This window comes from Vigna umbellata, chromosome 9 (genome assembly GCF_029865625.1).
Source record: "Vigna umbellata cultivar VRB3 chromosome 9, Vumbellata_1.0, whole genome shotgun sequence".
In the NCBI taxonomy this organism is placed as follows: Eukaryota; Viridiplantae; Streptophyta; class Magnoliopsida; order Fabales; family Fabaceae; genus Vigna; species Vigna umbellata.
In genome coordinates this window covers 23,404,260-23,544,712 of record NC_142173.1, presented here as the reverse complement: position 1 = coordinate 23,544,712, position 140,453 = coordinate 23,404,260, and the positions used below count along the sequence as shown (strand labels likewise).

Sequence of the window (140,453 nt, the reverse complement as noted above, 5' to 3'; positions counted from 1 at the left end):
AGGAAAGACACATGTCGAATTCGTTGTCAATAAAGTCGTCGAGGGCGTGGTACTTTCAAAAGCCAAAAACAAACAAAGTTTTGAAAAATACTTGTGCAGAGTCTTTTCTTGATTGGTTATGTTGAGGATAACTTATGTTCTTTTTTACGAAAGCATCTGCATTCATATTGCTTGAACCCCTAACCCTTTCATTTCCCTCAAAGAAAAAAGGATTGTCATGTCGGGGCAGTTTTCATCATAGTGCCTCTGTCTGATGATACATTGATCGGGGAGCGTAAAAAAAAAAAAGAATGTATGTTAGATTGAAAACCTGAAAGGGCAGTCTAAGCTAAACAAGACAAAAAAAGAAAAAAAACGGAAGGAAATGAAGTCTGTGTGTCAACCGCTACGGAGTTTTGTTTCAGCGTTAAAGTCGTGGGAAATAAGGCGAGTAAGCTTCAGAATGACGTGTGGCCATTTTTCTCCACCCAAATGATAAAAGAAATTTATCCAGTTGCACCCCCTTTGAGCCGTAAGTTATAACTGTTTTTCTTCATCACCCTATACAAGAGTCATTGGCATATCGATGTCAGTCCGAAAGGTACATCAAGAGCATCCAAAGTCAATTAGAAAATTTTTTGAAAAAAAAAGGGAAGCCTAAAAAAAAAAGGACCACAATAGGGGGCAACGACACGAATTACCAAATGGGAAAAGAAAGTAAGGATAAAAAAAAAACAAAAACAAAAACAAAAGCAAAAATAATGATAAAAGGATACCCGGAGTTTCAAACTCCCGGAGGCTCGTCGACTTGACACCTTGTGGATGATTCTTGTTAAAATAATTGAACCTTTAACGTTTATCTAGGCCTTCATTATCCATTTCTTTCATAACCCTTTGCCTTTTAGCCACGGTACAAGCCAATAAAAGTCCACACTGACTGAAGACTATTTGTCCTGATCTTTCTCCTGAACTTAACTCTGGAAGGAAATGATGTGGTGAGTGACACAATCGCTAAAAAAAAAAAGGAGGAAGATGAAAAAATCAAAGATGAAGAATGAAAAAACATGCTGTAAAGTCTCCCCATCAATCATTTTGTCAAGAAAGGTATCGTCGGATTGGGGCAATCCTCCCTACCCAAACCTTTCCACTTTTCCAAATCGTACCTACTATGTGCAACAAAAGTTGGGGCAATCTTGTGAGCCTCACACACTTTTCCAAATCGTACCTACCTTGTCATATCCCTGTCCCACACTGTCTCGGGTTCAAGCTAGTTTCAGGTTACAAAAAGCAGTAAAGATAATTTGAACTCATGGTTTCACTATTTCCCTCTTCATTAAAAGACTCATTGCCTCTGGACCTTATTTTCAAAGAATGCGTTTTGAATGTACATCAAGCTCGGCGACGATGTTGATAACAGATTCCAAACATGGAATTTTCAAAAAATGGAAAGAGGGAAAGAAAAGAAAAAGCGAGAACAAATGAAAAGAACGGAACAAATGTCTATGTGTTTGTGCATTCATGCATCCTCATGACATTACATCATGCATCTCAAAGGAAGCAGGGAATTGTTTGAAAACCCTTATGTTTTGCTCGGTTTCTACTAACTCTTCGAGGGTGCTGAATCCAGGTTTGAACGGCCCTCTGCTTGGCAATGGTCAAATTTAAATCTTCTTCTGCGATATTGGCCCTCTACAAGGCAATGGTCAAATCCAGGTTGTTGTTCTGCGATATTGGCCCTCTGCAAGGCAATGGTCAAGTCCAGATTTTAGTTTTCCTAACGGCCCTCTGCTTGGCAATGGTCGAATTTTAGTTTTCTTCTGCGATAATTGCCCTCTGCAAGGCAATGGTCAAATCCAGGTTGTTGTTTTGCGATATTGACCCTCTGCAAGGCAATGGTCAAGTCCAGATTTTAGTTTTCCTAACGGCCCTCTGCTTGGCAATGGTCGAATTTAAGTTTTCTTCTGCGATATTGGCCCTCTGCAAGGCAATGGTCAAATCCAGGTTGTTGTTCTGCGATATTGGCCCTCTGCAAGGCAATGGTCAAGTCCAGATTTTAGTTTTTCTAACGGCCCTCTGCTTGGCAATGGTCGAATTTTAGTTTTTCTAATGGCCCTCTGCTTGGCAATGGTCGAATTTTAGTTTTTCTAACTGCCCTCTGCAAGGCAATGGCCAAATTCAGGTTGTTGTTCTGCGATATTGGCCCTCTGCAAGGCAATGGTCAAGTCCATATTTTAGTTTTTTCTAACGGCCCTCTGCTTGGCAATGGTCGAATCCAAGTTTTTGTTTGGTGAATCACCTCTCTTTGGGCATTGGCCAAACTTTTTGCTGCGTTGTAATCTCCTCCCTGAATTTGGTCATTATATGCTTGGATTGGACGTTATTCTCCCTTTTTTCTCTTTGAAACCCATACGAAATTAGTATTTCTATCTTTACTTATCTTTTACTCTAATAATATTAAAAACTTCGTTTTGTCATATTATCCAGTAAAATTTAAGTAAAGAGGGGCAGCTGTTAATACTCAATTTCATCCGGGTAGTTAAAAAATATATATAGAGTTGAGAAGGGGTAATAAGATAAAATAAACGGGCAAAGATAAATTTAATACAAAGTCTCAAAAAATGATTTTTGTTCCGTTTTCCTCTTATTATTGTTATCCTTTGTTTTTACTTTATTTCGTTTTTATTTATTTTCTCTCCTGTTTATATTTTATTTTATTTTATTTTTACTTTTACTTCATTTTATTTGGTTTTATTTTTATTTTGTTTATTTTATCTTATTTCTTTGATTTACCTTTATTTTATTTTATTCCAATTCCTGGAGGAGAGAGCAAGGGATACTAAAACTGAAAGAAAACGTTTTCTTGGAAGTGGCAAAGGTAAGTCTTCATCTGCCTAAACTCTTTGGTCTTGCTCTTGTATGTGCCTCCTTTATGCTTGTCTGATGCTTGATCAATATTCATAGTCGTGTTGGTTTTTCTTTGTGGCATTGTCTTTTTATCAAACTGCGTTCTAAATGTGGTTTCGATACCTGTGAGACTCATCAAGTATTAATAGAAAATATTTAGCACCCAGAAAACATGTAATAAAAAGAAAAACAAAAGCAGCATAGATGTTTTCATACAAATCCTCATAAGAAAAAAAATCAATCAAGGAGAAAACGATCCTGGGAGCAACATTCCCCGGGTCCGGTACACACGCTTCACATATTATTCATGTGAGAACCATCAGGAATCACTAGGGGACGGACTAAACGGATTCTGAAGTTTCTCTTCATATCTCCGTCTTCCCAAAGAACCTGAAAGATAAAACCGCTAGCCATTCGTTGAACGAATTAATCTTGCGTTCCAATAACCATCGCCAAGGCCCCTCATCTATCACTTTTCTCGGCGACCACTGCTTCTTCTCCAAATACGCTCACGCTATCAGACCAGCTCCGAGTCCTCAGTTTACAGAACAACTTGCTCACAAAAAACCATCCCTGCATCAACGGTGGTAGACCTCGTCGGTGTCAGACAGAACGCGTCCCGGGAGCAGCGGCGTTAGCTCGGCGGACGATTCTCGCCACGCAGAGAGAGAAGGAACTTTGCATCGTGGCCGCCTCGATCCTGGTGATGATCGGCGGCGTGTGCGACGTCCTGGGCCGTGATCCATGGCGGTCGGTTCGAAGAAGAAGGTGTGAGTGCACCAGCAGCGTTTGGTCTCGTCGGAATCAGGTCCTAGGTCTGTTTTTTCCCGCTCACGAGAAGAGAAAGAGGGGGGGGGGGTGACGGTGTTGGTTGCCGGCGATGACGAAACTGGTGGAAGGCGGTGGCGTGGAGGCCGTTTCTGGCTGGGAGTGGCGGCGAACCTCCGGGAGGGGGAAGAGACCTTGGGTCTCTGGAGAGGAGAACGAGTATAGTGTTAGGGATGAAGGGGAAAATGCTGAAACCCCTAGGATTTCTGAACAAAACAATTGGGCCAAACCCTAAAACAAAAAATGATATGTTCTTCCTTGCACCCCTGGTTTCCTTTTCACACTCCTCTCTCTGCTTGGGTTTAAGCTCAGTCCATTATTGGAAATAAAATTGGTTTAGACACCACTTGCAACTCCACTCACACCCCTATTTCGTTCGGGCTTAAGCCCACTCTATTTTTGCAAACGAGAAAAACAAAGAAAAAATTGAGCCTGGGACCACATTCCGCGCACCCTCCACTTCTCACCTTCACACCCCTGCGTCCATTCCTTGCCTTGGGCTAAGACCCGTTCTGTTCCTAACAAACAAAAAAACAAATTTCCTCCTGCGCCCCCTTATTCTCATTTTCGCACCCCTCCCCGCCTGGGCTTTGGCCCAGTTTTGCTTCTTTTGTTTAAACACCCCTTTTTCTTATTTGGCACCTCCACACCTTTTTTTTTATTTTATTTTATTTCATTTACCTAGTATTTTACTTTTATTTTATCCTTTTACTTTATACTTTATTTTCATTATTTATTTATTTATCCTTTTATTTTATTTTATTTTATTTTATTTTTTTTCTCTCTCTTTTGTTCCCATTTTAAATATTTATCTATTTTTTTAAATGCACTTTTATAAATAATAATAAGAATATTTTAAAGGTTTAAACACATGTGTGATCGCACGCATCGTCCTTGTGTTAGAACCTTTTCTTCTTCTCTTCTCAAAAAATTTAATAATAAATGTTTTAAAGGTTTAAACACATGTGTGATCGCACGCATCGTCCTTGTGTTAGAACCTTTTCTACTTCTCTTCTAAAAAATAATAATAAAAATGTTTTAAAGGTTTAAACACATGTGTGATCGCACGCATCGTCCTTGTGTTAGAACCTTTTCTACTTCTCTTCTAAAAAATAATAATAAAAATACTTTAAAGGTTTAAACATATGTGTGATCGCACGTATCGTCCTTGTGTTAGAACCTTTTCTTCTTCTCTTCTAAAAAATAATAATAAAAATATTTTAAAGGTTTAGACACATGTGTGATCGCACGCATCGTCCTTGTGTTAGAACCTTTTCTTCTTCTCTTCTAAAAAATAGTAAAAATGTTTTAAAGGTTTAGGCATATGTGTGATCGCACGCATCGTCCTTGTGCCAAAAACCTCTCCTCGTTCACTTCCCCAAAAATCCAAATTTATCCATAATCATTTTCTCAAACAAATTTCTCAAACAATTCCTCAAACAAACTTTTCAAGCAGTTTCTAAAAGAACTACGTAACCCTGATTTCTCATTTTGAATGAGAATACGTAGGAGCAAGGTCAATCCTTGTCGGGCCCAAAAAACTAAAAAACATATTTTGTTTATTTAGAATTTTATTTTAGGGGATAGTTAAACATTTTGAAAACCACATCATATCCGCGCATTTAGTTAAAGGTACTGCCTTAGGGCAGGCATTGTAGGGTGCTAACACCTCCCCTACATGTAATCGACTCCCGAACCCAGAATCTGGTTCTTGTAGACCATGCCTTATTATTTTATGGTTTTTCCGTAGTTTTCCAGAATAAACTATGGTGGCGACTCCAAAATCTCTTTTCAAAACCCGTTTCTTTTTTGGATCGTCGTCCCGTCGCGATTCCGGTTGTGACACCTATCATCTTTCCTACGCTCTTCTCATCTCTAGGATTATTGAATACAAACGAGTTCATATAGAAGGAGAGCTCACCCAAGCCATCCAAGCAATTGGCACTGAAATTGGGGAGACAACGTTTCGTCAAATGGGCTTTGTCTCCCGTGGGCGTGTGATCATTCACAAGGATGATGACCCTCAGAATGCTGAAGATGAAGATATGGATGCCCATATGGCAGAACCAGTAGGAGCTGCTACTTCATCTGAAGTTGGACCTTCTACCATGCCTTCATCCTCCTCTCTCTCACTAGAAGAATACTTTGCAAATTTGTCTAAGCAATTGGAGGACATGAGTTTAGCTCATCAAGCACGTTTTGATGAACTCATTGAAATGCAGCAAACTCATGAGGAATATGTGATTGAGAAATTTGATGATTTTGACACTCATTTTGGCAACATTGAAAATCGCTTCAATCTTCATCCTCCGAAAAGACCACCCACTCCAGATTTCTAGATTAGGCTTCTTGCTTGTTTTCAATTAGTGTACTACTTTGGTTATATTTTCTTCTACTGTAATAACATTTTCCCAAAATAAATAAAATCCTTTCATGTTCTCATTTAGTGCATACATTATTTTATTAAGGGGGAGAACATTTTGAGGGGGAGCATACTTACTTTTTGCTTATGATAAAAAAGGGTGAGAAACTCTTCTAGTGCAGTTACTACTAACTTGTTTGTAAGTTTAAAGTTTGTGGAGATATTCAACAATGCTTTTAAACTTAGAAATTTTTTATCATCATCAAAAAGGGGGATATTGTTACAAATGAGGAGCATTGGTGTCTTAAAAGATAATGCTTTTGATGATGCAAAAGTGAAGAATAAAAAGACCCTTGTAGTATTAAGTTTAAAAGCATTTTTGGACAACTAAAGTCAGTCAAGACCGAGCGATAAGGACCGAACGGTAAAAGGCATGACCAAGGCCAAGCAATCAGGACACGGGCAGTAATGACTAAGTAGTAACCATTGAACAGTAGAAGTCATAACCGATCGGTAAGCACCGAGCGGTAGACTTCATGACCAAGACCAAGCTGTCAGGACACGAGCGGTCATGACCGAGAACATAGGACCGAGCGGTAAAGTTATGACCAAGAATGAGCAGTGGAGGGCATGATCGAGAGCACATAAGACATGCCGAGACCAAACAGTTCAGACCGAGCAATGAAAGGCAGTGAAGAACCAAGCCGAACGGCAAAAGGTGATAATGACTTGAGCCGGACGCATTTGAAGGCCTAACACAAGTTGAAACATAGACCAAACGGTAGAAGGCCATGAGGGCTCAAACCGAACGGTGGAAAGAAGAAGAAAGAAGCTGAATGAGAGAACGTCGTGAGGGCTCAAACCGAATGGTGGAAGAAAGTGAAGAACTTGAGCCGAGAGATTGAAGAGTTAAAAGTCTCAAACTATTCCAAGTCTAGGAGATAATCGATTATCACTTACAGTAATTGATTATCACTAGCAGTTGTAATGTGTCTTTTCAATTTCTGACCAGTAGGCTATATAGAACTTTGTGTAACTGAGAATACAGTGCTATATGAGGAAGTTCTCAAGTGCCAGTTCATTGTTATTGTCAAGTCTGGTGAAAAGGAGAAGCTCGCGCTTTGTGTGTCAAAGGTCGGAGCGATTCTCTTCAAGTTGGCAGAGCTATTTCCTTCCAGTTCGTTTGTCGAAGCAAGCTTTTTTTTACTGTTATTTTCAATCACTATATTGTAACTGTAAAACTGTTTTTAGTGAAAAGGTTAATCACTCTTCATAGTGATTAACGACTAAACATAGAATCTTTTGATTCGAACCAGGATAAAAATCATTTGTGTGATTTTTCTACTCCCTGCACTCTTTATATTTTCTCTCATCAACTGATTGATAAAACGTTTGAGAGAAAATTAAAGGAACCATTTTTAATTTGACCGAACACGCTTTCCGTAATTTTTTATTTCGTTGCGTGACTCAAAGATACCGGTTGTTCTAACCAATATAGATTTCAACCTAATCACTCTCATGCATATATGAATTCATCTTCTTCATTAATTGTTAACATCACTTTCTAAATTACTTAAAACCCGAACCCTCGGTGAAGAAAGCCTATCCTTAATTATTAGACCACAATCCCTTGCATTCCTAATAATTAATTCTGCATTACGATTATAACCTTAAGATGACCAAAACTCATACCCCCATCCCTGAGCAATACTGCTTTTGGGAGAAATTCTCCAGATCTAGGTTTCGTCATATGTGTCCATATCACAAAAACCAATAATCATGTCATGAATGAGTTAAACATAACAAGCCTAAAGCAAAGAAGAATAACCCTAACAATTAATGAAAGAACCATAAATAAATTGGAATCAATTCAAATACATGAGAGTTTAAAGGTTACATCTTCCCCAATAATAAATAAGATTAGTTCTTCATCGTCATGAAGAAACTAGGTGTACAATGGAATGAAGGAGATAGAAAAACCCTAGAAACTGAAGAGGAGAGCTCCCGCATCCCCAAATATGCCTCCAAGGAGCGAAAAATGTGTTTATGTGCTCAAGCCATCAAGAGATACAATCCCTAGGACGTCCAAGTCCTTAAATAGATAAAAAAATAACAGAAAACGGGTCCAAGCCCAACACGCTGGCACTCAGCGCCCTCATTTAGGGCGCCCGGGCGAAACTGCGAGAAAACTGGCGCTCAACGCCCCTGGAAGGGTGCCCAGCCGTGGTGCGGGACTGGATTCTATGCTCAGGCCCCCTCAAGGGCGCTCAGGTCTGGAGGTAGCATTCCAAAATTCACTTTTTTTGCTGTTTTGCTTGCTTTTATGGTTGATTCAACTCTATACATTGTTGGATATTCTTCCAGGCACATTATTAGCTACAAAATAAAGGGAATTTGGTGATAAAATCATCAAGTATACCTTCTACTCACTTATTCACAAAACTAAACTAAAAACACGAGTTCAAGCAACCTTCTAAGTCAAAAAAGGGTTGATTTAATATCAAAATTGAATCACAAATAACAGTATTTTCAACTGTTATCATAAGCTAAAGTGCAAAATGAGTTTTCACAAAAATATTTATATTACATCAATTATAAACTAAGCATGTATAAAAATGTAATAAATTATATATATATATATATATATATATATATATATATATATATATATATATATATATATATATATATATATATTCATACAAAACAGTTGACACTATACTCAATTATCTGAATACATGCCTTTGACATATGACTTCAATGTAAATGTGCACTTGTAGTGGTATTTATGCTTTATAGAGTCATAAACAAATGGTTTATCATCCTACCAGATACAAGATTAGTCTTTTTTGTGCCTAGGACCAATAACAAAGTGGCCAGGACAACATGCGACTCTCACCACATAACTCATTATACTACATTTTAGTGTGAATAGTTATTAAAGTTCATGATGATAACTCGTTTCTGACCCCTCATATGTCAATGCATACACTAAGATCATCACCATAGATAATTTCTCCTTGAAATTCTCTTAACACCATCATCATACATGTCCATAACCATAATTATTATCTTAATTAAAAATAAACATCATTATACATACACATCAGTTCCATCATTTTGACATTGACAAAATCACACATTAAACATACTAGAAGAAAACATGAAAATAGAATTAGGCTCTATTAATCTCGGTCAGTGAGTAATTTCTAAATGCACACTTACCCCACGACCAGATAGCTTGCCCAACAAGATTATCACTAGAAAGGGTAGAATTTAGTTTAGACATTTGTGAGTAGTTAAATTGGTTTAATGCACCTAGTTTCTGGTCTAATGAGCAAAGCAATACTTCTTTTCATCTATAAAAATGTTTTAACATCAGTTCTAGTGTTTAAGGACCTATTTTGGTCTATTGGATGAGTCATAGGTACACCCATACCAAAAAACATAGTTGTTGTAATCTGGTATGACACTAAGAGATCCCGTGTGACGCCTAGGGTTGCCAAAACCGAAAGTTCCTGGGTAACAAGACGCTGAGCGCCATTTTTGGGTATTGAGCGCCATAAAGTCAGGAGTAGTGAGTTTGGACGTTGAATGCTACAAAATTAGTGAGCTCTCTGACTTCTAGCGTTGAGCGATATCTTTTTGCACTAAGCGTCACTTGCCCCTACAAGTTTGACATTGGGCGTCATGTTCTTTTAATGAGTTTTTGATTCTTCTCTTTTATGTCTTTGTGAATAATGATTATAGTGATACTTTAAGATATGTTTAATATATTTTATGAAATGCTATGAAGGTTTATGACTAATGTTAAGATATGTATCATAGTATGATTGAATAAGAGTTTCTAAGGAGAAATTTTAAGTGGTTGTTTCAAGTATTGTGTATGAATGTAGGAAGCCCAGTCTTCGGAGTCGTATTGATACTCTAATGATCATTAATTCTCAATTAGAGAGGACTGATGCATGTAGTGAGAGGAGCAAGAGGTCCTAGTCTAGATGCTTCATTATGGAGTAAGACACCGAACAATTGTATCACATAACACATTCACGTAATTATTTAAACAAGATAAACTAGTTCAGACATCCTAACATGTTATGACCTAGATTTTATCGTCCAAAGTTAGAATGATTGTCGAGCTATGGCGGGTTATGCACTCATGGTGGCCTCTACTGCTTTGTAAAACCATTGACAATCGGTTTCACCCTACCACACTCACGAGGTTAGTCCGTTATTACTCACCTTGGGCCATATTGGAAGCACCCAAGACTATGACCTCCTGCTACTACTCACGACATGGTTCAATCCTCTCTACTTGAGAATGATTGACCATTGTAGTTTCAGGATAACCCTAAAGACTGAGCTTTCATGCAAATCATTCTAAACATACTTGAATCTCAACAAGAGAATTGACTATGGATCACAACATAAGGCACCACCATGTAACCTCCCTATGAGGTTCATGGAATTACGTCCATAACATAGGGCACCACCATGTAACCTCCCTTTGAGATATATGGAATTACGTCCATCAACCATACTGTCACTTTGAAACTTAACTCAAGACATGAACAACCAAATACCATAATACTATTGCATTGAATCCAAACATATAACCTCACTGATCATACACTATCATAGATACTTCTACACCATTCTAATAATCAAAACATAGTTCAAGGTTATCAGAAAATAGGAATAAAAAGAATAAAAACAGGTTCTGGGCAAGTCGCTCAACGCACCAAACTCGTTGTGCGAATAACAAAAACAGTGGATTTTACTCACTCACATTCGCTTAGCGCACTAAGCCTGTGCGCTCAGCTAAAGTCCATTCGCACAACGCACCAAGTTTGTGCACTATGCTAAACTGAAAATTCTGCTACACATTATCAGACCCTAAACTGTCGCATAACGCCCCAAATTCGCTATTCGAATTAAACTAGCATTTTCCCAGGCAACCACTAGTCGCATAATGCCCAGATTCGCTATGCGAATTACCAAACAGAGAGAAACCCTCTCTAGCCATTCGCATAGCGCACCAACTCGATGTGCGAATGCCCTGATAGAGAGCATCTCGCTAAGGTGACTCGCTTTGCGAAACAATTCGCTCAGCGAGTCTGCATAATCTATAGAACGCAAATTCTGCAGAATTATGCAATTCACACACTCTTTGCCATTTTTAGTCATTTTCCCCAACTTCTAACACCCCTAATTCGTGTTTTATACTTAATTAAACTTGTCTAGATGTTCCTAAACCTTCCTACTACAATTATAAAGTGATTCCAACCCAAAGTTTACACATCAACAACAATTTCCACAACTTGAGGAACCCCAACCCAATTTTGATACTTTGCACCTATTTGGACCACTTTGGTGACTCAAACAAGTCACAATACACTGGTTAAGTATGCCCTCAACAACCCAAAAACACTCTAGACCTCAAATGCCCAAAATCACTACCTCACTTCCTCTCAAAATGACATAAAACCCTATTAGAACACTAAGTTTCTACCTAATCAATGTTACAACAGATTTCTCACCCCAAGCACTTCAACATGATTAATTATAACAATTAGATATATTCAAAACAATTTACAACCATCACACTCCAATTCCACAGTCATATAGTACAACACATGCAACTAAATCAACCCAAACCAAAACACAATACCAACAACATAACAATACAAAAACTCAGTATATACACATACATACAACTAATTATAAAGAAGTATTCTAACTCCCCTTACCTTGGAGTTGAACAGCCTAGCTCACAACACCGCTTCCACAGTACCCTACTCGATGAAGAACCTAAACAGTGCCTTAACCACCGAAATGGTGATGGAAACAACTCTTAGAGCTCAAAATTTAGCAGAGAACAAAAAAGGGAAAACACAAGACGCATGCAACCAGCAAAGGTTGCATGTTCCAGTTCAAGAACAAAGAAGAACTGGATAGAGCCGCTTACCCGACTAAGACCCGCAGTTGGTTTTGAAGGTTTCTACGTTGTGGATGCTTGGACACCATCTGATCGGAAATCGAATGATTCAAAGAAGAGATTTGGTAGAGAGAAGGCAGAGAATAGGAACTAGGGCTCTGAAGAGTGATAAAGCTTTTCTCAGATAATGAAAATGGTCTTGAGTCCAAGCTTTATATTACCATTATTTTATTACTAATGACTTAATCCCATTATCTGCTGCCACTTGTCTACTCCAGAATCTGACTTTTCGCAGTCTTTACAAGTTAACTATTCTAGTTTTTATTTTGAAAGTCCCTTTTGTAAATATTCTTTTCATTTTTCTCTTTTGGTGTTGCATATATAAAAGTTAGACTTATAATTATTTTTGGATAAGTGTATGGATATCATTTATATATTTCTTTGAATTGAACTGTTTTATTGTATTGATCTTGTGATAGTTTCTTAATAGTACTTATGGTATTTAAATGAGATGTTACCTAAATTAATCATAACTTATTTATAGAAAATAACTCTTATATTTTCAAATAACAAACAAGTATATATATTTAAGTTGTTATAAGTTTGAAAACCATTTATATTAAGTATTAAATTTTCATATTAAATATCCAACATGAAAAGAACTCATATTATGTTGAAAAGCATTAGTTGTATTGTTGACTTTGTCAAGTTACATACCTATAAGAATTTCTTAATCACATTTTTTTATTTGAGAGTTAACCTTCCTTCAACTCAATTAAATTTGTTTCGTGTATATTTAGGTTTGCATGAAAAAAAAATAGTTGTGTTCACAAACTCAAAAAGATAATGAGATGGGAAATGAAAGGATAGTTGCATATTTATTTGTAATCAAAGTTTTTTTTTATTAAAACCACAAAGTATTTTTTTTATATATTTTTTTGGGTAACTTATTCATCTTAAAACATTTCATACAATTTTTTAAAATTCTTTTAAGATAGTGTATTCAAACTAGTTATTTTGTCATAAAATATTTTAATTTTTAATGAAAAATCATGCTTTTTAAATTCATCATCCAAACACTCTCAATATTTCACGAACTTTTAAAAAATCATAAATATTGTTTATATTTATTTTTTATAGTTAAGTATATCATTACTTATTATTCTACTTTATATATTTACATGATTGAAAGTATATGGAGATTAATGTTGACAATACAACAAACCATTTAATACTAGACTATTGGGTCATTGAAAATAGTAAGCAAACTCTTTTATTTTTAATACATTGTTCTTACTATATAAAATATTAAGCCTCTAACGAAAGAAATTAAAATATCAATGAATAAGCTACATATTTGGTAATTCACTCTCTTTAGAAAAGATACACAAAACAACTATGGCACCGGGTGAAAAAGATAGCAAATAAATGATAAGATTTGGATAAAAAAAAGAAGGAAAAACCAATTCATATTTATATTAACTAATTGTTCTGGAATATAGGATTTCCCCATATTTAAAGCTACAGTATTTCTTCCTTCATCATATTTTTTTATTCCTAATCTTAGATTTGTGACATAGGTTCAAAATTACGATCTTTGTTAATTGAAAACTTGAACATGATGATTGTTTTAATAGAAAATTAAACAATATTTAAAAAAAGAGTAAAAAAGTGTTACATGTCATCAAATGTTTTTTTTTACATCTAAAATAAAACTGTTGAATACTTCACATATACTAAAAGTAATGTAAAATATAAAATAAATTTTATTATATAAATTAATTGTTAAGTCAAACTTAAAATATTATTTATTGAGATAATATTAGACGTATCATTCTGTAACAAAAGAAATATTTGTATGCAATTTTTTTAAATAGTATCAAAATAGGTAGATTTAAAAAATAATTACGGATATAAATAGGGTGTATCATTTTGACAAGACTTTAATGAAAAAATATCGTATTAAAGTATATTTTTAAATTAAAATCATGTGACAACTTTAATTTAATGTTTTTTAAACCAAAGTTCAGGATAATACCATTTTAACTGAGATGATATTGATAATAGATTTTTTTAAATATCGATGATGAGTTAATAATAATAATAATAATAATAATAATAATAATAATAATAATAATAATGTAAAAGTTACCAATAAAAAGTATGTACAAGACAACAAGACAATAACATGAAAATATTTTTTTTCCTTTATCTATTATTTCTCAGAAGATAACCATCTTATATATTTTGAGTTAATGATGTCATCAACCATATATTATTATATTACGATTGTTATATTACAACACTAAATACATATGCTTCCACTTTGTAAAGTTTAATTTATATATTATCAACTTAAATTATTTCTACATAAATATATCATAAGAATTTCTTAAAATCTGAATATTCTTACAGTCCGGGTTTTCTGTCTTTATTTAGTAATTAAAAAATATGAAAAAATATTTGGTAGATTTATTAACAATTGTAACTTACTATTGCATAATAGTTTAATAAAAAATAAAGCTGATGTTTGTAATCCTAGTACTTAACTTTTAACAAATAAAAAAATATTTAATGTATTTATTAATATATTTTGCTTCAAACATAAATATAGAGATGGATGAAAAAGTAATTCTCTACTAATTAATTTGCATATTGTTTTTATAAAATAAAATGTTTAAAAACTTTACAAGTTAAAGAACAACATCATATATAACTAAAAATTAATTATATTATTCTAAAGCTTCTAACACATTAATTTAATTAAAATCAACTTTATGGAAACACATGCTAATTATTTTAAATAGTGTATTATAAATATAAATTATTTTAACTTAAAAGTAGTAGTTTCTTATATTATTAATTATCGTTTAAGTAATTATCAAGCATTTTCTATACAAATTGTTGATAAAACTTGAAAGTTATTATTACAGGTTTAAAATTATGGAATTTATTTAATTTTAAATATGGAAAAGAATTATATTTTAAAAATAAAATATATTTATAATTAATATAATATCTATTTATTTTTATATTTATTGAAAAATAGTTATTTGAACTAATAGTATTTTATAAAAAAAAATTTAAACATATATTAAAATAATATTTAACTATGAAACATCTAAAAACGCATCCAAAGTGTAACTTAGTCCTTTAAAATTGCCTACCAAACTGCTATATAAACCATACTTTTACCCTGTTCTGTGTTCTGCCTCTTATTCCTAACCGCTGTATATGAAATTAGGGTTTCGCATTCCTTTGCCTCTTTTCAACTTTTACAACCCCAAATCATCATAGGCTTCTTTATCTGGTCGGTGAGATTACTTCCGTTCTCATTTGACTCGTTCCCTTGAAGCAATAGTTATTTGTGTTGTTCTTTAATATCTTTTCCACAATCCATTGGTTTTGGGAGCACACTGAGCAGCTAAATTCAATTTTATACCGAAGTATTAGTTTTTTATTCTGGGTCTGCATTTTTTCGTTGATTGGATAACACGAGTTGTTATTTTCAACTGTGATGAGCCTACAGACCTGTAATGATTTGCGGCTATGATCGCAAACATAACTGAACATCTAAGGGACTGAGTTGTCTAATTTTTCTCTAAGATTTCTGTTTGATGTTTTTACATTTGTTTAGAGTTTACGCAACCTAAACTCAATGTGATAGGTTTCTTATGTTTATTGATCATTATTTTGGTGTTTCGATTGGGCATTAATAGTTGAAATGCATGCATTTTCTTTAAGACTTTGGTTTGCACTTGTTTCAAAGCTTTTTTGTTGTTTAATTAAAGCTTATGTGTGTTAACATTCGCTATGCAATCTTTAAATTTCGGTGTTGCATTCATTTGGGTGTCGCAGAACTAATTTTTTGTATTTTCGGCTGGCAACTTGTTTTTATATTTTTCAACTCTAAAGTACAAGGTGGCGTTGATGTTGTTGTTTTGAATTGAAATTCGAAAAGTTTGTAAATTCATTTTGTTATTTCATTTCTGTATTGCTTTTAAGCTCGGTGTTTAGATGTAAAGCATGAAACTTTTGGTAGATTAGATTTAAGCATATTATTTAATCCAAGAGTTGTTATGAGGGAATTGAGATTTATTGTATGCCAATATCTATGATTATGGTTGTACATGGATCCGCCTTTGAGAAAATATGCTCACTTTTTCATGGAAAATTATAGGGAGCAACATTGTCTTGAAAAATTGTGTCTGGTTGGTTTGCTGGAAATTTTAGCCACTGTTCTCTTTCTTTTAGTTCTTTGTTATTTTGCAACTGGTCTTACGACTACAGTTTTGTTACCTTGCCTCTTAGTTTTTGGGCTACACTTTGGGTTCCTTTCATCGTAGTCTTATGCCTACACTTTTGTTTACCCTGGACAATAATCTCAGGTCTACGTTTTTGTTTATATGGCATATTGGCCTATACTTTTGTTTCAGATATATTTGATCCTTGTGTGCTCATATGTTGACGCTATGGGAATTTGCTTATTGTTAGTGTCCTTGTAGATAGCTTTATTTGTGTTTTGTTACATCATGTGATGAATTTGGAAAAATCTTAGGACACCTTCCTACACAGCAAATTACTGCTGTGGATGAGAATGCATTTTCCATGCTGATGATGTACTTCGTTCTTATTTGAATAAAAGATCTATTTGAACCATTGAGATCAGTGAAATTTTCTTCTAAATTTATAGTATTTCTGTTATTGATTTCTGTTTTCTGGCCACTCGTGTGTCTATGATGCTATTGTTAACTCTGATGAGCCTACAGACCTGTAATGATTTGCGGGTATGATCGCAAATATTAATTGAACATCTAAGGGACTGAGTTAACTAGTGTTTCTCCTAGATTTCGATTCGATAATTTTGTTTTGTACATTAGTTGTTTTTCTTTTCAATTAGGGTATATTATTTGAAAGTCTTCAGCTTTCTTAGAGACCTTTGCTTCCACGTTATCCAATGTGTTTGGCAATCTTTAACTGAAGACAAGATGTGTGTTCCCCTCGCTATCCAATGTAGCAATTTTGATGCTGCAATTGGACGTCGGGGAACAAAATCCCCTTCTTTGCCCTCAGAAAGTGAGGGATAGAGATTTCAAGTGTTTACGATGAAATGAAACGATTTTCGTATTTGCTAGAGCTTTTGATTTGAGGTGTATCTAATTGTGTTTTCTCATACTTAGGAGATTATATATCTCACAAGGAATTTGAATTTAGAATATCGTATATAATAACACATTCATTTACCCCATCATTTTCTATAACAATTTTAAGTTAAAATAACATCACTCTTTTAGCAATGGGTTCTCAGACACTTGCCAGACTTGAGAAAAAAATGAATATTTGGGTTAAGTAAACTCTACCATATATGCCAATGAATGAGTCAGCTTGGTACTTTTGACCACTTTTGTCATTACTCTGTAGGTAGGTTATGTCTTTGTTTGCTTACTCCTAAAACTGGGTGAAAAGTATTATTTTACACATCTATAATTGAATGTAGAAAATTTTAACATGAAATTTTGAATTTTAAATTCAAAATTGTATACTATTATTCTTACGTTACTCTCGGTTCCATGGGTTGCTCTACCTCCTTTATAGCCATTTTTTTGTGAGAATAACTCTCCTAATTAGTTTTAAAGGGAAGAAAGTAGGCAATTCAACGACACATTTGGCCAACCATACGCCGATCGATCAGGGTGATCTTCCATGTTCGAGATGCTTGATTGGCTAGACAAGCTTGATAGTTCAACGAGATTAATTATATTAAATAAAATTTTTGTTATAAGTAGCATAAATATAATGGTGTTTTGGACTATTGGAAACCCTTTGCTTTCGAGAGGTTGATTAGTGAAGTAATATATAGGAGGAAGCACACAGGAAGTTTAGGAATATTATATTCATGAAGCTTTAAATAGAAGAGAAAAAGAGGTGAGAAGAGTAAAATAGTTGATTGTAATTTTGAAGAAAATTAAAATATTTACCACTATGAAGCAAATACTTCTCAAATGGTGTGAATACTCATAGGAACTTTTGACTAAGGTTGTTGAGTACTAGAGCTAATACTTAAAAATTAAGAGTAGTTAATCGTGTGAAAGAGACTTGATATCTTAGTTGGAGCGAATAAATATAAAAGCAATTATTTCTTATCTAAACATTCTCTTACAAAAACTTGAAGTTGTGCTTTATGTCTAAATACAAGAATCTTCTTAGCTAAACATTTATTTTTCACAAGAGAAGTTCTTCCAAAACAAACACACGAATCTTCTTAGTTAATCATTTATTTTTCACAAGAGAAGTTCTTACAAAACACTACATGACATATTATGAATAATATGTTAAAAATTGTTATCGTTTATTTATATTTTAAGCTTTTAAAAGAAAATTTCAGAGTTCGATAACGTGCTAAATCAGAAAGGTTGCGAAAAGTTTTCCATTAGTACTATTCAACTCCTATTTAGTGTTTTCAAGTACTTTAGGGTCCACTTTGGGAGATGAATGAATTTGTCATCATTTTTGATAGATGTATCTTGAAAAGAGGAGGTGTGGTTAGTGTATAGTTGACTTATCATGCGTTTTAGTTGACCTTGTATTTTTGTGATATGTAGTTTTTAATATCTTGATAATGTTATTATGCAGGAAGTGCTTTGTATGTAGTTACAAAATGTGTGGCAATTGTTTTCGTGATTGTTGTTTAGCTTAACGAGAGTGTCACGATACTGAACCCACTATGAGATAGAATGGTGTTTATGTCTTTGGGTATGACTTCTTTTTATACTTTCTTAATATGTGTTGATAATTTTCCTTTGTGAGTGGGTAGAAAGATGAATCTCTTCATCTTTAAGAGGCGGTGAAAAAGGAGAATCTCTTCGTCTTTAAGAGGTTGTCGAAGAGATGAGTTTTTTCATCCATGATGGAGTAGTATAAGAGATTGAGATTCGAGTGCTACCCTTTTTTCTTTTGAGGGGGTAGAAAGGGATAAATGTTTCATCCATAGCTTTCCAAGTCATATTGAGTTTAGTGCTGATGGGAGCATATTGAAGTTTTACTCATAAGCCTTAAGGAGCAGAGGAGATAGGTCTGAAGCTATGGTGGAAGACCACTCGAATTGATCTGTTTTGATAAACAGGAATGGTACGATGAAGCATTGAAGTTGGCATATGTTTATAGAGATTGTTAGTAATAACACTGGTTGCCTTTAAATGACAGGTGGTGTAAATTTAATGAGTTGATCATGATTCGCTTTCAAGGGAGAATATGATTTGACATTGTATTGCATGTTATAGTCTTAGTATGTGTTGATATTGTTTGTTGTGATGAGATTGTAGTAAGGACTTAATGACTGAGATATGAATGTTGTATTGATATTTTGATGTTTATTCTGTTAGTTCACCCTTGGTTGCTTGTGTTTGTGTGATGATTATATAACTCATGTTGTTATATGAGAATAAATGATATAGATAATCAAGAAGAGACTTCAAGCGACAAAGTTATCAAGAAAATGATTTTTTTTGAGTTATTTTGAAAGTTGTTGATTTTTCCTATATTTTGAATGGTTTCATAGAAGAACAGCAACGAAAGCCTCTGTGCATCGTGGAAGTGTATGGAATCAGATCTGCATATCAGCAAATGCATTATGGAAAGAGAAGAGAAGCAACCTAGAAAAGAGTGTGGGAAGGAAAAGAGAAAGAGAACAATAAAAGCCCTTTTTGTATTATTTGAATGAATAATATTGTACAATACAAAGAAGGATTATATAGGGAGAGAGAAGAAACAGAGAAGGAAAATAGAAAGGAAGGAAAGAAAAATAGAACAAAAACAGAAGCGGTGTGGTGCACGTGGAAAAGAAGCAGTGTTAAACGGTGCTTTTAGAAGTGTTCTGACAGCCTTCCTCAAGATTGGCATAGATGTTCAGAGTGTCAAGCTTGGAATTGATGGCATGGAAGATGGAAGGAGGAAGGACCTTCGTTAAGATATCAGCAAGCAAGTGGTATGGATGGGGAGAAGCTTGATAGAGCCTTGTTGGACTTTTTCGCGAATGAGGTGACAATCTATCTCGATATGTTTGGTTCTTTCGTGAAAAACCTGATTAGTAGCAATTTTGAATCACCCAGGTAAACAATGTATCCCGTGGTGGATTTGCGATAATTTTGTGATCTTGAAATTTATGGTTTTGTGATCATTTTGTAACTTTCAACCAAAAGTACAATTCCTGGATAACTAAATTTTTGTGATTGTAGAATTGGATTAATGTAAAAGTAGGTGACACTTTTATCAGGAGTGCTTTGGAAAAGGTTGCAGTGAGTAGTTATTTTCTTGTTGTTGTATTTATTTTATATAATTATATTCCCTTAATAATTACTTTTTAGGTTGTGTTGGTATGTCCAAAGAAGAGTTGTGTTATCCTAATGTCAAAGTAGCATTTGAGAAATATGGTGTTGGATTTAAGAAACAAAATAAAAGACACAAGGAACATCGCATTCGTGTTGTACAAGAATAAGAAAGGGTTAATGAAAGTACTAAAGATAAAGTCATGATTAATGAGGAGAAAGATGTTAGTGGAAGTGTTAATGAGCATGAATTTCCTATAACAGACAACTTGTGTTGTGGTGATGCCATGTCAATTGAACATCAGCACGACAACACATTGGTTGAAGAGGAGGTTTATATAGAGCAAAACAATATGTATATGCAAATGAAGATTGAACTATGAATACGGTTCAAGAGTTGTGATATTAGAACCCTATTTCCCAATTATGGGAGTAAAAGGAAATGAAATATATACAAAAAGTTGATATCTTTGTACACTTTAGTAGAAGAACATGAATTTGTTAAATTTTTTTTACACACTGTTTTAAAGTTTAGTGATAACATTTGTAACTATAAGTGATTTTGTAAAATTTGGCAATACATTAATTGTAATTTGTTGTGCGAATTTCTTTTGTTATCAATTGTATGAGTTTTAAATGAAAATTGGTTTGAAGATGTGCAAATCTTGTTCATCTATTCAAATTCTGTCATGTTAATGTAAGTGTGAAAAACATCCAACATAGATAGTCAATTTTTCGTACACTGCTCCCTACTTATCTTTGTTGTATGATTTCACAATTTATGTGTCAATAAAATGAGGCTGTTAAGGCACTTTCTATTCAAATAAGCCAAATGGTATGTGTAGGAATCATTTGTTGGTCATTGATTATTTTTCATGAACAACATCCAAATGTTTTATTGAATTCTTTTGAAACGGTACATAATTATGTAGGTTGCTACCCACTTATTTTGCTTATGGTGTCCACTTATGTTGTAGTGTTGTTTTTAGTTTTATTTTTCCTTTAGCCACGAAATTTGACCTCTTTGTGTTGGGGTGAGTTAGACCATGTATGTGGTAGATTAGAAACACATAACCTTGGTTGTATTCAATTGTTCAAGTGTGTATAAAATTTTGTCGATATCCCAAAGGAATAGGCAATCTCGATATATGCTACAAGGGAAGCAAAAACTTCAAACTGAAAGATTGCTACGATGCTGATTATACTGAAGATAAAGTTAGACGTAAGAGTACAAGCAGAGACACACACACCTACACCCACACCCACACCTATACGTATACACTCACCTACACACTTCCACACACAACCACACGATCACACGCACATACCCATACACACATCCATGATCACAAACATTAAATGTGGCAAATAACATCTCACTTGGACACCTAATATTAAAGTTGTACCATAGCTCAGGAAGTGTTAATGTAGATGTTTCTTAAAATAATTAGATTTAGGTGCTTCAAGTTTTGTTTTTATCATTTTTCTGGAAATTTTACTTTTGCATATCAGGGGTCTATTGTTTTAATTAAAGCTATGTAATTATCCTTCACTTTTTAGCATTCTATTAATTGAAAATGTGTTTAAAAATATTGAAAGTCATTTTACACCAAACATCAACAAGTTAGATTATTTTAAAGTAAAATCTCGGAATACTAATAGCTAATGTGGAAAAAGAAAGAACAAAGGTCAATGAAAGTGAAACATGTGGTATGATTATGCATATCTGAAGTAGCTAATAAAAGATATGAAAAGAACCTTTTACGAAGAGGGGGAAAACAAGAAGCAGATTAAAAGGACTGGGACACCATAGAAGAGGGAAGGGATCCGATCTTGCAGCTTAACCACTTGTCGGCAAAATCAAGACAAATTGCCAATGAAATAGTGTAACAATTATTTTTTTCATCAATAACTCCAATAATACATCTTATCAATCTAAAAAAAAATTAACTATAGCTTTTTTAGTTCTTATAATAAAAGGATAAATTTAGTTATCACTTTTACAATTTTTATTTTAATTTTTTCATGTATTTTTCTTCAAAAGTAAAGTAATATTATTTAAAACATAGTTAGATGTCAAAATAGGAAATTAAATCGAGTGATCCGTATTCAGATGAAATTTTAGGGAGTAATTTAAAAATTGATTTGAATACACGCGGAGGTGTCTGCATATCTTGGGTGATTTGCTATTTTGTGGACTTTTCCTTATAAATTGGATCCAGTTGCTTCCTTGCTGTTTGATTCAAAGATGACTTCTACTTGAAGTAAATGAGCCAGATATTCTAGGCCAGATCTCTCACATTGACCTCATCCTGAATCTAGTGTCCATTTATTCAAGGAAGATTCCTTTTCAATTCCTCAGCTAATCTCAATGATCCTGAGTTAACTCTGATTGCACAGAAAGAAGCATACTACAAATGTTGGTTCAGACTGAGCTCATGCCCTTCAAGGAAGGAACATATCCAAAAACAAATATTAGTCACAGATTCTCTGAATGAATATATTCGTATAAACTTCTCTTTTTCTTTCCATCTTCTACTTTTATGATTTGATTAGGAAAAACTGAAGAAAAAAGAAAAGACATGATGACTTTTCTATCTGAAAAAATTTGATGTTAAATCTGAGTACATTTATTGAGATTCAAAGAGTGCCTTGATTCTGGCACGGTCTAATTTAAGTTTGTAGTCGGTAGAACAAGGGCTACAGTTGACTATTTCAACAGGGCAACAAGCTAGAAAAGATGAAAACAGGAACTTGTGTAAACAATATATCAATTGATTTCTTTACACGCTCATACAGGGGTTAAAAAAGAAGAAACCAAGAAAAGAATAACTGAATCAAGGAGGCTGTCTTTCTTACTTCACCTCGTATGATCAGTTTGCAAACTGCAGTGTGGAAAATTATGTCAAATAATGAGAGAACAAACTTGAAGTTCAATGCAGAACTACACCATTTAAAGTTGCTGCAACTTACGAAGATGCTCCAGTAATGAAGTAGCCTTCCGTTTGGCCCTCTCTGTACCAGTTCGAGCAAGTTCAGAGAGAGGTATGACGGCACCAAGTCTACTTATACAAGCAAGATTGTCGGCATCCCTCTTGCACAAGGCGAGAAGAATAGCAGCTGCATTCTCTTTATTGCGAGGCAATCCGGTCCTCAAAAGATCTATCAAAACTGGTATAGTGCTGGCTTTTACTATAGCAATTTTTGCCTCTTGGTGGCTGGCAAGAACTGACATTATTGTTAGGGCTTCATCAACCATTGATTTGCTTGAATCTGTAAGCATTTTCAACAATGCTGTGATGATCCCTGCCCGAATGGCCCTGCCCTTGTTTCCTTGGTAAATGCATAAATTGAATAATGCTGTTGCAGCATCCTTCTTTCCTCTAGGACTCCCGTTTTGGAGCAATTCTACCAAAGCGGGTATGGCTCCCGAAGCGCCAATTATAATTTTGTTCTCATCTGCAAGTGACAAGCTGAAGAGGGTTGCTGCTGCATTTTCTCTTGCTTCCATGGTTCCAGCACGGAGGACTTGGACAATGGATGGAATGGCACCAGCAAGCATTATAAGTCCTTTGTTATTTTCATAAATGGAAAGGTTTAAAATTGAAGTAACAGCATTGTCTTGCGTCAATACATCTTCTGATGTTAGAAGGTTGACTAGAACTGGAATGGCTCCAGCTTCAGCAATTAGTATCCTATTGTCAGTACTTCGTTTGGATAGCGATCGAATTTCAGTAACAGCCGCTCTACGCTCCTCAACAGACCGGCTGGAGAGCTTCCGCATCAGAGCTTCAATTGCTGCTATGTCACCCGTAACGTCTCTGAATGACCCGTCACTCTTCTTTATTTTCCCATTAGTTAGTCCTGTTGGCTGCTCGATGTTGTGCTCTATACACCACTGAGAAATAAGGCTCCTTAAAACATAATTTGGTGTGAGTGTCAAATGTTGGAGCTTCTGCTGAGTTTTCGGACACGTTGTATTACCACAATCTATCCATCTCTGTATATAAGATCTCTCATACGTCTGCAGAATAAAGGAAGCAGGAAATTTAGAAGACCAGAAAAATTTGCAGGAATATTTCTTTTGTTGATGCAACATCTGATCTCATGAGATGAATTTACCTGACCCGTCGCCACAATAACAGGATCCCTCATTAGTTCCAAGGATATAGGGCAAAGAAAATCTTCAGGAATCACAATTGCTTCAGGCCTTTTAACCTCAGGTAGACTTTTTGTCTCAGAAACTTCTTGACTTTCAGGATCAGATTCATTCAAAAAGAGAACTTCAGAAGATGCAGGGATGCTCCTTGCTCTTTCCAAGAGAGATCCAAGCCGATTTGTGCTGCAATTATTCTCTCCATTGCTTTTAGAAATGCTGTCTAGTTCTGATAAATTTTCAGGACAGCTATGTTGTTTGTATAATCCACCCACGGATTTGGAAAGAACCTGACTAATTTCTTCAGTCAGCGGCTTGGATAATTCATGAGATGGCATCTTTGAAATCATAAACCCATATTTTTCTGAGGCTCGTTTCAATTGCGTTCTTACCAAATCCACCTAGAAAAGCAGATAATATCAGCGATTTAACTCAAACAAACAGTATATCAAATTAAAACCCAACCCATTCATCCAAAGTCTACCTGTTCTTTGACTTCCTCTGAGATGTCCAAATTGTCATACGGCAAATCACTCAACAGTTTCTCCAATTTCCACGTCACACACTGAAATTGGAAGACAATGGTCTTTGCAGCTCCATCCTTAAATCAAGATACATCAAATTTCAGAGAAGTACACAGACATCATTATATACATAGACATGCCCACATAAATCCAACCCCCATAAGATTCCGACTTAAACAATTGAACAAGTGCAAAATTATCTCTCTGTGTAAAGAACACATCGTAAGGACACACGAATTTACCAAAGACAAGAAGAACAACACCCAGAATGCCAAAAAGAGGAACACTACCATTTAATGAAAACAACACAGTGGACAATTGTTTTTTTCTACAAATATCCTGTTTTAGACACAGTTTATCCCCAAATGCGAGTCTCTCTCGTAAAAGATTCAAACCTTGATTCCCCAAGCTGTGGGAGAATGGTCTCTTCTACAAAACCGACCCTCTTCGTAAATAACACAAAGAACATAAAGCCCTGAGTAACATACAGGGGAGGTATTTTACTTTCTCCACTGAAACATAACAATAGCTAACAGTTTGATTGCACGCATTACACCCACTCAACAAAAAAAAGTTGAAGTAACAATTTTCTGAAATATCTACTCTCACAAGTAATAATTGAACTTTATAACCAACACAAAATTAAAGAGAAATCTCCCAAGAAAAAACTTTGTCCGGTGCCCGTTACGGTCACTGAAAGGAATGCAAAAAAGAACAAAAAGTTTGGGAATTTTAGCCAGAGAGCTACAGATCTAAATTACTGAAAAACCGAAGAATACGAAGTAGGAGCTTAAGTTTCGAAATCCCCAACGAGTTAGCGTTGAAATAGATCAAGAAACTCACAGAGGAGCAATTGGAACGGAAGTTTCTGGCCACGGAAAGCAAACTTCTTGCAGACTGAAGAGCGAAGACAAGATCAGAGGACCAAGATGCGGCGGAAGAGGAGGAAGAAGACGAGGAAGCGGAAGCGACAACATTGTTGTTGTTGAGTTCTCTAATCTCCTCGAACAAGTGGGTGAGGAGGGAGATCCGGCGAACTAGATCGGTACAGTCCTTGCGGAACATGGCGTCGGTGGCAATGGGTGCGGCGGAGGAGGAGCCGACGCACATTCCGGCGATGTCGTGGACCAGACAGAGGAGTTCTGGCGTGTGGTCACCGGCGAGTTCGCCGGCCATTGTCGCTGCAAAGGTTAAGGTTAAGGTTGTCTTGTGTTTTGAGGAAAGTGAGTCAGAGATAGTCTAATAAGGTGTGTGAGGAAACTTATCAAGTATGGACACGTAGAAACGCTGCAAAACGCTGTAATAATGTGTTTCATTGGGTTTTCTAAATTAATTAAATTATATGATATAATATATTTTTATTGCAGTTGCTGAGGAAAATGAAAAATGAAATAGTTAATTTAGTTTTTTGGTAGTTAATAAGAATTAAAAATTAATTGGTTGATTCATTCTGGAGAGGGTTAACGTGACGCCTTAACTGGGCAAAGCGAGAATCTCGGAGGAATTGAAATTGAGAAGAATGATAATGAAAGAGAGAGAAATGAACAAGAGGATACAGTTGGGTTTGGAATATTATGAATTGTAATGCAACTAACCACTATTTTTCCTAAAATATATATTATATTTAGATGTCTTGGGATTTCTAACCGGATTTTATATATGTGCTGTAATCTTTCACTATTTTAGATTATATTTTATTTTAATTAAATTTGGCATTGCAGGTCTAATTTTACCATAATTCAATTAAAATTAATTAGATTGGATTTAATTTACCTTTTATCTCATTGTTTCATAAAAAAATATTGTCCATGTTTCGAAAAGTAGAACAAAAATATTGCCAATACTTATAACATTAATAAGAACAATAATCATCAATAATATAAAATGTCATAATTATATCATATTTATTCATATGTGTAATATATTATATTTGTCCCGATAAAAGTATATTCAGGGTGATTACAAATTTGGTTTTTACGATATAATTATTAGATTAACAATATATTTATTATATAATTAGATTAAATTGAGTTTATATTTTAAAACCTTTTTCTAATTTATATATTACAACTTAAATTAATAATTCAGGGAAGTATAAATATTATTAAGTAAAATAAATTTACAAATTGTACCCATGAAATGTTCACGTTTGGCTTTGATTAGATTATTTTAGTTCAATTTTTTAATTTAATATAAATTTTGAATCCAACAAATACTTTCCATCATGATTTGAATTGTTTTTTCATTTAATTAAGTTTTCAGTATTGCATCATTATTTGAATTGTTTTTTCATTTAATTAAGATTTTAGCATTTGATAAGTGTGAAGTTGAATTGAGTTCCAATATCTAATTATTCAATAAAATTATATTTTTCAATTATATATTTATATTTAATTTTTTCTTGTAAATGTCATATGATTATTAATTGGAACAGAATAACCTTCAAATTATTTAATTAAAAAAAGAAATTTAAAAATAGTGTTTTAATTGAAAAATATAATTTTATTAATTACTGAATATATATAAAAATTCATTAGAGACATAATTAAAAAGTTGCAAATAATTAAAAGTTGCAAATAGACTCAAAACTTAACTAACTTTTATTCTTTTTATGATATTAGTATTATAAAATTGTCATTTAAAAAAATAGTTAATACTTTATAATGAAAAATCTATCAATTAAAATATATATTTTAGATTCTTTTTAAAAGTTTAAAATGTTCTCATTTTCCTAAATAGATTATACAATATCGTAATTAAAAATACAATATAAAATTACTATCATATTTTACTAAATGTAAATATAACAAAATCAAACTGTAAAACAACCTTCTATAACCAGCCCTTATACAGCTTATTAATTCTAAATATAACATTATATCAAGATATAACTTCCTTTTCAATCAAAAATGTAAATCAAACCATTTCATTAAAATAAAGTAAATTCAAAATAGTTGAAAAATATTTATTATAATAACTAATTTTTAATTTCCTTTTCCATTGGTTAGTATTAACCAAAAACAGTACACAATCCCATTTGTTTGTTGAAATATAATGAAGGATTTTATTTAAAGTGTCAATATAAACGATTTTATTACATTATACTCAACTATATATTATTTATGCAATAAAAAAAATGTTTATAATTATTGATTTAAAAGTTGTATATATAAGTGTTTTTGCTATATAACTTTTAAATAGGATTAAATAATTGTTGAATATAAAGATTAACCAAAGTAGCAATAGTCATAAATTATGAACGTAGGCAGCGGCGGAGCCGCGTGAGAGCAACGTGGAGCACAGGTCTGTCTGAATTTTTCTTCAAAGAAAAAACAAAGAAACTAAACATTTATTAATTATTAAAAAATAAACATTTATTATTTTTTAATATTATCTCATCTTTTGCTTTAAACGTCATAAACTAACCGTTTTTTTATTATTTGCTGAACCATCTAGCTTCTCTCTCTTCAGTTCTTTTTCCTTTGCATATAAAAAATCCACTACCGTTTATTTCTTTCCATTTTCTATAATAGCTACTCATTACTTTTTCTACCCGCACTCACTGTTATTAGGCCATAAAATATCTATATTTAACAAACGTAACAAGAGAGCCTTGTGATTTATAATTTTCTTTATTTTTTTCTTTTGCAGTTGAGCTTGTAATTATCAAATACTTAGCAAACTAATGGAGCAATATGATGGTTATTAATATTAACTGTGAAGGTATTTAAGAGTTTAAAGGAAAAATGAATTATGTTTTAATTAATTTACAAAAGAAGGGGTTTTAACTGTTAGCTAAGTTATCTGTTATGTTTTTGTTGTGATATTTTGCTGTATTAAGATGATTTTGGTTGCTAGCTGGAACAGAAGCATTAGAAATAATGCAGGAAAGAAAAAGGGTGAGGATGCAAGGTCTTTTGCCAACCTGTAAAGCCATCATATTGTCGTCTTACTAAGACAACTATCAACCATTTAGACGTTTTTATAATCGAATAATCCAAAAAAAATCGTGGGGTTAATAACAATTATACAATACCACTAATGAAAATACTTTATATATATTATTCATTCATAACTACATCTTAAAACATGCATTACATGGCTTTAAGTAACTCTTCAAATTCTATATTTAAGTTATGAATACACTTACTCATATTTCATATCAATTCTTAGTGATAAACACTTTAAAAGAAATATAATTAACTTATAGCCTTTTTTTAAAACAATCAAACGTTTGAACAACGTGTTGATAAAAAAGATTTTGCATCAATTTTTATCATTCAAGCATACTACACCATTGTTTAAAAAAAAATCTCATATTAAATCATAGATTCCAAAAATGGCCTTAAGTTTCTAACTCTTCATTTGCTAAAAGATAAGAGTTTCAAAAGAAAGATAATTTCTTTGATATATCTCTTATTCAAATATTAAGTTTTGATTTGAGAGACTATGATTATCATTTGAGCAAACTACTCTCACATCTCTTATACCCACAGAAGCATCACACTTTATTTTAAAAGATTTTTCAAAATTTGGTAAAGCTAACATGAGTACATGTAAGTTTATATTTGAGATTATCAAAACCTTCTTATTTTTTTTTCCATTTAAACCTTACATTTTTTTAACAATTTCATTTAAAAGGATTCAATAGTGCTAAAATCTTTGACAAATCTTGTATAAAAATTAGTTAAACCATGAAAATTTCTTACCTCACTTACCTTCTTACAAGCGGTAGTGATAGAAGTAGCTCTCTCATTAAATTTGTCATTCTCCTTCCATGAAGTGGGCGATTACTTGTAAAAGATTCTTCTCTTGAATTATTATTCCTTTAGACCTTATTAAACTCTTATCATCCTCTCCTGCTTGGAGAGAATTTGGCCATCAATTCTAAAAGATCCTACACATAGACACAAGCACAAATAAAAGACACAAATCTAAAATAATCCAAAATAGAAATTCTACTAAAATGAGATTTTGATCCAAGAAGAGGCAAATCTCTTATTTTCAAAGGGTTGAATGTAACACCCTAATTTTTGGAATGTCACGGTTACGAGCAAAAATTTAAAAATTTTAAGGCTTAATTACCTACTTAGTCCCCATGTTCGGAGGTAATTTGCTGTTTAGTACCCGGTTTTAAAAATGTAGGCATTTGATACCTATGTTTTGAAATTTGTATCAATTGAATCCTACCCACTTAACACCGTTATAAATCTAACGTTTTTCTGACTTTGTATGTGATTTGTGGATGAGCGTTTGTGGACGAGCAATTGATAACGCTCGCCCTGTGGACGCAAGTACGTTCAGTGGACGCTCGTCCAGCGAAGCGAACACCTAGTCAGGCAGAAGAGGACGCTCGTCCAGCGAAGCGAACGCCCAGTCAGGCAGAAGAGGACGCTCGTCCAGCGAAGCGAACGCCCAGTCAGGCAGAAGAGGACGTTCGTCCAACGAAGCGAACGCCCAGTCAGGCAGAAGACGACGCTCGTCCAGCGAAGCCAACGCCCAGGCAGAAGAGGAGGCTCGTTCAGCGAACTAAGAGGACGCTCGTCCACAACCGCTCGTCCACAAATCACATACACAGTCAGAAAAACGTTAGATTTATAACGGCGTTAAGTGGGTAGGATTCAATTGATACAAATTTCAAAACATAGGTATCAAATGCCTACATTTTTAAAACCGGGTACTAAACAGCAAATTACCTCCGAACATGGGGACTAAGTAGGTAATTAAGCCAAATTTTAAAACATATTATCATTGCGGAAATCCAAATTCAATAAGTCTTTAAAATTAACCAAAACTAAACCATAATTCCAATTGATAACAAAATAAAATTCCCAATAAAACATTTTATTTAAAATAAAACCATAAATTTCCTAATTCATTCGTTGTGTTATACCGCATCCGAATTATATGCATGATCATCTGCTCACAACCACAACCATAGAAGTGAGCTAACTAAGGATCAATCATAATAAAATATTTATATAACTAACAAATGTTAAACATTCATCACAATAACACATCAACAACACACTAACAACTTAAATACGGTCACCTATCATCATCACAACTTAGTGGTTTATTTCCCCCACACTACCACACCTCCTAATCATCATAACCAATTCATTATGAGTCACACGACACCCTCTTCCAGTATGACACGACAAAAGAGAACCTTTTTCTTGCATCACATGGCCAAAAGAGAACTTTTTCAAGCATCACACGACCAAAAGAGTCATCAGTACCTGAATCATCCTCTTCTCGCATCACACGGCCGAAGAGAACTCCTTTCCCACATCGCAGGGATGAAAAGACTTTCTTTCCCACATCGCACGGTCGAAAGAGTTATCCATACTCAAATCATATTGTCCAACAACCTTACTCACACATTAATTCTCCCATGATACACGAACCCATGCCCTCTCCACAATGAGTAACACTATACTTCAAAATCTCCACCCCTGCATTCAAGGACCAAAACAGTGAGTAACGACACGACAACATTCATGAATCATTCAAACATAATACCAAAAATAAGAGGAAGAAACGAAAATCAACACAACACCCTGGTTCATGAAATACAACCCAAGTTAACTCACATGCTAACATGTACATGACCACCAACATTCAAATGAATTAAACAATGATCATACAAAGTCAAAACAACAACCATTCATTAGAAAGAAATCCAAGTTAACTCCCCTACCTGGTCTCGTATGATTTTTGTTTTCAAGATCACCAAGAAAGCTTTAAAACGTCACCCATGGTCCTTCCCCTTTCGATGCCCCATTCTCGGCTCTATTTTCTCTTAGAAAACGTCTTTTCTCTCCCTTATCTTTCTAATTTTCATTTTTTTTATTTTAGGGAAACAAAATGCAAACCCCTTTTTACTCTTCTCCTTTTTATCTTCTTCTATTCTATCTTTATCTTTTTAGTTTTAATAAAATATCTCAGTTTATCTCTAAAACCACTAAGATTTTCTCTCTTATTCTCTTATAACTACTTTTTACAATATCATCAACCACCAAATCTTTTAAAATATCTAATCATATCTAATAATGATTTTCTCTAATAATAATATCTCTTTTAATCTTTAAACCCACCAAGATTACATCTCCTATTTTCATTTAACTAATTTTTAAAATAACAACAACTAAATCTTCTAAAAGATTTACATAATATCCTTTTATTAAATATCCATATTATTTAATTTGCATGCTTTTCCTTTGTACACCCCCTTAATTAATTTCTTCACTAATTAAATAAAGGTAAAAGACTCTTTTGCCCCTAGACAAAAATATAAAAAAAAAAATAACATAACAATTATGTTCTAACAAAAATATACAATCAAGAACACTAATTTCCAAACCAAAAATCAAAAATTTCAAAACTACTTTATTTTTAAAACCCCTATTTTCTCGGATCTTACATTTAAGGTCTCCTTCCAAGGTCAAATACCCATCTACAACAAACATCAAACAATTTTAAAGTAAGGATGTTATACTCACAAAAATTCAAAAGAATATTGTCCAGACAAACAACCAAACTACAAGTATAACTTTGACTGCCCATAAGTTTGTTGGGGATTGAAAAACAAACTAACTCTTGTGTGTATATTTATAAGCTTTCGTCCTTACCCATAAGCCATAAGTTTGTTGGGGGTGGATAATCAAAATAACTCATGTGCATATGTTTTCAAGCTTACGTTGTCCTTCTCGGTCATACTTTTTTCTTTTCATTGTTGGTGTCATTGGTCCTTGATGAGTAAGTCTTCCCTAAGTAATATCATCATTTTTTCTTCCCACTCTTTACGCCATTGCTCTTTGATAAACAAAAATTCCCTAGGCAAAAAAACAAAACAAGTTGAGTCAATATATTTCTTTCTTTTTTCTTCTTCTTCTTTCGCTTTTTTCCCTCTCTATTTCTTTTCTTCCTCTTTCGTTCTTTTTTCTTTTCCTTTCTTCTTCCACTTTTGCTCTATTTTCTTTCTTCTTTCTTATCTCTTTCTCTATTTTTTCTTCCCTTTTTTTGTAACTGATCGAGATCATACCGAAATCAAATTGATGTGCAATTAGAAATGTAGTGACTAAGGAGTGACTTCTAAGTCGTCTCTCAAGGACCAACTTTTGGTTTTGTCATAAGATCAAACACGCAGTGGGTGGGGGGAGGTTTAGCAGAATGTGTGAACTAAAATTAACTAAACAATTAACACAAATTAAAAACAGGTTGGTCACTAGTTCAATTGCAATGCTTCCAATCCTGGATTAACAACAATTACGCACTACTCTCGCCCCTAATCCAACATGAATTAACCATATAAGCGAAGATTAATTAGGTTTTCATAAAAACGAATTAAGCAAATGTAATGCATATATTTAATTAACTCTACACCGCACATATTAATCAACTAAGAGGAAATTAAACACCAATTCTTCACAAAAATTTTCAAACGATTCATTTTGAAATTCCCCTCCATGATCACTACGAATAGATTTAATTTTCAAATCCTTTTCATTTTGAACTTGTTTCTCAAACTTTTTGAAAACTTTGAAAGTTTCACTTTTTAAAGTAATAAAGAATGTCCATGTATATCTTGAATAGACATCAACAATAACTAAAGCATAATAATTTCCCTCAAAACTTTTTATCCTTGAAGGACCAAAAAAATCCATGTGCAAGAGTTCTAAGGGTTTTTCACTTGAAGCAATATTTTTCGAATTGAAAGATTATTTAATTTGTTTACCTTTTTGACATGTGTCTTTAACAAAATTGAGTTTTGATAGACCGATTACTAAGTCTTTAGATATGAGTCTATTCAATTGTTGCATATGAATATGAGCAGCTCTCTTATTCCACAACCATGGATTTTCTTCTTTTACTACTAAATATGAAATATTTTTATTTGAAACATTTTCCAAATCAATTAAATAAATATTAGCATGTGTAATACCTTTCAAAGCAATTTCAAAAGAATCTTTTTCATGGATAGTGAAATAATTGGGTTTGAATGCTACCTTGAAACCTTTATCACTAATTGACTAATACTAAGAAGATTGTGCTTCAAACCTTCTACAAGCAGTACATCCTTTATCATCAATGTATTTGCACTTCCTATGTCTTCTACTCCAAGGATCTTTCACTTGTTATTGTCACCATATATGACATAGCCTTGTTATTTCTTTCGAAAGTTTGAAAATTTCTTCTTATTCACTGTCAACAACAATTATCAAGGTACCACATGGGCTTCCTAGATTTAAAACTTATCTGCAAAAGAGAACAAGTTATTTTAGGTACCCAACCATTGGGTCCTTTGGATTAGTTAGGCAAATATTTAAATTATTTTATAACTTAAGTAAACTCTTCACAAGGAACACCATGATGTTTCATTTTACATTTATTTGATGTATGACCCTTTTTCATGCAATAAAAATATGTAGCAACATTTGGTTTCCTATAATTACTTCCTTGCTCTACCTAAATTTTACGGGTTCTTTTATATTTATTTTTATTTTTAATTTTATAGTAATAATCATAATAATATTTTTTATTATAATTAGGAACATACTTGATTTTATTTTTATAATCATAATCATGATAAATTATAATTATATTTAGGAACATTTTTAATTTTGCTTTTATCAATCTCAGATTTGAACGCCAGAGTCTTTTTCTTTCCTTTCTCTTCATCCTCGTTCAATCTCCCGAGATCCAATTCATGTTCTTTCAACTTACCAAACAATGTAGTCATTGACATGATGTTGAGATTTTGTGACTCACTAATGGTAGTCACCTTTGGTTGCTAAGTTCTTTCCAAATATTTTAGAATTTTTATATTTAATTCATCATCATCAAAGGACTTACCTAACCCAATGAGATGATTCACTATATGTGTGAAGCAATTCTAAACATCTACAATAGTTTCTCCCTGCTTCATGTGGAATATCTCATACTCTTAGATTAGAGTATTTCTTCTGACTCTCCTAACATCATCAGTTCCTTCATGGGTGACTCTCAACATCTCCCACATATCTTGAGTAATCTTACAAGTTGAGATCGTGTAAAATTCATCAACAATTAAAGTAGGTGATATTATGTTACGAGCCCTTACGTCCTGTTGGAATCTTCTTCTATCATCAACATTTCATTATTCTCGTGATTTGGATTCTTGAAAATTGTTAATAAATATAATAGGAACAAAAGGACCATTTGTGATAGTTTTCCAAATCTCACTATCAATAGATTTCATAAAAATTTGTATTCTCACTTTCCAAAAAGCATACTTTACTCCAATAATCAATGAAGGTCTATTGATAAAGTCATCCTCAGCAAAGGTTTGATGTTGCCCCATCATTTTGAATTACTATCAAAGCAACCTCTGATACCAATTATCAAAGTGGTGCAACGGAATGATTACCGTGTACAACAAACCAAGAAGGGGGTGAATTGGTTTCTTATCGCAAATAATACCTTTAATAATTTTATCATAAAATATAAATTCCTTACTAACAATTTAAACAAATAAAAGAGTAAGGAAGAGAGAAAATTGCACAGGTGATTTTTATACTATTTCGGATCACACAGATTCTACGTCCACTTGCTAATCTCAAACGAGAATTAATGTTTCACTATCACAAACCAATAAATTGTTACAATCACAAAGAAAATTACATAATTTAAGGTTAGAACACCTCTCTTGTTACCTCAAGAGATAAAACTCACTTCGCTTGAAACTCACAAGGGATGAACACCTCCTCCGAATGTTTCACGAAGGATGAGCACCTCCTTTGAATCTTCACAAAGGATGATAGGCTTTAACTCAGCAACATCAACAACACTCAATCACAACTCCCATGAAAGTTCTCGCTCTATGCCAACACCAAGTTCTCAAAGCCATAAGAACAAGGGTTACACAAACCCTAGAAAACATATCACAACACACAACAGATAATAATTTTGAATACAATGTATTTCGTATTTTAAAATGAGAGTCCTAATCCAATTTATAGAGATCTCACTCAAGGATACCCCCAAAATTCTGTTGCCAACTAATTAATGTGTGATAATCGATTATCCACTTATGGTAATCGATTATGCATTTAATGAATGCACAACGGTCAAAAACTTGCTTAAAAATTCTCATAATTGCTCGTGACAATCGATTATGGCAAGTCATAATTGATTATTGATAATCGATTATTACAAGTTTATAATTGATTATCTTGAGTATAAAATGAGGTTTTATGATTCAAAACAAACTTTAACGCAACCTAAGGCAAACAATACATAAAATCAAAGATAAACCACATCCTATATATAAATATATTAAATTACAAAAGCTTTAACACAAGACAAGTCTTCATGAAGATCTTCTTGCAACAAGAGAACTTGAGACTTTACTTTGAGACATCATTAAAACTTCTTCTCTTCAACTTTATGTTAACAAAGTAGAGTTGTGACTTGTAAGGCTTATGGAAATAGGCAGGGTAATGGTAGCTTATGAGAGAATGACAAATTGTTTGGTATTACTTGGTGGTAATATGACTTGGTGTTTTGCATGAATACGGTTTGATTCATGGATTGCATGAATATTGTGTATTATTATGTATTTTTATTAGTTCACCCTTGCTTGTTTGTGTTTGTGAGATGATTGTATAACTCGTTTTGTTATATGAGAGCAGATGTTGTTATAGATGATGTTGGAGATGTCTAGAGCAAAGAGATATGGTGGAAAGTCATTTGAGTTTTTGAATGTATTTAGAATATGTTGTTTTAAATTTTATTTTCAAGCAACATTTTAAGTTTTGGAATTGGAATAAAGTATTATTTTTGGATGGTTGTAACTTAGTTTATGATTAAGTTTGTTTAAGTTCACTATTTAGTAATGGTATCAAAGGTTGTTTTTCTTAAAGTTATGGATGTTTTGTGAAATATAAGTGGCATCCTAAAAGAGGTTTTACATGGAGTAGTATTCTTCAGTCGTGTGATTCATCTTGTAGCAAAAAGTCCATTGTTTTCCATAGCCTTGGTCTTTGATTTCTTGTTGTCTAAAATTATTAAGATAAATATTTTCATCACTTAAGTTCATAATGAGTGCCCAATATTAGTTAATTTCAATGTTAAATTATCTTGTTATAAATCTATGTAAAATCCATGTTAATCACCGGAATTTTTACTTGGTTTGCAAGTATAGAAGAAATTAAAGAGACAAAGTTGAATTCAGAAGAAAAACAAAGAAATTCAAGCAATTTTCAAAAAATCTGACCCAACACAGCTACAACATAAATTAGGGCTTGAGCCACAAAGAGAAAACCCAACATGGAAGGTTTCCTCAAGCCCTAACCTAAGGCTCTAGCCATGGAAAATCTTTCATCATGAAGTAATCTCAAGAAGGCTCCAACCTAGGAGCACATAGCTTAAGCCTTGGAGAAAACCCACCCAGGAAGGAATCCTCATAGTTTGAGCCATGAACCACTGCTTTGAGCCATGTTGCTAGTGTCTATAAAAAGTAGACTTTAAGATCAATTTTAAGGAGAACTTTTTGTGACTTTTTTATAAGACCTTTAAAGAGACTTAGAGAGAGACTCTAGAGAGTCTCCCCACTTACTTCCTCTATACTTAATAAAATATCTTTAGAGGATTAGAAGATGAAGTTTCTTCCTTATTGTAACTTTTTTCTATCATTTATGAAGAGTTAAATCTCCTATGTGTTGCAGTGAGATATAACTGCTTTGAACTCTTGTATTTGGTATTATCTTTCATTTATGAATGTTTACTTTTGATTTAAAGTTTGTTAATTGATTTATACTTAATGTTGGATGAACTAATCACTCTTCTTACTTTATTGGCTTAAGATTCAGTGGTATCTTAAGTTGTGGTCCAATTAGTTATCCTGTGGGCTTCTAGATGCTAGGAGATCTAGGGTTGCAATGGGAGGTAGAGTCTTGATCTTAATGCATGTAATCCGTTCAAGCAGTCACTGAGGGATCATACTAAAAGGTGGAGATCCTAAGTTGTAGGTGCTAGGAATGGACCTAGAGTTATACCTAAGCATACTCCTAGGACTTGATCATTTGCATTTCTATATCTAATGATAGATCTGATGCAAGAGAGGGAAAAATGGCGAAATTGAATTCCAACACAGTTCAATCATCTAAAAGTCACTCATCTAGTAATCCAAATTGTTTTTCAACAAATTTTATGATGTTTTCATACATACAAATCTGTTTTCAAGACATCACAAAAACGATTTCTGTTTTATAAAGATCAAGATAGTTAAAACATTATATTTTTTGCCAAATCCCTATGGATACAACCCTTGTTGTGCTACAACAACCCATTATACTTGCTAGTGTAATTTAGGTGTTGCATATACATAAACAACAATTTCATCCATTCATATGTTGTTCTTGCTGTAGAACCAAAGAAAACATGCGATTAATGTTGGGTAGAGGTTCCATAAGAAGGAATTGTGTTTTAACGACTAAGAAAATGTCGTCCAACCCATTCAAGAAAGACATAACATTATTAGAATTTTGATTTTGTGTGAAGATAGGTATAAGATTACAGCTACACCTGGATTTGCATGTGCAAGATGGGATAGGTCTTAATGACTCTAATTCTTCCCACATAGAATCTTCATATTGTTGTAAAAAGTTGACACTGCCCTTTCACCTTGCTTGATGGAATAGGTCTCTTATTAAAGATCCAATACCTTGAAATGATCACCTTTAGAGAAGCATTCCTTTAGATCTTCCCATAGGTCTCTACTATTGTCAATGTAAATTGTGTTTTGCGTTATTAGTGGAGAGGGAACACAAGTGATCCAAGAATTAACCATGACATTACAACACTCCAAAGCATCAAAGACATTATCATTTCTTGCAAGTTGCACAATTCCTCCACCAACTAACTTCAACTTGTTTTTGGACAGAAAGGCACACTTCATCTCTCTATACTAAGAATGATAGTTTCCTCCATAAAGAAGAGTTAGGACCAAAACCATTTTGGGTTTCTCTTCTAGTGTAGTAGAACGAGCTCGAAGGGTTTTGTGAGACATCAATAATGCCAACAACATTTGATGCCATGACAAAAAAAAGGCAAGAAAACATAATAAAACAATAAACGAGAAAAAAGATAAAAGAAAACAAAATTAAAGTGCAATTGACGTAATAGAGTGAGATTGACCTACTTTGAAACCATATTAAATTTTATGATATCCCATAAGTGGAAGAAATTTACAATAACTAGTGTGAGGACACACTTTTATTTTGTTTGCACAAGGAAAGGAAAGAAAAAGAAAGAATGTAAAATATTTGCATGAAATAGTGTTTTCTTATTACTCTTGCACGAAAAAGAGCAACGAAAGAATATATACAAACCTAAACAAAATGCCAAGCCTAAAATAGAAAAAAACAGAAAAGAGATTATATAATATTTAACACGATTCCAATATTTTAATATCTTAAACAAACCATGCAACACTTGATATTATTCCAACTTATCTAAATTAAATTTATTAAAATAAAGGTAAATCATTAACTCATCTTATCTATAGGGAACTTAATAGTTAAGAAAAACTTAGTTTAGGAACTTTTGGACCAACTTCTAAACTTTAACATTGTAAAAAAAAATCTAGAATCTAAGTTTTACACCAATTTAATATAAGTGAAGTTTCTGTTCTTGAGAGTTGATTCCACCCTTAAAGCATGAATCTAATCGCATTCAATAGAAAAAGAAAAGAAAAAAAAAACTGAGCTATGAAATTAGAAAACTTAATCTATTCAAAGTTCTAATTGTTGTAATATCTTTCTCATTTATTTCTTAAATATGAGATCTAATCATAAAAAGAATACACAATCAACGCATAAACTTAATAAACATAGAGAAAATGTATAGTTTAAAGATATAAGATTTTATAATAAATGATGAATAAAAGATTATACATCTATTTATGATTTTTTTAAAAGACGTATTATTATTCATTTAATTTAATTTTTATTATATAAACTTAAAAGAATAATCATATCCTACAAAAACTTGTAACCATTTTAACATAACGTGAATTATACATCTAACGAGATCATTTTTAATCATAAATTCATCTATCAAAAGGATATTTAAATTTTAGAGGTACAATTATTTTGAAGATTTAATATATTTGAACATTTACGAGAAGTACCATAGTATCTTCTTTATAAATAGCATAAAAATTGATTATATGATTTAGTTTTTAAAATCCTGTTATGTTTTTTTAAGTAGCTGAATGATTTCTTAGTTATTCTTTTTTTATTTCATTTATATTTTTACCTTTTTATGTTTTATATTGGTTATGATCAGACAAGCCTTAACTTTGCTATTTTCAATATTATTAAAATTAAATCATAGTTACCTGGTACAATTTAAAAGAAAAAAAAATATTTTATTAATTAAAATAAAAAGTATGGATACTCTTTAATATTCAAGATACCACATAATTTGTATTCATTTCATTTTATATTGACAAATGTAGGTGTTTGCTATGGTGCAGGCGATGGGATACACTCGAGGTGAGATACGAGGACTTTGTGTTAGTTGAAAAAGCCATCATTTATTTATTTATAATTAAATGAGTTTTGAAATGATACTGCTTTGATTTTTTAACATGTGTCACCCATGTATTTGTCCTAAATATTTGTTTTTTTCTTTGTAAATAGTCACAAGTAATAATGTTGGTCCCTCTTTGTTTAAATATAAATTCCTTCATGAGTACCTATAAAAAAAAAGTAAATAAAAAATTTTCTTTCTTGAGATAATTTTAGTTTAAGAGAAAAATATATACTATTTTATATTTTACATTTCTTTTGAATATTTATAACACTAGTAAAAATAACCTTCTAACCGTATATTACGTTTCGATTTTCATAAAACCGAAGTATAAAAAGGCACAGTGATATTTTTACAATTTTCACAAATATATAGGTTTCGATTAAAAAAAATTAAAGTCGTTTAGACTATTACTCTATGAAGAGGATATATGTTAAATACAATACAGTTTGTAGACTTGCTTATTGTTTCTCTCTATTCTCGTTTCTCTCCTCTTACAAAAGTAAGCAAATATTACAAGAAAGCTTGAGAGAACTTCTCAGTGTTTCACTCTATCACTCTCTCTTTTTTTCTTCTTACAGAAGGAAGCCTATATTCTGATGAAGCTTGAGAGTATTTCTTTTCTTGAGCTCTTCTCTTTGTGTTTACTCTTATGTAGAGGGATTTGACTCTAATAGCTCAAAAAGATTCTTTTGCTCAATTTGAATGATGTTATATCCTTATATTCTTTTTCTTCTTCATCATCACCTTCTTCTTTTTTTATTCTTTTATTTATACACATTTGGTGATATAGCCGTTTAGACAATGTTTGTCTTGATAATATGACCATTTGATGAAACTTGTCTTGATGTAGGTGTTTGTCATAAGATGAATTCTTTTTATCAGAGTAAACATGTTTTTCAAAACTTTATCAAAAGCCTATTTGACCTCTCATATGGCACAACTTTTGATGAACAAATCATTATTTTTTCTAACGTTCATTTTGAGTCTCATAAGATAGGGTAGATGAAAAAGCCTGTAGTAGTTATCTTGCACAAAGTAGAACAAATGTCTATACAACAAGTATGTCCTATTTTCTGTTTACCTTAACGTTTTTAACAAGGTTCTTATGTTTTGTACTGTTTTACCAAGAGTGTGTTTGATATTATTTACCTTGTAACAGGCTTTTTCTTAGTTAAAATTTTACTGTTTTTCAGTCACGATTCCAAAGGCGAGAACATTTCGTGAATGTCTTCTTTGTTACTAACGTCAACTTCTAATATATTTCAGATAGAGCAAGTGGATGCATGTAGTGTGTAGCATAGATGATTTATCCCTTATTACTTTTCGTTATCTTTTAACATTGAGCATTTAATGACATTTAATTCTTGTTCAGAACAACAAAGTGTTTTTTCATTTTCTACGTTTAACATTTATCATTTAAGCTTTTCCTTAGGATATCATTCGTTAAGTAAGAATTTCATCGTTGGACGAAGTAAAGATTTTAGCTCATAGTACCGTCTAGTCTATTGTAAACGCTTTTTGGAATAATGCCTTTTTAGAGCTTGAACGTTTAGCATGTTTCTTCTTTTATAAGTTTTTTTATCTTTGTTTAAGGACATTGTCTTGACACCTTTTTGTTTCTTGAGAGTTGTTAACTCATTGGCAAGCGTACCAAATTGTTCAAGATAAATTCACAAATAATTATAAGGTTGGACTTTGATATTGAAGGCACTTAGAAATGGAAAAGACTAGAAATGTTATGAAATGACATTTCTAAGGTTATATGATTCACCTATTTCACTCTTATGCCTACCCAATTTCATCTCCTCTCTATCAATTTACTAAAGTCAATCCACAAAAACACTCTAGCCCTAATCCTTTAGGTGAAAGAGCCTAGGTTTTCCCTATTAAACTCCAATCCCTTGGAAAATCTAACAAGAAAACTCACATTAAAGAGCTAGGATCTTAAGACAACATGTGAATCATCTTCCATCCCTAGAATCAATGAAACACAAGGACTCTTGTTTTAGTTCTAGGTTCCATCTTACGTTCCCATAACCCATGAAACCCCAAAATCATGTCATGAACATTCCTATTACATGCAAGCTTTAAGATTGGAAACCAGAATACTAGCAATTGATAGGAAAGGCATATATAAATACAAATCAATCATCCATTACACAAGAATTCATAGGCTACAACAATCCCTAACAAGATGAATCTGGTTTTCCACTTCCATGGAGAACCCTAAACTTTACAAAATTGGTGGATGGAAGAAGGAGGAGACCCAAAGGAAGAGGAGGAGATGTTCCCACAAGCTCCTCGCGGCCTCCATGAGCTCTAGTAGTGAAATCACGCCTCCAAAGAACCAAAGACCCAAAGCTTTTTGTGTTTTTGAGTTAAATAGTGCAAATTTGCCATGTCAGCAAAGTAGTGCTCAAGCGTCCAGAAAGGAGGGGCGCTCGAGCGTGCATACACTATAAATAAGCTTTTGTGCAGGTGGCGCTCCAACGCCCTTGAGCCAGGGTGTTTGGGCTTGACATTGTTGCACTACTTCTTTTTCTCATTTTTGTGCAGATCTACTTGCTTCTGTGGTTGATTCAGTTCTCTACATTTTGGAGATTCTTCCAAGCACTATTTTAGCTACAAAATAATGGGATTAGTGATGAAATTACATCAATGTAGCCCAAAACATACTTATTTAGAAAACAAGACAAAAGAATAAGATTAAGCAAGTTACAAGCTAGAAAGGAGTTGATTTTGCTACTAAAATGATGCTTAGATAATGGTAAAAATTAGAATTATCAAGAGTTCAACTGATTACCATTGGGTACAGTATAGCTTACGCATTTAGCATAATTTTCTTAGACGCTTTGACTTGTAAGTCGTTTAACATTGTGTTTTGAAGCTTTTAACCTAGTTGTTTTCCTAAGTATTTTCCTGAGGTTTTTTTATGTTGATGAATGATTTAGGAGTCTTTTTTCTAGCACTTATGTTTCTGCCTATCATGTTCTTCTGGTTTAGGTATTTTTGTCATATCTGAGTTGGACCTAACTGTGGTTTTCTATGGGTTATTCTATAGACGCTTCTTTCTAGTTGGTTATTAGATATGTTAGACTTGTTGTGTGGACACCTTTTAATTCAAAGCTAGTGTTCCTAATTATCTTTTAGTGTTTTGACTATTTTCACTCTATGAGCATATTCAAGACTACTTCGTTTAATGTTATTTGTTTAAACTTTAAAACCAAAAGTGCTATACATTAGTTTGTCTTGTCTTAACACTATTTCAGCATTGGGCAACAAAATTAGCACTAATTTTCCTATTCCATACCCCTTTTATCACTCACAAAATCAGACTGACTTAGATGCTACCACATGGAAATCCACCACTAATAAATCAAGCCACTCAGGTGATGTCACATGCTATGATCCTTGCACACTCACATATAGACCAACAAGATTGAGCCACGTTAGCATTTTCTTCATTTCAACCTTTCTCTCACAGAAACCCTAGCACCACTATCACCTTGTCGTCAGCCACCGTCCGCAACCATGGGCTACCATCCACCACTTATCAACGAATGAGTAAATCGAAAAAACTAGAACCCAAATTGTACATAACTACTACAAACCATGTCGTCTTGTCTTCTCCCATCACTATTTAGAATAAAAGAAGTCCTCTTTGGATATTTTAAACTTCATCTAAACCCATACCTCCATGTGTGTCACACTAAAAACCTTGTTAGCATATGATTTTGTATTCTTAAATATTATATTATTCATTTGATTCCATATACATCATATCACTGCTAGTCACACTCCCCTCCAAATCATATTACTCATAGAAGTTGAGGTTGGTTATAGTGCACTTTACAAACCCTTACCGAACTTTTACAAAACTCCAAGCTTGGGAGGCTAAGTTACTCATAAAGAACAAATATACAATTATTTTGTCTATCTCCTTGCATATCACACATGTGTATGTCTTAGTGATACTTACCTATGTGCTAGATTTTGCTTTGCAACTACTTTATTTAACTCTTCATGCAAAACATTATGTTGTTGGAAGAACCTACACACATGTACAATTTTATTTGTTGTCTTTTGGCAAGTATGCTTCATGGTTTTCTTTCCAAACCTACGTGTCATCACTCTCCTTTACCTTATCCATTTTTCTCATTTACACGGCACATGATATTTGAATATATATATATATATATATATATATATATATATATATATATATATATATATATATATATATATATATATATATATATATGGGTTTGCTAACGCGCGTACGCCTGTTTTTCAGTTGGTACATTTTAGCAATGTATACCGGGTTTTAATAGACAAAAATATCCTTATATATCATGGATTCTAAGTTTTAAGTTTTAAGGTTAAGGGTATTTTAATAATTTTCATTCTCAAAACTTAAAAAAAAAAAAAGAAACCCCCCAAACCCTTACTCACCTCTCTCATTCCTTTCAATCCTTTCTCTTTCATCTTTCTCACTCCAACCTTTTCTCTGTCATCCCTACTGTAACCCCAATTGAAAAAAATCAGAAACAGATGCCTTTAAAAAATTTTCCTTTGTAAAGAGTTGAGTCATTGACATATTCACCTTCAAGGCAAAGGTTGATTCAAGATCTCTTCAATTTCACCATCTTCACTAACCTCTCTAATTTCATCATCTGTATTTGTTGAATCATCATCTCTAAAAAAACCCTTCAGGCCAATTACCAATTCTTTAGGACGTCATTATGCTTGTGAAAATTAGATAAAATTATATACGACAAAAATTATAAAATGAAAACTCATTATAAAGTCATTTTTTGTAAGAAATTGTTTAACAACTGAGTGTTTCTAATTTTTTTCCAGGCCAATTACCAATTCCTTTGATGTCATTATGCTTGTGAAAATTAGATAAAATTAGATTAGACAAAAATTATAAAATAAAAACTCATTATAAAATCATTTTTTGTAAGAAATTGTTTAACAACGAGTATTTCTGATTTTTTCCAGGTCAATTATCAATTCCTTTATGCTTGTGAAAATTGGATAAAATTAGATAAGACAAAAATTATAAGATGAAAACTCATTATAAAATCATTTTTTTGTAAGATTGTTTAACAGCAAGTGTTTCTGATTTTTTCAATTGGGGCTACACTAGGGATGACAGAGAAAAGATTGGAGTGAGAAAGAGGGAAGAGAAAGAGTTGAGAGGAATGAGAGAGGTGAGTAAGGGTTTGGGGGATTTCTTTTTTTCCTTTTTTAGTTTTGAGAATGAAAATTATTAAAATACCCTTAACCTTAAAACTTAGAATCCATGATATATAAGGATATTTTTGTCTACTAAAACCCGGTACACATTGCTAAAATGTACCAACTGAAAAACAGGCGTACGCGCGTTAGCAAACCTATATATATATATATATATATATATATATATATATATATATATATATATATATATATATATATATATATATATATATATATATATATATATAACTGATTTTCTCATATATTAAAAACATGTATTAAACATGTTAAAAACTTCTATTAATGAACAAATATTGTAAATTTACCAATTTATTTATTGATTAAATATTTAAGTGTATATATTGTTATCCCACTTTCATCACTTGCTATGGAAACAATACCAATGCGATATTAATAATCACAAGTACCTGTTCAAAGTTTTTTTAATCTATTCACAAGATTATGATTCCTGATGTTATGATTATCATGCCCTTAACTGATTTTCACACATAATAATAATAATAATAATAATAATAATAATAATAATAATAATAATAATAATAATAATAATAATAATAATAATAATAATAATAATAATAATAATAATAATAATAATAATAATCAATCACAATTTTGTCAAACTTATTTTAAGGTTTGTTGGGATTAGTTTACCATAATCAATAAAAAAACAATTAAAAGTTATTCCTTAACATTATTACAGTATTCTCCACTCGTCATAAGTTATTTGACACTATCCATGTTCCCACTCATTGCAGTCAGGTGCTTAGTTTTAATAATAGGATTTAAGCTTTAATGTTGGGCTATCAAAACTACTCCATTTGTTAAGCAATAAATTAAAGTAAGAGATTGTTGAATAACTGTTCTTTTAAATAATTATAATTCTTCTTTTTACAAAATGCAATTATAGTGTTTTCGTTCATGTGAATGCCAACATATCAAATAAAAAGTGAGGCATATGATCTCCTTCTGTCTATTTTATTCCCAATATAGTAATTTTTATAGTAATTGATCGGTTATGAAAATTTAGTCAAGTCAAACTTCAATTATATCACAAAACTACAACTTTACACTTAAAAACAAAACCGCTTTTGGCAACTATTTTAACTGCCATTAGAATAAGGATTAATGAATGGGTGAATAAATAATTTGAAATTTTTAATTGAAAAATTAAATCAATTAGATTAAACGTTATACTTTTCAATAAACGCTTTTTATATTTTAATTTTATAATTGTTGTACAAACTAATAATTTTATAAATAGGCAACAATTCTTTTTCAATAAGCTTCATTATTATAACCCTTTAAGTGATTTGCACTCTTGATAAATGCTCTTAGTGGACAAAGAAAAAGGTTCCGAGTGGGGAGATGCCACTTCTAAGAAAAGGGCCTTACAATATTATTTTAATGAGGAGTGTGGAGGATTTTAATTCATGATTAAAGAGTATGAAGGCATAAGCAATAAAAAAACTAGAGTAAATTTATTATATGTGACTCAATAATTGGCTATGTATAGCATCAATCCAAAAATTACATTAGAATTCCTTTTCCAACCTTCTTAATCATTCTATAATAGAAATTCCAAGTAGAAATGTTGTAAAGAAAATAAATTCTACAAGAAAAATTAGAGGCAACTATGTTATAGATTTTGTCAACTCAAAAGCAAAAAATAAAATGAAATTACCCTATGAATGAAGAAATGAGTTACACAAATCTCATTTTTTATCAATAGTATTGTCAACCATGTTGGGTCCAATTAATTATGGAAAACACTTTGTTGTATGCCATAGGAAGAATTATGTTAGCCTAATAATAATTATAATTATTATTTTATTATTATTATAATAAATAATAATAATAATAATAAAATAATAATAATAATAATAATAGTAATAATAATAATAATAACAATAATACCTTTTGATACTTCAATAGATAGCAGAAAGACCCACACGCACTACAAAAATAAGGAATTTTACCAAGGATTATTTTCTGCATTATCGGCGGTTTTAATCCCTGGTAAATACATTTTTCGTGGTTGACAAAATCACTAGAAAAATCACCGTCACAAATTTTCGGCGGTTTTTTCATAACTGCCGCTATTTGCAAGGTTTTTCAAAAACTACTGCTATTTACGGGGTTTCACAGAAACCGCCAGTACTTGCGGGAGTTCAGAAAAACCGACGAGACTGCGTGGATTAGTAAAAAACTGCAGGTATTTTTTGATTTATGTAATTGAGGTTTTGAAAACCGTCGGTAATAAAAATAATTTAATTTCTTTTATTATTCAAATTATTTGATTAATGTGATTAATATAAAATATATTTAATATTAAACTAGAATAATATAAAACCAAAAGTAATTATTATTATTATATGAAATAAACTGTAAAATTTAAAATACAATTAATTTTCAACTTAAAAAATAATATATGTTTAATCCTAAAAATTAAAAATAAACATGTTCTTTTACATAACAAATAAAAAAAATGTTCTGAATAATAATTATCATTCTTGTTCTTCGTTTCGTATCTTTCTTGTTCTTCATTTTCATTCATTTGATCATCATTCTTGTTCTTCATTATTTGATATGCTTCCTTGATTATATACCTATAATATAAAATAATAATTAATTAATAATTTTGAAAAATGAACTTGCTTCCTTAATCATCATATATTTTCAACATCATTTCATCCTTGCATTTTATAGCAACTTAAACCACCACCTACCATTTTACCAAGTGACATTCATTAGCAATAAATCATACACTTGCCATTTGGGAAGTGAAACTCTTGGTAGCCCATTACCACACATTAGTACTACCAAATATGTTGTCCCTGGAATCACATTTTAACAAAGTTTCTGCTATAATATTACTAATTGTCATGCTTTTATCCATCCAATCAAAATGAAACCTATCAACTCTAAATTACCTAATCACATAATGAAAAAGGATAATTCATCATGAATAAATCAATGATTTTTTCAACCTACTACCGTTAAGGCTGGAAATAGCTAAATCACTTGAAAAGGTAGAACTATGCTAAATAACACAAATTATTGAATGTGTACCATATTTGAGAAAGCTAAGTTAGAAAATATAATTTTGTTTTCACAGAACAAAAAAATCTGCAAATGATTAATGTGAGTATTTAACATAATTTATTATATAAATATTTTATATTTTTCTTAAAATAGGCTATGTATAACTATTTTTGCACATCTTTACAATATTATAGGAAAATTTTCACGCATAAAATTCATCTTTCTTTTATGTTTTTAACGTTAACAAGGCAACAACAGAATTTAAGAGTAAACCTTGACAGAGGAGACTAAGATGCAACATGATCAAAGCACCTTCAAAACCAAAACATATATTAATATAAATAGAAGAAAAAACCAGTAATAAACATTTTTCAAACTTGGGGTTGAAGTGCTTCCTGCTCTTAGAATGATACCAAACCAGCACTAAAAAGCAACACGAGAATGAAGGAAAACAAAGTTGATGGAAACTGCAAATATAAAAATTGAAACTGAAATCAAAGAAAAAGAGCATTTCCCATGAGCTATTACCGTGAAAGCATTTTAGAATCCGAACAATCAATGCATAAACTGAGTTGAATCCAAATGAAATATCTTACAGATACGTAAGGCGTGGTATCGTGCTCAACCAGTTAATTTGGACCTTTATAAAAATTTGGGTATTCAACCAGTTAATCAACTTTCTAACTATCATGGTTTTTGTGGGATCTGCAAATGATATTCACAGTACACTTCATCAATTTTTTCAACTAGCAAGCGAAGACAACAAAGGTTGATCGACAAAATTTTGTACCAAAAAAAGGGCATGGATTAGCCTTGGGAATCCTTGCCATTTCCTTCTCCAACTCTTTGTGTAGAAGTTCCATGATCAGTATTTTCTCTTTCTCGGCACCTCTTTCCTGTAATGATTTGTAGATGTTCATAACCATTTTACGCATACAGTGAATCCACTACAAAAAAAATTAAATTACATAAGACCCAAAATCTTACATACGAAAATATCCATATATAAAATTCGTATATAATTAAAGATGTAATTACATACCAAAAAAATCCATACGTAACTTTATGATTTTATAAAAAAAAAAATAGATTATCCTAATTTTCTATTCCTTTTGCGGCCCATAAACTAACATGAACCAATAGCTTGCATATGTCAGATTCAGTCATTCCCCATCAATTTGATATAACCCAATACATAAGATAACATAGGTAACATCATACAAAAATCAAGAAGCACAGGGATTAAAACAGATGATACAACCATGAATAGCAAAACCCTATGTTACTTACTCAGTCTATGTTAAACAAAACCAATACCGCATGTTAAACAATAACATAGCCTTAGGGAAACAATAGTTGTAAGTTTTCAGAAAAATAAAAGTTTAGTTTCATACCTCTTTTGCAGTTTTCCTTTCCTTCTCTCTGTTTCCTGCACTTTTCCTTTCCTTCTCTCTGTTTCCTGCTTGCACCTTTCTCCGTGGTAGAGCAAGCTCTGGAGATATATCATACTTGCTACTCCTTGTATAATAAAAGTCCAACCAACAAATATTTACCAATACTTACTAAAGAAAGTATTCATATTTAGTTATTCAAACAAATATATATATATATATATATATATATATATATATATATATATATATATATATCCAAGTTTTAATCAATTCAAATAAGATATAAAATTTCAATAAGAACAATTAAAATGAAAGAAGCCATCTCCTTCTATCACGTGAAAATATCAAATTTCCATCCATTCAATTACAAAACATTAAAACAACACCAACTCTGGAAAGTCTCACCAAACTTAATTTGTCTAAATTTTACATAATGCTATGCAATTCATCCACCATTATTATTATTATTATTGTAATTTTTATTTTTATTATTATTTTATTTTATTTTATTTTATTAATTTTTTTTAAAAACAAGATAAAAGATGTATCAATCAAAATTGTCTTTCACGTAAAACGATATAATAAGTTTTCACTACTTTAAAATATAACTTAAACATTGTATGTAGCCCAAAAGAAATTTTAATGAACTTAATTTCAATAATTTTGGTCTGCACTTATTTTGCTACCAAGGCCACTTCTGATTTCAGTCACCAACCACCAATTTAACACCTTAGATTTTAACTATCATGTTGGTCACTGTTCAAAAGTGGGTGTGATAATTCTTTATTTCTCAAAGTTAAACTCTAACCAACTCGTCATCACAGACATCTAATCTTCAATACTTAATACAGGATATTTGGTTAACCATGCTGCACTTAATAGCCACATCAAAGACTAACCAAGGAATCATTCCTTACGTCCTGCATCTTTGACTTAAAACATAAACCACTCACTACATTTTAAATTCCAATCCAATTAAATACACTCAGTCATATTATAAACAAAGGTGCTTCTTCATTATACACAATTAACACTAAATTATATATATACTAACCTTATCTCATAAAATTTCTGCACAAACAAATTTCAGAAATAATTCATCACTACTCCAATACGTTTCAGCAGTTCCTTGACTACATTATAAGTTAGAACGTGTCTCTTCCCCAAACTCAATTCCCTAATCAATATTATCTTTCGACCATTGAAGCATAGATCCAGCCGAAAACAGAATCTGATTCCATACAAGCTACTGCCCTCACACGTCCATTAGAATTTCTTTCCTAAGTTAGTTTCCAAAACCAGAATAAGAAGCTATCAATACTACAATCAGATTTCAAATCAGATTAAGGAGTTATTATTCCAGCAGAGTTTGCTTTCTATATAGATCAAGTTTTGACACACATAAACGTGACTAGGAAGGGGGAGGACATGTTCCCCTCGGTTCGCTCCACCAACATAAACAAGGAGGAACTTATGAACTCAAAGGTTCACGTCTAAACATAACTAAGATCCAATCACGTTTCCAAGACTAATTTCAAGAGGTTTTCATCACATAATTCAGATTCCAAACTAGATTCAAAGTGTTATATAAGAGAGTAGCAATTCTACCTTATATCAACTAAACAAAGGTCTATCCATCAAAGGAAGAAATCTGAAATTTTGATCTAGAAAGGATGAAGAACCAAGGAGAATAAAGTTGTTCTGAATGGTAACCAAATTCCATCTAGCTAATGTAATAGTCAATGATTGAAAGGCCACGGTTTTATCACCGTGAGAGTTAATGAATGAGAAGAAGAGAAGAGTTGTCCTACCAGCACAAAGCAACATATAAACAATCATTTTGGGAACAAAAACAACAACCTTAACGTGATAATTGAGAAGCCATACTTAAATCTAATTCATGTACATGTCCTATTCTTAATTTCTTATCTTCAACTATCTACCATTTACCACTGTGAAAGTCTGGTCCAACTTTATTTTATAACTTTAAGGAACCATTAGTACACCAAGAGGAAACGGACAGACTTGACAGCAAGGATGCGAGAAATCGACTTTGGTCCACGCTTTCAATGAATAATGAAAAGAAAAGACAACAAAAGGGGGAATGGCTAACTCTGGCCCCATTCGGTGGAATGAAAGAGTAACCCAATTATTTTATATTTCCAGTAGCATTTTAATAATTTCCTGGTTCATGAAGATGCACTGATGGGCCGATCATGGTTCATGAGTCACACCAAAATCTGATCAAAGTTATGTAGCTGTTAGGGAAAAATTTACAACTGAAACTGCTTCCACCAATATAAGCAAGTCCAACACATTTGTTTAGAAAACTATTTTACCAAGAAGCATGGTGTAAGAAAGGGCAGAAGGGTCTAATGTTAGGAGTGAGAAAGAGTTATAAAAACAAAATAACAAACTCGGAGGATTTCTATTGGTGAAAAGCATAGTCGTATATTGGGGGTCGAAAGGGAAAAAGGGAGGTGGTTGTTGGAAATTCTGTTTTGGCCTTCTCTCTGCATAATTTCTTTTCTCGGATGTATCGCATCTCTCTCTCTGGACATTGCCTATGGCAGCTATAGGATGATTCCTAAACTTTTCCGTTTCTAGAATAAAATTTATTCCAATGTTCATTCCTTTTACTGGTGCAAAAATTATTTGAGTACTTTACTGCTATATCAGTACTGTAAATTTTGTGTACTGTTCCATTGGTGATTTTGGGTACTGTTACAATTGGTGCTTTCATTGCCTATGGCGGAGAATACTCGCCTCAAAGATCTCACGGCTGATGTCAAACGCATCCTCGACGTACTGGAGATTAGAGACCGGGAAAACGCCACAAGATTTGAAACCTTAGAGTCAGCTGTTGATGCCTTGCTGCAGCAGAAAACAGCAAACCCTGCTCCACCGTTTCAGGTGCATAACGTCAAGTTGGATTTTCCACGCTTTGATGGCTCCGATGTCTTGCAATGGATATTCAAGGCAGAGCAATTTTTTCATATTACAATACTCCTGATGATCATCGTTTAACGATTGCTACCATACATCTGGACAAGGATGTAGTCCCATGGTTTCAAATGATGAATCGTCAAGATACCTTCCACTCCTAGGTTGCTTTTACTCGTGCGCTAGAATTGGAATTTGGTCCTTCTCCCTATGAGTGTTCTCGATCCAATTTATTTAAGTTGACCCAAACAGATTTTGTGCAGGAATATTATGTCAAATTTACTGCCCTGGCTAACCGTGTCCAAGGTGTCACCACTAAAGCCTTGTTAGATTGTTTTATTGGAGGGTTAAAACCGGATATTCGAAGGGATGTAATTGCTCAATCCCCTTCAACATTGATTCGCTCAGTTTCCTTAGCTAAATTGTATGAAGAAAAATGCATGACTGATAACAGTTGAAAAACTGTTATTTTTATGATTAAAATTGACACTAAAAGCAACCTTTACACTTAGAAACTAGCTTGAAATCATGCTTTTCTTCATATTTTTAGAAATAAGAGAGTTGGACAGGTTTATGCTTGATTGCAGTGTTTTTGTGCAGGTTTTAAGGTGAATTTGGTGAAAGAAGTGAAGAAGGAGAGAGATGAAATCAGAAAAGACATCAAAAAGTGCAAAAGGAGAAGCCGAAGTCACCGCTCAGCGGCAGTTTACCGCTGAGCGGCACTCAGGCACTCACGGAAGATCCGCTGAAGGGCAAAATGGCCGCTGAGGGGAGAAAACAAGACACGCACTTACCGCTGAGCGGTATTTTACCGCTGAGCGGCACTTTAATGGGCTTGGACCTAATTTTTTGTAATTTACGAATGGTATTTAAGCTTTGGGGTTTCCTAGGGTTAGGTATCTTTGGCTGGAACGAAGCAAACACTCTCTTTTCCACCCCTTTGAAGGAGGATCTTGGATGCTAAGGCTTCCTCTTCACCTTTTTAGGGTTTTATCTTTCATTCTTTCATTGTTATTCATCTAGGTTCACCATGAATATGGTGAACTAAACTCTGTATGTTTGTTGGGGAATCAATGTAATCTTTTGAAGCTCTCATATATGGAATTTGTTTTTACATCTTTTATTTAAGATCTATGCTTTCTTTCATCATTAGTTAGGGTTTTTCCTCTTTGCTTAATGCTTGCATTGTTTAACTCATTCGATGCATGAATATTGGTTTTGTCGATACGGGCACGTACGGGGAAGTCTAGATCCGGGGAATTTCTCCCAATATTATATTGGTTGTCGTTAAGCTCCTGCACTTATGAACTGATCATTAGGAATGCTAGGAATTGTATGAACTCGTGATTAGGGAGAAGCCTTCTTGAAAGGTACTTTAGAGAGTGGCATTAACAATGATGATTTGAATGTTGAATTCCTAAAATATATGAGAGTGGATAAGATGAAATTGACCCCCAACAACATATTCATACATATATTTCATTGAAAGTGTTTATCTTTTGCTTTTTGCCATTGATCAAAACTTCATGCATACATATTTAATTTTCGTCTTTTGCATATAAAAATCTAAATATTTCGTCTTTAAGTCTTAGCTAATCAAGAAACCACACAACTAAACTAGGCCGTGAGTCCTTTGGGAAGAACGATACTTGGTCTTACCAAGTTTATTACTTGAACGATTCGGTCATACTTGCCGATTGAAAAACAAGTTGTTGACATCATATTTTGGTGTTCATAAATTTGTCCATCAAGTTTTTGGCGCTGTTGCCGGGGACTCGTGGTTTAACTGGTTAATTTGTGTGATTATTGATTATCTTTGACTTTAATTTTGAATTTATGTTTTTATTTTTCTGTTTATATTTTATCTGTTTATATTTTATTTTATTTTATTTTTCTGTTTTTATTTTATTTTATTTTATTTTTCTGTTTTTATTTTTCTGTTTTTATTTCCTATCTTCTTATCTTCTTAGAATGGAGATGCAACTTCGTTACATCAATCAGAGATTGAATGATGATGTTAATACTGAAGTTAACCTTAAGGAGGAAGGGCAAGTCATTATCACTGAAAGTGACAAGATTCTTGATGAGGAAAAATTAGAGGGAGATGAGGAAAGGGTAGAGAGAAAAGAGAAAGAAGAGTTGAGTGAGAAAGATAAAGATGAAAAAAAAGAAAAAGAAGTGGTTGAGAGAGAAGAGAGAAAGAAAATTTGTGTGAAAATAAAGAAGTTGAGGAGAAAAAGAGAAAAGAAGAAAAAAATAAAAGAAAAGAAAAAGAGAAAATTTGGGGAGAGAAAGCATAAGAAAAAGAAGATGAGAGGAAAGAAGAAGGAATCATATGAAAAATCCCATCCTCATCTAAAGAAGAATCATAGGAAGGAAAAGAAATTTAAGTGCTTCATGGAAATCTTCAAGAAATTGGAGATTAAAGTTCCTATGATTGAGACACTGCAACAGGTTCCTGGTTTGATCAAATTTCTGAAGAAGTTCAGTAGAAAGAAGAAGAAAAAGAAGAAGGAACATGAGCTTTATTGGGTCAAGCTAGTGACGTTAAAAGAGCGCTTGCTGGGAGGCAACCCAGTGATTTAAGAACTTTTAATTTTTGGTTTGGTGATGTAATTTTGAACTTTTGGGTATTTTTGTTTTTGTTATAAGTTTGTTACAGGGTTTACATCTACTGATGGATGTTAGGCGGAAGAGTATCTACTAAAGGATACTATGTATACACCTACTGATGGGTGTTGGTAAGAAAGATTTGCATCTACTGAAGGGTGCTGGAGGATTTTGGGTCAGGCTCGTGACGTTAAACAAGCGCTACCTGGGAGGCAACCCAGTTGATTGATTTTATCTGTATTATTTGTTTTGATTCTGCTTTAGTTGCATGATAGGGATTGAATGTTTGAGTGATTTGAGAAATTAATTGCAGGGAGCAAGTGAGGGGCATGAGTAGAAGGCACCTAGGGTAAGCTAGGAAGAAGAAAAGCACAACACGAAAGTGCCGTTGAGCGGAAAATTGCCGCTGAGCGGTGGTATCGTAAAAGGGGCTTAGGTTGCCCCTTAGCGGAACCCGAGCCCATTATGGTATTTTTATACCCTAAGTCACGCTTTGGCCTCTATTTTTAGATTCTTCTCTGCATACACACTCCTAAACATTTTTCCAAAGGTTCTCTACATTTTTCCTTTCATTCCTCTTTAGAAAATCTCCCTTCCACTCACTTTCTCACTAGTTTTCCATCTAAGTTTGGGGTTGGGAGAGAGCATCATTGATGGGGCTGAGTTTTTCAAAGCACTAGAGTAGGATTTGTTTTATCAATCACTTATGTTTTTAGAATAGGATTTGATGTACTCAATTGGAAATTTTGTTTGTTATGATGGTTTGCTTATGATTATTGTTTGATAAGTAATGCTTGATGATGCTTTGATATTGATTGATGTTGAGAATGTGCACATTATATGCTTATACAGGTGGTTCACAAGCATTGTGAACAAATGCAAGATGTTGTGATTGTGATTATGATTCTAAGCAGGATGTTATATGTGGAATGTGAATGAGCTTATATGTGAGGTTTTGAACTCTAGAGTTGTTATTGTTGAATACTATTACTGTGAAAGCATGAATGACTTTACCCAGGTTTTCTATGATTGAATCAATTGCTTGTTTTGCATCATATGATCAAGGCCGTTTGTTGGAAACCTTTTTATTGGCCAAATTTGTAAAAATTAGCCCACTAAAAGAGAACACTTTGTGTTCAATCCTTTTGAACCCTTAGCCTTGAACATACACTGAAACCTTTGATTGAAAAATCTTTACCTTGAGTTAAGTAGAAGATCTTGTGTGGTATTGTTAAATGTTCAAATTTGGGGTTGTTGGGAAAACATGAAAAGCATTGAGCTAAGAGCTAAAAAGTAAGAATATGCAAAGAAAAAGAAAAGAAAAGAAAAAGAAGCAAAGCTCAATGCAAAGGCAAAAGAAAGTTGGGAAAGAATAAGATGATTGTGTTGTATGATTCTCTTAACTCAAGGGTTTTGTGATCTAGAAAAACCAATTTTCTTGTTAGCCCAGCCACGTTATAAGCCATAGAAAAGTCCTTGTGATGATGCATGCTTGTGAATGTTTTTGATTGTGGTAAAATGAAAGGCAAAAAAATTGATTCATGTGACATTGTGATAGTAGAGTGAATGAGTGATTACCTCTTATACATTTGAGTGTGAGTAAAACACTTGACTTAGTGAGGAAATATTCCATGAAAACATGAACATCCATGCTTAATTGATTGATCATTCATGAAAAATGGCATTTGTTGGAATTTAAATGACTTTGTGAACACTAAAGCATGTGCACATCTTGATTGAACTCTTGGTCATAAGTTTGAGTGAAGTTGTTACTTATCTTGAAAAAGAGGATTTTTGAATGAGTGAACCATCATATGAATTGGTTGAAGATTGAGTTACATCTTATTTGCTTGAGGACAAGCAAAGTTTTAAGTTTGGGGTTGTGATAACAGTTGAAAAACTGTTATTTTTATGATTAAAATTGACACTAAAAGCAACCTTTACACTTAGAAACTAGCTTGAAATCATGCTTTTCTTCATATTTTTAGAAATAAGAGAGCTGGACAGATTTATGCTTGATTTCAGTGTTTTTGTGCAGGTTTTAAGGTGAATTTGGTGAAAGAAGTGAAGAAGGAGAGAGATGAAATCAAAAAAGACATCAAAAAGTGCAAAAGGAGAAGTCGAAGTCACCGCTGCAGCGGCAGTTTACCGCTGAGCGGCACTCAGGCACTCACGGGAGATCCGCTGAGGGGCAAAATGGCCGCTGAGGGGAGAAAACAAGACACGCACTTACTGCTGAGCGGTATTTTACCGCTGAGCGGCACTTTAATGGGCTTGGACCTAATTTTTTGTAATTTACGAATGGTATTTAAGCTTTAGGGTTTCCTAGGGTTAGGTATCTTTGGCTGGAATGAAACAAACACTCTCTTTTCCACCCCTTTGAAGGAGGATCTTGGATGCTAAGGCTTCCTCTTCACCTTTTTAGGGTTTTATCTTTCATTCTTTCATTGTTATTCATCTAGGTTCACCATGAATATGGTGAACTAAACTCTGTATGTTTGTTGGGGAATCAATGTAATCTTTTGAAGCTCTCATATATGGAATTTGTTTTTACATCTTTTATTTAAGATCTATGCTTTCTTTCATCATTAGTTAGGGTTTTTCCTCTTTCCTTAATGCTTGCATTGTTTAACTCATTCGATGCATGAATATTGGTTTTGTCGATACGGGCGCGTACGGGGAAGTCTAGATCCGGGGAATTTCTCCCAATATTATATTGGTTGTCGTTAAGCTCCTGCACTTATGAACTGATCATTAGGAATGCTAGGAATTGTATGAACTCGTGATTAGGAGAAGCCTTCTTGAAAGGTACTTTAGAGAGTGGCATTAACAATGATGATTTGAATGTTGAATTCCTAAAATATATGAGAGTGGATAAGATGAAATTGACCCCCAACAACATATTCATACATATATTTCATTGAAAGTGTTTATCTTTTGCTTTTTGCCATTGATCAAAACTTCATGCATACATATTTAATTTTCGTCTTTTGCATATAAAAATCTAAATATTTCGTCTTTAAGTCTTAGCTAATCAAGAAACCACACTACTAAACTAGGCCGTGAGTCCTTTGGGAAGAACTATACTTGGTCTTACCAAGTTTATTACTTGAATGATTCGGTCATACTTGCCGATTGAAAAACAAGTTTGTGACATCATATTTTGGTGTTCATAAATTTGTCCATCAATGACCAAACCCAAACCATATCAACCTTATACAACAGCCAAAACACTAACCGCAAACACTAACCAGCCTATACACCAAACCATTACATCCACAAATCTACCACCCTTGCTTCCAACTCCGATTACAGCTTCCACCACCATCCGAAATACCCATATCAAGCGAATCACCCCAGCTGAGATGCAACTGAGAAGGGAAAAAGGGCTCTGTTATACATGTGAGGAGAAATTTTCTCCTAACCATCGATGTCCCAACAAGCAATACCTGCTTCTACAATGCCAAGACGCGGATGTTGCAGACTTACCACCCGAACCACCGGATACAGAGCAACAAGGTGAATTAAACTTGTTACAAGAACACCACCTATCTTATAATGCTTTAAAAGGAGCTTCTGGACTGGGTATAATGAAATTTCAAGGTTTAATTAATGGCATTACAGTTCAAGTTTTACTTGACAGTGGCTCGAGTGATAATTTTCTACAGCCCAGAATCGCTCATTGTTTAAAGCTGCCCATTGAGCCAATCTCCAATTTTAAAGTTCTAGTTGGCAATGACAATACTTTAGTTGCTGAAGGATTGGTTAAAGACTTGGAAGTCCGAATTCAGGGTCACTTTTTGACATTGCCAGTATATTTACTACCTGTTACTGGGGCTGATTTAGTTTTGGGAGCTGCTTGGTTAGCCACCCTTGGACCTCATATTTCAGATTACAGCACTCTTACGCTGAAATTTTATTTAGGCAATCATTTTGTCACATTGCATGGGGAGCAAAACACTTTACCGGTACAAGCTCAGTTTCATCATCTCAAACGTATGACTCATACACATGCCATAGCTGAGCTTTTTACATTACAATTCGAACAATTAGACGGTTTTCCAGAGCAACAGCTGCAATTACACCACGATGTCGACCCTGAATTGGTGTTGTTATTGAATAAATATAAGGTGGTTTTTTCTGTTCCTTCGGGGCTGCCTCCTAGTAGGTCAAAGAACCATTCTATTCCCTTGTTACAAGGATCGGAACCAGTGAAAGTGAGGCCATACAGGTATCCCCACAGCCAGAAACACTAGATTGAAATAATGGTCCAAGAGATGTTGAAGGAAGGACTTATTGTACCTAGCACTAGTCCTTTTTCATCACCAATTATTCTGGTTAAGAAGAAAGATGGAACATGGCGCTTTTGTACTGATTATAGGGCATTGAATGCTATCACTATTAAGGATAGTTTTCCTATCCCAATCGTAGATGAACTCATCGATGAGTTACATGGAGCGCAATTTTTCTCTAAATTGGACTTGCGTTCGGGATACCACCAGATTTTGGTAAAGGAAGAGGACAGATTCAGAACAACTTTTAGAACCCACCAAGGTCATTATGAATGGGTTGTAATGCCATTTGGTCTCACCAATGCCCCTGCCACATTTCAGAGCTTGATGAATGACGTTTTCCAAGGCTTGTTGAGGAAATTTGTTCTTGTGTTTTTTGATGATATTCTAGTATACAACTCTTCTTGGTCTGCTCATTTACTGCATCTTGAAGTTGTTTTGCAGAAACTTGAGCAACATCAACTCTTTGCCAAACTATCTAAATGCTCTTTTGGTCTTCAACAAGTGGACTATTTAGGCCACACTGTTTCCGGCTTAGGAGTGGCAATGGATACAAGCAAGATGGATTGGCCATGTCCTAACACCTTGAAGCAGTTGTGAGGCTTCCTTGGCCTTACAGGCTATTATAGACGCTTCATAAAAAATTATGCAGTGGTGGCCGCTCCTCTCACCGATTTATTAAAAAAAGACAATTTTCAGTGGACATCGTCGACTTATGCAGCTTTTGAGCAATTAAAATTGGAAATCACCCAAGCCCCTGTTTTGGCTATGCTCGATTTTTCGAAACCTTTTGTCTTAGAAACAGATGCCTCAGGAGTGGGAATCGGTGCAGTTCTCAGCCAAGAGCATCATCCGATTGCATTTTTCTCTAAGAAGCTTTCGGCTGCCATGCAAAAACAATCCACATACACTAGAGAATTTTTTGCTATCACAGAAGCCATTACCAAGTTCCGTCATTACCTCCTGGGCCATAAATTTTATGATTCGAACAGATCAAAAAAGCTTAAAAAGCTTAACGGAGCAAGTTATTTAGACCCAAGAACAACAAAAATGGCTGCACAAATTGCTCGGATATGATTTTACCATTGAATATAAGCCGGGGAAAGATAATATTGTTGCATATTCTCTCTCTCGATCCTGTTTCATGGCGTGGTCTCAACCTAATTTCCAAATTCTGCATGCATTACGGGAAGCTGTTTCTCAGGATCCTCATCTTAAGGGTATTCTAGACTTGTGTTTGCTAAATCAACCTCCTCACCCCCATTATTCAGTGCATGATAATTTACTCTTCTGGAAGGGTCGTTTAGTTATTCCTCAATCTCATGCTTTGATCCAACAGATTTTACATGAGTTTCATAGCTCATTGATGGAGGGCATGCTGGGTTTACAAGAACTTTGGCTAGAATTGCAGCTCAATTTTATTGGAAGGGTATAAACAAAGATGTACAACAGTTTGTTCAAAATTGCTTGATTTGCCAATAAGCAAAAATGTCTCACACTCTCCCTGCTGGTCTGTTACAACCACTCCCCATTCCAGAGCAAATTTGGGAAGACATTGTTATGGATTTCATCACGAGCCTCCCTTCTTCAAATGGCTTTACGGTCATCTTGGTAGTTGTTGACAGATTATCTAAATATGGCCATTTTTCCCCTTTAAAGGCTGATTACTCTAGTAAATCAGCTGCAGAAATTTTTGTTAAATCAGTTGTAAAACTACATGGCATTCCTAAGACAATTGTTTCGGATAGGGACAAAGTTTTTCTGAGTCATTTTTGGCAGGAGTTATTCAAATTAAGTGGTACTTCTTTGAACATGTCCACTGCATACCGTCCACAGTCCGATGGCCAATCTGAATCCTTAAACAAATGTTTGGAAATGTATTTGAGGTGTTTCACTTATGAATCTCCTAAAGATTGGGCAAAGTTGTTGCATTGGGCTGAGTATTGGTATAACACTTCTTATCACCATAGTTGTGGAATGACCCCCTTTAAGATCGTGTATGGAAGAGATCCTCCTGCCTTGGTGAAATACAACCTTAATCCACATGATTCTCTTTCAGTTCAAGAACAATTACTACAACGAGATGTAACAATCAACAAATTGAAAGTTAATCTCCACAAAGCTCAACAATACATGAAGAAACAGGCTGACAAGAAAAGGAGGTTCATGGAATTACAAATTGGTGACTTGGTCTTGGTTAAACTGCAACCCTATAGACAACACTTTGTAGCTCTTCGGAAAAATCAGAAGCTGAGTATGAGATTTTTTGGTCCTTTCCCTGTTATTCAAAGAATTGGCCAGGTTGCTTACAAATTGTTGCTACCCCCAACCACTAAAATCCATCCAGTATTCCATTGCTCCCAGTTGAAACCTTGTAGAGGGGATCATTCTCAGCCTTATGTGCCTCTACCTACTACTTCCAATGAATTGCCACCAGTTATTCACCCTGTTGCCATTTTAAAATGTAGGGTCCTATTACGAGGCCTGAACCAAGTTCCACAATATTTGGTGCAATGGGAGGGATTATATGTTGATAACGCCACTTGGGAGGATCAAAGAACCCTGCAACAAGCTTTCCCGAATCTCAACCTTGGGGAGGACAATGTTGGTCTTAATGTGGGTGGAATTGTAAAGGGCAGAAGGGTCCAATGTTAATACAACTCATCAAGGAGTGAGAAAGAGTTATAGAAACAAAATAACAAACTCCAGGCTGGAGGATTTCTATTGGTGAAAAGCATAGTCGTATATTGGGGGTCGAAAGGGAAAAAGGGAGGTGGTTGTTGGAAATTCTGTTTTGGCCTTCTCTCTGCATAATTTCTTTTCTCGGATGTATCGCATCTCTCTCTCTGGACATTGCCTATGGCAGCTATAGGATGATTCCTAAACTTTTCCGTTTCTAGAATAAAATTTATTCCAATATTCATTCCTTTTACTGGTGCAAAAATTATTTGAGTACTTTACTGCTATATCAGTACTGTGAATTTTGTGTACTGTTCCATTGGTGATTTTGGGTACTATTACACATGGCTTACAGGATAATAAAATAAGATGGCTCAAAATAAATATGGTGAAATGGTTAATGTTAACAGAAAACATTTTCAAAATCTACACTACAAGTTCCCACATTTTAAAACATTTTAAACGTGTATACGGCTAGTTCCGACATCCTTTCTTAACAACCGAAAACATTTCATTCATCCTCTTCAAACACCTATTATACAAAGGTTATGTGCCTTTTCAACCTATTAATACAAAACATTCAAACTCTAATTATCAGTAACTAGAATAAGTGCACAAAAAGACAAGTTTCAAATAGTAATGAATAAAAGCTAATGAAACTTAGTAGCAAAATGGCTGAGGCATACCATACGCACTTACTGTGTTGCCAATTCCAGATGGCTTTCCATGAATGATCTTCTCTCCTTCAAAGCCCCACTTATTTACGAACTCAAGATCCTTCTCTGTAAAGGAGAGCCATCCTTGATGACTCAAATTCAGAGAAACAAAATCAGTATAAGCCAACAAGGTCGACGCCAGAGCCGCAAAAAATGCAGCTGAGGAACCCAATCCTGAACCGAGAGGAAGTTCAGAAGTGACAACCACAGTAGCAGGCTTAAATATACACAAAGAGCGAAACGCAATCAAACCTACACAAATAAAACAAAAACACATTCACACACACAACAAGAATTTTAGAGTTGGTTCAGACCCTTGAATAAAAGAGTACAGCTAGAGAAACGTGGAAACTCGAGAGGCAATTCCACTTTTAGCCTCTGGAATGTCCAGCTCTTCAACGAGTGCCGCAATGATCTTGGCAACCTCAACGGAGCAGGAGGTAGGAGTATACTTAATACAACTTCCAACCTTCTTTAACCACAACACAATGCCTCAATCGAACTTTGGAAAGAATGAAACACAACTTGTCGAACCACAAATGTCTCAATTAAAACCAAAACGCAGATTACGGTTCCCGTGGTTTACGATTTTAGGGATTACTAGAGAATAAAGGAAGATAAGGATTACTTACCAAATGAAGGGACCGTTGAAGGCGTCACCTTAAGCAACCACAACAACGAACTTCGTGAGCTCAATGCACCGAACCACACCAACGAAAAGGCTGAACGAGAAGGCAGAACGAGAAAACCAAAAGAGAAGACCGAACACAAACACTTCGTCAACAAACACCAATGCTTCGTCAACAAATGATGAGAGACCAAAAGAGAAGAAGGTTCTTCGTTGAGGGACAAGAAGAAAACGAAGTGAGTTGAATGGGGGACGAGGGTTTCATAAGACCTAAATTTACCTTATTATATTTTTGCAATAAATTTTTCTCCAGATTCGTACGTAACTTTGGTAGGAATGATTCACTTTCAGTTATATACGAATTATATACGTATTAGAGCCCGTTACATATGGATGCAATCCTTAGAAAATATTCCCGCTACAACGCGCTTATTTATATACGGATATTATATACGAATTATTGGTAAGTACAAATTCGTATATAAAATCCGTATGTAATATTTTTTTTTAAATTCCTATGTAATATTTACATTACATACGGATTAAAATCTATATATAAATATTGGTAGGTAATTTCAATTTTTTTTGTAGTAATCATCTCATTGGGTTAGGTAAGTCATTTGATAATGATGAATTAAATATAAAAATGCATCAGTGAGTTACAAAACCTCAACACCATGTCAATGGTTGCATTGTTTGGTAAGTTGAGAGAACATGAACTGGATCTCGGGAGATTGAACGAGGATGAAGAGAAAGGAAAGAAAAAGACTTTGACGTTTAAATCTGAAATTAATAAAAGCAAACATCTTAATGAAGAAGAAAACTCTAAAGAAGATGAAGAAAATATGGGTCTCTTCATTAAGAAATTTAACAAGTTCATGAAGTCCAAAAACAAAAGAAGATTTAAAGATGGGAAGAAGGAAACAAGGAATCATCATGAAATAGTACAGAATACAAAAGACTTTAAATCAAAGTAAATCAAAGAGTTTTTATATCATCATTAAAAAGGGGGAGATTGTTAGCATAAAGCTAAAGAGAATAAGTTTTGGTGATGTCTCAAAGTCAAGTCTCAAGTGTTCTTGTTGCAAAAAGGTCTTCATGAAGACTTGTCTTGTGTTAAAGCTTTTGTAATTTAGTAGATTTATGTATAGGATGTGGTTTATATATGATTCTATGTATTGTTTGCCTTAAGTTGCGTTAAAATTCGTTTTGAATAAGAAAACCTCATTTTATACACTCAAGATAATCGATTATAAACTTCTAATAATCGATTATTATTAATCAACTATAACTTTCCATAATCGATTATTATAGGGTTTGTGTAACCCTTGTGCTTGTGACTTTGAGAACTTGGTGTTGGCATAGAGGGAGAACTTTCACGGGAATTATAATTGAGTGTTATTGTTGTTGTTGAGTTAAATTCTGTCATCCTTTGTGAAGATTTAAAGGAGGTGTTCATCCTTTGTGAAGTATTAATCTCTTGTGGGTTTCAAGGAAAATGAGTTTCATCTCTTGTGGTAATAAGAGAGGTATTCTAACCTTAAACTGTGTTATTTTCTTTGTATTTGTAAAATTTTGTTGGTTTGTGATAGTGAAGTGTTAATTCTCGTTAGAGATTAACAACTGGACATAGGATTTGTCTGATTTGAACCCATATAAAAATTACTTGTGCAATTTTCGCTATTTCTTACTCTTTTATTTGCTTAAATTGTTATTAAGGAATTTATATTTTACGAAAAAATTATTAAAGATATTATTTGCAATAAGAAACCAATGCACCACCTCTTGTTTGTTATACATGTTAACCATTCCGCTCTTGTTTGTTATACATGTTAACCATTCCGCTCTTGTTTGTTATACATGTTAACCATTCCGTACACCGTTAATGAAGATTAACACTACGTACAAGATAGTGATAACTTTAGTGAAGATTATAGCATTTTGAGCTACCGCTTCAGTTGATTTTTCTTACTAGTTCTCCTTGGTACTTTATTTTCTTGCATTTACATTTCTAGTTCGTTTATTTCCTCGAGAAATTTACCTTTTAGTTTTCAAACACACACTACTTTATTCCACCTTCATCTTCAACAGTTTCATTTACGTTATTAAAAACAAGTTCTGATTTTAAGTATTGCAATTTCCATATTAATTAAGACATTCTAAAACTCTAATTATCAAAAAGAAATGCATGAGTTCTTAATTATATTCACGTAAGATAATTTATCAATTAGATATATTTGTAAAATTATTCAAGATATAAATGGTTTATAAATAAACTGTGTTAATTATTGAATTTTGAATTAAAATAAATTAGATGGAAAAACAATTTGTATATTAGTCCTATTATAAAAATCCAGATTGAGTTTTTGTTTGGTTCAGTAAACATTGAATAAGCATTGAACCAAATTTTCTTAGAAGATTTTTTTTTATATTTAATCTAATCATCTTTGTTCAAGATATCGTCTTCTAATATGTCAATGTTCCTTATCATGGTTCACTTTTGGAATAGGGATCTCCCATCATCAAGCTCCCATCCGGACTACTTACTCCAACTCTCCTTCATGTGGCAACTATTACTAGCTTGAATTGATTAAATAAATGTCAATGAGTTTGTAGCATATCTTTTACATAATTAAGATACTCCTTGAATATGTTTGAGTAAGTTATTTAGCCCAAATATATTTTATGTTCAATGAAGTTGTTGATACTTTGTACTCGTTGAGACTTAACGACAATCTTTCAGGTTCGACATGGTTATTCAATTATTTCTTTCTTCTATATATTTTCAAAAGGAGAATGCCAAAATGGAAGGAAATAACCTCAAAGGAACTCTTAAACGAAAAATTGATAGAAGCAATGCTCAAAGAAACATTATATTGTTTTTTCCTTAGATGCAAAACCCAAACTCTTAACAGTTCCATACACATAAATGCATCAAAATAAATAAATGTCTAACAAGTTTACATGTGCAATTTTGAAAATCTCACCTTTAACGCTTGTTCACTTGAATAGATTTGGAGGAGAGTGATTAAATGAATTTGAGAGGATTTGAAGGTAAATTTTTGTTGTTTATTTGAGTGAATTTTGGAAGTAAGTGAGAGTGAATTTAGAAGTAAATTATTTTAATTTGTCACATCAATCAAATTCTACACTAATTCTTACAAACTTACTTCTAAATCAACTCTCACTTTACCTCCAAAATCCATTCAAATAAATAACAAAAAAATTAGTTTCAAATCTTCTCAAATTTATTCAATCACTCTCTTTCAAATGCATTCAAATGAACTGGACTAAGAGAACCCAATAGCGTCTTTGACCTCCATAGGAGAAGCCATAGTACCACTACCACCACGTATTCGACCTCCTCAGCAGTTGGTTTCAACTTCTGAAATTTCCAAGGAATGCGGGCTGCACCTTCTTATACCAGTGGGTTTAAGCTTATGAAACTTCCAGTTGAAGATTCCAGCTTCACGCACCAATGCAATTCGGGTTTGCGAGAAGGCTTCATGCTCACCAACGCTACTCGGGTTTGGAACCTTTCCTGACGTTTCTGAGAGCACTAATCACCAATTCCACTCCGCTTAATAAATAAGGGTGCAACTAATATAATTTAACTTTTTATTTATTTTTCCTCCTTAGCGATTGACACTTTCATTAATAGTTTTATTTTTTATTTACTTCTCTATTTAGCATGGATTAGATTGATCCTTATATTAATAAAAAATTATTTCGTATTGTCTGTTTAACCTCTGTAATATTTAATGTTATTATTTTTTATATATCGATTAATTAATTTGTGTAATTTTAGAGTTAATTTGACTCATTCTATTTTTTTATATTTTTGTGTCTTGTTAAAATTGGTTTGAAATTAATAAAAATATCTTTAGAAAAAATATTTTTTAAAACATATTCGTTTGAAAAGCTACATGACTTAACTGGTTTTGACATATACATAAAGAAAAATTGTCATTTGGCGTCTAACTTTTTTTCTTACTTTCACTTTATAACTCTTAAATAATAAAATTTTATATTTAATTAATAAATTATATATAAATAAAATTTTAAAATAAAATAATAATATTCATAATTGTGAATGATAATATAAAACAATGATAGTGTAAAACTATCGTAAGTTAGGAATCCGAATATAAATTAAGAATTACATGAGAAAATTAAATAATATGTAAAAAATTCATAAACATTAAATTTTAAAATTTTATGTGTAAGAACCTAGAAAATAGAGTATTAGACTAGATAGGTGTATTAAAATAATGAGACGAGCAAGTTACTTTAAAATAATCTTATAATATAAATAGAACTTTATAAAGATCGGGTCATTATTTAAAACACTTCTATCTCTCTAGAACACTATTCACCTAGAGTTCTCTGTCTTCTCTCTATATCTCTCTCATTTGAGTTATCTGTTCGACGATCAGGAAGTGCCTAAACGATCCTGGTGTCGAGGGCTACAATCTTGACTGATCAGTTTCTTGTTTTCAGCCGGTAAGTCGTTTCTCCTATTTTCCCGTATGTCTTTAACCTTGATCATGCAAACTTTTCTGTTTGCATGTATTAGGTTGCTTTCCTCTTCAATTTATAGCTTCATCTAGGTTTTAAGAGTTGCTTCCTATCACCAATTGGTGAGTTGTAGGTTTCTGTCAAGTCTCCTTGTGGTGCAAACTTCAATCGGGATTCTGTGAGCTGTGTTGACTGAGTGAGGTAAGGGAAGCTGGATTTTATCGCTGTTTATTGAATGATTTTATGCATTTGTGAATAGTTTGTTAGTATTAGATATTTGAAGCTGAAATGTTAAGTTAAATGTCAAAATGAATGTGCATAATGTGGCTGTTGTAAATGTGCATGGATGAACTTTGATTTTTATCTAAATTGAATGATGATTGTGGTGTATTGGATTGATTAAATTTGTATGTGGTATGATTAGACTGTATAAATCTGCTGTGGAGATGTACCTTGGTGAATTGAAGATTTTTTTTATTGATTTTTATAGTTGATTTGGAGGAAGGGAAGTAGTGAAAATGAGAATTAGGAGTCAGCAGCTAATTTGGTCTGTGGGGACAGTTTAGGTAAGTCAAATGTGACTTGTTTGAATCATTCAAATGGTTAAAAACAAGTTCTAAGTGGTAAATTGTGATTTGGGTCCTTAAGTTGATAAATTTGGTGTTTTAGAGTATGAATTGAGTTTTAAACACTATGGATTGATGTTAGGAAGATTTAGAATCACTTAGATACGTCTAATTAGGTATAAAACACAATCTAGGGGTGTTAGAAGTTGGGGAAATTAGTTGTAATTGGTATTTTGTGGTTTAGTTGCATAAATTTGCAGAATTTCGTTCTGCAGAATTTCGTTCTGCAGAATTTCGTTCTGCAGAATTTCGTTCTGCAGATTATACAGACTCGTTGTGCGAATAGTTTCGCATAGTGAGTTGCTATGACGAGGTGCTCTCTGTCAAGGGCATTCGCACAACGAGTTGGTGCGCTGTGCGAATGACTTGAGAGGTTGCTCTGTGTCTGTATATTCGCACAACGAGTTTAGGCGCTGTGCGAATGGTTGGGGTGAGTTGCTCTCTGTCTAGTGATTCGCATGGCGAATCAAGGCGCGGTGCGCCTGGTTGGGGTTTGGAGTTACTTCTAATTTTATTCGAATAGCGAAAAGGGTAGCATAACGAGTGGTTTGGGAAGGTTGGTCTCTGTCTGGGTTCTCGCATAGCGACTTGGGGCGCTATCCAAGAGGTTGAGGTCTGGTACCTCTGCGAGTTAATTCGCATGGCGAGATGAGTCGCTGTGCGAGGGACTCCTGGTTTCGCTTTGCGAGTTGGGTGCGCGAAGCGAAAGGTCTGAAACATTTTACTCTTTATTACTTTGTATTGAGTTTGATTAAATTACTTGTGGTATTGTCGCAACCGGAATCGCGACGGGACGACGATCCAAAAAAGGAACGGTTTTTGAAAAGAGATTTTGGAGTCGCCACCATAGTTTATTTTGGAAAACTACGGAAAAACCATAAAAAGAATAAGGCATGGTCTACAAGAACCAGATTCTGGTTTCGGGAGTCGGTTACGTGTAGGGAAGGTATTAGCACCCTACAACGCCTGCCCTAAGGCAGTACCTTTAACTAAATATGCGAATATGATGTGGTTTTCAAAATGTTTAACTATCCCCTAAAATAAAACTCTAAAGAAACAAAATATATTTTTTTAATTTTTTGGGCCCGACAAGGATTGACCTTGCTCCTACGTATTCTCATTCAGAATGAGAAATCAGGGTTACGTAGTTCTTTTGAAACTGTTTGAGAAGTTTGTTTGAAAATTTGTTTTGAAATGATTTTGGATTTTTGGGAAGTGAACCTGACAAGGACTAGCCTTGCTCCTACGTATCTCCACTTTTGATAGAGAATCAAGGATCACATAGTTCTGGTTAGAAATTGTCTGTTGCTTCGAAATTGTTGATGTTTTTAGTTTTTTTGAAAATTTTATATATATTTTTTTTGATATTTTTATAAAATAAACGGAAAAGGTATTTAGCACAAGGACGATGCGTGCGATCACACGTGTGCTCAACCTTTAAAATATTTTTTGTAATTTTATCTAAGAAGGAAGAAAAGGTTTTAGCACAAGGACGACGCGAGCGGTCACACGTGTGCTTAACCTTTAAAACGTATTTTTTGTAATTTTATAAGGAAGAAGAAAAGGTTATTAGCACAAGGACGACGCGAGCGGTCACACGTGTGCTTAACCTTTAAAACGTATTTTTTGTAATTTTATAAGGAAGAAGAAAAGGTTATTAGCACAAGGACGACGCGAGCGGTCACACGTGTGCTTAAACCTTTAAACGTATTTTTTGTAATTTTATAAGGAAGAAGAAAAGGTTATTAGCACAAGGACGACGCGAGCGGTCACACGTGTGCTTAAACCTTTAAACGTATTTTGCAATTTTTATAAGAAAGAAGAAAAGGTTTTTAGCACAAGGACGACGCGAGTGGTCACACGTGTGCCTTAATCTTTAGACGTATTTTTTGTAATTTTTTTTTTAGAAGAGAAGAAGAAAAGGTTCTAACACAAGGACGATGCGTGCGATCACACGTGTGCTTAACCTTTAAAACGTATTTTTTTTGTAATTTTATAAGGAAGAGGAAAAGGTTTTTAGCACAAGGACGACGCGAGCGGTCACACGTGTGCCTTAACCTTTAGACGTATTTTTGTAATTTTTTAGAAGAGAAGAAGAAAAGGTTCTAACACAAGGACGATGCGTGCGATCACACGTGTGCTTAACCTTTAAAACGTATTTTTTGTAATTTTATAAGGAAGAAGAAAAGGTTATTAGCACAAGGACGACGCGAGCGGTCACACGTGTGCTTAAACCTTTTAAAATATGTTTGTAAATTTTGTATATATATATATAGATATTTTATTTTTTATGTATTATTAAATATGCATTTTAAAATAAATAGATATTTAGAATAAAAAATAAAATAAAATAAAAAAACAAAAAAAACAATAACAACAATAATAAAATAAAAAAAACAAATAGAATAAGATAAATAAGGAAAAAGAAAAAAAAAATAAATAAATAAATAAAGAAAAGCAAATAAATAAATAAGTAATAAAAATAAAACAAATAGTAGGGGGTGCCTAAATAAGAAACTGGGGTGTCTAAACTATTTTTTCCATGTAGATGGACTGGGCCAAAACCCAAGCAGACAGGAGGTGTGGGAGTGAGAAACGGAGACTGCGGGGGAAAATTATTCTCGGGCTTGGCCCAGCACTGGCCCGGGGTGTATGGGGGTGCGCGGGTGAAAAGCGGGAGGTGCATGAGTATTCGCTGGTCAGGCCCAGTTCTCTCTTTTTTTTATTTTATTTTGTTTGCAGAGTGGGCTTAAGCCCGAACGAAAATGGGGTGTGAAACATGAAACCGGGGTGCAGATAAAGTTCCTTTTAGTTTTATTTTTTTTTTGGCCCAAAATATCTTCAGCACATTAGGGGTTCATTTCCCTTCTCTTCATTCTTCCATTTTCATTCTTCCATCTCCCACAAACACAACCAAATCTCTCTTCTTCCAGCCAAGAAACTCCGGTGAAGGGTCGTCATCTCCGCACACACACTGCTGCCTCGCCATACCGACCACCGCGTGTCGCTGCTTCTCTCTCGAGCCCGTCCGCTCTCTCCGCCATCAGCAACCCAGGGAGAGTTTCGTCTCCGCCGCGCGTCGATCCGGCCATCCAGGACGTCGCCTTCGCCCTCCCTCTCTTCGCTTCTGAGACGATGACCCAAGGAGGGGTTTGCTTCCTCTACACATGCGCCACCACCTCCGCCAAGACCGGCCGCCGCCAGTGCGCCGGTGGCCGCCGCAGATCCTGCCGGTTGCCACGCCAAGCTTCTCCTCTCCTTCTCTTCTACCATAGACGCCGCCACCCAGTCACCCCCTCTCGGACCACGAACCAGGGTCGCACCGGCGATGCGACCCGCCGCCCTCGCCGGAGCTCCTTTCCTCACCGGCGCCACCACTCTCCTTCTTTCATTCTCTCTGAAATTTATTGATTAGTTTGGATGTCTTGTCTTCTGAGATTAAGAACGATGGGTGTCTATTTTGTCTGAAACAGTGGTGGCCTCTTTTCTTTTTTGGAATTAGTCTGATGAACGTTGTAACATAGAAACTTTGAGGGAGTGGACTAAATCTGATAGATTGTGTTACAGGCTGAGGATGACAAAATTTTTGGTGCTTGGCAGGATGGAGCCGTGATTTGGTCTGTTTATTCTGTTTGATACAGGTGGAGGATGATCTTAAAGTGGAAGCTAGCTGCGACCGACATGCGCAGGGTCCAGTGGAGAGAAAAACTATTCCTCTTTTCTATTCTCTCATGAGAGTTGATATGAAAACACCTATGCTGTCTCTGTTTGCTTTTTATTACATGTTTTTCTGGATGCTAATGGGTACTGAAGCTTTGATGTTGGGGGTATGTGCCTATTTGTTATTGTTAACAAAATAGATGAAATTTACAGGCACCGAAACTGCATTTTGGGTGCAGTCCGAATGAACAGGGGTTTTGATTAAGAGAGGAAAACAATATGCATTGATTGAACGCAATTTTATTCGTCTTTCAGCAGGCATAAAGCAGACATACATAGAGCATATAAACGAACATGACCAAAAGAGGTTGAATGTCTGAAGAATTACCTTCGCAGCCTCTAAGAGAAGATAAAACTTTCCTTTTTGTTTTAGTCTCCTTTTCTTTACTGGATTCAATCTCCTTTGCTCTCCTCCGCCGAACTCCTCCTTCAGTAACCAAAATGATCTTGCAGGCAGGCACTGGAAAGTGAAGTGGAGTGGACTGCTCGGTTCATACAACACTCGTTGCTTCTCCTCCCTTTCCTTTGGTCCCCCCGTTTCTCCTTTTTCTTCCTCTGGTTTCGATTCTCTCTTCTTTCCGTTTTTTCTCCTTTCAGTCGTGGTGATGAGCCTCCCCCCTTAGTGTGATTGTCTCCCCCTTTTCAAAACCAAACCCCTTACTTTCTGCTGTACCCCTGAGATCCCCTCTGAGGCCAGATTTCCTTTCTCCCTTTTTTCTTTTTTTTTCATGTTTTCGTGCTTCCATTTTGCAGGTGGCCAAAGTTCGTTCAAAATTTTTTCTTCTTCCATCTATGTTTACACTGTCTGCTTATGAATTTTTAGCAAGAAAAACAAATGACTTTTCACGCTGCCACCCAATAGACACATTCTAAGCATTCACTGTGGTGCTTCAGGAAAGTAACAGAGTTGACCTGAGATTTTACCCCCTTTTTTATTTTTTTTTATTTACCCCTCTTTTATATATATATAAAAAGGTAATCGTTTTCTTAAAAAAAAAAAAAAAAAAAATTATATATATATATATAAAAATAAACAAATAAAAAGGAACGATAAAATAATAATAAAAAAAAATAAAATAAAATAAAAGTAAACTTAAAAGGAACAATAACGAAAAGGAGTAAAAATAGAATAAAATGAAATAAAGGTAAATCCAAGAAATAAGATAAAATAAACAACATAAAAATAAAACCAAATAAAATGAGATAAAAATAAAAACAAAATAAAATACAAACAGGGGAGGAAATAAATAAAACGAAAAAAAAGTAAAAAAAACAAAGGATAAGGGAAAAGAGAAACGAAACAAAATCATCATTTTTCCGTATCAAATTTATCTTTGCACATTTATTTTATTTTATTATCTCTTCTCGACTCTAGATATTTTTTAACTATCCGGACGAAATTGGGTATTAACAGCTGCCCCTCTTTACTTAGAATTTACTGGATAATATGACAAACAAAGTTTTTTATATTATTAGAGTAAAAGATAAGTAAAGAAAGAAACACTAATTTCGTCCGGATTTCAAAATGAACGAGGAACAACAGAGAAGTTTAAACAAAAAAGAACAGGGCAAAGAGAATTGAGGTGTGCAAACCTCATGGAGAGTGTCATAAATTTATGGGTGAATAAGTGAGGTGTAACAACCTCGTGGAGGGTGTAACAACCCTATGAACAAGCGAATGAGGTGTAACAACCTCGTGGAGGGTGTAACAACCCTATGGATGAGTGGATGAGGTGTAACAACCTCGTGGAGGGTGTAACAACCCTATGGATGAATGAATGAGGTGTAACAACCTCGTGGAGGGTGTAACAACCCTATGGACAAGTGAATGAGGTGTAACAACCTCGTGGAGGGTGTAACAACCCTATGGATGAGTGGATGAGGTGTAACAACCTCGTGGAGAGTGTAACAACCCTATGGATGAATGAGTGAGGTATAACAACCTCGTGGAGGGTGTAACAACCCTATGGATGAATGAATGAGGTGTAACAACCTCGTGGAGGGTGTAACAACCCTATGGATGAATGAATGAGGTGTAACAACCTCGTGGAGGGTATAACAACCCTATGGATGAGTGAATGAATGAGGTGTAACAACCTCGTGGAGGGTGTAACAACCCTATGGATGAGTGAATGAGGTGTAACAACCTCGTGGAGGGTGTAACAACCCTATGGATGAGTGAATGAGGTGTAATAACCTCGTGGAGGGTGTAACAACCCTATGGATGAAATGAATGAGGTGTAATAACCTCGTGGAGGGTGTAACAACCCTATGGATGAATGAATGAGGTGTAACAACCTCGTGGAGGGTGTAACAACCCTATGGATGAAATGAATGAGTTTGACGACTGTCCTACAGAAGAACGTCGTCGTAGAAGGAAAACTTGTATTCAAATTTTTGAAACGTTGGTAGATATTGAGCCAAACATTGAAGAGACTTAGAAGCAAAGGTTGTGTTAAACTTTTCGCAATCTCTCTTTCCCCTTAAGGATTTTTCAAACGTTTTTCCTTGCTTCTTATGAAATGTATGATGTAATGTCACGAGGGTGCATGAATGCATAAACACATGAGACCTTTATTTCGTTCTCTTCTCTTGCTCTCCTCCTTCTTTTCTTTCTTTCCGTTTTTTCATTATTTGTTATTATTTTATTTTATTATTTTTTTTGAAAATTCCATGTTTGGAACCCGTTGTCAATATTGTCATCAAACTCGATGTACATTCAAAATGCATTCATTGAAAATAATGTCGAGAAATGGTGAGCCCTTTGATGAAAAGGAAAATAGTGTAACTATTGGTTCAAATTCCCTTTATCGCTTTTTGCCATCCAAACTAGCTTGAACCCGAGAAAGTGCGAGAAATGGTTATGAAAAGTGGATGGCTGAATGACGGTTTGTGAATGATGGTTTTGTGGATGATGGTTTTGTGGATGTCGTTAATATTTCAACAATCAAGGCTTACAAGTCTGCCCCAACTTTGCTGTGCACAATAAGTGTGATTTGGAGAGGTGGACAGGTCTAGGTAGGGAGGAATGCCCTAGTTTGACGATTCTTTCTTGACGGGAAGACTTCACATTATATTTTTTCATTTTTCCTTTATGCTGCTTTTCTCTTCTTCTAGTGATTGTGTCATTCACCACATCATTTCGTTCCAGAGTTAAGTTCATGAGAAAAATCAGGACAAACATTCTTCAGTCGGCGTGGACTTTAATTGGCTTGTACCGTGGCTAAAGGTCAAAGGGTTTTGAAAGAAACGGATAATGAAGGCCCAAATAAGTGTTTGACGGTCGAATTGTCTTAACAAGAATCATCTGCAATGCGTCAAGTCAACTGTCTCTAGGAGTTTGGAACTTCGGGCGTCCTTTTATTTTTCATCATTTTTGTTTTGTTTTTTGTTTTTTGTTGTTTTTGTTTTTTTTTTTTCTTCTCTTTTCTTTGGCTTTCTTTTTTTTCTTCATTCGTCTCGTTGCCTCTACTGTGACCCTTTTTAAAACTTTTCTTTTTTCATTTCTCTTTTCCACAAATCTTCTCTTTGACTTGGATGCCCCTGACGTTCCTTTGGATTGACGTCGATATGCTAATGATTCTTGTTGAGGGTGATGAAGAAAAACAGTTATAACTTACGGCTCAAAGGGGGTGCAACTGGATAAATTTCTTTTATCACTTGAGTGAAGAAAAATGGCCACACGTCATTCTGAAGCTTGCTCGCCCTACTTCCCCCAACCTTAAACCTGAAGTGAAACTCTGCAGCGATTGACAAATCAACTTAATTTTCTTTTTCTTTTTTTTCTCTTTCTTTTTTTCTTATTTTTTCTCTCCGATCGACGGATCATTGGGTACGCGTATCCTGATGAAAACTGCCCCAGTATTATATTCATGACAATCCTCTATTTTAAAGGGGAACGAGAAAGCTAGGGGTTCAAGTAGTATGAATGCAGATGCTTTAGTAGGAAAAGAACACTAGTTACTATGAATCAGGAAAAGACTCAACACTAGCATTTTTCAAAACTTTGTTTGCTTTTGCTTTTCGAAAGTACTATGCCCTCGGCAGACTTTATTGACAACGAATTCAACATGTGTCTTTTTTTTATTTATTTATTATTTTTTTATTTTTTTTTTTACGACATCCCTCAGGAACGAGTTTGTGCTCGATGGATATGCCTGTGATGCTTTAATTATTATCACTTTCTTTTTTCCTTACTTTACTTTAAAACCCAGTGCGACATGAATCGTGTCGAAAGAAAAATCGGAAAAGTTGAATAATGGATAAAACCGTATGGTATTTATTGAATGAAGTAACACAGAATACAACATAATTCAAAAACAGTGTTAATATCCCTTAGTGGCATCCCCTATCGCGGAATCATCATGCGTAAAACTTTTTTACCGCATCAGAATTAACCGGTAAAGGTAACTCCTCTCCATCCATCCTTGTGAGGATTAGTGCCCCTCCAGAGAATGCCTTTTTTACTACAAATGGTCCTTCATAGTTTGGGGTCCACTTGCCTCTGTGATCCTTTTGTATAGGCAAAATCTTCTTTATCACCAGTTCGCCTTCGTGGAACTCCCTTGGGCGCACCTTTTTGTCGAAAGCCTTTTTCATTCTTCTTTGGTACAATTGTCCGTGGCACACCGCTGTTAGTCTCTTTTCTTCAATGAGATTGAGCTGGTCAAACCGAGTTTGAACCCACTCAGCTTCCTCCAATTGGGTTTCCATTAAAACTCGTAGAGATGGGATTTCCACCTCAAATGGAAGTACCGCTTCTGCCATACACGAGCGAGAAAGGTGTTGCCCCAGTTGACGTTCGTACTGATGTACGATATCCATGCAAAGCAAAAGGAAGCATTTCGTGCCAATCTTTATAGGTGACTACCATCTTTTGCACAATTTTCTTGATATTCTTATTAGCAGCCTCTACTGCCCCATTCATCTTTGGACGGTAAGGGGAAGAATTGAGATGATGAATTTTGAACTCCTCACATAATTCCGCCATCATCTGGTTGTTTAGGTTGGTGGCATTATCAGTGATAATCTGGTTAGGTAACCCGTATCTGCAGATCAACTCCTTTTTTATGAATTTGGTCACCACTTTTCTAGTCACGTTGGCATAAGAAGCAGCCTCAACCCACTTGGTGAAGTAATCGATCGCGACTAGTATGAAACGGTGTCCATTTGACGCTTTTGGCTCTATAGCTCCGATAACATCTATTCCCCACATTGAAAATGGCCACGGTGCAGACAACACGTTCAAGGTCGTGGGCGGCACATTGATATTGTCTGCATACATTTGACATTTCTCGCACTTCCTCACGTGTGTACAACAATCATTTTCCATGGTCAACCAGAAGTAACCAGCTCTCAAGATCTTCCTGGCCATTGAATGCCCATTCATATGTGTGCCAAAGGTACCTTCGTGCACTTCTTTCAGTATCATCTCGGCTTCCTTTGCATCCATGCATCTGAGGAGAACCATGTCATGATTTCTCTTGTATAAAATATCCCCATTTAAAATAAAGCTGCCAGCCAACCTCCTTAACGACCTTTTATCGTTTTCAGATGCCTTCTCAGGATATTCTCGGGTCTTAAGATAGTGCTTGATATCAAAATACCAAGGTTTACCATCTACCTCCTCCTCGATGAAATGGCAATATGCTGGCTCTGCATGGCACTTCATTTCAATCATTGGTAATTCTGCATCTTGGTCAACTTCAAACATCGAAGACAAAGTAGCCAAAGCGTCTGCTAATTGATTATCTTCCCGCGGTATGTGGTTAAATGTGATGGCGTCGAAATACTCCATTAATCCCCTGATGTAAGCTTGGTAAGGAATTAATTTCGAATCCCTAGTTTCCCACTCTCCCTTTAACTGGTGGATGACTAAGGCTGAATCTCCATATACATCCAGAATTTTCACTTTGGACTCTATTGCCGCCCGAATACCCATAGCGCAGGCCTCATATTCTGCAATGTTATTTGTGCAATTAAAGCATAATCTTGCCGTCATAGGTAGGTACTGATGCTCTGGAGAGATGAGAACTGCCCCTATGCCATGCCCCATCACATTCGAGGCTCCATCGAATAATAATGTCCACGTTTCTTCGTCTCGGTTTTTTCTACCTTCTTCGAATAGAGCCATGATATCTTCATCGGGAAATTCGGGCTGCATTGGCTGATAATCGCTGATGGGTTGATGAGCCAGGTATTCTGCTAACGCACTCCCCTTGACGGATTTCTGAGTAACATACACGATGTCATATTCTGACAATAGCATTTGCCACCGAGCTATCCTTCCAGTAAGAGCAGGCTTTTCAAAAATGAACTTGATAGGGTCCACCTTGGATATCAACCAGGTTGAGTGACTCAACATGTATTGCCTTAAGCGATGAGCAGCCCACGCCAATGCACAACAAGTTCGTTCTAACGACGAATACCTTTGTTCGCAGTCTGTGAATTTCTTGCTCAAGTAGTATATGGCGTGCTCTTTCTTCCCAGCTTCATCGTGTTGACCCAACACACAACCCATCGACTTATCCAACACAGTCAAATACAAAATAAGTGGTCTTCCTGGCTCAGGTGGACGTAATACGGGAGGGTCTTGCAGGTATCGTTTGATTTTTTCAAAAGCGGCTTGACAGTCCTCGTTCCAAACCACAGCTTGATCCTTTCGTAACAACTTGAACATTGGTTCACACGTAGCGGTTAATTGGGAGATGAATCTAGCAATGTAGTTCAGTCTACCCAAAAACCTCGAACCTCCTTTTCTGTTCTAGGCGCAGGCATTTCTATTATCGCTCGCGCCTTATCAGGATCCACTTCTATCCCCTTTTGGCTAACCACAAAACCCAACAATTTCCCAGATTTCACTCCAAACGTGCATTTGGCGGGGTTTAACCTGAGTTTATACTTTCTCAATCTCTCAAATAATTTTTTCAAGTTGAGAACGTGCTCTTCTTCCGATTCAGACTTTGCAATCATGTCATCCACGTAAACTTCGATTTCCTTGTGCATCATGTCATGAAAAGTGCCACCATCGCCCTTTGATATGTTGCCCCGGCATTCTTGAGCCCAAAGGACATCACCTTATAACAAAAAGTTCCCCACAGCGTGATAAAGGTTGTCTTTTCCATATCTTCTGGCGCCATTTTGATCTGATTATATCCTGAGAAACCATCCATGAATGAAAATAGCGAAAACTTGGCTGTGTTATCGACTAGAGTGTCGATGTGCGGTAGTGGGAAATTGTCTTTTGGACTTGCACGATTCAAATCACGGTAGTCAACGCACATTCGAACTTTACCATCTTTCTTGGGTACTGGTACGATATTCGCCACCCATTGCGGGTATTTCGCCACAGCCAAAAATCCTGCATCAAATTGTTTCTGCACCTCTTCCTTGATTTTCAAAGACATCTCAGGCTTCATTCTCCTTAGTTTCTGTTTGACCGGGAGGCATTCCGGCTTAAGAGGGAGTTTATGCTGCACGATATCGGTATCCAAACCGGGCATATCATTGTACGACCAAGCAAACACGTCCTTAAATTCCTTCAATAGGACACGCAACCTTTCTCTTATTTCCTCTTTCATGGTTGTGCCGATCTTGACTTCTTTTATCTCGTCTTTCTCACCCAAGTTGAGTATTTCGACATCTTCCTGATAGGGTTTTTTTCTTTAGACTCTTGTTCCACTAACCTCATTAGTTCTGGAGAGGGTTCCGAACCATCTTCATAATCATCTTCCGTATCATCGACAGGGTGCTCCAGATTAGGGATATCGACATTGTTATTTTCAAAATATTCATTGTCATATCTGCATTATTTAAGTTTTTGAAAAAAGAATAAATAAACAAAAAAACGATGGAGGAGGCTAAATGAGGATAAACACGATTCAAATATCACACTGAAAGCAAAATAAAAGCGTCAACCCGTAAGTCAGGAATCCTAAAGCCCCGGGTAAAGCGATAGGATCAATTAATATATTACATTTCGTTCGAATTAAACATCACAGGAACACACGAGCCCTAAGTCACGAATCTCGGCTGAACAGCTTTAAATCCACAGTCTTCCAATTGCTGAGCCGCGCATCTGGTGAGCAAGCCCACACGAAGTTCGAGCTTTCAGATCCATCTTCCTCTTCCAAGACCGCTATAAGGCTAGTGTTCACCCATCCAGCGCTGCGAAAACTCTCCTTGATATCACAAATGTGAATCTTCCTCGTCCTTGGTTCCCGTCGTTCTATCCGAGCCAGACTACGCTCCCTCCTTTCCTCGATCAGCCTCTTCTTATCCCCCTTGCTGGGCTTGTACCCTAGGCCATACCTGCTTTTGTTCTCGACCACCTCCAATGGGATGTCCGCCCCTGTCCGTGCTTGCCTAAACCGCTCCCGTACTTATAGCCTTCTTTCAGCATGACCTTGGCCGCCATGATAGAGGCACATGACAGATATGGGTTTACTGGAAATGGTTCCACATAGGTGTTTCCCACGATCTCCAATGATTGGAAAGCTGTCTCGAGAGCTTCCTCGGCTGCTTCTATATAACGGGCAGAGGATGGCCCACTCACAAGGAGATCCTCCTCTCCAGAAACTATCACTAGCTTATCTCCCATGACATATTTCAGTTTCTGGTGCAGTGTGGAAGGTACAACTCCTGCAGAATGGATCCACGGGCGACCCAATAAACAACTATAGGCTGGGAGGATATCCATGACCTGGAAGGTTATTTGAAACACACATGGGCCAATCTGGACCGGCAACTCTATTTCGCCCATGACTTCCCTCTTGCTACCGTCAAACGCCCTCACAATCATTGAGCTTGGCCTCATATGCATTCCGTCACAGGGTAGCTTCTCCAATGTTGACTTTGGCATGACGTTCAAAGAGGAGCCATTGTCCACCAAGACACGCGCTATGACGTGATCCAGGCATTTCACAGAGACATGAAGAGCCTTGTTATGCCCCCTGCCTTCAATAGGTATCTCCTCATCGGTAAAGGTGAGGTAATTATTAGCAACGATATTGCCAACAATGCCCTCAAACTTGTTCAGAGAAATACCTTGCTCCACATGGGCCTCACTAAGTATCTTCATTAACAACTTCCTGTGAGATGCAGAATGCATGAGCAGTTCTAGCAAGGAGATCCGGGCAGGCATGCGGTTTAGCTGTTCCACCACCTTGTACTCGCTCTGTTGTATGAACTTTAAAAACTCGCAAGCCTCTTCTTCGGATATCTCTCTCTTCTCTCCTTCGTCAGGGGTCTCTTTTTCTTGTACACCCTTCCCTTTCAAGAACTCCTTAGCTTTTGCGGTCATTGTTGCTTCCTTATTGTTGGCTCCCTCTCTTGTCAGCTCTGGTGGTGTAAAGATTCGACCACTTCTCGTCATTCCCCCGATGCCGATATGTTTTCAATGGCCGGGTCAGCACCCTTTCCTTCTCCTAACGCAAATGCCCCATATCTCCAAGGGACAGCTTTCTCATTTTTGTAAGGAAAGGGGGATGGGACACAGATAACCACAGACGGTTTTTCTTCAGTCATCGGTGCAGGAGTGGTTCTACTGAAACGTATCACCAGCGGTTCCGGTAGAGTTACATCAGATTCCCCACCAGTTTGTGCAAACACTTCTTCCTCTTTATCCTCGCGGCATACTTGCATCAAACTTCTGTCAAGCAGGTCTTGCAGAATATCTTCTAATTCAATACACTCTTCAATAGAGTGCTCAGCATCTGGATGAAGTGCACATGATGTACCCATATCATAATCACCTTTCACTAGGCCCACTTTTAACAACGCCTCGAAAATAAACCTCCTAGAACTCCGGATTTCACTCACATCCCTTATCAACTCCTGTTTTCCGGCCTCGATGGCGTTCGTCGAGGTACTCCCATGCCCGGACAATGGGTTATCCTCGATGCTAGGCTTATCTTCTTGAAACTTTAGCCAACCAGAGTCGATTAGAGCCTGTATCTTATACTTGAAAGCCACACACCGCTCGGTTGAGTGACCAATGCCTCCTCCATGGTAACTACACTTGGCATCTGCATCATAACCCCTTGGGTATGGAGGTTGTACAGGCTTCATCGGGCAAATGGCAACCAAACCCTTTTTTACAAGTTGAGGCAACAACTCCGTGTAAGTCATAGGGATGGGGGTGAAATTAACAAATTGATTCTTTCTCGGGTTGGTGTTTTGACCCGCATTGATATTTGGACCCGCGTTTGCCCCGGCCCTCCACGCTTCAGTTGGGACTCGCGGTGGTTGATAATACCCTTGTTGTTGTTGTGGCCTAGTTTGATGATCGAACGAGGCGTTAGCTGCATAGGGGGGTTGGCCTAAGTATGGTCGATAACCATGAGTGGGAGCCTGACCTCTCCACGCAGGCATTATCGAGGCTGCATGCACCTCCCCTTCCTTCTTCTTTCCCGGATTGAAACCGGGTTTTTTGTAGTTTGTAGCTGCGGGCGGGCCATACACAATTTTCCCGTTTTTCAGCCCAATTTCTATCCTTTCGCCAATTATGATGACATCCGCGAAATTGACGGACACGTTCCCCACCATATGTTCATAAAACGGCGGCTGAAGAGTATTTACAAACATTGCCACCATCTCTCTGTCAAACAAAGGTGGCTCAACTTGCGCGGCCAATTCTCTCCACCGTTGGGCATATTCCTTGAAAGTTTCATTGTCTCTCTTCCCCATATTTTGCAACTGCAGACGGTCCGGTGCAACATGCGTGTTGTATACGTATTGTTTCACAAAAGCGTCAGCTAGATCCGCCCAACAACGAATTCTAGAGGGCTCTAAATGGGTATACCAGTTTAACGCCACCCCAGCCAAACTGTCTTGGAAAACGTGGATGAGTAGCGGGTCATCATAGGCGTACGCAGCCATCTTTCTACAATACATGGTCAGATGGCTTTTAGGGCATGTACTACCCTTGTACTTCTCAAACTCCGGCGCCTTGAACTTATGCGGTATTTTCACACCAGGGGCCAAGCTTAGTCTTGCAACATCTCCAAAGCCGTAGCTTTCCACCCCTTCAATGGCCCTCAATCTTTCCTCAAGAATCTCCAGCCTGCCTTTAGCTCCTTCAAGGTCACTGATTCTCCCATGCACTGCGGTTTGCGATGCGGCCCTAGCTGAAGATTCATGATTAGCGACCACGTACGGCATTGCAGTTACTCGTGTCCCTTCAACTGTGTTTGTTTCGTTCCCTTGTGCACTCACCATGGGAGCTGACACGGAGACGGGTCCCTGAGTGCCGATTGGCGGTACATTGACAGTTGTGGGAAAGGAGAAAGATGCATGCTCTGTTTCTAAGTATTCTCCTACGGGAGGAGTGTAACCTGGGGGTAACCCATATGGCGGGAAAGGTATCGATTGGCTGGCGGTGTTCAACAACGGGGGATAAAAATGGGCATTTCCTCCGATCTGTGCGGACGAAGACTCTGCAGTAGTCTTCAAGGATTCAAGGGCAGCCAAGATCTGGCCAACCTGGTCTTTCAACTGGCTAACTTCGGCTTTGATGGATTCTTGCGACTCCTCCCAGCTTTCCATTATCCTTGAATTGGCTCGAGTCCTGTAGGGATGTCGCGGAAAATTGGCCGTTGTTTTCCTCACTTGTACTGTTTTAGTTTATTTGATTACTTTAATTAGATGAGAAGACATAAAGAAAACATGATGCATGTTGGTAACAGGTGGAAATCACAAGACCACGATGACATCACTGATGGAAATCAATACAAGTTGATACCAGACAAACCTTCCATATCTTTCATTAAAATACTCAGTTCAATACATCGCATAAAGAAAACGAGACACAAGGATCTCAAAATACATCACGCTCGAGCTCGAGCGATAAAGGATTTCATCTCGCCTACCAACCATTTACAATGATTAACAAAAAGTTTTATCTCTTCCGGCGGGCTATAAAAATGAATACTCGCTTCGGCGTCCAACACCATCTTGGGGATGTCTTCAATTGCTTCGTTTGCCAAGGCCGCCAATTGGGAGAAACTTTCCTTCCAATGTCTCGCAACCACTTCTTGCTCGGCGATGTGATCCTCCATTCGCTTTACCAAAGCCTGATGCCTTTCTTCGAACTCCGTCGACCTCCACCTTTCCTCCTGCTCCTCAATGTACTCCTCCATTTGTTTTATCATGGTTCGATGCTCTTCTTCTGCTTCTGCTAGCTTCCAACGCTCCTGGCTCATATCTGACTCAAAAGACACGGCCATTTCTTTCATCTCGTGCCCCGCTTTTTCTACCTGAACCTGCGCTTCTCTTAGTCTTTTCAGGGCCTCTCGCTTATCTCTTTTGGCTTCTTCGTAGAGGTGCTTCCACTGTTTTCCCTCTTCTAACGCCGCATTCTTCTCCTTCACTCTCATGGCGAGCTCCTTGCTTGCAGCTGCAAGATCTTGTTTCAGTCGGAATGTATAATCTCTTTCGGCTTTCTGACTTCTGACAATTTCTTCATAGGCCTGTGCTTTTTCTTCTTTATCATTCCTCATATCAACGAAATCGTTGCGCGCAGCTTGTAATTCCTTTCTCAACCTAGCATTCTTCTCCCTCAGTTTTTCCATCTCTATTTTCAACCCCTTCACCTCTTCGCTCTCTAGGTCTTGGCAGGACCCTTCATCAACTGGCTGATCGCTGATTGGCTTGAAAGGCAGTTTGACTTCCTTTACCCTTTCCAGGATCCAGGTATGATAACTAACTTTGTCGTCCACCACTCCCAACCTTAAATCCTTTTCAGCTCGCATAATGTTTTCCCAAGCACTTCTAACTTTCCTCAACGTTTCGGTGAGGTGCCCATCCTCATAATAGACGAACAATGTCGTAAGGTAGTCCGGTGAAGGTGCCCCTTTCATGGGATTTCCGAATTGCCTTTGAACCAAGACAGGGTTATAATTGATGCAATATCGGGTACCTATGAGGGGTACATTGGGAAAGTTGCCACAATGATGGATGGAGGGCTTAATCCCAAGCCAAGGAAGACGCCATTTTACTTTTCCACCATTCAAGCCAGCAAAGAATTGGGCCCACTCGTTTCCTCCTTTGTCCTTGGGCCCTTGGTGTGAAGGATCTCCCGATAGACACCTGACACTAACCGCCCCCTTACATACGCGCGCAGTCATCCACTCATACAGTGCCGGCAAACAACAAAGAATTTTCTTCCCCTTTCTTTCATGGCAAAAACTCAAGGTCCCATAAACATCTGCGACGACTGCTGTCACAGGGTTTTCTGATCTCGTCTTTCTTGCCACGAAGACATCTATCGCGGCATAATCCACAAAGTCCTCTACTTTGGGAAACAACATGACGCCATACACGGTAAGGGCTAACACGTCCATAAAAGTCTCCCACTCTTCCCCATCAGCTAGATGGTGCAAGTGCTGTTCCAAATATCCTTGCGTCAGTCCGCGCACTTGATTCCTAGTCACCAACCTGTCTTCAAGTTCCTCGGGATGTACCTTCATTATGGCGGCGATGGTAGGGATGGAGGCGTGATGCTCCAAGTGTTGATACGGAGTGGTACCCTCTAGCGGCAATCCCAGGATGTGCTCAAACTCCTCTATAGTTGGCGCCAGCTGAAAATCTTGAAAGGTGAAGCATCTTAGCGGAGAGTCGTAATACTGTGCCAGGGCTGTGATAGCAGGCAACTGTACTTCTACCTCCATTAAATCCAACAGATTCCCATACTTCTTCTTGAAGTTTTCTCTCTTTATGGTCCTTAACCTTTTGCCTAAGTCTATCAACCCTGTCAAGTTCCCACTATGAGTCCTCAGGCGAGATTTTTTTCTTAACACGGCAGAGTCGGTCTGTTGTGTAGCACCAGATCTTGCATCAACTTCCATCTTGTACGAGATCAAGCGAATGCCTGTGATTTCCCCCTAAAACCAGCATGTTACCAAATGACGAATGAACATGATGCATGAAAATATAGTGAAGTAAAACAACATGGTTAACAAAAATGTATGCATGGTATGAGAATGCAAAGTCATTATTTTCAAAAAAAGAACAAACAGAGTGAGGGTTACAGGAATGCACATTTCTCCCTTTGTGCTCTAATAAAGGTTCAACGCTTCAGATTGAAAGTCAAGTACATGCAACCTCACAAGGATGGCTCTCTGAACCTAAAGGTCGATGGTCACTAGAGCTATGGCCCTTTTCATTGCTTCTCCACAACAGTCAGAGTAATCAACTAGATGTGGAGACACAAATGAAGAGAACAGACTCTAGCTGGAGTTCTCACGATAGCCAGACAGGAAGTACATCCCAGAATGACACCGCTACACAACTCCTCTAATTCTAAGTTACGCTCAGACCCGGGTATAGGGCCCCACTCATGATATGCACAAAGTGTGTGTGTGAAAGGAGAATGCAATGCATACCCAAACCCTCACCTGCAAAACAACCAGAAAAATTCCCAGGCAGATATAAACATATTGTCTACCCTAGGGTTCAATATCCAACAAACAAATTTATTCACATGCGATTATTCAAATATCCAAGACAGATAAAGAAAAAGGGAAGAAAAACATAAAGAAAAACCACATTGAATTCGCGCATATAGTTAAATGGCTTGACTCTCTAAAAAAAGTCCCCAGTGAAGTCGCCATCTGTCGCAACCGGAATCGCGACGGGACGACGATCCAAAAAAGGAACGGTTTTTGAAAAGAGATTTTGGAGTCGCCACCATAGTTTATTTTGGAAAACTACGGAAAAACCATAAAAAGAATAAGGCATGGTCTACAAGAACCAGATTCTGGTTTCGGGAGTCGGTTACGTGTAGGGAAGGTATTAGCACCCTACAACGCCTGCCCTAAGGCAGTACCTTTAACTAAATATGCGAATATGATGTGGTTTTCAAAATGTTTAACTATCCCCTAAAATAAAACTCTAAAGAAACAAAATATATTTTTTTAATTTTTTGGGCCCGACAAGGATTGACCTTGCTCCTACGTATTCTCATTCAGAATGAGAAATCAGGGTTACGTAGTTCTTTTGAAACTGTTTGAGAAGTTTGTTTGAAAATTTGTTTTGAAATGATTTTGGATTTTTGGGAAGTGAACCTGACAAGGACTAGCCTTGCTCCTACGTATCTCCACTTTTGATAGAGAATCAAGGATCACGTAGTTCTGGTTAGAAATTGTCTGTTGCTTTGAAATTGTTGATGTTTTTAGTTTTTTTGAAAATTTTATATATATTTTTTTTGATATTTTTATAAAATAAACGGAAAAGGTATTTAGCACAAGGACGATGCGTGCGATCACACGTGTGCTCAACCTTTAAAATATTTTTCGTAATTTTATCTAAGAAGGAAGAAAAGGTTTTAGCACAAGGACGACGCGAGCGGTCACACGTGTGCTTAACCTTTAAAACGTATTTTTGTAATTTTATAAGGAAGAAGAAAAGGTTATTAGCACAAGGACGACGCGAGCGGTCACACGTGTGCTTAACCTTTAAAACGTATTTTTTGTAATTTTATAAGGAAGAAGAAAAGGTTATTAGCACAAGGACGACGCGAGCGGTCACACGTGTGCTTAAACCTTTAAACGTATTTTTTGTAATTTTATAAGGAAGAAGAAAAGGTTATTAGCACAAGGACGACGCGAGCGGTCACACGTGTGCTTAAACCTTTAAACGTATTTTGCAATTTTTATAAGAAAGAAGAAAAGGTTTTTAGCACAAGGACGACGCGAGTGGTCACACGTGTGCCTTAATCTTTAGACGTATTTTTTGTAATTTTTTTTTTAGAAGAGAAGAAGAAAAGGTTCTAACACAAGGACGATGCGTGCGATCACACGTGTGCTTAACCTTTAAAACGTATTTTTTTTGTAATTTTATAAGGAAGAGGAAAAGGTTTTTAGCACAAGGACGACGCGAGCGGTCACACGTGTGCCTTAACCTTTAGACGTATTTTTGTAATTTTTTAGAAGAGAAGAAGAAAAGGTTCTAACACAAGGACGATGCGCGCGATCACACGTGTGCTTAACCTTTAAAACGTATTTTTTGTAATTTTATAAGGAAGAAGAAAAGGTTATTAGCACAAGGACGACGCGAGCGGTCACACGTGTGCTTAAACCTTTTAAAATATGTTTGTAAATTTTGTATATATATATATAGATATTTTATTTTTTATGTATTATTAAATATGCATTTTAAAATAAATAGATATTTAGAATAAAAAATAAAATAAAATAAAAAACAAAAAAAACAATAACAACAATAATAAAAAAAAAAACAAATAGAATAAGATAAATAAGGAAAAAGAAAAAAAAAATAAATAAATAAATAAAGAAAAGCAAATAAATAAATAAGTAATAAAAATAAAACAAATAGTAGGGGGTGCCTAAATAAGAAACTGGGGTGTCTAAACTATTTTTTCCATGTAGATGGACTGGGCCAAAACCCAAGCAGACAGGAGGTGTGGGAGTGAGAAACGGAGACTGCGGGGGAAAATTATTCTCGGGCTTGGCCCAGCACTGGCCCGGGGTGTATGGGGGTGCGCGGGTGAAAAGCGGGAGGTGCATGAGTATTCGCTGGTCAGGCCCAGTTCTCTCTTTTTTTTATTTTATTTTGTTTGCAGAGTGGGCTTAAGCCCGAACGAAAATGGGGTGTGAAACATGAAACCGGGGTGCAGATAAAGTTCCTTTTAGTTTTATTTTTTTTTTGGCCCAAAATATCTTCAGCACATTAGGGGTTCATTTCCCTTCTCTTCATTCTTCCATTTTCATTCTTCCATCTCCCACAAACACAACCAAATCTCTCTTCTTCCAGCCAAGAAACTCCGGTGAAGGGTCGTCATCTCCGCACACACACTGCTGCCTCGCCATACCGACCACCGCGTGTCGCTGCTTCTCTCTCGAGCCCGTCCGCTCTCTCCGCCATCAGCAACCCAGGGAGAGTTTCGTCTCCGCCGCGCGTCGATCCGGCCATCCAGGACGTCGCCTTCGCCCTCCCTCTCTTCGCTTCTGAGACGATGACCCAAGGAGGGGTTTGCTTCCTCTACACATGCGCCACCACCTCCGCCAAGACCGGCCGCCGCCAGTGCGCCGGTGGCCGCCGCAGATCCTGCCGGTTGCCACGCCAAGCTTCTCCTCTCCTTCTCTTCTACCATAGACGCCGCCACCCAGTCACCCCCTCTCGGACCACGAACCAGGGTCGCACCGGCGATGCGACCCGCCGCCCTCGCCGGAGCTCCTTTCCTCACCGGCGCCACCACTCTCCTTCTTTCATTCTCTCTGAAATTTATTGATTAGTTTGGATGTCTTGTCTTCTGAGATTAAGAACGATGGGTGTCTATTTTGTCTGAAACAGTGGTGGCCTCTTTTCTTTTTTGGAATTAGTCTGATGAACGTTGTAACATAGAAACTTTGAGGGAGTGGACTAAATCTGATAGATTGTGTTACAGGCTGAGGATGACAAAATTTTTGGTGCTTGGCAGGATGGAGCCGTGATTTGGTCTGTTTATTCTGTTTGATACAGGTGGAGGATGATCTTAAAGTGGAAGCTAGCTGCGACCGACATGCGCAGGGTCCAGTGGAGAGAAAAACTATTCCTCTTTTCTATTCTCTCATGAGAGTTGATATGAAAACACCTATGCTGTCTCTGTTTGCTTTTTATTACATGTTTTTCTGGATGCTAATGGGTACTGAAGCTTTGATGTTGGGGGTATGTGCCTATTTGTTATTGTTAACAAAATAGATGAAATTTACAGGCACCGAAACTGCATTTTGGGTGCAGTCCGAATGAACAGGGGTTTTGATTAAGAGAGGAAAACAATATGCATTGATTGAACGCAATTTTATTCGTCTTTCAGCAGGCATAAAGCAGACATACATAGAGCATATAAACGAACATGACCAAAAGAGGTTGAATGTCTGAAGAATTACCTTCGCAGCCTCTAAGAGAAGATAAAACTTTCCTTTTTGTTTTAGTCTCCTTTTCTTTACTGGATTCAATCTCCTTTGCTCTCCTCCGCCGAACTCCTCCTTCAGTAACCAAAATGATCTTGCAGGCAGGCACTGGAAAGTGAAGTGGAGTGGACTGCTCGGTTCATACAACACTCGTTGCTTCTCCTCCCTTTCCTTTGGTCCCCCCGTTTCTCCTTTTTCTTCCTCTGGTTTCGATTCTCTCTTCTTTCCGTTTTTTCTCCTTTCAGTCGTGGTGATGAGCCCCCCCTTAGTATGATTGTCTCCCCCTTTTCAAAACCAAACCCCTTACTTTCTGCTGTACCCCTGAGATCCCCTCTGAGGCCAGATTTCCTTTCTCCCTTTTTTCTTTTTTTTTCATGTTTTCGTGCTTCCATTTTGCAGGTGGCCAAAGTTCGTTCAAAATTTTTTCTTCTTCCATCTATGTTTACACTGTCTGCTTATGAATTTTTAGCAAGAAAAACAAATGACTTTTCACGCTGCCACCCAATAGACACATTCTAAGCATTCACTGTGGTGCTTCAGGAAAGTAACAGAGTTGACCTGAGATTTTACCCCCTTTTTTATTTTTTTTTATTTACCCCTCTTTTATATATATATAAAAAGGTAATCGTTTTCTTAAAAAAAAAAAAAAAAAAATTATATATATATATATATAAAAATAAAACAAATAAAAAGGAACGACAAAATAATAATAAAAAAAAATAAAATAAAATAAAAGTAAACTTAAAAGGAACAATAACGAAAAGGAGTAAAAATAGAATAAAATGAAATAAAGGTAAATCCAAGAAATAAGATAAAATAAACAACATAAAAATAAAACCAAATAAAATGAGATAAAAATAAAAACAAAATAAAATACAAACAGGGGAGGAAATAAATAAAACGAAAAAAAGTAAAAAAAACAAAGGATAAGGGAAAAGAGAAACGAAACAAAATCATCATTTTTCCGTATCAAATTTATCTTTGCACATTTATTTTATTTTATTATCTCTTCTCGACTCTAGATATTTTTTAACTATCCGGACGAAATTGGGTATTAACAGGTATGTATTGTGAATTATGTTTGAAGGTGGATGTTTGTATATAATTGAGAATTATTATGAGTTCAATTACAAATAAAAGTATGTGATTCAAAGGGGTGAATGTAAGTTCAGTGTAGAATCTCTTGGTGAGGTTCTAGGTTGTTTAGAATGATTGTAGGAAACTCAGTCTTGGGGGTTTTCCTGAAACTCCAATGGTCTTTCATTCTCAAGTAAAGAGGATTGAACCATGTGGTGAGGAGTAGCAGGAGGTCTTAGTCTTGGGGGCTTCCAGTATGCCTCAAGGCCCGGAACAGACTAACCTCGTGAGAGTGGTAGGGTGAAACCCATTGGCAATGGCTTTGCAAAGTAGTAGAGGCCACCACGAGTGCATAACCCGCCATAGCTCGGCAATCATTCTAACTTCGGACGATAAAATCTAGGTCATAACATGTTAGGATGTCTGAACTAGTTTATCTTGTTTAAATAATTACATGAATGTGTTATGTGATACAATTGTATGAATTCTTTTATATCTAGCTTACCTTTGCTTTTTTGTTGTCTGTCCTTATATGTTTTTTTTACGATGATCCCCTGATTGGTGTGAGTTTAAGGAGATATTTGTTTCAGTTACTTCAGAGTTAGGTGATCGAGGGGATTCAATAAAGAAATCGGACGAATCTACAGGTGTAGATATTGTCTTTTGTAGATTTAGTTCTTATATTTGTTAATTTATAGTATATGTAACATTCATTTTAGTAGTGTTTTACTGTTAAAAATGGGATGTCACATTATGTGGGCAATTAACTAATATCAGTAAAACAAACATCAACGTCCGTACTTAAACCTGAAAGAAAAACCTACATTGTTATTTGGTATTATAATTACCAGGGTCTGAACGGAATTGTCATTCCGAATAAACAATTTTCAATGCATTCCCAAACTAACGTTTCCGTCAGAAAGATAGATACCTATTGAATATTTCCATTGTTTATAACGCCACAATTATAGCCTCCAAATCTGTGGCAAGTGAATGAACCTCACTTTTTCAGGACCAACAAGGAAATATTACTACAAGTACGTTCCAGAGGATTCAATCTATTTGTTAATAATTGGATTTACAATGGAGATATACAATCTTTTCATTTTCATAGAAGAATTTTTTTAGTATTCTTATATATAACATAAATACATACATACATACATATATATATATATATATATATATATATATATATATATATATAATATTTATGAACGTATATATATAGCAGCAATTAATGGCTTCCATTGGGTATAGAAATATTGGTTTGCTTTTATGCCATTGGAAAGTTTGCAATAAAGCATTAACCAACATTCTTTCTAGTTGAGAGTGTTATCCTTCATGAACAACACAAGCTCTCTCATTTTCCCTGTTCGTAAGATCTCAATATATTATCACAAGTTGTGGTTCGACGAGTAGATCGGATCCTATTGAAGCCATGATGTTTATTACTGAAACAGAAGAAGTGTAGAAGGAGAATCATAAGGCAGTTTCCTGGATGAATAAGATTGACGAAAGGGTTTTAGATTGTTTTGAGAAATAGTGTGTGATTCTGAAGGAATGGCGATAGAGAGATCAAGGTTTAAATCCGGAAGGGCATATGATGACTGAGCCTCGCCACTTGCATCGTCTGAGACATCACCATAAACATGACGAGGTGATTTACATGGCTTGTTCTTTTCAACGACTTTCGTGCCAAAAGGTTCTGAGGCATCTTCAGACATGGGTGGATTCTGAAGGAAAGGGACTTTATGATCTAATCGATGATTATTTGGATCAATGCCTTTGCTAATTAGCTTTCTTTTTATATGAGAATTCCAATAGTTCTTCACTTCGTTATCTGTACGACCAGGCAATCTCCCTGCTATAAGTGACCACCTGTATGAGTCAATATTAAAAGATTAATTATTTTTCTTACTTTATAAGTCCAACTAATAGAAACCTTTTCAGCAATACGTTGGAAAAAGTTGGCTTTAATTTCCATTTATATTCCTCAATGATGATTACTCAATGATGATATAATGTTGCTCAGTACACATATATGATCAAATTTTTTTCATTCTTATACACTCACAAACACATTTAAAAAAGTGGGTTCATGGTGTTTTCAGAACTAAATTCGCACCGGTTGCCAAGTAGCGCATGAAGCTTAATGATGAGATCTTCTTCATCTTCAGCAAAGTTGCCTCTTTTAAGGTCTGGCCTTAGATAGTTTATCCATCTCAGTCTACAACTTTTGCCACACCGAAGTAAACCTATGATCATGAAAAAAAGTGCATGAGGTGAAATGTATATTATATATAATTTGTTACAGTTTGGATATATTAATTTATTCCATACCTGCAGCCTGAGGGAGTGTACGCCAACAAACCTCACCGTGTTTGTTGATATAATCTATGAGTTTTTGGTCTTCTTGTTTGGACCAAGCTCCTTTGTTCAAGTCTTTGATATCAGAAGCAGGTTTCCTCATTGTTTCTACGTTTACTGGGGTTTACCTGAAAGAGAAAAGGAAGCTACAAAGGGAAGAACCGAGGTGGGATAAGGTAAAGAAAGAGAAAGAGAAAGAGAAAGAGAAATATGCATTTGCAGGAGAGAGGAGAGGAATGGAAGGAGTGAGGAGATGAAAGGTGGGAATATATAGTATGGGTTGGTTGGTTGGTTGGTTGGAATTAAGGAAGTGTATGTAGTTGACTTGGACCGGTGGTTTTGCTCATACATGACTGCGTGGTTCATGCGTGATTCACAACACACCTTCAGACATAGAGAGAGCAATGACACCACTGTTTGGGAAAAGGGGAGAATCAATTGGTGGTGTTCTTTATCCTTTCTTCCCAAATTTAGAGGATATGACATACGGTTGGTCTTAATGTGATTGCCGGTGAGGTTGATTTATTGCATCTAACTTACTGTCAGATATTTGGTCCACAGCAACTAGATTAGGGCTCAGTTGTTCGGAGAAGAGATGGTGGAGTAAATATTATACACTTCCTACAGTACCAACTTGGTTTTACACTCAATAATTGAATCACTTTCACTTCAACACTTACTACTACATCTAATTCTGAGAAACAAACAAAGAGTTTTCAATGTACAACAATGGTTATAATATATCAGTTTTATTTAATTATATTTTGAAAATCTGTTCTGAGATTATTTAACTCATATATCTTGAATGGTTTGTTTAGCATATAGTAGAGAAAGGGAAAGTCAATGTTTTGTCATTTAGGTGTTTTGGATTAAAAAAATTGTAGAAGCAGGTGGTACAATAGAAGTAGTGTATGGAAAAGGTACAAGAGTAGAAAGGAGAAAGGGGTAAGTTGGCTGTGTGTGTCACACTTTACAGTGTTGACTGTTAGATTTCTCTTGCTCATTTTTGTTGTTCTGCTTTGACGAAACAGGATTAAAAGGTGGGTGTGGATGTTCGATGGCACAAGCTAGATTTTCTCTTCTTTTATGTTTCTATGCCAAAATTCGATTATAACTCCCTTCTTAAAAAGTTTAGTGGGTGATCTTCCCTAACAGACACATTTATAGCTCCTCGTGTCTGTGGCAAATGCTTCACATTTTCTCCTTTTGCCACACTCATAGCTCTTTACTATATCCATCTCTTTCTCTATACCTAAAACTCTCATTCATTTATCAGTTGATTCGTGTAAGTAATAACTTAAAGATGATAATGGCAGGTTATGGAAAACGGTTTAATCACAAAATAAACTAAGTTTCAAAGCCTCGTAGGTGTTAATTCTCACTATAAAATGAGTTTTTACTGAGAACTTATTTTATCATAAAAAATTAAAATTATAAAGTAGACTATAAAAGTTATTATAAAGTAGACTATTAATTCTCACTATATATGCTGGTATATTTTTTTATCAACCATTATACTTTTAATAATTTTGTATAAAAAAGTTAACTTTCTTGATCCCATCATTATGTTGTTATTTTATATTAAGATTTTTCATGTCAAATTCTATTAAAATTAAATAAAAATAATAAATTAATCATATTTTAATATATTTATATTACATTAATTTTTTTTTATATAAATAAGAAAGGAAAGTGTAATATTGATGATAAATCATTTTATGAAAAGTATTATAGGATTAATAAAATTTAATATATTTAATTAATTAATGTATATTTAGTTTTCCTTGTAAATAAGAACGGAAACAGTAATATTAATAGTGAGAGAACTCTTTTATAACAAGATGTATTTTAATGATAAAAATTTTATTGGTTAGTATATATCTTGGAAGAAGAAATCAAGCTGTCTTTAATGTTTTATTTTTATCGTATATTTAATGTAAGAGTTATACCATGAAAGTATAATTTCATTTTATATAAGATTACTACACTATTTTCAAGATTTTTTCCTTTTCAAATTTTACATAAGAGTTTTTATATTAACGTATATATGTTACACTTTTATAATTTTATAATCTATACTTCAATGTAAGCATGGCTTTGCAAGTATCAAAATATTGTTTTTATTTTTATATTTCTAAATTTTATTTAAAACCTCTCGTGTCACATATCACTAGGGTTTTGTTACATTATTAGGGTATTGTTTTTATAGAATGGAATGTTGTCACAGTAATATCCAAAAGAAGAAGAGGCTGGTGGCTAGGGCAGGCAACAATGGTTGGTGAGAGGCAAGGTTCAGTGCAATGGTGGTAGCATTTTTGGTGTATTACTTTTTGTGTATCTCTTTTTCTAAGGAGAGGACATTTAACTTTCTTCTTTTTTTCTCAACAATACCTTTTTCATAATAAGAGTTTCTTTTCTTAATTTCTTTAAACTTTAATTTTCTAGAAAACTTTTTAAACTAAATATATATATATAAAAAAATCTAGTTTAGAAAATTTAATCGAATTAAATTTAGAAAATGAATTGAACAAAGCTGGAAGTCTCGTCCATAAATACGACACGTGACATCATTTGTGCATTATTACTGACACCCATGCATGGTCACTTGTAATTGTCAGACATTCTCGTACATGAAATAAAATTATATTTAATATTGTTATCATGCCTATATTCTTTAATAATATTAATAATCCAGTTTATAAAATTGTAGAGATGACTTGGCAATCAATAGTATTGCTTGTATAAAGAAAAAGATGAAGATCTAATATATTTTAATCTCTTAGATTGTGAGAAATTATTGAATTGATGCGAATATTATCATACACCAAAGTTTTATTTGATGTGCCACTGAACCGTTGGTAGTTGTCATTTACTTAAATAGCAATGGCCATCAGAAAAATCAAAATCGTTGAGACAACTTTATATCAGTTTGAAATAGAATATCAGTGACAACTTATTTTCTCACAGTAAAGACAAAATAGTCAACGTTGGTTATCTCAGATTTGCAGTTGGTGATGATGAGCAGTGTTTTCATGGGATTTTATAAGAAAAGTTTTGTGGCTTGGATTAACCACACTTTTCTTATCTTTTCTCTTTTATAAGAAAAGTTTTCTACTAATATCTCATATTTCGTTATAATAACTTTTTCTTTATTTTTCTTAACTTTAAAATCACTACAACCGAACTGTATCTTTGTTGTCGCAATGCTGCATTATTTCAAGGTTACTTCAATCAATTTTTAAGTGCATCTGATTATCTTTATAAGTGTATGCTGAGGCATACCTTCCAAGAATAATTGACGGGCAAATAATATCTCTGATTCCAGTTAATGCAGATAGAGTTACTTGACTTTAATTTGAATTTAAATAAAAATATTATAAAATAAAATACGTTAAAGTTAAAAATGATTAGACTCGCATTAATTTATTTATTTTTATTATTTATACTTATTTAAATGATTATTACTAGTGAAATCGCGTGCATTAACTGAGTTATTTTTTTATAACAAAAAATAATAAAATTATAATTATAAAAGTAAATAGTAATTTTTATGATATAATTATAAATAGCTTTTATTTATTTTATACATTAATTTTATTTATTTAATTAAAAATTAATTAAATTTAAAAAATGGTTAAATTTAAAAATTAATTCAATTTAAATAAAACCTTTTCTTGAAAGATAAAAGTTAAACAAAATTGAAGACAAAATAGGAAATTCCTTTTTATATACGGGTATAAATTATTAGATAGATTAATTTTCTTTATCATAATTTCTTTTATTTGGGTGAGTTTGATTTGTACTAACTAAAATTTTATATAATTTCCTTTAGCTTTTCTTTTATATATATAATTTACTCAAATTTTCTCGTCACTCTTTCTCTTTTTCAACACAAAAGAAACTTCTCTTCTACAAAGAAAACATAAAAAAATATTTTTGATCTTTATTTCAATCAGATTTTCTTTTTCTTTTATGGGAAAGGAATAATATATATATATATATATATATATATATATATATATATATATATATATATATAGAAAAACTTTAGAAATAGAAGGTTTGAATAGAGTTTTAAAATTTTTCGTAAAATAGTGTTTAATTTCAAATTAGACGGTGTGCAACAGTAGTTAAACACTTGAATTTATAAAATAATGTTTAGAAAAAACCTTTGAAAAACAAAAGCAATAAAACATGCTAGATTTTATTAGTTCACTCTAAATTGAGCTATGTCAAATTCTCCCTTAAAGGGGTTTCATTAATCACAACAGATTACAACAAGTTTAATCACTCTTGGTTTACAACTAACTCACTAGTTAGAATAAGTATAACAACTTCTAGTATCAACTAGTCTAATTGACTAAATAGTCTAATTCCACTAAGTTAACCTTACAAGTGTTTTATTTCACCTTTGAACAAGAAAGCTGCAAAGTGTTTTACAAAATTAATTACAAGAACAAAATGTATGACTCTCTTAGAGAAGATTTGAAATAAGTACGATATGATTATGAAAACGTGAAAATAGCTTTATTTTTCAAAGAACAAGTCTAAGAGATAGAGCTTAAAGCCAAAGGCAGCATGAGCGTATTAAAAAATAATTCTTTGTTGTCTCCTCTTCATGTAATCTTTTTTATATAAACTTCTTCAAAAATGATGTGTTACTCAGAGCTTTGACTATCTTCTAGGTGTGTAGTTTTCATTGCACTAAGTCTGAAGCTATGTTGTGTCTTGGTAGAGCAACTGTGTGGTGTGTACAAAAAGAATAGACATAAAGCATGAAGGAAACATTCCTTGAATATCTTTCTATCTCTTAACGTTATTAAGATCTTGAGCATGCTTTTAAATAAAGGTAGAAATCTGCACAGATAAAGAGAATACAACACAACAAACAAAAAAGTACTAGAAATTACATGCTTTAAAGCATTAGACGATCCTAAGCGTTTAGGCATAATATGTGTACTATCGTTTAAGCGTTGTTTGTTTGAGTAACTTACAAAGTTTAGGGTAATTTTTGTTGGGTTATTGGGCTCCCTTCCTATGTGGAGAATAGGCCCAAATAATGTGGACATTTAGGTCCCACAAGGTCAAATTGAGATGGGTCAGATTAGTAGAGCACATTAGAGTCATTTGAAGAGAGGCAAAAGCCAAGTGAGAGAAAAAGAAAGAGAGAAAGTCATTCCCGCATAACCCTAAACCTGCACTGGTGTTTATTTGCTGTGAACTCGTTCACCGTTGGATCAAGCTGATTTGTGGATAGTAGGTTCCAGACATACGGTTCTTCATTCTGACCGTTCGGATCGTCAATCGGAGGTTTAGATTGGGAGATATCGGTCCCGCACCAGCAGCCCTGTTTTGTGAAATTTTCATCTTCTTGGTTCTCATTTGTAAGCATTTGTGCTTATTTAAATTTGCTTATTGAACACATCATTTGGTGTTATTATTGGAGACTCTTTTGTACCCTATTATTGATCATAGTGGATTTTTCTTTGGTCTGGACGACTCGTGGTTTTTACCCTTGCATTGAGGGGTTTTCCACGCTAAAAATTGTTGGTGTCTCTTTGTGTTTTGGATTCTATTTTTGTTCTATTTGTTTGGTGCTCCTCACAGATTCTCGTAAGAAGGAGGATTGAATTTTCACTGCGTTATTACTGTTTGATAAGTTGTTATATTTTTTTGCCCTTTCCCCATCAGAGTGGCATCAGAGCTCTTTGGTTAAGGGACGATTTAGTTTGTGTGAATGATGGAGCCAGATACAAAATTGATTCCTTTGAATGGAGAAAATTATCACCTATGGAAAGACAAGATGAAGGATTTGCTATTTGTGAAAAATTTGCATCTTCTAGTTTTTGCTTCCAATAAACCGGAATCCAAGTCAGATGAAGAATGAGATTTTGAACATCAACAGGTATGTGGATTTATCAGGCAGTTTGTTGATGATAATGTTTATAATTTTGCTGCTAATGAGACACATGCGAGAAGCCTATGGGATAAGCTTGAGTCCTTGTATGCCTCTAAGTTAGGAACTAATAAATTGTACTTGCTGAAAAATTTTGTGGAGTTGAAGTACGAGGAAGGAAATCCTGTTTCAAATCACTTGAGTGAATTTCAAGGGTGCTATGATCAATTAATAGGAGTGGGTATAAAATTTGATGATGATCTATTGGGTTTATTCTTGTTAAACTTTTTGCCAGATTCATGGGAGACATTTCGGGTTTCCATGATAAGTGTTACCCCTAATGGTGATATTTCTTTGCAAATGGCAAAGAGTGGTGCTCTTAATGAGGAGATGAGAAGGAAGACACAGGGTACTTCATCTCATTCATAAGTACTTATTACAGAGAATAGGGGGAGAAGCTAGAAGAAAGGACAAAATAGTAGTAGAGATAAAAGTAGGAGCAAGTCCAAGTCTCGGTACAAGAATGTGGAATGCCACTATTGTCACAAAATAGGGCATATAAAGAAGAACTATTTTTTGTTGAAGAAAGATAGCAAAGACAAAAAGGGTAAGCAAAGAGAAAAAGATACCGATGATGGTGATCATGTTACTACTACTACATGTGGTGTGACCTTATTTGTCTTCGTGATTATGACACTATTAATATTGTATCTGATGAAAGCATGTGGATAATTGATAGTGGTGCTACACTGCATGTTACATCTAGGAAGGAGTTCTTCACATCTTATACACCTGGTGATTTTGGAGTATTGAAGATGGGTAATGATGGAGTGTCTAAGGTTATTGGTGTTGGTGATGTACACCTGCAAACCAACATGGGGATGCATTTGTTGCTTAGAGGAGTTAGACATGCTGTAGATGTTCACTTTAACTTGATTTCTGTGCAAGTACTTGATGATAGTGGATTTGATAACCACTTTGGTTCTGGAAAGTGAAGCTCACCAAAGGTAACTTGATTGTGGCTAAAGGGGAGAAAAATTATAAGCTTTACTGCACAAAAGCTTTGGTTGCTAAAGATAGTGTGAATGCCATGTATATGGAGTAATCTTTGTGGCACAGAAGGCTTGGGCATATCAGTGAAAAAGGACTTAACTGCTTAGTTAAAAAGGATGTTCTCTCAGGATTGAAGAGTGTAGAGTTGGAGAAATGTTCTCACTGCATGGCTGGTAAACAAACCAGAGTATCCTTCAAGAAGCATCCTCCTTCCAAGAAGTCAGAGTTGCTTGAATTGGTGCATTCTGATGTTTGTGGCCCATTGAAGGTAAAGTCTTTTAGTGGTGCACTTTACTTTGTTACTTTTATTGATGATTGTTCCAGGAAGCTTTAGGTTTATGCTTTATAGAGAAAGGACCAAGTGTTGGACAAGTTTAAAGAATTTCATGCTTTGGTTGAGAAACAGTCAGGCAAGAAGCTGAAGCGCATTCGTACTCACAATGGTGGTGAATATTGTGGACCATTTGATGCTTATTGTAGATAGTATGGTATTGCACATGAGAAGACTCCTCCCAAAACTTCTCAGTTGAATGGTTTAGTAGAGAGAATGAACAGGACATTGATTGAAAGAGTTAGGTGTATGCTTTATGAAGCAAAATTGCCTAAGCATTTTTGGGGGTGAGACATTGTTTACAGCAGTGCATGTTATTAATCTAAGTCCTACAGTCGCTTTGAATTCTGAGGTGCCAGACAAGATTTGGTTTGGCAAGAATGTTACTTATGATCATTTGGGTGTCTTTGGTTGTAAAGCATTTGTTCATGTTTCAAAGGATGAAAGATCCAAGTTGGATGTGAAGACAAGGCAATGCATCTTCATTGCCTTTGGTCAGGATGAATTTGGCTACAAGTTGTATAATCTCGTTGAAAAGAAAGTTGTTAGAAGTCGTGATGTGCAATTCATGGAAGATCAAACCATTGAAGATATTGATAAGGTGGAAAAGTCTACACCTAAGGAAGATGGTAGTGTGGCTGATTTTGATCCAATTCATTTGTCTATTAATGATTTGGATATTGATGTTCATGATGATAAACAACATGGTGATATTGGTAATTAGCAGATTGGAGATAGATGACTTGGATGTTCCTATTGATAATGTTGATGAAGAGGAACATGATGTGTCACTAGATGAGAGTCTTGGTGATGTACCTGAGTTACCAGAAGCTCAACCCAGAAGATCTGATAGGCCAAAACAACCTTCTAAGAAGTACTCTACCAATGAGTATGTGATGTTGACTGATGACGGAGAACCTGAATGTTATGAGGAGACCATTGAAAGTGAAGAAAAACAAAAGTGGTTGGATGCAATGCAAGATGAGATGAAATCTCTGCATGATAATCACACTTATGACTTGATGAAGTTACCTAAGGGTAAGAGAGCCTTAGAGAACGGGTGACTTTTCAGGGTAAAGCAAGAGATCAATTCTACATCTACCAGATATAAAGCCAGATTAGTGTTGAATGGCTTCAGACAAAGAAAGGGTGTTGACTTCAATGAGATTTTCTCACCTGTGGTGAGGATGATATCCATAAGAACTGTGTTAAGTTTAGCTGCTACTCTATATTTGGAGGTTGAGCAGATGGATGTGAAGACAACTTTCCTTCATGGTGATTTGGAGGAAGAGATTTACATGAAGCAATCAGATGGTTTTCTTGTTGAAGGCAAGGAAGACTATGTATGTAGGTGATGACAAATTTATAAACACCGAAAATGGCGCCAAAAACTTGTTTAACCCTCGGCAAGTGTCACCGAATCGTATCAAGTAATAAACTCGGTAAGACCAAGTATCGTTCTCCCAAAGGACTCACGACCTAGTTAGTTATATGATTTCTTGATTATTTAAGACTTGTGAATAAATTCTTGAGGTTTCAAATGCAAAAGACAATAAGTAAACATGTATGCATGAGTTTTGATCAATGGAAAAGAGGAAAACAAACACTTGAACAAATTAGATGGATGAGTATGTTGTTGGGGTAATCAATTTCATCTTATCCATTCTCATATACTTTTAGGAATTCATCATTCTTTTCATCAATGTTAATGCCACTCTCTAAATCACCTTGCAAGAAAGCTTATCCTTAATTACGAGTTCATACAATTCCTAGCATCCCTAATAATTAATTCTGAAGCATAGAAGCTTAAAGGCAACCAACCCTCATATCCCTATGTTTAGGTAATATGCTATTCGAAGAATTTCCCCGGATCTAGATTTCCCCGTACGTTCCCAAATCGACAAAACCAATAATCATGACATCGAATGAGTTAAACAATGCATGCTTTGAGCAAAGAGGAAAAACCCTAACTAATGATGAAAGAAAACATGTATCTCAAATAAGATGTTTAAACACAAATTCCATATATGAGAGCTTCAAAAGATTACATTGATTCCCCAACAACAATACAAAGTTTAATTCACCATGTTCATGGTGAAACTAGATGAACAATGATGAATGAATGAAAGATAGAACCCTAGAAAGATGAGTAGGTAGCCTGAGCATCTAAGATCTTCCTCCAAGGGGTGGAAAAATGAGTGTTTGCTTCGTCTCCAACCAAAGATACAAACCCTAGGATGTCCTAAAGCTTATATACTATTCTAAAAAATACAGAAAATTAGGCCCAAGCCCATAAAAACAAAAGAAAACCGGTCTAAGCCCACTTAGAATGGCGCTCAGCGGTATTTTACCGCTGAGCGGTAATAACGCATGATCCATTTTGCCCCCAGCTGTTATTTTTGCCCCTCAGCGGTGATTTTGGCACTTGAAAAGTGGCGCTCAATGGTATTTTACCGCTCAGCGGAACTTTTTCTGTATTCTGGTTGACTTCTCAGCATTCTGGTTGACTAGTTGACTTTTTTGGTTTATGGTTGACTTTTCAGCACTCCAATCATTCGGTACTTCAATTCTTCTTTCAAATCATTCAATTAGCCTAAAAAAATCAAGGGAATCTTGCACAAAACCATTAAATTCACTTTCAACTCTTTTATTCACAAAACTAAAGTAAAAATATGAGTTCAAGCTAGTTTCTAAGTCTTAAAGGTTGCTTTTGGTATCAATTTTAAGCATAAAAATAACGGTTTTTCAACCGTTATCAGTAGGCTACGGAAAAACCTATATGGTTTGAAGCAAGCTTCGAGGCAGTGGTATAAGAAGTTTGAGTCTGTTATGTGTGAGCAAGGCTACAAAAGACTACTTCTGACCATTGTGTTTTTGTCAGGAAATTTTCTGAGAATGATTTCATTATATTGTTGTTATATCTTGATGACATGCTTATTGTTGGGAAAGATGTATCCAAACTTGATAGGTTGAAGGAGCAACTGGGTGAGTCATTTGCCATGAAAGACATGGGAGCTGCTAAGAAGATTCTTGGTATAAGTATCACTCGTGATAGAAAAGAGAAGAAACTTTGGCTATCACAGGAGCACTACATTCAGAAGGTGTTGCAAAGATTCCAAATGGAAAATGCTAAAGTTGTAAGTACTCCTCTTGCTACTCATTTTAAGTTGAGTGTTAAACAAAGTCCTTCAAATGAAGCTGAGAAGATGGATATGAGCAAAGTTCCTTATGCTGCTGTGATGGGTAGTTTGATGTATGCAATGGTATGTACAAGGCCTGATATTGCACATGTTGTTGGTACAGTCAGTAGATTTCTGTCAAATCCAGGTAGAGAGCATTGGAATGCTGTGAAATGGATTTTGAGGTACCTTCGTGGTACTAGTGATTTGAGGCTTTGTTTTGGGGGTGATAAGCCTACTTTGGTGGGTTACTCAGATTCAGATATGGCTGGAGACATTGATTCCAAAAAGTCTACTTCAGGGTATTTGATTCATTTTGTAGGGGGAGCCTTGGCTTGGCAATCAAAGTTGCAAAAGTGTGTAGCATTGTCTTCTATTGAGGCAGAATTCATTACACTTACTGAAGCATGTAAGGAGTTGTTATGGGTGAATAAATTCTTGCAGGAGCTTGGTTTTGTGCAAGGGAAATACTTGTTGTATTGTGACAGTCAAAGTGTTATTCATCTTGGTAAGAATCCAACTTTTCATTCTAAATCCAAACATATTGATGTGAGGTATCATTGGATACATCATGTTTTGGATGCTAGGTTGTTGGAATTAGCTAAAGTTCATACAGATGATAATGATGCTGATATGATGACCAAGGCATTGCCAAGAGGAAAGTTTGAAGTTTGTTGTGAGATCGCCGGTTTGGCGGATATCTCGACATAGTCGTGAGGGGGAGATTTGTTGGGTTATTGGGCTCCCTTCCTATGTGGAGAATAGGCCCAAATAATCTAGACCTTTAGGTCCCACTAGGTCAAATTGAGATGGGTCAGATTAGTAGAGCACATTAGAGTCATTTGAAGAGAGGCAAAAGCCAAGTGAGAGAAAAAGAAAGAGAGAAAGCCATTCTCGCATAACCCTAAACCTGCACTGGTATTTTATTCGCTGTGAACTCCTTCACCGTTGGATCGAGCTGATTTGTGGACAGTAGGTTTCAGACATATGGTTCTTCATTATGATCGTTCGGATCGTCAATCGGAGGCCTAGATTGGGAGAAATCGGTCCCGCATCAGCAGCCCTGTTTTGTGGAATTTTTCATCTTCTTGGTTCTCAATTGTAAGCATTTGTGCTTATTTAAATTGGCTTATTGAACACATCATTTGGTGTTATTATTGCAGACTCTTTTGTACCCTATTATTGATCATAGTGGATTTTTCTTTGGTCTGGACGACTCGTGGTTTTTACCCTTGCATTGAGGGGTTTTCCACGCTAAAAATTATTGGTGTCTCTTTGTGTTTTGGATTCTATTTTTGTTCTATTTGTTTGGTGCTCCTCACAGATTCTCGCAAGAAGGGGGATTGAATTTTCGCTGTGTTATTACTTTTTGATAAGTTGTTATATTTTTTGGCCCTTTCCCCATCAATTTTCATATGTAGCGTTTAGCGCTTTTTACTTTTATCTTAGACAATTTAAACTTTTTTTGACGCTATTGTTATTAGGTGCTCTGTTAGAGTTCTTTATAGCATTTAGGATATCAAAGATACAACATTTAGTGTATTTTATCCTATTCGATTCAAACAATTAGACGTTTCGTTTAGACATTCTATTAAACTTCGAAACAAGGTTTTTTTAAACGGTCTTGTCTTAACAATCTTCCTCTTTTTATATTTAACAAATACATATGATAAAATTAAATAGGTATATAAATTCAACATATTGTAATCAAGGATTTGCTAAACGTGATAAAGTTGTTGAGAGCATATATATAAATTCATTCATTTTTACCATGCTAGTCGTTTAACAATCTTTTTTTGAAAGATTTTACATATATGTTATTAGAGCAAGAATAGTTATCATAACTTTATTTCCCTATCATTTGATCTGAGAATTGAACTATATAAATCAAAGCTATGTATGCATAATATAATATTTCTATATATATATATATATATATATATATATATATATATATATATATATATATATATATCATTTGATCTGAGAATTGAACTATATAAATCAAAGTTATGAATCACTAGTACAAGCAGGAGAAAAGACAGCGGTTGTTTTTCATTATAGGCACCGGTTCTCGAACAGAGGCATATGCAGACGAGGCAAAAAGTGTACTACTTTTGGCCTCGGCTTGAACCGAGGCATAAAGAGAGGCGATTTGACATCGGTTCATCTACAACCGAGGCCGTATGTTCCACCCTACTGCTTCGGTTGTAGTCTGAACCGAGGCAGTAGAGGTTTTTTTTTTATTCCACCCTACTGCCTCGGTTGTAATCTGAACCGAGGCAGTAGAGGTCTTTTTCTTTTTACGCAGTACTTTCGGCCTCTGTTGTGGTCATAATCGAGATCATTCCACTCTACTGCCTCGGTTGTTATCTGAACCGAGGCAGTAGAGGTCTTTTTTTTTTACGGAGTACTTTCGGCCTCTGTTGTGGTTATAACCGAGGCATATAACGCTTTTCTACCTCGGTTGTGACACTAACCGAGGCATATATCGCTGTTTTTTTTTTAAAATGAGGTCTGTTTCTGCGACATTCCCAACAACAGAAACAGACCTGCATATATATTTACAGCCAGAACAGTCAAGAATAATCCAGAAACGTATATTTTGAATGAAAATTATAATAAAACATAAATACATTCAATTGAATCATAAATCAACTTCTTATAAGCATAAATCAATCAAATTATAATCCTAAATCAAGTTTGAAGCATAAATAAAACTGAATGTACAATGTTAAACTAATAATAATGTAGAAAAACATCAAACAACTTAGAAACATAAACTTAGAACTTAGTATATCTTAATATCTAGTATATACTATTATATAAATGAATTACATATTTAGCCAGTGCTTTCCTCACAAGTTGAAGTGACTTCTCTGGAATTGGAGCAGTCCTATTGAATTTCTGCATAAAATACAATGATTTAACTTAGTGTATTTGAAATTTAAACTATAGGGAAAATAAAATTGAAACCTAAATAATACCGTTTCCCATCCACTGGTGTAATGTGCACGAATAATGGTCATCATCCAAAACATGACATAGTAACCACATTCATATGACCCCGTTTGTATATTACACTACAATATATCATCATAATTATAAAATGTTAAGTAACATCAATTGAATGGAACCAAATGTAAATGAGTATGGACTAAAATACCAAACCTTAAGGGCAACCCATGCAAGCTTTTTAGCTGTAGCAGTAGATCTCCCAGATAACATCATATGTGTTGCAAGGGAACTATTAAAAGCAATTCCTTTAGCATACATTTATATATAAAAAAAGTAGAAACATTGAGATTCTTACCAATCTACTACATGTCTAAGAGAGCTGGGAGGAGACTTCTGCAATGAACAAAACCAGACAGCAGTGTTCTCCGGTATGGAGATCACAAGTAGCTGCCAATGACACCTGAAATTGGTAATAACTTATGAATCATATACCAAAATTAATAAATGAATGTGTTGAAGTTAACAAACTTCACTTACCCATGTATATAAGGGAGAAAATATATCTCCTTCCCCATTCCAAAACAGGTGCTGATGTATGTCTGGATATCATCAAATTTATTTCTTTCATGAGTCATAGAGGGGTCAATGAACCCATATACATCGTTGAACCCCTTCTTGTTACTAACATCAGACATATACCTAAAATGAAGAAATATATATGATATAAGTAAGTTGATAAAATAGAATTGTATAAAAAAGTTTTCATAAACTTACATCATCCACAGCTGAATGAGTGTAATATTAATTTCTTCTCTACCCGACGCAAGCTCCCTAACATCTTGATGATGCAAGTACAATGGGATCTGAGTTTCTCTTCCAAATGTAGTAGAATCCCAGTGTACATTCATCGGCACATTTGAAATGATTTTAGCAAGCTCGTCTAACGCACCAAGAGGGTCATCCTCAGATAAATGAGTCTTCTTCGGTGGAGGACTTCCCTCTTTACCTATCTGCTGTTAAATGCAAAAATGGTTATGTTATAACGTCAATTAGAAGTAAATATTAAAATTGAGAAGTATATAGTACAAGTGTTTACCGGGGGATTAGATACATCACCAACCAAATGTCTAGGCCAGGCGACAAAGGACTTAAATGCTTCTTCAACAGTGAAGAACTCATCTGTAGGCACAGGAAGAACGGCATCCGCTATGACAACTTCATCCACCGTGACCTTGACCTCATCTTCTGAAAGTTGTACACCATGCACTAAAGTGGCTGTCTCATAAACTGTACCACGAGCCACTAGCACGGTCCCAGTATCAGAAAGAATATATAACTGACATGGACGTTTCATCCATGTCGTCCCTTGGGGCACCGGAAGCTGAACAACTTCCTTTACCGCTTCTACCTGTCAAATTAAATGTTAGGTTATGCAAAAAGTAAATTAGTTACCAAAAATAAATAAGTTTACCTGTAGGGGGCACAACATGTTCCGCTACAGGAGATGGCGGAGGACGATTGCCATAATCCTCATAATGCTGCTGGAACTGGCGCGCAACCATTTCAGCAACTTCGTCATACAACTCTGCTCGAACCTTCTTTGTGATCTCCTGCGTCATCTCTTTTCTTATTTCCTCCTTCATCTTTTCGTATGAATATGGACGCGAGGAAGACCCAAAAAACTGTCGTATGCCTATGCCAGTCCTAGCACCACGCACTCGTCCTGGGTGCTCAGGTCGTCCAATAGCTGTGGCAAGAATATCTTGACGACCTTCTTGTGTGAATTGACCTTGGGAGCTCTGCTCAACCAAGGAGTCCTGTCACATAACAAAAGTTCAAAATCATTAGAAAAATCTATGTAATATATATAACAAAATTAATGTAAAAATATAAGGAATGACATCTTACAATTCTTTCTGATATTTCTCTGGCAGACTCGGAAGTGTAGGAGCCCGATGGTCTTATACGGGCTAACTTCCACTTCTCGTGCCGAGATGGTGGTGAAGGAGGAGGAGGGTCACAACCCTCAGAAAGTGAAAGTCTGCTATCTGACTTCTGCTTCATTATTTTTTCTTCAAGCTTCCTATATCCACCACGAGACAGTATGTGTGGATTTTTATTCTGAGCGCTTATTCCCTGTGCTTTTGACCTTTTTTCCTGTGATAATATGAAACAATTGTCATAATATAGAATTATGAATGATGAATTGAATGATTTTACTGTACTTACCTGCCACGCCTCGGATGAACAAAGCTCTACAAACTGACGCCATGTTGCTTCGTCAATTGCTGAATATTTGGAACATGGATTTTCATTACTTTTTGGTCCAAATATATATCTAGACGTCAATTTTGTCTTAAACCCTCGAAATCTTTCTGCAATTGCAGATAAACACTTATTCCTTAAGCTCTCGATGTTTGGCATATCAAATGTTATCTGCAACAAAGAAAGTAATAACCTTATATCAATACAGATTTATCAATATAATGAATATAGAAGATGGAGCAATATTGCTTAACTTACCAATAGATCTTGCCAGATGAGATTCCGATCAGCCTCAGAAACATGGTCAAAGGATGGAGTAAGTATAGAGATACGATCACGTGCCAATACTCCAAGGTAAGACCTAAATACATCTGCATTTGGGCCAGATGCAACTCCAGTGACCACGTCAATAATGATAGGTGTCCTCTCACCTGCATTTCTTCTAAGTATAAGTTGTCGTAACCTCGTTGCTCCTCTCGTCCGTCTAGAAGTGGTGGGGACTTCATCGCCTGACGAATGAGGTGACTCAGCCATATATCTGTCACAATAAATAAGATGATATATAAATAAAGCACTTATAAAATAACATATATTATTTAACAATTGCCATAAATATTTACACAAACATGAAATTCATACATAATCATATGGATTGGTCATATATATATTCCCTCATTGTGATCTTCTCGTATTGCTTGTATGTCATCAATTAGAGGGTCGTCATCCAAATTTATTGTCGTTTTAAATGGATGGCTGTCAGCGATATGAAGATTACTTATATTCTCTTCTTTATCTTCAATTTGCCTTTTTCCTTGGAGAGCAACATACCAATGGTCAGACGCAGGATCTTTGACATAAAAAACCTGACTTGCTTGATATGCCATGATGAACGGTTCGTCTCTATAACCAACCTTTCGAAAATCAACAAGTGTCATACCAGATTCATCTATTTTGACACCACTCTTATTGTCTACCCACTTACATTTGAAGAGTGCAACAGAAAACTTAGTGTAATCAACTTCAAATATCTCTTCAATTCTACCATAGTATCTCATGGATCCAACTATAGGATTTTGATCTTTGGATGTTGAAAACTGTAGTGACTCAGCTTCTAGACTGACGCCACTATTTTGTACTGTGCTTTTATCATCCAAAGTCTTTGTATAGAATGTGCAATTATTAATTTCGTAGCCTATACAACATACAACATCAAACTTCAAGCCATTTGCTAACCACAACAAAGTCTCAGAGGACCGTGATTCTTTCGAAACTTCAGATTTGAACCAGGACAAGAATGTTCTGTTATGCTCCATCAACTGCCATTTCTCTGATTGTCGTGGATAGTTGTTCCTTACAACGGCTTTATGTGCTTCCAAAAATGGGATCACTTCATCTGTGTTGTTTAATATGTACAAATGTGCTTGCATCAATTCTTCACGACTTTTCGTCACCACATTCACACCTCGGATGCTTTTACTTGTAGAATATCTACTCAACCATGATGTCCGAGGGACTCCTATCGGATTTGCTTTAGTCATATACTCAGAGCAAAACTCAATACTTTCTTCAGCAATATATCTTTTAATCATTGAACCTTCTGGACGATATTGATTTTTGACGTACCCTTTCAAAATCTTCATATAACGCTCAATAGGATACATCCATCTTAAGTATACTGGTCCACACAACTTTATTTCTCTGATCAAATGAACAAGTAAATGCACCATGATGTCAAAAAAGGATGGAGGGAAAAACATTTCTAGTTGACACAAGATGATGATAATTTCGCTTTGAAGTTCATCTAACTTTGTAGAATCGATGACTTTACTACAAATTGACGAGAAAAATGAGCACAATCGAGTTATGGTCAGCCTAACTTTTTTGGGCAAAATTCCACGAATTGCCACTGGTAACAACTGTTGCATTAAGACGTGGCAATCGTGAGACTTCAGTCCAACAAGCTTTAAGTCCTGCATTGACACTAAGCTCTTGAAATTTGAAGAGTATCCTTGTGGTACCTTGATACTCTTTAAACAAAGACAAAAACTTATCTTCTCTTGTTTGGACATTGTGTAACATGCAGGGGGCAAATAAGTACGTTTACCAATCTCTCTTGGTGCCAACTCTTCTCGGATCTTCATGTCAACCAAATCCAAACGCGCATTCACTCCATCTTTTGTTTTTCCCTGGATGTTTAGTAGTGTACCAATCAAGCTATCACAGACATTTTTCTCAACATGCATGACATCTATGCAATGTCTAACATCTAACTTTGACCAATATGGAAGATCAAAGAATATTGATTTCTTCTTCCAAGGGGTCGTTACAGAAGACTTCTTCGACGTTTTCCCAAATATATGATGTACTTTATTAACTTTCTCAGCAACTTCAAGTCCAGTAAGTGGAATGGGTGCATTGTCTTTCTCTTGTTCTCCATTGAATGCTTTCTTTAACCTTCGATATGGATGATTAGATTGTAAAAATCGCCGATGACGCATATACACTGTCTTCCTTCCGTGTTTTAATTGTTGAGCTGCAGTGTTTTCTTCACATATAGGACATGCTTTATGACCCTTCACACTGTACCCCGACAAATTACCGTAAGCTGGGAAGTCATTAATGGTGCAAAATAACATGGCATGCATCATGAAAGTTTCTAAAGCAAAGGCATCAAATATTTCAACCCCATCAACCCACAACAACTTCAAGTCTTCAACTAGTGGCCTTAGATAAACATCGATGTCATTTCCAGGCTGCTTTGGACCAGATATCAACATTGACAACATCATGTACTTTCTTTTCATGCACAATCCAGGAGATAAGTTGTAAATTATCAGTATAACGGGCCAACAACTGTGATTGGTACTTAAATTACCAAATGGATTCATTCCATCAGTAGCTAAGCCAAACCTAAGATTTTTACATTCTTCACCAAATTGGGGGAATTCTTGATCAATAATTTTCCATTGCTTTGAATCAGCTGGATGACGAAGCAGCCCATCAGTTGTTCTCTCATCTGCATGCCATCTTAGGTTTTTAGCGTCTTTGGGATTCGCGAACAAACGCTTAAGTCTGGCAACTAGTGGAAGGTACCAAACTACTTTCAAAGCAGAACCATTCTTTTCTGTGTGACCACCATCTTCACCGTTGTTTTTTGACTTGTATCGTGATAACCCACACTTTGGACACTTTATCAAAACTTCATTCTCATTCCTATATAATATGCAATCATTCGGACATGCATGTATCCGTTTATATTCCATACCCATCGAACAAAGAATTTTTTTTGCATCATAATTACGATTGGGTAACGTATTTCCATCTGGCAGCATTTCATTCAACAACGACAACAATTCTGTAAAACTCTTATCACTCCATCCATTGCTCGCCTTTAAACTCATGAGCCTTAACACCGCTGACAACCGTGTGAACTTAGTTGAACCCGCATACAAAGGAGTCTCTGCATCAGTGGACATCGTTTCATACACATGTGCTTGGGCAAAAGCTTCTGCACCAACATCGCGGATCATGTCCTCTAAGTTGTCTTCTTCTGCTTGATCTTCCATATCCATTGTGGAATCATAAACATTTTCAGTTTGAGAGACAGTTGGAAAGTCTGTTAATTCGCCATGCCATATCCATGTTGTATAACTTCGTATGAAACCATCACAGATAAGATGTTCCCTAATATCACTTGCGTTCAACTTCCTCCCATTCAAACAGTTCACACATGGACATCTGAACTTCACTTCATTATCATCACTTGTACTCGCATTACGTCGCGCAAACTCTATAAATTCTTCTACCCCTCTCTCGTACTCAGTGCTGATACGTGGTAAATTAATCCACCCTCTATCCGTACGCATCTTTACTGAAATTGTTTACACAATTTCAATCATCTTGAATGATCACTTTGATCGTGTTTGTATTCAAGGTGTGACCCTATCCCATTCAAGAAGATTCACTTTTTTTAGTTTATTAAACATATCAATTTTAAACAACATATCTCATATTTCACGAAATTTTGCCAGCATTTCGCATTGGTCTTCAGGTTACACGAAATGAAAGTGATTATAAATCACAATCAAATATGCACCCGAAGATCAATACAAAACACACCGACAAATTTTCGTGAAATTTAAGAAATGTATATTAAAATTGATATGTTATAATAAACTATGAAAAAGTTATTACTCTTCTTAAATTGTCCAACCGGACAATTCAAGATTCAATACTGTAAATTATTATTACCATCTCCTCTATTTTCATTTGTAAAAAGTATGTTTGTTCAAAAAATCTGGAGATAGTAAATAATTTTTGTATTGAATCTCAAACGGGAAACTAAGGCTAATTCACAACAACAATATATATTCAAGCAAACAAATAATTACATACGCAACATGTAATATATTCAACCAAACAATATATTCAACCAAGAGTAAATAATGTCATTTCAATTAACTTTAGGGTTTAGATACTTGAGTTTATTTCACTTGTTTACAACATGTTTCTCAAACCTTATTTGAATATTGTTTAAATTAACGTATCTCCCTTCCTTCCATCTAAAACCCAACAAGTCTTTTTTTTTTTAAATTTCTTTCTTGTTATTTATTCTAAACTAAACTTACGATATTTTAAGCAAATGGTGTTGTTACATATTATGTTGTATTGTTTAGTTTTATTTGATGAAAGATATGTAGAAAAGTTTTATATTAGAATGGAATGGATTGATTTTCTAATATATAGGTATAGGTTAGACAACTTGTCTATTAAACAAGTTCAAACTAAATTAGAAGCGAATTGATTTGTAACCTACTTATAATAATCTTTTATTATATTCTTACCATTTTTTATTAATAATGATTTATTATTATTAAGTTTGTAAGTTAACAATTTCATCTTTTTAAACACTTATTTATCAATAACGTTTTGATAGTATGAATATTAAATTATTTATTTGTCTAATTAGATGTGTTATAACACTTTAATTTTCATCTACTATTTATACTAATTTTTAATAAAATAAGTAAATTTAATGATTTCATATAAATAAGTAAGTTGAGTAAAATGCCTTTTATAATACCATAATATATATATTAAATTGAAAAAAAATTATCCTTAAATAAATTAAACTACCAATCCTTAAAAAACAGTATAAAATAAACATTTGATTTTATAAAAATTGATGTCCAATTTATATGTTAGTATAAACATATGCATATGTTATCTGCCATTTAATTTTATATATAATTAAAAATATTGAATTTTTACAAACTTTTTTAAGAAATATATTTCTAAATTGATTTTGAATGGATTGTATTTACACTAACATTGTAAAAATTAAAGTCATAAATAAATTACGCAATTATTTTAGTATGGAGTATTCAAATTCAAATTATATAAAATGACCGAATCAATTAATCATGCATTGCACTGCATACATAATGTTTAAGCCGTTAATGGCCTGTACTACACTTATCCACCGAATACATCAAGTCTTAACCTGAATTCTTTCTATACATTTGATTCTCATTAAAAGAATGGTAAGCTGCAGTTCCCATTTTGTCAATGCTTCTTTCATTCTCAGTAGGTTCATTTTTTTCTTTATGTTTTGGTTCTCCGTTGTCTTGCATTACTTTTTGTAACCTAGGTTTGTGTAATATAAAACAGTGTGTATGTCTTGACATCTATTTAAAAACAGAGGGGACAATGAAGATATTGTTCTGTGTGTGAATGGGAAAGTTCCAATGTCGATTTTGTGTGCCTATACAGTTGGAATGAGTTGTGCTATCAGCCTTGACATTGTTATTATTTACATTTCTAGCTTTTCCCCGTGTGATTGAAGTTTCATGTCTTTACATTTAGAAAGGAAAGTCAGTTTGTTTACTAATTTCACAATTGTTTTGTGCTTCTTTGGCTTGAGCTTGAGAAATGAATTGACAGCAATCTAGATCTAGAATTTGTATATCCGTCTGTTCCAAAATAATTAGATGATTTTAGAAGGAAGGCTGTCTTTTCTTAAAGCTGTGAACTGCAATATAGCTTATGTTTCAAGTATGTTAAACTTTGAACTGCTTTTTTCTTGTGGAGGGGGGAATTAACTATTGCATGGTTAGTCTGTCACTTCCAACAATGATTAGCTATCGTAAGGAAAAAATACTTGTGAATTTGCATTGGTTTCTAAGTTGTTATAGTCGCATTACAAATTGATGCTGTTATTGCATACACGGTTTTGTTTTCTTCTATGACTTGGTTTAAACTGACAGTGGACTACCTTCTCATCTGCTTCCTCTCATTATTCTTACTGTTAATTTGAAAAATGCAGTTTTCTTTGTATTTGTATAGCAGATAAATTGTCGTTAGTTTGTGAATCTTATTAGTGATGCCTCTGCTAGTTCTTAATCTGGTGCCATCAATTATGACAAATGTGATGTTAATTAAGGACAATATATGCTTGATCCAACAAAATTAAAAAAATCAACTCAACCAATACATACAATTTGATTCTCTTCCAGAAACAACAATTATTATCAGCAAGAAACAACAATTATTATCAGCAAAAATACAATCAACTAACCTCAATGTAGACAGGAAGAATGAAACAGCGTTGGAGGCAGTATCGGCGGAGGCAGCAGTGGCGGAGGAAGCACCGGCAGGCGAGAGCACTGGCAGAAGCAGTGGCGGAGACCGGCGACGTACCAATGACAGCAGCAGTGGCGGAGGAAACACCGGCAGGCCAACGGTGACGCGTAGGTGAAGGGCGGAGGCGCGGCCAACAACGAGGCCTGAATGCGCGAGCACTGGCAGCAGTAGTGGCGGAGGTACACCGGCGAGGCACCAAGGCGAAGGGAGGCGAGTCAAGGGGAGCAATGGAGGTTCTGCGGCGAGGAGGAAAGTGAAGAAAAAACACGTATGAGGAAGAAGAAGAAGCTGTCGCGATTCGAAAATATGAAATTGAGATACGACCTCGGTTACTGGTACAACCCAAGTCATATCACCATATTGCCTCGGTTAAAAGCATCAACGGTGTAGAACATGTGAAGAATCGACCTTGGTTCAGAGATTAACCGAGGCCCTACGAGTTCAAGCAGTTGAACAGGCGCGTAGTAGCAGTTGTTGCAGGCAGTTTTGGCCTCGGTTTGTAGGCCAACCGAAGCAATAAGCTACGATTTAGGCACCGGGTGTTTTTCAACCAAAGCAATAGGCTGAAGAATCAACCTCGGTTCTCAGGTCAACCGAGGCCCTAGAGGTAGTTCAACTGGCGCGTAGCAGCATTGGATAGGTAGTTGCAGGTGGTTTAGGCACCGGTTTCTAGCTGACCGAAGCAATAGGGCGGCGTTTAGGCATCGGTTTCTGGGAGAACCGAGGCAGTAGCATGCTTTTTAGGCTTCGGGTTTTGAGCGAACCGAGGCAGTAGCTCGTGGTCAGACTTTTTGCAGTCTTATCAGACTGAGCATTATCAGGCGTATAGGCCTCGGTTTGGCAGTGAACCGAGGCAGTAGCGTGTTGTCTGACACACCAGTCCTTTTCAGCTGAACAGCAGGGTTGTATAAGCCACGGTTGTGTCGGAACCGAGGCAGTAGCTGTGTTCCAAAACGGGTTGATTAAGGACCGATGTATATAACGTTGTACGCTTCGGTTTTCGTATAACCGAGGCGTATAATGGGCGTCAAAATCCAAATTTTTTACTAGTGAATGCATAATATAAGAGCACAAGTAATAGTTCATAGCATCAATGCATATGGAAATCATGGTACTAATTCATTATACCATAGTAGCATATCAAGTATTAGTGTATGTTGAATTAAATCATGATAAACTTGTTAATATCAAAATTTTTGAATCATTACGTAAATGATTGAAATATGGCTTCCATAAGTCAAAGATCACTATATGCTATGTATCAGAATATTTGTGATAATAAATCATATCAGAGTGTTTATGCAACAATATTAAGATATCAGAGTAAAGAATCAAAAATTATATCAGAGTGAAAATCAATTAACCATGTATTAGAGCAAATAAATAAATAAATGTGTGTAAAAACAAATTTCTCCCCCTAAAACAATTATTCTCCCCCTAGATTTATTTACTCCTAGAGAAAATTTTTGGCAAATATATTCTCCCCCTTATTTGATAAACATCAAAAGGTTCAAAAATAGACATCATTGCTTGGTGGGAGGTGGTGATAGTGGTGGTTGAGATTGAGATTGAGGTGGTGGTGGTTGAGGTTGAGGTGGTGGTGTAGGCTTAGGAAACAATTAGGTGGTAAGGGCATGAAGGGTGGTGATAATGGTGTTGAACTTCATCTCTTGTTTTTCTCTCATTACAACAAGTTTTATTGTTTGATGCATAGAATGTTGAGCAATCAGAGTCTAAACATGGTCAAGTATGATGGTGGAGGCTAGGTCGTTTGGTAAGGCTAAGGTGGTGTATAAGGGCATGGTTGTTATGGGTTGAGGGTTGTGGATATTATTTGGGAAGATGGTTGAGGTACAAGGCTTAGTGGTTTGGTAGGGCTGGGTTATAACATCCCAACTCTAGTAACCACTTAAGAGCATCAAAGCTTACAAACTTTCGTAAATGAAATAAAAATTTCAAAAGAAATTAGCTTATTAAAAATTGAAATTATTAATATCCATAATCCAAACAAAACATAAATTGTCTAATGAAAATTAATTAATCCATTTTCAAGAAAATAGTAAACTAATTAAACTTTAAAAACTCCCATTAGTAGTCCCATTTCTCGTCATCTACTCAGCTCTAGCAACATCTGCATTCACATATACTACAGTATAACATAAATGTTATACGATCATCACCCATGTCATTTATAGTTATGTATCAGCAACCGATAACGTTGTCATTGACGCAATCAAAATAATACTACTAAACTATAGCAACTTCAGTATTGTTAAGATAGTAACTAAAAAAATAGAAAGAGTAAATTCAACCTTAACTCTTCTTCCAACGAACACGAAATTGATTCTTAAAAAATTAATTCTTATAAATACACTACGGTTAGTAAAACAAAAACAATAAAGAAGACAAGGATCAATAAAAGATTAAAAAACAAAATAACAAAAGATAGAAAGAAAGAAATTTATAAAAAGATTCAAGAAGAGATTTGACGCTTAAGCTCGAGAGTATCTCTTTCTCTTTCTCTTCTCTTCTCTTTTCATCAGCTCATATATAATCTTTTCTTTGAGTTCTTTTTGTCTCTTCTTTTCTGTAGGATGGATATGGAGTTGTAAGCTTAGTGCACTTGCTATCCTCTATTTTATCCTCTTGACTTTCTGCGTGAGAGATATTCTATTCATAGGCTTGATGAATATTTGTTCATTAAACAGTGTTTGTAGTTTGTAGCCTTGATGCTTGTATTTTCTCTTTCTTCATTTCACAATAGTCATTGTGTAAGTCAACTTTGTCAGAGCATACGTGCTTTTCCAATCCTTTGCTTGAAGTAGGTTGTACGATCTTTTAAGATTTTGCTTCAAGAGAAGAACATTCCATGATGATCTCTTTTGTCTTTAACGTCCACATTTGATATTTGATCTATAGCACTGTGGATGTGTGTAAAATAACTTATCTGAAAAATTAGAGTAAATTGTGCATGCAGTATATATGACTTTTCTTATCACTTTTTTTGTTTAAACGATGTATTCAATCTTTTAGTTCAACTTTTATTTTTAAGTCTTTTATGTTTTATAGTTTTCTGTTTTTATCTTTTGAATGTTGTTACTGAAGACAGTAGAAACGTAGATAAATAGATAAAGTTGTAAATAAGATAAGGATAAGCATAAAAACAGATGAGGCGGTAAATAAATAAATAAACATCATTCAAACATTTTATTAGAACAAAACACTCACAAACATATTACAAGAATATAAGCATGGACTCTTAAGATAAACTATAAGAAATTGGAGAAACTCTCCCTAATTCTATATTGTCCTAATTTCTAGTGTACTCCCCCTGAGTACATGCTCCTAGATGTACTCCTTATCTATTCTCCCCCTTATTTGATAAACATCAAAAGGGAGGCGGAAGAGAAAGGACATCACAACTTGACAAGATTAGGGTGAGCGGGAAGAGGTGGTGGTAAGGTGGAAGAACTACATGCGAAAGGCAGGTAAGTTCTAGGAGTAGGACTAGAAGAGGAGGTTGGATTATCATGTGCATGTTGTTCTGGTGAGCAGCTGAGATGACGATGATGGTCAGGAGGTTTGGAAAAAGGTTTCATTGGCTCTGAATATTGAGGATTGTGTGCCTCAGGAGTTTGAGAGAGCATGAATGTGAGATAGGAATTAGGGTTGAAGAGAATGTGTTGAGAAGTTGAGAAGAGAAGTGTGTTTAAAAAGAACAAAAAGTTAGTAATGGGCGATTGATTAGTCTCATCCATTTAATGAGGTTAGTAGGAATAGATTGTAAAGAGATTTATATATCTTTGAATACCAAAAAGGTTTTGAGAGGAGTGTTAGTTAATAACGGATAAGAGTGGGAAGCGACAAATTTAGAGGTTTGGAGAATTTTGAGGAGAAGAGAGAGATTGGACAGACAGGAGGGTGGCTTGATTGACACATGGAAGATTTAGCTGAAAGGAGAGAGGGTTTGGGCTTAGGAAATCTAAGACAACTTCTAGAGATGGGCTCAGTACGTAGACACACCTAATGTATGAATGCAGTTTGTCTTATAGACAATTTGTCTTAGACAGTGCATCAGAATGACGTCTTTTGGACTATGTGTCCTAGACAATTGACTTTCTAGACTCTTATGTGAACCCTATATGACACACTTAACATATTTGAATCGAAGATTCATTCAACGTATCTCATACCAATAAGGGTTATTAGACGGTTAAGTCTATCTTCAACTAATGGCTTAGTGAAACATATTGTAAGTCCACAATACCCTTGTTAACATGATCACATATGAAGTGATGTTTGACCTCAATATGCTTAGCATGTGAATGCAATGTTGGATTTTAGACAAAGAAATTGTAGCATTATTATCATAAAAGATATGAATCGTACCTTGATTGTGACTGTAGTCTTCGAGTTGATTCCTGATCCATTGTAGCTGAGAGCAACAATGTGCAGTCGACACATATTCAGCTTCAGCAATTGATAGTGTGATTGTGTTATGCTTCTTGCTCAGCCATGATACTAGATTTCCTCCAACAAAGTGGCAACCTAAACTTGATCTTTTTCGCTCAACTTTGTCTCCAACAAAATCAACATCACAATATCCTTCAAGATCAAAACCAAGAAATGTTGTTCCTTTTTTTTATAGCGAAATATGTGTTTGCCAACACTAAGATGGGTTTCTCTAGGATCATATTGAAATCTTGCACAAAGATAGACATTGAGCATAATCACTAGTGGAAAAAGAAGATTCAATGATGGGCTATTATGATAGGTGAAATCCACATGTCATAATACATTGACCAGTGTCAATTTTGTAATAAAACTACGATATATTATAACGTATTTTAATAAACCTATCATAATAGGTGTAGTGGTGGCATTTTCGTAATAGAACTTACAAATATTATGACATGTAAAAGCCACCTATCATAATAAGTTAGGCGCATTGGCAAAATGAAAATTATGGTTAAAACATATTATGATAAAGATTAGGTTTAATACCTATTTTTGTTCCTCGGTTTGTAGGGTCTGTTTAAAGTTGTCCTCCTTTTTTTTCAAAAGTTCACTAATATCCTATATTTTGCAAAAACGATGCATGTTAGTCCTTTTTGCTTACGGTGTTAAAAAGGCTAATGGCAGACTTGCCCTCTTGGCAAAAAGTTGATGACTTGTACAGTTATTGTTTACGTGGCACGTTGAGTTGGAATGACTTGGCAAGGTGTGTAGAAATGATATTGAATTAATTGGTTAAAAGCAAAGGGTTAGGGTTGTTGTTGATTCGTCCCTGAAGTGAGCAAACTTGTTCTTCCTCACATGGTGGTGCTTCGAGCTACATCATAATATATTCGCTATATTATGACTCATAAGTGAAAATCTATCATAATACACTAGACCTATTATGATAGGTGACAAAAAATACATCATAATACGCTGAACCTATTATGACGTAATTTTTCTACGTCATAAAATGTGCAGACTTATTATGATGTCTAGAACTATTGCCAAGCCACCCGTCATAATAGGTCTTTTTACCCGTCATAAAAAGTCATTTTTCCACTAGTGAATGTTAAGTCTAGACGTAGTTAGATACAAAAGTGAACCTATCATTTAACAATAAAGGGTGTTGTCCACTTTTGTTAACCTTTCATCTAGCTCTAGGCTAGTTGTTGGATGCATTAGAGTCTTCATCTCCTTGGCGTCATCCATTTTGAACTTTTTGAGCAACTCCTTTGTATACTTAGTTTGATGTATATAAATTGTGTCATCTTCCTACTTGATTTGTAGTCCAAGAAAGAATTTTAGCTTGCCCATCATACTCATTGCATCATTTTCGAGAAGTCTTGGCATAACTTTCATTAGTAGCACCAAAGATAATGTCATCAACATATATTTGAATGACTATAAAGCTTTGATTGACATTCTTCCTAAAGAGCGTGGTGTCTACTTAACCTCTTGTGAAACCATTCCGTATAAGGAAGAGACTTAACCTTTCTTACCAAGCTTTGAGAGCTTGTTTTAGTCCACATAAGCTTTGTTAAGTCTGAAGATGTGTGTAGGATTAACTTTGTACTCAAACCCTAGGGGTTGCTCTACGTACACTTCTTCCTTAATGTTACCGTTTAAGAATGCACTCTTGACGTCCATCTAATAAAGCTTGATTTTGTTGAACGTCGCGAATGATAAGAGTATGCGAATGACTTCTATCTTGCTACAAAAGCATATGTTTCTGTGTAGTCAATTCCTTCCTGTTGAGGGTAGCCTTTCACAACCAGTCTGGCTTTGTTTCTGATAACATTTCCATGTTCATCTAACTTGTTGCAATAGATCCATTTAGCTCCGACTACATGCTTATTTTTGGGGTATTTCAATGAGTTCCCACTCTTCATTTTTCTTTAATTGATCGAGTTCTTCTTTCATAACTTCAATCCAAGAATTGTCTTTAAGAGCCTGATTACCATTAGATGGCTCAATCTGGGAGATGAGAGCATTGGTTTACGGACTGTGATATGATTTTGTCCTTACGTGTTCGCTGAGACTTTCGATAATTTTCTTTGAGGGATGATCCTTAGTGATCATACGATGTAAGCCTGTTGACTTCCTTCTTTCTTCACTAGTATCATTGAATGACTTTTCATGCTGATTCTCGACTTCATGGTTGGGGTCTTCTACTCATTTCTTTTCTTGGATATGCTATCATTTACCTATAATTTGCAGAAGGAGTCTTCTAGCTCTAACTTACTTTTGTCAGGCTCATGGTTAAATTTTATATGAATGACTTCTTCAACCTTCAAGGTTCTAGAGTTATAAACTCTAAATGCTCTTGAAGTTTCTGAATAACCAAGAATGATTCCTTCATCACTACGAGAATCAAGTTTGCCTAAACTATTCTTGGTATTAAGAATAAAACATTGACAACCAAATGGATGAAAATAAGAAATATTTCGCCTTTTTGTCCTTCCATAGCTCAGAGGGTGTTTTATTGAGGATTGACTTAATGTAAACTCTTTTTTTAATATAGCAGGCAATGTTGATTGCTTATGCCCAAAAATGTTTAGGAGTATTAAAAGAATTTAACATAATTTTGGCCATTTGTTGTAAAGATCTATTTTTCCTCTCAACAACTCCATTTTTTTGGGGAAGTCTTGGAGTTGAAAAATTATGTTTAATGCTAGAGTTTTCGCAAAAGTTTTTGAAAAGATCGTTTTCAAATTCTCCTTCATGATCAATTCGGATAGACATGATTTTCAAATCTTTTTCAGTCTCTATCCTTTTATAGAGTTTGCGAAAGACATTAAAAGCCTCATCCTTATGAGTTATAAATAGAACTCAAGTCCACCTGGAAAAATCATCTGCAACTACCAAACCATAACGTTTACCACTCATAAATTCAGTTATTGTAGGTCCAAACAAATCTATATGAAGCAGCTCTAGAGGTCGTTTGGTCAAAACCATATTTATACTTTTGAAAGATTCTTTGACCTATTTGCCCCTCATGCAAGCACTATAAAAGAGTGTATCATTAAATGTACATCTGGCAGTCCTCTTACGAGGTCATGGCGTTGCAACTTAGAGAATTAATCTCATACTTGCGTGCCCATAGTTATTATGCCATGTTACTTCCTTGTCCTTCATAGAGACTAAGCATGAGACACTTTGAGACTGTAGTTCATCCAGATTTATCTTATACAAGTTACCTTGTCTATTAGTAGTAAACGTTGGAACAACCGGTATCACGCAACTAAATGTTTAATGAGCGTGTAATGGTCAAAAGCCAAGAGGGGAGGCGTGAATTGGTTCTTTTAAAAAACATGATTTTCTTTTAGGACTTTTAACAAACATTTGGTAGATTAAAAAGTGTAGAGATAGAGAAAATCACACAAGATGTGTTATCCTGGTTCAAATCAAAAGATTCTACGTCCAATCATTAATCACTATAAACAATGATTAACCTTTTTCACTAAAAATATTGTTTACAAATTACAATCAGATGAAATAAAGATTAATGACAGAGAAAACCTTCCTTCGATAAACGAACGGAAGAACCTGCTCAATCAACTTGAAGAGAATCGCTTCGACCTTAGACACTCTAAGCGTAAGCTTCTCATTTTCACAAGACTTGATTCGAGCAACACTAACACTTGAGCCCTTCCTCAGACTATTTCTGTATTATCAAATGACTTAGTTAAACCTCTAAGAGGTTTGGTAAAATGTATATATAGCCTAGAGGTCAGAAACTGAAAAGCCAACTACCAACTACTAGTGATAATTGATTATATAAAGTTGTTGAGATTGTTGATAGGAGGAGCACTGGTTTAGCTGAATGCACAATCTCAGTGATATCTGTGTTTTTGATGATGACAACACAATTAATAACACGAGTATTCTCTGTTACATGTTATATGCTTTTTGTTTACTGTGATAAATCTGTATAAGCATATTTGTGAACATGATTGTGTTGTTCATTGCATATCATTGTGTTTAATATGTGATTTTATATGTGTATGCATGACATGAATTTTTGGAAATGGAAAACCACAAGCACTTTGGTTGAACTTTAATGTGTAGCAAAACAACAGTTTTAAGTCGATTACATTATTGGATGAATAGATTAAAACTCGTGTGTTTGCACAAACTTTTATCAAGTGTGGTGTGAGTTATTTTGAAGAGAAAAGTTTTCAAAAATGTGCTAAGTGATTTTTCTTGATCGACTGCATGCAATGTGTATTCGACTAAGTTGGTTGTTATTTTTAAAACTAATTGAATGCTTGACATAATTGTCTTAACGGTAATATTTTTAAATATATTGACCAAACATTTATTGTAAGTCGATTATATTAAATGTGCATTCAATTAATAATATTGACTAATGTTAGTCTGTTATAACTGCAAGATGCATTCAACTACATTAGTAGCGAAATCGATTAAAACATGTCTGATGTGTGTATTACTATAAATTGACGTTGTTTTGAATTTTGTAAGAACTTTTGTGAATTTGACATTTTTCATATCTTTTACAGAAAGTTGTGTGATCTTATAGAGAAAGAAAAATCTCCAAGAACCAAGATTGACCGTGGTGATCAAGGACTTGAGGTTTCTTGAGAAACAAGGCTTGTTGATTTGAACGTCTGATCAATCTACACAACTGGGTGTATTTTGCATGATCAGGATTTGCAATATTTGAAGATTGACTTGGATTCCCTATGGTGTTAGCAGGAAGAAGAATGGTGTTCTTGACTTTGAGAGTGTCTCAAAGGGATAAACAGTAGAAGAGGGTGTTCTTACTATTGGTCTTGTTTGTGTTATTTCCTATATTTAGATTAGAGGGTTAGAGAGGTGTTTTACACTTTTAACGTGAGGTCTCTGTAAAAACCTTGTTGTGATAATCGATTATCCTAAGAAATAAACGATTATTTGCGCCACTTGGGCAATACTGAATCAGACAGAGATAGTCGATTATTTTGAACAATAATCAATTATCTGTGTGAGCATCTCTTTTCCAATTTAGCTTGTGATAATTGATTATTACACCAAATAATCGATTATCTACGCAATCATCTTCTAAACAGGAAAACTTCTAAGTGTTCTTACATCAACAAAGTTATTCCTATACAATTAATTCTACAAAATGCTTTTAATGTAAATACAAAAAAGTCTTCAAGTTCTTCATCTTGTAACATTATCGAAACCATAATATCTTCAAGACAACAATGCTCCTTATTGGTAACAGTAAATACTAAAGAATTATTATTATCTAATACTATACATTTGCCTTTTTCAAAAATAACTTTATATTTGTTGTCACACAATTGACTTATGCTAAGCATATTATGTTTAAGGCCATCTACTAACAAAACATTATCAATAGAAGGGGAAAGGTTTGTACCTATATGTCCAATTCCTATAATTTTCCCTTTTTGGTTTCCTCTAAATGTGACTGAACCTCCTTTCTTGTCCCTCAGGTTTAGGAACATACACTTTTCTCCTAGCCACTATCAACGTACAAGACATGACTTTCTTTTCGGTCATCAGACATGTCTGCAAAAGGAATTATTTGACTCTTAGGTACCCATAACCAGTTAGGTACCCACTACCTGACTTACTGAAACTAATGGGTTTTGACTTATTTACATGCATTGAACAGGGTTTTCTATAACTTAGACCTTGTTTGTTAGATGAATGCCTATGTTTTCTCAAAGACGATCTAACCTATCATTTCCCTCAAATGTTCTACTTAGAATTTTTGTGAGGGTATCGTTTTCATGCCTAAGGAATTCTATGACTTCAACATCCTTACCTATTGTTGGATTATCCCACTAGTACAAAAACAGCGTATAACATCACGCGTTCAACATCCAACCACTGAATAGCCAACGTTAAAAATGACCGGTGACATTTTTGTTAATAAATGCAATTATTAGACGTCATTTAGAATTGTAATTCGACGTCAATTTGTTATATTGTGTAAATTTTGAAAAAATGCTCTGTGCGAAGGTGAAAATGTACTTTCGTATGACGTCGAATTCCCTAAAATTAGATGTCAAAAGGATATAAAACGTCGAATGTCCCAGCATTAGACATTAAAAGGTTAGTGAATTCAATAAAAATTTGAGCGGGAGAATGAAAATTCATTCACTTTATCTTAGCGCGCGATACCCTCTGCTCTGCTCAAACTTTTCTGCAACGAAGTTTGACGACCATCACATGTAATCTTTCTTTCATTTGTTGCAATTTCATGTTAATTAACTACTTTAGGTATGATTTTCGTTTGTTTTGATCAATTATTTTCGTGTTCTTGTCCTTCATAGGCGCATTCTGCTTTCTCTCTCATTGGTGACAACACTTTTTTTAGACGAACCCACCTTTTGAAGGTTATTTTTCATTTTCGTTTTGAAGAACTTATTTGTTGAACATGTTTGTTGTTTTTTTTGTTGAACTTGTTTGTTGTTGTTGTTTGGTTGAACTTGTTTGTTGTTTGTTTGATTGAACCTGTTTGTTGTTTGTTTGATTGAACTTGTTTGTTGTTTGTTATAGTTGTTTGTTGTTGATACTACACTAGACGTTCATAGTTCATGCTGTATAAAATACCAAAAACTGAAATTTGTTGTTTTTTATTTCTTTTTAGGTCTCGTAGAGTAGTAAAAAAAATCACAATTAATTAAAAAAACAAAAAACGTCGAATATTGACAAAATTCGACGTTAATTTGTTTGACGTCGAATTGTTCTATGTTCGACGTCAATTTAACGTCTCCTGATATAACGTCGAATGTTCTATGTTCGACGTTAATTTCTTTCCTCCACTAATAAAATCTAACCACTAACATATTTAATATTCTTTGTTCTCATATTACTAACATCATTAATTACATTACTTTCTCTCTAATTAAATCTATTATTTATATTTTAAACTACAATTTTTTAAACATATGGAACAGATTTAATAAACATATTAATTGTTATATTAAAATAAAAAATAATTAATGTAATTTTTAAATAATTAGAAACTTTCAGGCGAAGAATGCTTGTTTTTTTGGTATTGTTAAGAGCCTTCTCGTAAAACAAACCATAGATGAAAAAGAAAAAAAAAACAATTTTAAAACATTTATTACATTAATAACATAAAAGGTATTTAATATGTTTTTAGAATTGAAAGCCAATAAAACACACTAAATATCCTTCCACGAGTATTTTGAGAGTGTTATTACTTACTCAAAGAAAAAAAATTATCAAAAATATTAATTATATTATAATAAACTTGCCAACATTACCCAAAAATTATCTTCTTACAAAAATAAAAATTCTAGAGAGATTCATTAGTTCCCATTTCACAGGTAAACATTGATAGATTTTTCAATAAATACTTTTATATAAACGAAAAATATTTAATACAAAGTATTTTTTTTTCTTTTTGAAAGCTTAGTTTACGTAGAGTTAAAATCGGCTATTTTTTTTAACAAACTTATTTTAAATTTGGACGAAGGAATTTTTCGGTCAAGGAAGTAACATAAATTTAGGACCCCTAACAAGCTAAAAGTAACCGCCTAGGAATTAATTGAACATTCATTGTAAGTAAATAAAATATTTAATTAAATAAAAAATATTAGGATTCATTTTTATTTGAAGAGAAAAAAGGAATTAAATAGAGGGTAGTGTGAACTAAACAGCTTGAGTTGGCCCGTCACTGTTGTGTAACTGTTTTGAGTTGTGCGGTAAATCATCACTCTTCACTCTCTCTCTCTTTCTACCAGTTACCTAAGATTCTTCATCTTTCGTCTCTCCTTTCTGCTCTCGCAATCCTTATCCACCTTCGCATCCCTGCCTGGGCCCACCTCCTCACTCATCCAACGGTTCAGATCTCTCTGCTGGATTGTGTTAGGGTTTACCCACATCGCTTTTACCTATAACCTCTCTCTCGCTCTTCCTTTCTCACTCCTTTTTCCAGCGCAGTATCTGCTGCCCTCTCGCCTTCTCTCTCTTTACCTCACTATTTCAATTCTCCCCCTACCCTCACGCGCCGCCGTGATTTCCGCCGGCGGCAACTCCTTATCCGCCTCGCATCCATCCTCGTTTCTCTTTTCCCTTCCCTCTCCTCGCCTTCTCACACACAAAACAAAAAAAATTAAGAGTTTCTCTCAAGTCTGCGTTATCGTTCGTGCATCTACCCGAGTTTAGCTAGCTTTTCTGTTCTTCCTAGGGTTTTATTGTTCCCAATAACAAGAGGAGGGGGAAGAGAAAAAAAAAAGAAAAAAAGGAAAAAAAAGGAAATTAGGGATTTCTTTTCGGGAAAAGAAAAATTCAGTTTTTGTTTTTTGTGTAGTTGTTGTTATTTTTGCTTGAGATGGCTCAGGTTCAGGTTCAGCCTCAGAATGCGATGCCCGGTCCCAACGGTGCTGCTGCTGCTGCTGGGGGAAACCAGTTCGTGACGACATCGCTTTACGTCGGAGATCTCGACCCCAACGTCACGGACTCGCAGCTTTATGACCTGTTCAGTCAATTGGGCCAAGTTGTGTCTGTTAGGGTTTGCAGGGACTTGACCAGCCGAAGATCGCTCGGTTACGGCTATGTCAACTATAGCAACCCGCAAGATGGTTAGTTTATTTTTTGTGTATAGTTCCTGTTACTGGGGTATGTGCATTGGATTGTGGCTTTTTCTTTCCTATTTTATTTGTATAATTTCCTATTGATTTGATGATGAAATTTGATTGCTTAATCTTATTTCTTAATGAATGGATTGGTTTTAAATAGAAGTCCTATACCTGATTTCAGATTCAACAGTGCCGTAATTGTGGTTACATTAGTAGGATATGTTCACAATTTCCGGTACTATTGCAGGAGCATTGAAAACCTTGTTTTAGATCCTAATTTTGGATTTAAATTGTGCCTTGACTCGTCACTGTGTCAGTGTTAGTTCTCTCGTGGAGATTCATTAAAGCTATTAGATTTTTTTGTAAACTGCTTTTTAACCTTGTTTAAGACCCTAATAATTTCTTTTAAATATTGGTTTGACTTGTAACTGTATTAGTGTTAGTTCTCCGGGGGAAATCGATCCCTGCTAATAGTTATATATACTGCTTTGTTCTGGTGTAACTGAATAAGTGGGGACGAAACTTAATACCGTGAAAGCAGCTGGAGAATTTATTACCGTATTTACTTTATGAAGAATTGTTATTGTTATATTAATTAATGTGGTATGCCTTTAATTTCTTTTATCGCAAGAGCTTCTTGTGAAGTAGGTCTGTTATTTTGATGTTTGTAACTTTTGTGGTGAGATTTATCACTATTAAAGTTGATCATGTATGTTGCAAGCAGGTATGGTATGCACGCTGATAGGTGCCTGCTTATGGAATCTTATTTTATAAAAGGACAAACTTCCGTCGGGAAAAGAACTTTGCATACTATATCTCAAGCAAATCTTTGTGTATCAAATTGTTTGGGAAAAGGGTGCATTCTTTTATCTATGATTGAAAATATCAGTCAAAAGGCCTTTTCCCTGCTTGGATGAATTTAATATAACCCCCACATATTTTCTTTACGTAAATGGATGCTTTTCTGAAAACATGAGCTAATCTAATAGTTGCAGTATGAATCTTGCGGTAGTTAAAACTCTATGAGTTATCTTAATGTGTTTGGAATCTCTCCAAGTCCTTGTGTTAGCTACTGTTTTGCTAACCTAAAGTATCCAAAGCCAGTTTCATAAATAATTTTTAATAAGATTTAAAATGCGAGAGATTGGATGTTTGTGTATCTTACCCACTGTGAGAATACTCTCTAGCCTGATTTGTTCATATTGGTTGGATATATTGTAGAGAACTTGAACAGTTTCTAGTTGTAAATTGATGGATCAGCAAAAAATGGATTTTTAATTTCTCTTCTGTTCATCATCTGATATTATTTTTTTTATCCTCTATCTTGGGTTAATGGTCATCTTAAATCAACTTCTGGTAATCTGCTTCTAGAATTTGTAGAGCATCTCTGCATTTTATAGAGCACAATACTGTATAATAATTAGGTATTATTTTGATTGGGTAATATAGTCACATCATATCATACATTTCTTAGAAGTTGATCTTTTGATGATTCTGCTCGTTCTAAATAAGATATATGTATCATCATTTTAATCGCCAGATGCATGATTTAAATATTCTGAGGTAGTTCTGTTCTTACTATACTCCCTTGTGTTATTTGCTGAATGGCCAGGACCATTCTACATCAGATGTGTTTTCATAATTTATCACTATCATAAATAATCATGATTTGATTCTTCAGTTGTCCTTTTGGCTCTCTAGTCCCATAAACTTGGTGTTGGTGAACTGCTCCTCGTAGTTTCCTATGCTTCAATTATACTTTCTCTTGTTCTGTTCATGTTGTGATAACCATAAGTTCCTCCCCCTTGTTTGATATATAGATGTTGTGACATTTCTGACATTTTTCATGCCTGTCAGCTGCCAGAGCATTAGATGTTCTGAATTTCACTCCTCTCAACAACAAGCCCATCCGAATTATGTATTCACATCGTGATCCCAGTATCCGGAAAAGTGGGGCAGGAAATATTTTTATCAAGGTATAAATTCTTGGATTGTTTGGTAACAGGGATTTGTGCTAAGCTCTATATTACATGCCCTAGTTGGTACTGTCATTTTCATTTCTTTTCTTTCAATGTGTGGGTTGTTACAGAATTTGGATAGGGCAATTGACCACAAGGCATTACATGATACCTTCTCTACATTTGGGAATATCCTTTCTTGCAAGGTAGCAACGGATTCATCTGGGCAATCAAAAGGATATGGTTTTGTTCAGTTTGATAATGAGGAATCTGCCCAAAAAGCCATAGAGAAGCTGAATGGTATGCTGTTGAATGATAAGCAAGTGTATGTGGGACCCTTCCTTCGCAAGCAAGAGAGAGAGACTGCTATTGACAAGGCAAAATTCAATAATGTTTTTGTAAAGAATCTAGCAGATTCGACTAGTGATGATGAATTGAAGACAATTTTTGGTGAATTTGGAACTATTACTAGTGCTGTAGTGATGAGGGATGGAGATGGGAAATCAAAGTGCTTTGGGTTTGTGAATTTTGAGAATGCTGATGATGCTGCTAGGGCTGTTGAGGCTCTCAATGGCAAAAAATTTGATGATAAGGAATGGTACGTTGGAAAAGCTCAGAAGAAATCTGAAAGGGAGAATGAATTGAAACAACGATTTGAGCAGAGCATGAAAGAAGCTGCTGATAAATATCAAGGGGCAAACTTGTATGTCAAAAATTTGGATGATAGCATTAGTGATGATAAACTTAAGGAGCTGTTCTCCCCTTTTGGTACCATCACCTCTTGCAAGGTACGTAGTATAATTGGCTTGACGCTAAATCTTTGTTTGTTATATAGTGTGTATTAAGTGCTCTACACTTGAAAGGTTATGAGGGACCCAAATGGCGTTAGTCGTGGATCTGGATTTGTTGCATTCTCAACTCCTGAGGAGGCATCTAGAGCAGTAAGTCGTAGGTTATATTCATCTTGAAAGTAATAATACATGGTTATATTAGTTTGAAAATGATTTTTGGTTTGCTTTATTTTTTGGTAGCTCTCTGAGATGAATGGCAAAATGGTGGTAAGTAAACCTCTGTATGTGACTCTAGCCCAAAGGAAAGAAGATAGAAGAGCTAGACTGCAGGTATGGCTTATTTTAAATGGCGGATCTTATTTCAACTTATATCTGTTGCTGGAATTATGTATTAACGATGCCGGATTAAATCTTTGCGGTCCTCTGTCTTCTCTAGTTCATGCATGAACACAATCTTTTTTCCATTTCTTTCAAATAATCTTGCAATAATGATAATTTTAATTGGAGCTTAGTGTGGGTTGTTTGAATAATTGTCTTTGTGTCAACTATATTTCCTTTGGATAATTCAGGTTATCTGAGATCAATGACACAGACTATGTTGCTGTGCTTTGCAAATGGTTATAAATTCAATTATGACTAGGTTTACACTGTATTTCATTATTGAATTTGTTCCTGTAAGTATGTTTCCATGTTGGAATAATTTCTTTATGCAGGCTCAGTTTGCTCAAATGCGACCTGTTGGAATGCCACCATCTGTTGGTCCTCGTGTGCCAATGTATCCTCCAGGTGGTCCAGGTATTGGTCAACAAATATTTTATGGCCAAGGCCCTCCTGCTATCATTCCTTCCCAGGTAATCTCTTCTAATCTGTCTATCTACATAGACATAAATTGATGGAATCTTGAATGATGCTTGTTATTTTACACTTATTTTATTCCATGGAGTAATTTCATGATCATTTTCCTATCTGACCATGAAAAATTTTCTCAGCCCGGATTTGGTTACCAACAACAACTTGTGCCTGGTATGAGGCCAGGTGCAGCTCCTGTGCCAAATTTCTTTGTGCCAATGGTTCAGCAGGGACAACAGGGCCAGCGCCCTGGTGGAAGGCGTGCAGTCCAGCAGTCCCAGCAGCCAGTTCCAATGATGCCACAGCAGGTTGGTGCAATTCTTTGTTCATAATTTTGTGGATCATCTATCTTGTTTATAGAGAGCATTTACCTGATAATTTTGAGATTGGCAGATGCTTCCTAGGGGACGTGTCTATCGATATCCTCCTGGCAGGGGCATGCCTGATGTTCCTATGCCTGGGGTTGCTGGGGGTATGTTTTCTGTTCCATATGATGTGGGTGGGATGCCACTTCGTGATGCATCGCTCTCCCAGCAAATTCCTATTGGGGCTTTGGCATCGGCTCTGGCTAATGCTTCTCCAGAGCAGCAGAGGACGGTTAGCTTTTCACTCCCTCTAATGTTTATGTAGTTTGGATGTGCCCAAACATCATCCACTGCCTTGTCCTATTTGTAACTATATTTTGTTGGTTATATATTTGTAGATGCTGGGTGAGAATCTTTACCCCCTTGTGGAGCAGTTAGAGCCTGATAATGCTGCAAAAGTCACAGGCATGCTTCTTGAGATGGACCAGACTGAAGTTCTGCATTTGCTCGAGTCACCAGAAGCGCTGAAAGCAAAGGTGGCTGAGGCGATGGATGTTCTAAGGAATGTTGCCCAGCAGCAGCAGGCTGGCGGTGCTGCTGATCAGTTGGCTTCTTTATCACTTAATGACAACCTTGTTTCTTAAGGTTATTTTGGAGTTTACTTAGCAATGATGGATTGTTTTTTTCGGCACTGGCTTTCATACAGTTTTCAGGTTGAGTTTGTTTCTTTAGATTAGACACTTTTGGTTTGTGGTGCACCACCTTCTTTTGGTTGAAGGATACTTCAACACTGATTTTAATTATGTCTTGCATTTGGTACATGGAATCATTTGTTGGTTTATCTTTGATTTTTGGATAAATGATTGGTTACCGGTGATCAGTGGTCCTGTGTTTTGCGAGGACGTGAATCCTCGTTTCCAATGGCCATTATGATATATTAATAAATTTTAGCCCTATGGATTGGAGAAGTGCAGGTTAGGGACAAATATTGTTTTTCCTACAGCATTTGATTAAGAAAATAAAAACCGAAGATTACATGCAATCATTTTATGAAGAGATTCCATCATTTTCTAAATATGTACTTTTTGGAATACTTTTTATTAAAACATTTCATTTATATTTGAATTTAACGAAATTTAATGTGAATAATTATAATTAAGTTGTTTTTCTTATAAATTATTGGTGATGCAATATTGGATAAAATTTCTCACATGTAGCTTTTGTCAATTATATATTTATATATTGTTCTATATTTTTTAAGTGGGTGATGTTTTTTTTATTACATTGGAAATTTCGTATTGAAATACCAATCTCACAAGAACACCTGCGCTGTACAGTTTTATTTTTGTTTTCGTAATAATTCTGATTTTAGATAACTATTTTTATTTTAATATTAAAATAATCAGTTCTAATTATTGTTTTTAGTATAGACATTTTTTTCTACAATTTTTCTTTTACTATTTAACATTTTTTAGGTTATGATAATTATTTTAGAAAAACATATAGACTCGCTAGAGCGTTTGAGTTTGTGTTTTCTCTAATGTACATAGAGGGAGTCCATTTGAAGAAAAGTTTTCCAATGGCCATTGTAAAATCATTAAAATCCACTTAAGACTCGTCTAAGTGGATTACATGTGTAGAGGAAGGGAATCCAAAAATCAGATGGTGGAAGACAGAGGTACGAGCAGAGTGGCCGTTCGACTTTGACGGTGGGAGGAAAACTTAAAGTTTTCAAAATTTCACGCCACTTTCTGCATGCATCCTTCTTGTCCAGATTTCTGAAACTTTCATTCTCTCCTCCTTCTCTCTAAAAAGTTCTTACTTCTCTCTAAGGATTCTCATCGTGTCTTCTTCCGATCATCACTCAGGCACCATTTTCACTCTTTCGGTGTCAAGGGCTTTCGATTGAACCGATCGGTTTGTGAAACTGAGTTGGTAAGTTCTTCTCTTCACTCAGTCATGCCGTTTCCTGGACGTGCAAACCAAGTTCTGGTTTCATGTGTGGATCACCCTTCTAAAATGAGTAGTTCTGATAGTGTTTTGGTTTTTACTTTAGTTTTGGAGATTTGTTGAGCGTTGAGGGTAGAAGGATTTGTAGAGGTGAATCAGTAATCATACCTGTGAGTGTAGAGGTAAGGGAAGCTTATATAATTTGATTTTATGTTAGTTTTGAATGTATGTATGTTCGTTGAATTGCTGAATGAATATGAAGTATGATTATTGATATGTTTTGAGTGTATGAAGTATGAAAATTTACTATGATATGAATGTATGAAATTATGAAGATAGATGTTGAGAAATGAATTGATATAAATAATTATAAGTATGAAATTCCATATGAAAATTATGTTCGTCACTGAATGGTCTTTGACCGTTCGGTTTCCTCGTGGACTCGGTTGGAACTGGATTCTTTCATTTGGATGGAATTCCAGTTGAGGACCGAGCGTCTTCGTTTAGTAATATTTATATATAAGCGTGCAACCAAGGATATTCGTTCCTTGATATTATGTTATAAATTTAAGTATATCTATATGAAATTGTATAATTCGTTCGTTCTTGAACATTAGTTAAATGATAATTTATATTTATCAAGTCTTTATTCTATAAATTAAGTAGTGCTCGGTCTTACACCAAGCGTTCGTACTATGTAGTGCTAGGTCTTTCACCAAGCGCTCGTACTATGTAGTGCTAGGTCTTACACCAAGTGCTCGTACTAAGTAAGTGCTAGGTCTTACACTAAGCGCTCGTTCTCCTTTCTATAATCTATCTTGATAATAAGAGCGTTCGTCCAAACTCAATAGTGTTCACTCTCTACCGTGCTTGGTATTCGACTGACATTTGGTTTTCTTGATGTTAAACTCATAAATAAGTTATGTATTTATAGCGTTCAGTTTCTTCATATGATTCTTTTAAGTATTATCATTTGATGTCTTATAATGTCTGTCTCCATTGGTTTCGACCTAGAGTCTTAGTACTCGGCCTAGGCTTTACGGTGTTCGGTCTAAACGTTCATGAGTCAGTTCATTAAATTGGCTTACTTTGTAAATAACATTCGCTTCTATTAGTTCTTGTGAAATATTATTGTAATCGGTCTCTTCCCAACCCCGATAGTCACTCTCTCAGTTTTGATCCGTGTTGGAACTAGAAACCTCTCGGTCTCACTCTAAGTGTTCGGTCTCGTTCGGGGTTGAAGATTTACGTTCGGTATTTGGTATCCTAAGGGATCTTTGTTCAAATTGGTTCAGTTGAGTTTTAATAATGAAAGATGATGGAATATTATATGGATGAAACGTCTTTGATTATGAAAGAGTATTCCGGGGAGGAATATCTCATGAATGGATATTGGAATTGGTAAAGTATGAATGTGGGCACGCTAAGCTGGCGGTTCATCCTAATATTCCGTGATTACTCGTTCTCATGTAGAGAAGGGTAAGTCATGTGTGGGAATGGCAGGAGGTCCTAGTCCTTATGGTTAATTTGGACAAATAGGACTAACCTCGGGTGGCAACTGTTGAGGGTATCCCAGTTACTACATCACCCGGGTGCACGAACGTCGTAACTACACAGAATTCATACAGTCCGGACAGTTAGACTCTAGTATTAGGCTTTGCATGAAAGAGTTAATGATTTTATCTAATTTAATTGATTGTGTGTAATATATGCTGATACATGAATTAAATTATATAAGCTTACCCTATTTTCTGTCTTGTCCGTTTTGTACATTCGGTTGTTGTCCTGTCGCAATGATCATCCGTGTGAATGTGAGCAGAAGGAGAAGAGCTGCTGGAAGAAGCGCGAAAAGAAGAAAGTTTAGTTGAGGTAGAAGTTAAGACCGAACAGTAGAACCGTTCGGTCAGTAGTTAGTTTAGTTGTACTATGATCGTTCGATCATCTTTTACCCTTTTCTTTAGTATGACCGTTCGGTATAGGTCTTTTGTAAACCGTTCGGTCAGAATTGTATATTTGTACAGTTTTAAACCCTTGCTATTCTGTAAGACCGTTCGGTCATAAGTGCACATTCTATATTTTGTAAGACTGATCTGTAGCATTGTTAAAATGTGATAATTCTATTATATAATATTATACTGTATTTTTGTGATGTTACATCCATTATGTAAAGTCAGTCTACTACCGTCATTAAATGACATTCTACTATAAATTACCATCTAATGCAATCTTTTCTATCAAATTAGCATTTAATATAATACAAAGTAACATAATTGAGTTGAATCTGAATATAGTATAATATTTTGTTACCAAATTACTATTTAGTATAAAAATATCGTACTTTGTTTTCAAATTCTTATTTAAAATAGTAGGAGTCAAAAAAAAAAATCCAACATATTGTAATATAATAATTTACTATAAAATTACCATTTTAATATAAATAGATGGTTAAAAAGTTAAACGTGATTATAACATACTATTTGAAATATATGGAAAATAATGTAAATAAATACAATAAGGTTAGCATTAAAACTTTTGATATTTCGTTATCAAAATTAATAATTAATATAAACGTGTTATAACCAACAAAAATGTTTAATATAACGTTCTACGTTGAAATTGCCATTTAATATAAACGTATGGTAATTAGAACATTTAAATTTGACTGTAATATAATATTTTTCTTTGAAATCACCATTTAATATAATGCAGTTTAATAAAAAGAAAATCGACGTGATAATAATATAATATTTTATTATCAAACTACCATCTAATCTAAGTAAATCGTAAAAATTAAATGTGATTGCATATAAATTATGCTAGGAAATTATATTTTTTATTATTATCTTTTAATTCAAATATATTCGGTTAAGATTCTCGACTTTAAACACTTTAAGTTTCACATATTAGGTAATCATCTTCTTTAAAGTGTACTAGTCCATTGGAGTTTGAATGGAGTTTGTTAGAGGGGTGTTACTCCCTCCACCACCACATTTTCTCCCTCCACCTCCCCAATTCTATTACATATTTTTTGAATTACAAAACTAACCTTTTACAATTACACAAATAACCTTTTTATTTTTTAATCCTAATTATTTACATTAACCCTAAAATCTATCTTTCTACCCCTTCTCACCCACCTCCCAACCCCTCAGATTCTCACCTAAACTACATCAGATTTGTTTCTCATCTTCCATTTTTTCTCACAAAGGTTAGTGATCATATTTTTAATTTTTTTTAAATGCAATGCATATATCTATGTGTTGTGCTCTGTGTTGTGGTGTGCTCTGCGTTTTTTTGCTGTGTGCGTGTGGTTGGAGAAAGGAAGAAGATAACCAGGCCAAAAATGGATTTCGGGTATCCGTTTGGATCTGAAACGGATGTCGATATCCGTCGATGGATGTTGACATCCGTTTTCCCTTAAACGGATGTTGACATCCGTTGACAGATGCTCACATCCTTTTAAAGATTATACGATTTATATTTTAGGGTTTTATTACGCACCTTCACGCCTCTGAACCTCTCACGCCTCTGAACCAGCACCTTGAAGCACCACCACACTTAGGAAAAATGGAAAATGAGAAACAAATCTGATGGAGTTTAGGTGAGAATCTGAGGGGTTGGGAGGTGGGTGAGAAGGGATAGAAAGATAGATTTTAGGGTTAAAGTAAATAATTAGGATTAAAAAATAAAAAGGTTATTTGTGTAATTATAAAATGTTAATTTTGTAATTCAAAAAATATGTAATAGAATTGGGGAGGTGGAGGGAGAAAATGTGGTGGTGGAGGGAGTAACACCCTTGTTAGAGTTGTCAAAATAAGTAACCCGACTCGATCCGACCTGACCCACCACGGGTTGACTACTTAGTGAGCCAACCCAACCCGATTTATTTATTAGCAAGCCGAAAAAAATTCCCGACCGGACCCACCATGGGTTGGTGGGTTAAACGGATTGGCTCATTGACTCAATTAACTTTTTTTTTCACCCTCTTCTTCTGAGATTCTTATAACATGTTACTTTGATCGATCAAATTGAAACAATAATAATGGACCAATTGATATAAAAGAAAATGAAACAAAAGAAATATATTGTTATATATATTCTAAGCTATCAAGCATAAAATTTTGTCAATTTAGTTTAATGAGACATACACAACTGTTTGACCAAGAAACTACATATAGCCGTAAACAAAAATATATAGCACAAGATAAAACTGTCATGGCATGCTTGTAGATAGGTCTAAAAACAAGATAAAACAAATTATATATTCGTGAATTATCCAATCTATAATATTATGCATCTATTAAATTAAAGTCCTGAATGGATAAATCCACAATATTATGCTCTCTTGAAGCATTTTCTTCTTTATCTCCATCTATAATATTATCCAATCTATAATCTTCGGGTTTTATTCGCAGAGGGGAACTTTTGGAAAGACAACAATGCGAAAGGCTCTATTGCTAAGTAAAGGTTGTGCATTTTGAATAATTAATTTAATTAATTTGATTTCAATAAAAAAATAGGATTTGAATAATTAATTTAATTAAAAAAAAATAGGTGGGTTGGTGAACCAACCCGACCCACCAAGAGTTCAACCCATGTGAGCCGGGTTCTTAGTGAGCCGGGTCAAAATTGGCTCGCATAAAAACTTTTACATTTTTTCCAACCCAACCCGGCTCAAACTCGTGGTTAGCCGGGTTGGCTCACGGGTTTCAACCCATTTTGAGGACACTAGAGTTTGTGATGCAAAAGATGTTTTGAGGCTCAAGTCCTCCAAATGTGTTAAATGGTGATAAATTCAATAATTA

At 35.1% G+C, this 140,453-nt stretch overlaps 5 protein-coding genes, 1 long non-coding RNA gene and 4 other non-coding genes across 15 annotated transcripts; 6 read left to right on the top strand and 4 right to left on the bottom strand.

Annotated features, from left to right (window-relative positions):
* The first annotated feature begins 15,225 nt into the window (after positions 1–15,225).
* LOC148192962 (uncharacterized) lies at positions 15,226–20,332 on the top strand. Its single transcript, XR_015782067.1, has 2 exons — positions 15,226–15,321; positions 19,570–20,332. It is a non-coding gene; the product is annotated as an uncharacterized LOC148192962 (long non-coding RNA).
* On the top strand, positions 15,519–15,602 carry LOC124819982 (small nucleolar RNA SNORD25). Its single transcript, XR_007027305.1, has one exon. It is a non-coding gene; the product is annotated as a small nucleolar RNA SNORD25 (small nucleolar RNA).
* LOC148192965 (small nucleolar RNA snoR31/Z110/Z27) lies at positions 16,538–16,633 on the top strand. Its single transcript, XR_015782440.1, has one exon. It is a non-coding gene; the product is annotated as a small nucleolar RNA snoR31/Z110/Z27 (small nucleolar RNA).
* Positions 16,759–16,843, top strand: LOC148192964 (small nucleolar RNA SNORD25). The gene has a single exon (XR_015782471.1). It is a non-coding gene; the product is annotated as a small nucleolar RNA SNORD25 (small nucleolar RNA).
* On the top strand, positions 16,926–17,068 carry LOC148192963 (small nucleolar RNA snoR136). Its single transcript, XR_015782455.1, has one exon. It is a non-coding gene; the product is annotated as a small nucleolar RNA snoR136 (small nucleolar RNA).
* A 2,757-nt stretch (positions 20,333–23,089) lies between the features above and the next one.
* LOC148192961 (U-box domain-containing protein 11-like) lies at positions 23,090–26,309 on the bottom strand. 2 transcript variants are annotated; one of them, XM_088098428.1, is made up of 5 exons: positions 25,859–26,309; positions 24,976–25,092; positions 24,458–24,892; positions 23,309–24,359; positions 23,090–23,220 (listed from the first exon to the last, which is right to left on the bottom strand). In XM_088098428.1, the coding sequence occupies exons 1-5, from the start codon at positions 26,189–26,191 to the stop codon at positions 23,138–23,140; spliced, it is 2,019 nt and encodes a 672-aa protein (XP_087954554.1). In that variant the 5' UTR covers positions 26,192–26,309; the 3' UTR covers positions 23,090–23,137. The 2 variants fall into 2 exon arrangements, with proteins under 2 accessions (XP_087954554.1, XP_087954555.1); XM_088098429.1 differs by having other exon boundaries at positions 23,090–24,359; positions 25,859–26,303.
* A 21,897-nt stretch (positions 26,310–48,206) lies between these two features.
* LOC148192960 (mevalonate kinase-like) lies at positions 48,207–64,475 on the bottom strand. Of its 5 annotated transcripts, none has more exons than XM_088098398.1 (6): positions 64,171–64,475; positions 63,509–64,010; positions 50,299–50,396; positions 49,695–49,851; positions 49,501–49,609; positions 48,207–48,468 (listed from the first exon to the last, which is right to left on the bottom strand). In XM_088098398.1, the coding sequence occupies exons 2-6, from the start codon at positions 63,813–63,815 to the stop codon at positions 48,231–48,233; spliced, it is 909 nt and encodes a 302-aa protein (XP_087954524.1). In that variant the 5' UTR covers positions 63,816–64,010; positions 64,171–64,475; the 3' UTR covers positions 48,207–48,230. The 5 variants fall into 5 exon arrangements, with proteins under 5 accessions (XP_087954524.1, XP_087954525.1, XP_087954526.1 ...); XM_088098399.1 differs by having other exon boundaries at positions 63,509–64,007; XM_088098400.1 differs by having other exon boundaries at positions 49,695–49,800; positions 63,509–64,475.
* A 17,924-nt stretch (positions 64,476–82,399) lies between these two features.
* On the bottom strand, positions 82,400–84,574 carry LOC148192959 (uncharacterized). Its single transcript, XM_088099322.1, has one exon. It carries the CDS (start codon positions 84,572–84,574, stop codon positions 82,400–82,402), a length of 2,175 nt encoding a protein of 724 aa, XP_087955448.1.
* An 8,679-nt stretch (positions 84,575–93,253) lies between these two features.
* Positions 93,254–94,617, bottom strand: LOC124840873 (transcription factor MYB3-like). The gene is made up of 3 exons (XM_047317004.2): positions 94,360–94,617; positions 94,145–94,274; positions 93,254–93,897 (listed from the first exon to the last, which is right to left on the bottom strand). Exons 1-3 carry the CDS (start codon positions 94,487–94,489, stop codon positions 93,468–93,470), a joined length of 690 nt encoding a protein of 229 aa, XP_047172960.1. The 5' UTR covers positions 94,490–94,617; the 3' UTR covers positions 93,254–93,467.
* Positions 94,618–129,133: 34,516 nt separating this feature from the next.
* Positions 129,134–134,578, top strand: LOC124846683 (polyadenylate-binding protein 2-like). Its single transcript, XM_047324001.2, has 9 exons — positions 129,134–129,798; positions 131,653–131,771; positions 131,885–132,541; positions 132,617–132,694; positions 132,785–132,874; positions 133,258–133,395; positions 133,534–133,701; positions 133,787–133,990; positions 134,097–134,578. The coding sequence occupies exons 1-9, from the start codon at positions 129,549–129,551 to the stop codon at positions 134,340–134,342; spliced, it is 1,950 nt and encodes a 649-aa protein (XP_047179957.2). The 5' UTR covers positions 129,134–129,548; the 3' UTR covers positions 134,343–134,578.
* The last annotated feature ends 5,875 nt before the right edge of the window (positions 134,579–140,453 follow it).

Bases quoted from the DNA above. Each gene is read 5' to 3' on its own strand.
- LOC124840873 (XM_047317004.2), bottom strand. From the start codon at position 94,489: ATGAGGAAACCTGCTTCTGATATCAAAGACTTGAACAAAGGAGCTTGG. The intron at 94,275-94,359 runs GTATGGAATAAA...TCATGATCATAG, and splicing joins TACACTCCCTCAGGCTGCAG to GTTTACTTCGGTGTGGCAAA. The intron at 93,898-94,144 runs GTGCGAATTTAG...TGACTCATACAG, and splicing joins CATGCGCTACTTGGCAACCG to GTGGTCACTTATAGCAGGGA.
- LOC148192960 (XM_088098398.1), bottom strand. From the start codon at position 63,815: ATGTGTTTTTGTTTTATTTGTGTAGGTTTGATTGCGTTTCGCTCTTTG. The intron at 50,397-63,508 runs GTATGCCTCAGC...ATATATCTCCAG, and splicing joins CAACACAGTAAGTGCGTATG to AGCTTGCTCTACCACGGAGA. The intron at 48,469-49,500 runs GTAAGATATTTC...TTTATATTATAG, and splicing joins ATACCACGCCTTACGTATCT to GTATATAATCAAGGAAGCAT.
- LOC124846683 (XM_047324001.2), top strand. From the start codon at position 129,549: ATGGCTCAGGTTCAGGTTCAGCCTCAGAATGCGATGCCCGGTCCCAAC. The intron at 129,799-131,652 runs GTTAGTTTATTT...CATGCCTGTCAG, and splicing joins CTATAGCAACCCGCAAGATG to CTGCCAGAGCATTAGATGTT. The intron at 132,542-132,616 runs GTACGTAGTATA...TACACTTGAAAG, and splicing joins GTACCATCACCTCTTGCAAG to GTTATGAGGGACCCAAATGG.
- LOC148192959 (XM_088099322.1), bottom strand. From the start codon at position 84,574: ATGGAAAGCTGGGAGGAGTCGCAAGAATCCATCAAAGCCGAAGTTAGC.
- LOC148192961 (XM_088098428.1), bottom strand. From the start codon at position 26,191: ATGGCCGGCGAACTCGCCGGTGACCACACGCCAGAACTCCTCTGTCTG. The intron at 24,893-24,975 runs GTAGACTTTGGA...CTGCTTTTCTAG, and splicing joins CAGAGGAAGTCAAAGAACAG to GTGGATTTGGTAAGAACGCA. The intron at 23,221-23,308 runs GTAAGTTGCAGC...TCCACACTGCAG, and splicing joins TTCATTACTGGAGCATCTTC to TTTGCAAACTGATCATACGA.